The sequence below is a fragment of the Falco biarmicus genome, chromosome 14 (assembly GCF_023638135.1).
Source record: "Falco biarmicus isolate bFalBia1 chromosome 14, bFalBia1.pri, whole genome shotgun sequence".
NCBI lineage: Eukaryota > Metazoa > Chordata > Aves > Falconiformes > Falconidae > Falco > Falco biarmicus.
The window spans coordinates 9,854,021-9,998,199 of record NC_079301.1 but is presented as its reverse complement, the minus strand read 5'-3'; the positions used below and the strand labels follow the sequence as shown (position 1 = coordinate 9,998,199).

The 144,179-nt window shown below is 42.0% G+C and overlaps 1 protein-coding gene across 13 annotated transcripts; it reads right to left on the bottom strand.

Annotated features, from left to right (window-relative positions):
- Window positions 1-25,823: 25,823 nt before the first annotated feature.
- Window positions 25,824-110,420, bottom strand: KLHL13 (kelch like family member 13). Of its 13 annotated transcripts, none has more exons than XM_056359709.1 (10): window positions 110,307-110,392; window positions 100,017-100,081; window positions 91,394-91,452; window positions 82,218-82,289; window positions 46,984-47,125; window positions 45,322-45,454; window positions 44,862-45,058; window positions 37,080-37,875; window positions 29,411-29,524; window positions 25,824-27,383 (listed from the first exon to the last, which is right to left on the bottom strand). In XM_056359709.1, the coding sequence occupies exons 3-10, from the start codon at window positions 91,411-91,413 to the stop codon at window positions 26,896-26,898; spliced, it is 1,962 nt and encodes a 653-aa protein (XP_056215684.1). In that variant the 5' UTR covers window positions 91,414-91,452; window positions 100,017-100,081; window positions 110,307-110,392; the 3' UTR covers window positions 25,824-26,895. The 13 variants fall into 13 exon arrangements, with proteins under 13 accessions (XP_056215684.1, XP_056215680.1, XP_056215681.1 ...); XM_056359705.1 differs by having other exon boundaries at window positions 99,994-100,081; window positions 110,307-110,381; XM_056359706.1 differs by lacking the exon at window positions 91,394-91,452 and having other exon boundaries at window positions 110,307-110,420.
- Between the last annotated feature and the right edge of the window lie 33,759 nt (window positions 110,421-144,179).

Here is a 144,179-nt window from a genome sequence, read left to right as displayed (position 1 = left end):
CGAGTTATTTTGGAAATCTCCAAACTGCTCAGTTGTTCCCAGGACCGAAGCCAGGGAAAGATATGTCACTTTGCCTGCTAATAAGTCCCCAGTCACTATTTCTTAATGCCTTTGGAGCTGATTCATGAGGATCAGCAGGGGAAGGGCACTTAGGCTGGGACTGTGCCTTTTGCATCTCCCTGACAAGTGACCAGGCTCAGCCCAGAATTTCCCTAACGTTAAAGTGAGTGTATGCAGAAAACCTGCATTCTGAGAAATACTTCATATGCATACAGGTTAGACCAATTTCAGTTACATGCTTTCACACTATTTATCCTCCCGCAGATTCCCAGGCTCATGCAGGACATACTGCAGGGCTGGGTCACAATCCACACATTTAGAAAGAGCTGTATTCGTAAACCGTAAGGTCAGACCTGCAACCTCCAGGACTGCTTCCTAAAGTAACAAATCCTTAGCAGCAACATGCAAAGCTAAGGAATGAGTAGCATCTTGCCACACATTTCAGCAAGGGCTGAGAACAGCTGGTCTGGCTCAAAAAAGATGCAGAAGTACTCAAAGCCCTGGCTGTGCTTTAGCTGCAGCGCTTCCCCCGGCCACAGGCTCCTGCATCGTTGCTTTTTGCAACCAAGTCCTACCCCCTTGCAGGCCTCCAGTGCTTTGCACAGCAGGCTGGAGGGGTGGGAAACCAGCCCCCAAAAACCAGTACTGGCAAGCAAAGAGAGTATCATGTAGAAGGGAATAGGGGAAAGGCTGCAGGGGTACAGGCAGCATTCACTCAGAAGCAATTTTGGAAACATCCCACAGAACAGATAAATGCCATGGAAGAATATTTTCTTTTAACAGCCCCTTCATTTCTCTTTTATTGCATGTGAAGTATGCAATAAAAGGAAAAACATTTGAAGCCATAAACAGCCACAAAGGAACAGCCTGGCATCTCCTGAAATACTGTGCAGGGCTGGATCCATGCAATTTCAGGAGAGAGCAGGGTGTTGGTACAAAGGAATAATATCAATGAGCCCATGCTGGGGGGGAACCTCATCCTCCCCCAAGATGTCCACCAGAATGAAAAACCCAAGCTGTCTCCTCATCATCACTTGTTGTGCTCCAGCACACTTGCCTGCAGGCTTAACGCTCATCACTGGGCACCACGATGCTACCTGGGGAAGTGGCGCTGGTGGGTAGATGTGGGGGTGCCGGCAGCGGGCCAGCCCTGCAGCAGCACCACATGTTGCAGGTCCCAGAGGTGTGCCAAGAAAAGATGGTCAAGGACAAGGTGTGTGCCACCACGCCACAGCATAAGGAATCAAAACAGCAGAATTCCACCTCCAGGAAGAGTAATAATGCAATATCAGAGCATCCCTAAGTGAACTGCACCTCACTAGCAAAATTTTGGCCCTATATCTGACAATACCAAGAAGAAACGTTTGAGATTTTTTTAGAAACTAAGGTGGCACCAAAAACCTGCACTGTGCGGGATGCTACAGAGCCCACCTGGGGGGTTAGGATACCTGCTCCAAGCAGTACCTGGAGCAGAGCTGCAGGATGGGAGCATGCTGCACTGCAGACACCGCAGAACACCACCACTAGGGCTCACTGGGGACAGAAATTTCCCAAACCAAACGGTTTCAGATGAGGCTTTCAGTTTCAGGAGTCCATGCTGAGCTCCCTAGCTACTTGCAAGAACCTCATTTACAGGAAAGACATGATAAGCAATTTCTCTGGGTATACATGTGGGACAGCGCTGCGTGTAAGGCATACCTGTTCTCTGTAGCTCAAGCAGACACATCTTCTGGAAAGATCATACTCACTGCAGAGCTGTAAAAGGCTTTTGATTTAGGGAAATGAAAGCCTGGCTCAGCTGTGCTAATGAGCAGTTATTACCTGAAGATGCTGGCATCAAAGGAGAGAGATCCTGGAGCAGCGTGAGAACACAAAGGGGTGTCAGGGAGAAGCACAACTGCCTCCCCTTCTGAAGGAGGGTGCTCTCACCCGAAGGCTGCCACAGTATATCCTGAAAAGCAGGTAAAATCAGAGAAGTTACCAGAGAAGGTAATGAGAAAGTGGCTGAGCTGGAGATGGAGCAGCTACAGCTCAGCACTTCCAGTTCCCTGGCTCAGCCCTGCCTCCAGCTCGGAAGATGCTCACCGGCTGCAGGACGGGGGGTAGCTGGCTTGGTGGCACGCAAGGATTTGATCGGGGTGGCCCTGGTGCTGTGAAGTTTGAACTCCCTCCTTAGCTAGTAGTCTGTGTAGGCTCTCGCTGCCACATTTTCCCCTTCCAGCAGCTCTTTCACCAACAGGTAATTTATCTGTTACCCAAAACTCCTTCTCCCTCCTACCCTTTAAGCCAGGGGCTGGGGAAATCACAAGCAAAACCGACCTGCCACAAGCTAAGATGGAGCTGAGATACCTGGTGAGAGGCAGAGGCGTTGTGCCAGGCGCTCAAGCAGAGCAGGCAGGGAAGGGAAGGGAGGAGCGGGAGAGCCCTGCCTGGGGGGCACGGAGGCAGCGGGAACAGTGGGAGAGCCCGGAGTGGGCTGAAGAGATGGACACCTACCCCAGGGATGGCCGTGGAGAGGGCAGGCAACTCACTGGGGCTTTCTGGGAGAGCCCACGCACCCGGCTTATTCAGTCCTACTGATTTTTGCTGCTAAAAGAGCTTCATAAATCCAAGACGGGAGCAAACATAATTAGCAAGCAAATTACACATCACAACATGATGAAGACTGAATAGGGGAGAGGTAACTCATTGAGATCTCACTCTGCAAATAAGTCTCCTGTTGGAGCAGGCTACATAAACAATTTCTCAGAAACTTATTACATCTGCATGAGTCAGAATTGGCTTGGAAGCAGGAAAAAAAGGTAAAAGTTCACTGAATCCTAATTGGCAACAAACATTTGATCAGCCTCAGAACTAGTATCATAACTACAGTAATATAAACGACGCTGGCTTTCCTATAAAGTATGTAACGAGATATTAAATAACTTCTACTGCTGTTTTTAATTTAGCTGGATGCTGTAAAATGATGCCAAAGTAAGGAAAAAAAAACCACAACCAAAAACCAAAACAACCCAGAAGACCAGTTTCCAGCAGTGTCAGTAACCAAGGACATGAAAGAGTTTAATAATTATACTTAGTCCAGACATACATTATGCTGTTAGTTGTCCAACCAGCAACACCTAATTGAACTAAAATTATTCGTTCTGCATACCTAATTAGAAGGCACAATCTCAAGGCTGTGATATAATCAGTCACTCAACGTCAGGCTTTCATATGAGACACAGCGGATGACAGCCACTTGTGCACGGCACGGAGGAAATGCCAGCGCTAGAATTGCAGCTTTCGTTTCCAGCAGACACTACTGTTTATGATAACCTTGATCTTTTTGCCATGAATTTACAGATCCCACTACTGTGCACAGACATCACACACGAGATCTATCAGAAAACATTACCCAGTATAGCTCTTGGCAACACCAACTCTGCTATGTCGACCAGCCAAAACAGGGCTCTAAACCAGAACAATTTGGATCATATGTTTGGCTAATTATGCACAAGAAGATGATGTAAACAACCTCCATTAAGATTATTATGCATGAGTTCATGTTTTTGCACAATTCACAAATTACCTATAACCGGTCTTTTCAGACAAATAGTGCTGGAACAATAAAGCTGACATTTTGTGCCGAAGACTATGACTTCATTGTGGTTTTCAGATAAATTACCCTTAGATTCATGGTCTTATTAACCCATGACCCTGAAAAATGTCTGATGAAACTTGTTTGTCATCCTACTCTGGTCGCTGAAAACAGTCATTTTCTTGATCCAGATGAGTCAGTGTGGAAACGACATGGCTCTGAACTGAATCCCTAACAAGGTGGTCTGAACAAAAATCCAGCCTCAACTGTTTACAGGCATGGATGTCCCTGTTTTGCCTAGGAGAAAACCTGTCTCAGGAGGATGAGCATGTGGGATATCTTTCCTTTACCGATTAAAAATGAATCATACACAAAACGGGAACGTTAAAAATGACAAGACTTCTAGAATGCATTTGCTCAGCAGTATCCTCGATCCCCTCAAGCTCATGATGCTCCTGCAGAGCAATGCATGGAGAGTCTGCAGGGCCAGGATGGACACACAGGGCTCCTCTGCAAGCAGCATCTCCATACCCTGGACAAACACAGTGCCAAAGGCACAAAGCTGTGGCCTGGCCCTGGGGCTTAGATCACAATAAGCATGTTGCTTTGTGATACCATTCCCTTTTTAAACTGTTCAATCCCCAGCGTTTCTGGCTTCACTCCTAACCATATGCTTGTTTGGGGTTTTCTGTTGAAAAAAGGAAGCGACTGCACTCAATTTCTCAGTACCTTTGGGGTTTTTTAACAGTGCATAATCAGATCAGGGCAGACCCGTGATTTTTCAAATTAACCGTATTATTATTTTGATACTATTTTCTTCTGGATTTTTAGGTAACAGGAAAGCATTTCTAACTCCATGTTACTCTGCAAATTGCTTTACTTTGTACCTGCTAAGCACTGGCCCACTGTTCGACACTAGAAAGAATAAATCTGATATTAAGAGATTGCCTGTTTTTCTACAGTATCTCCTGCAGAGCTAGAAGAAGTGCCTCCCTGGGATGAGAGCAGCACAGGCTAAGTATGTAGTTTCAGCCAGCACCACAGACATCTTTGTTGGAGGAGAGCATCAGTCAGCTGGCTTCTTCCATTGACTGGGCTCGTACACATGCAGAAAGCCTTGACTAACATGTTAGATGTGTAAACCCCTAAATGACCTTCGTGTGTCTCTTCAAAATAGTTTTGAAGGACTGCCAGGTTCACCAGCCTTGCATCATTTCCAAAATGGTATTCAGAGCCTTTGCTTAAATTGGTAGTGGAGTAAGAGCACCTTGTTCCAGCTGCTCTCTTCACATCTAAATGGCTTTAAAAAGATAATTTGAGGATTTCTGCAGAAATCTCACCCATCTTCCAAAAGTGGCCATCAAGAGGGACACAGCTGCTGTAGTACTGAGTGCCCAGTGGACTAGAGGGTAGAGCAAAAGTCCAGATGGACCCAACAAAACCTTGGTGTTAACCCAAAACTAACCCACACCTCCACGAGCTGCTGCTACCATCGAGTCAGAACAAGCGTGTGTTTTCCTGCGAATGTGTTCAGGCATTTGACTTTCAAATCCAGCTTGCTCAGGGGATCCTGCTCTATGTAAAACTGCACCTAGACCCTGAACATAATGTTTGCTAGTGGCATCCGTGTTCTCCTTGACTATGACATTCATAGCCTTTAACTACAGGTATTTTAGAATTATATTAATGTCTCCTATATTATGTAAGGCAGATTAGAGTTCTGTTCCATTTAATCTTGCTCATCCATCATTTATTTAACTTTGCACATTGTCATTCAAAGCAAGTGTTTTAAAATCAAGGTTCCATTAAACCTATTCAATTATCTGTTGTTCTGGGTAACTGTTATCACCAGGTGCAATAGCTTTTAATAAGTGAAACAGAACACTATGAAAATAAAAATACTATTGTTAACCTTGGAGCATCCCCAGGCCCTCGTTTTAAAGCAGCTCAGGCGTTAATCCTACAACTTATAAATAAATGATTATTTAAAAAAAGACTAGGAAAAGTTGTAGAAACAGACAACTAAGCAATGTCTTCCATCATTGATTTTGCTTTTTTAAGCAGGTAGGTCTTTTTTCCATGCAGCACACAGAATGGCTTTGATGTTTTATGTAATGCTGTCGCTCACTGAAAGGTAACTTGGAGTTCAGCATGAAATGCAGACTGCACGGAGGGTCTAACCTCACAGCCCCTGCACTTCTATTTATGAAATACTTTGTATTTAAGAGTATTAATACTGCTTGAAAACTATGTTCAGAAGACACACAATTGTGGTGACTCAGACTTAATCACTTTGTAATTAGATGTGGGTTTAGTAACTTCAAAGTAAGGGGAAATATTGGTCTATTTCCGTACTATTCTTACTCTACGTCGTGCTTGTAAAAACTTCAAAGTGATTAAAAAAACAGTCTGATTTCATACATAATTAGTTATGGAACTGATACTTCCAAACAGAAGCCTAAGACAATAGCAACCCACTTTCTAGCATTTGGCAAGGAACAAAACAAGGCAGAGAGAACAGCAGGAATTAACTGATGGCGTAAATCGCCCCCCTGCTTTCCAGAGGGGGAAAGCTTGGGATCAGGCAAACCATGTGGGCTGCACATCTTTAGACTTCTCGTTTGTGCCAGGAAGTTAGCAAGGAGCTCTTGTGGACTGAAACATATGAAATGGTCAGAGGTAGGTGGCTAGATCCAGAAACATGTTTGAAACGTGGACGTGCAGGAAAGTAACACACTTCGAGGGAAGATGCTCTCAGCTCAACTCTCCAGAGGCCAAGGGTACCTGGTACAGCATCACACAAAACAGCTAATAACGTGGAAAAATTGCAAGACTGCCTTGTGAAATTTCAGGATGCTTACAGTCATTAATTTTGTCCCTGCAGATGCATTAACCCAGACTTCCTTGTTACCCTCTTTTTCCCTAACACTGTCCAATACCACATCACCCAAGTAGCCCAAACTGCTCTTCCATGGACAGCAGTGCTTGCCATCATCTCAGCAGTTCTCTGGTGCAAGAACCAATGCAAACTGCTATTAAGGTATATTTTTTTCTGTTGTTCTGCATCGTAGTGCAGAGAACCAAAAAATGCTTTTGAAAAGATGTAAATATAAGATTAGATGAATTACTGGCAATATGAACAAGAAACGTATGCAGGTATTGACTAACCTTATTGCTCAAAGTAATTATTGAAGGCTACAGTGAGGAAACTGCAGTCTCCCAGATACCTTCAATCATATCTCATTTGGCCTACAGCCAGATCAGCCTGCAAGAATCTTTTGAGTCATACAATCTTATAAAAAACAATTTTGTTTCATGATGATGATGAATCTGTTCTCTGACCTACCTCATTATTTGCTTGCTTTGAGAAGACCCAGATCAGACAGCTTCAGATTTATCCATACATTTTCAGCATTTTGTTAATCATTTTATTGCTTTATCAACATTCCCATATTGGACAATTACCTCTGTCTGAAGAACACTTGCCAATTGTCAATACTTGGGAGGCCGGGCATTGCGATACATCTAATTAGGGGAACAGCACTTCTGCTGTTCTATCAGAATGTAATAATCAGCTGTAAGACAGCAGGAAAAAAACAAGTGGAAAACAGAATGAAACGCCTTGTGTTCTCACCCCTGGGAAATCATGCCAGACCAATAGCACATCATTCCTTGTTGGAGCAGGGAAACACACTTGTCCTCACCTACCCAGCATGCGGCAGTCAGTGAAATGTCCCTGCACAAGTTACTGCTCAGAGGTGGAGCGGCTGAGGATTAACAACAGGAACCAGCTCCGTGGGGATCACTAGCAGGCTGTGCTGAAACGAGACTTCTCAGAGCAAGGACATTATCAGTGATGACAATCCTGTTCATGGTGGCCATTAAGGACCCTGGTCCACGAAGCAGCTGGGATGGTCAAGGAACATGGCAGGCTCCCGCTGAAGGCAATAGCTGTCTTACAGAGGAAGGCATAATACCAAATTATGTAAAACTGCAAAGTACTACTTGTTTTAAAACCTTGAAATGCTCAGCCTGAGAGTCAGAGAGCAGGTGGTGGTATCAGAAGGACTAACACAGCTGAAGAGCAAGAGTGCATCGCACAGAGACACGGCTCGCCACTGCTCTGCACCGGGCTCTAGTCGCTGCCCCAGCGCCCTGGGAAGGGAAGCACTAAGAAACGTGTTTCATCTCCTGAAGAATCAAGATTTGAAAAAAAAAAAAATAAATAAAAAGTGTAATCAATGGTGCAATTTGCTTCTAATTCAGAAACTTTTGAGGTCTCCTGCTGTGAAATAGTTTATAATGAAGCAATTTCTCCCACCATGCTGAAGAGGACAGACGTATGAGCCAGGAACAAATCGAAAGCCACTCCACCAGAATTATCCCTCTTGAAGAGCCATCAGTATTGCTGCTGAAGTGCCTTCAGTGCATGTGACTTAGCATTTATTACCCATGTTGATGCTGAGCTAAGGAGCCCTGCACAGGTCGGTGCAACGCCGGCTCATCTCTGCTGCCCGTGCCGAGCCTGGGGGCCCAGGTGGCATCTGAGCTCCTCTGTGCAAGCAGATGTGCAGGACATGGAGTACGAGATGCTCCCATTTGCCTCCCAGAAAAACTTCACATCTAAATAATCAAGCACTAAAGGAAAAAAGGGGGTTTGGAACACCAGCTGCTGAAGCCCATGTCTGCAAGGCCTCTGCCCCACAGGGAGCACCAGCAAAGGCTCAGCTGGTGCAAAGGGCTTAGTCCGCATGGGGTGACAGCAATTCCTGCACCAAGCCGGGAGGCCTTGCAGTGACCTGCCTCTGGTCACCAAACACCAAGCCAGGATTCCCTCGGCTCAGCAGGGACCACTGGAGCACGGGGGTGAGCAGGAGCAGTGGCACAGCCAGCTGCCAGGACAGGCACGCAGGGACGGGGCTGCCAGCCCTGCCCAGTGCTGGCAAGGATCAGCCGGGGCAGCTTCTGGACCACAGCATCGTGACGAGGCAAGCTGAGCACTCACCCTAATGAGCTACCAATTACATGAACAAACCGCATTAATTTTAATACTCTCCCATTTGTGCCAGAGCCATTATGCTTTCGCACTCCGTTTACCTTACGGTGTCCACTGAGACTAACAGCAGCTTATTCCTAAAGCAGTAGCATCTCCATACCCCCATGAGCTGGAGGACCAAAGCTCAGGCAGGAGCTTGCTGAGACCCAGACGCAACACAGGGGATGCACGAGAGGGTGGACAGGCACCCTGCTCACTGCCACCGCCGGATTTCCCCAGGGCAGGAGCAGTGTTTGGCAGACGGGAGGCAATATTTTTGCATCCAAAACCATCCCAATGCCTTCGTAACTGGAGGGTGGCTGATGGACCTGAGCAGGATCCCCAGTGGCAGCACGCTGGGCTGGGCAGAGCCAGCCCTGGGCCCCTCCATGCAGGGCCACCCAGCCCTTGTGGAAGCACACGTCTGGTAGAGAAGGTCTGCTCATCAGAAACTGGGGGTTTCACGAGGGAAAAAAACCAAAACACCACCACCACCACCCACCCCCCGAAAAAAACCCCACAAAAAACCCACCCAAAATACCCCACCCAGGTGTCATTTTTTACTCTTTCCCATTGAATTTTTCAACTGAAAGTACCACAATTTTCGAAGAAGGCTAAAAAGAAAAAAAAAAAGCATAGTACATAAACAGAAATTAATAGAAATACATCCACAGAGTTTAAGCATAAAAAAGATTTTATAAATATCTATGGAAAAATTACTGCTATTTCGGATCAGCTGTGGAGTCAGCAGTGAGCAACGGATTCGGATTTTGTTGAGCATCCACTCCTCTAGAAATGCTTCCCAGGATAGAAAGCAAAGCTCCCAGACTTCTGAGCACATTCAATTTGTTAATTTTGCCCGTGGAAATCTACCCACTAAACCGATCTCTTCTTCTTTCAGACAGAGCAGTCCCAAGAAAAAACAACAGCACTGCAGACACTTCAGAAAAGTGTCAGAAAATAAAAAGAAAACAAAAAATAATTAAAAATAAAGTTAGCAGGTCTTTAATACTACATGCTAAATATAGCAGCTAAATATAGCATCATTAGACCAGTATTTTAGTCTTCAGCAAGCTTGTTTCAACAATTTGTTTTCTATTTAGCATCCACCTGAAATTACTCGGTATCTTGATTTTTTGAAACAAAAACAAATAGTGAATTTTTATCTGTTTGAAGAAGCCTAAATCATGGTGGGCTGAATGCAGAAAAGGAGAGTGATACCAGAGAATGATGTAAAACCTAATTAAAGATCTTTGGCTGCCTCAGAATTCAAAACCAATTAAAAACCTCTTTTTGCCTAGAAAAGCCCCAGAAGAAATTCCTAAATCTTAATTTGCTTCTGTCCTTATCTCCATTGTGACAGGTCTCTGAAGCCTCTTCTGCCAAGCCAGGACTACAAAAGAGAAGCGAGCAGCGGCACGGAGGGTCTGCCTCCCGCTCCCCGGGCAGAGCTGGCTGGACCATGATCTTTAATTATGGAGCACGATCGGATGCTCTATCCGAGAAAGGGCTTCTAAAACTCTATTTAAAATTTGATACGCGAGCCTCAGTACCTTGCTGCTAGAGTACAGCTCTCAGGAAGGATGGAGGATGATGCTCAGCCCCAGACACACCTTGAACCCACCTACTCCTGCCAGCAGCTCCAGCTGCTCCCAGATCAAGCTTCAGAGGGTCTCGATGGCCTGAGACCTCTGATCCACGTGCTACATGCTCGGGAGGCCAGCTGCTGGGCTGGGGGGGCACGCAGCGGGCAGGTCGTGTCTCCCCAGTGGTAGAACGGGGAGCAGAGCTGAGCCCACCGGTTACCTCTGGGCTCTGCAGCTGCCGTGGCTGTGAATCTCAAACCCCAGGTCGTAATGAGACTGTCATACACAACAAAAAGTGGTATTAAAGGAAATTAATAAATGTCAAAATCTGTGTAAAAAACCCTATAGTTCTCATTACTCGCATGCAGCATGACACCCCCAGAATTCTAATTTCCAATTTCATCTTTGGCTGACCACAGATAGGAATTCATTCAAATAGCAAGGAAGGAATTAAGCATTAATTTAACAAAAAGGAAAGGCTACTGAAGGATTAGATTAGATTCTTAAATTAAATATAAACCTGTAAAAAGGCTTTCTTAGTGCTCCCAGCCTGTCTGCCTGGTAATTCTCTGCAGTAATAAAACAAAATGGTATCAAGTCTCTGGCAAAGTGCTGAAGCACTACCCCGAAGCAGCAGGACCGAAGTGTGCTGATCTTTATAATGACTTTTTGGTGTTTTTTGTAGTGTTTTTTTTTTTTTATTTTATTTTCTCCTGCACATCTTCCCCTTTTTCTGAATGCTCCCTTACTCCTGTTACTGCTCTCCTTTTTCCTTCACCTCTCCTTCATGTCTCCTTTAGACCTCTAACACGCTCTGTATTTTCCTTCCCACCAAGCCAGCCTCTGTGTTCCCTGCCTCCGCTGAGCCCCACGGCCAGCTCTCCCCACTGCAGGCAGCTGGTGACCCTGCTCACACCGTCCCTCTCACAAGCTCTTGTCTTCTCAGCTGGAGCAGGGGAATACACATTTTCCTAGCAAAACCCTACGAGATGACGGATGACTGACCACTACACTTTTCCCCCTGGAGATCCCACAGGCGATGCTTGAGCTGGCAGCTTGCTGGATTTTCTTGTTTTAGTGTATACCCATGAGTTTCCCAAAGAGCAGCTTGGGCAGTGCAGGTCCTTCCATCATTTTTCCTGCTCAAGCCCCAGGCTCCATCCAAGTCACCAGCTGCAGGGAAGCAGCCTGAGCCTGTTCTGACACAGGGAAGCACCGTAGCGCTGGTATTTACCAGCAATTAACATAGAGCAAACTTTCACCTTGAGAAAATACTGACATTGTTTAAAACTTGTGCTCCGGGTGACTTTGCTCCATTTGCCTGTGCAGACCAGGACGGCAGCCGTGATGGCTGCTGTGAGCATGGCACCCAGCGGGGCTCCGCTTTCTTCTCACTCCAGCCCCAGGGCTCTTGTTCCCCACAGGCAGGGCTGTGCACTCTCCCCTCCACCCTTCAGGTCTGCAGCTCCTAAAATTACTTATGCGTTTGGTCACGCAGCTCAAAACCCTCAAAAAAAGCTGCTTTCTCCCGCTGGAAATGCCCGCGTTTGCTCAAGTACCTTCCCCTCATCCTGGTTTTGCAGCATGGGAAGGGGCTGTCGGGGACTGCCTTGCCAGTGCCCACCAAAGCAATGCCTGCACGGCCTCAGCACAGGGTGGTGACCCCCAGATTCCCTGCAAGCTGCTGCTCAAAGGAGGGAGGATGGCAGGAGGGGGCGGCAGCTGTAGCACAGGGGGACACAGGGGAACACGAGCACCAGGGCCCAGAGATCCCAGCCCTGTAACCCATCTTGAGCAGCTAAAAATCTCTGCAAAGAACCAGATAGCAACCTGGGCTCTTCCCCTACACACAAGGAAGAGGGTTTTCTCCTCCTGCAGAGGTCCACAGCCCCTGCCATTGTCAGGAACACGCACATGGGGCTCACCATGCGTGGGACCTCGGTGCACGTGTGAGCTCAGCATGGCACGGAGACACAGCACGCCAGCGGGTGCGGGCTGGGGCCCCTCCACATAGAGCCCGTGCAGCTGCAGAAATTTGCTGGGCAGGTGCTGCTGTCTCAGGTCCCAGTCACTGAGCCAGAGGCAGTGACGTGTTGGCCATCAGCAACTGTTTTGCTCACACATAGGTGTCATGCACAGAGATGAGCGATGAAAGCTGGAAAACCTACCTGCCCTGGGAACCAGCTTTAATTGCAGCATCTTCGCCCCAGGACGTGGGCCTTGGAGGGCAAAGCTTCTCCTCCTTGGAGATCAGCTGTGGCCCTGAGCTCTCACCCTCCGGCATGCTGGGCAATGTGCTCCAGGGCTCCGGTGGTCCTTTTGCATCAGGTGGGCGCACTTGTCATCATTTCACATTTGCAAGCAGCCCTCAAGGATCATTTCTACAAACAAGGGCGATGAGTCATCTGATCAGTTTTGCTTACCATGTCGGTGAGCTTTGCTGCTGCACTCCTTCCGTTTAGAAGCCAGCTTTAATTTGGGGAAAGCAGCTTTAATCCTGCTGGAGGAGAAAAGCTATCAGGAGTTCATTTAGTGCAGTTCGGCGGGAGCGCTGCATGTCAGTTCTCACGCCATCAGATGCTTAGTAAAAGGCAACTTCAATTGGGAATTAACCCATTTTGCAGTTACTGCTAAACCTCTGGGTTTAATTATTTTAGAGAAAGTATTTTAATCCCTATTCCTGGTCTTTCCCAGGCTGAGAGATCTCGCAGCCTCAAACCAGGTTCCTTTCTACTATGGCAACTTAAGGACCTTCTCAAAGGTACATGGGATCCAGAGCTCAAGGGACCCTAGACCATGACACGCACCCAGGCATCCCAAGATCATCACCCTCAAGGGCTCTTCTACACATAGAAATAGGCTCTTCTTTTCCCACCCACCCTTCTCTCCATTGGTACAGCTAAACTTTATTTTCCTTCATACCAAGCCATTATTCCAGAACAACAAGCTGCCCTGAGAGAAGCATGGAGAGGAACTGTCTAGAGGCTTGTGTATTGTAAGGTCACAGCAGGCTTTCCCTGACGTAAGTCACTAATAGCATGGCTAGACACAGTAAATGACATAAAAGTCTAGAGTGGACAATTAAATATAATTTCAAAGTGATACTTATCCTACTTGGAAAAAGCATTGGATTTACAATGTCTAATCCTTTGCAAAATGTCTGTATATTAAACAGCAATATTTAATGCGACCACATATCCTCTTGGTGATCTCATTAGTCTATCCCCTTGCTAAAAATACTCTTGGTTTGTCTCTGGGAATACAGTAATTCTCATTAGCAAATCATGGTTAGTCTTATCTAATACAACAGCACAGACTAATATACATGGAAAATACATCAAAGAAGCTAAACGATGGCTCGACGTCTTTAAGGGGTAAAAATAGTCAAAGCAATCAGTTATTTTCTTGTGAGAATATAGCAGAAAAAACCCCTCCCAACCACTACATGCAAAAGCTTGCAATAATCTTGTGCATTTATCAATTAGACCATACACCTCACCGTGCCCAGACCATGCATATACCCACAGCTACACCCTTTCATTCCCTTTATGGCACCTCTTGGAGGTCCTTGATACAAGCCATGCCAACCCGGCAGGGCTGTGTGCCAGCTGGAAACACCACCTCACTGAAGCGCTCTACATCTATGCCAGGCTCATTTTGGTTTCTCATGTCGCAGCTTTCCAACATCTCTTCATCACAGGAACTTGGCCCCCTGTAATTTTACAGGCAGTTCCTTGCTGAATTTCTCCAAATGGGGTGTTGCTTTCATGTCAGCCCTGCAGAAGTACTCCAGCCTGCAGGATGCAGCCCCAGCCCTGTGTTGTCCTTTCACACAAAGGCCAAATTTGCCAAAAAAAAAAATAATATTAAAAATTTAAAAAAAAAAATTTTGTTTTACAGAAGTGTTAAAGCAAGCAACTGGGAATTCTTAAAGAGTATTCAAAGTGCCTCCCATGGATGTGCTGATCGTGGGACTGCTTTGGCCAGTTTGGGCTCAGCCACTGCCCAAGTCAGGATCTTCTCCCTCCCTGCTCCTCAAGGTCAGTTCCCTCATTTACCAGCAATTAGGCTGTTCATTTAGAGGACTTGCAGGCAAGAGAAAGCATCTGGTTAGCTTATGAAACAGCATCAGGAAGACAAACGCACAACCACACCCACACGTTTATTTTTATTGTCATAACAAAGATCACCCATCAGGGAGGAAAGGCAATGACACTTTATGAAATACAGGACAACTCTTTGGAGGTAAAAAAAAAAAAAAATATGTAAAAATAAATCCCCAAAACCATGATGTATAGATTTTGCCTGGCAGTAGGACCCTCTTGGGATCTGGTTAGCCAGCAAATACCACTTTGTATGCAAGAACTCGTTTGCCTTCTCTGTTTCATTTAGCTTCTATATTGAGAAAATGAAGTGACCAAAGTAATTCTCATATTCTCCAGAAAGCATCCAATTTGGAGATCACCCACACAAATAGCACGGCTGAGCGAGGAGCCGCCAGCAACAAGAGGCAGCCCGAAACTGCTGGGCAGGTGAGTGCTGGCTCCTGCCCCTCTCACGGATGGAAACAGAGGCTGCCAGGCAGGAGGCTGAGCACGCCTGCAGGAGAGACGCTCCCTGCCTGGAGGAAAGCTGTGCCCCAGGAGGGTGTTGAAGCTCTCAGGTACCCGGCAGCCTTGCAAAAAGGCACGCACAAGGTCTGGATGCTTCCCTGGCCTCCGCCACCCTTAGGCAGCAAAACCCTAAGGACCTATCAAACAGGCTGAAGGGTAAACAGTATTTTAAAAATCACTGCAGCTTTCATCAAACTTTCATTTTACCAGTAATGTTATCATTTTGTTTTGGTAAAAAAAGCTCCCTCGCTGCTTGGTGACAGGCACGAACAGAACTCACCCCACCCTGTGCCTGTAGCAATGCCGGGAATACACTCCAGATTTTCTTCCTGAGCCTAAAATTACTTGCAACAGCTTTTCATCAAGACATGTAAATCTGATCTGTGACTGAAACACCAACAGCTCAGCTTGTTCCACATTCACTGGAGCTGGAAGGAAACTGGACCTTAAATGACATCGCATCTTTTTCAACTGAGGGAAACCAGTTCCCCTGTTACATCCTTCTTGTTTTTCACTTTATTCAGCAGCAAACACGCAAGAACTGGTGATGGCTATCCTAAGAAGCCACTAGAAAGTTACTTTTAATTGGTAACCAAAGTTATTTTTACTAAGTAAAGCTTTCTTGTGTGCCTACAGAACATATTTTCTCTCATGTTGTCCGCATTCATACTCCCAGAGTCGTCCCACTAAGCAAAACTAGTAAATGAAGCACAAAAGTATCAGGCAATTTGCAAGATCTGAGTAGGACAAACGCTGCTGGCAAAATCGCTGCTGGGGCTATACAGTTTTGAAGAACAAGTTGTCACCAAACTACTGCACTGCTTCTCAGCGTCTTCACGATGGAAAGCAAAGGTGGGAGCCTGTTGGGAGGGGGTAAAGCACTTCCTACAGGCAAGGAGGGGAAGAGAAGGGCTGAAACCGCCATGTATTTGCCACTGGAGTGCACATTTTTGCAACCAAATGTTGATGGATAAACCATTACCTATGACGGAACAAGAACTAAAAATGGAAGAAAGAATATTTAGCTATTGTTCAGGCACTCAAATTTTTTATTCAGCCATTCAAGGTGGTTTGATTTTTTTTTGCCTTTTTTTATGAAATAATTCATCCCACTCCACCTTGACAGCTTGTTTACAATATATCTCTAGCCACAGACAGCTGACAGATGTGATGTGATGCTAGCAAGACGAAACAGCCTAAATACAGAGCAGACAGCACAGCAGAAGACAGCAACGGAACTGCAAGCTACTTCACAGGCTTTGACGTACCTACCATTCCTGAAGCTTTCATCTGACAGTAGCGATGGGCACCAACCCCTGCAATTCCAGGCAAGGGAAGGTTCCAAAACCGACTACATTTAGGAGCTGCCCCTGTTTCTGTTGAACAATACAGGAAAAAGTAGGTGGCTTTCAGTGGCTCAACTTCCAGACAGGAACATTTTCAGCCCAGTTCCACTATTGTTAGCAGAGTTACTACAATAATTATTGCAGTTCAGCTCGTGCACTGGTGACCTTCTCCTTGATGCCACCTCTGCAGCACTATGGTAACGTCAGCGCACGTGGCAGGTACTGCAGAGTGCCACCCTGATCTGCAGGAGCAGAGGTGCCTGTGAGGAAACGCTCTCCTCCAATATTCAGAGCAGTCAGACACAAAGTCATCCATGTATTTTCCAAGCAAAGGAGTAGGGACCAGGAGGAAGAGGAAAAAAGAAATTGCCAAGTGAGTATCTCTAATATTAGTAAATTCCGATACCTGGGGTTCTCCCTTGCCAGGGGTCCTGACATTGTATACTTTGCCTTCTGGATAAAAAACCAAACAAACAAACAAAAAAAACCCCTACAAAAACCAGTCAACAAGTAACACATTCAGATAAAAAGCCACTTTGCCGGTTTTTGACTGGGCCCTTACATATTATTACTGTCCAGTTCTGAAGGGCACACGAGGGTACCCGATATTCATACCTCAGCGTAACGCATCTGAGAACGTGCTGTCCAGGATCCACAGACAGTGAGGTCACATGCCTGGTCAGAGCGCTTTACTTACTAGTCTGAGTACTGTTACTGAAGGCTGTCAGATCACATGGATAAAGTCCACAGTTAGCAAGTAGACACCAACAACGAAGCACGGGGCGTACCACCTCCTGCAAGAGCAGCACGGGTAGGTTCAGGGGCTGACGGTTCACATCACACAGCAGCGATGCGCAGCACTTGGCAGAGGCATTAACCAAAAAGGACAAGCATCTCTTGGCTCAGAATACAGCTGGCTGAGATGCCACCGCACTTTTTGAGCGGTTACCCATCTGGAAGATGGGGAAGTCCCCTCACCCTGCCTGCGGCCGTGGGATACCCAGCCAGGCTGCAGCCACCTCCCACACTTGAGCAGGGATGGTTCAGAGCCAGGAAGGGGCAGCCTGGTACCACGTTGAGACATTTAATCCATACCACACCAGACTTTTAATCACTCCTGCAATGAGCCCAATTGCTTGCAGCAATTCAACAGCTGTTTTCATAAAACCACCCATGCTTCCTCATGAGGTTCTCCTATGCCTTCCGTGTGTGGTCAATACAGTCACTTGACAGCATAGTCTTTGCTGTTGACATCAAAAAGGTCTGAACCTGACCCACCATGTACCTTCAGGCAGGTCAAAAGATGTTAGAGCTTTAGAGAAAAAAAAAAAAAATAGTATCAATAAACAGAAAGAGAAAACAAGTACTTCAAACCTTACATGATAACCAGCATCAAAAGTACGTCATGAATTATTTGCTCCCATTTCACTCATAAGGGAAGACAGACTTCCCAGGTGGCTTTGAAAACAGGAAAAAGAAAGGTCTTCCTTTTGCAAACAGGAGAATTAGGAAAATAAAGAGGTATTGCACCTTCCTACCAAGACCCAGTCCCTGAACGCAGCTCGTGAACAGCCAGGGCCAAGGGTGCCCCTCCAAGACTCTGGCCCTGCCCTCCCCAGGTCTCCATGCGGAACCTGCTTGCGGGGCTCGGACAAACAGCAGTGCCAGTCGCTGTGAAGCTGAAGAGCCACACGGCTGGGAGGTCACATACTGCCGCAAGCTCGTGATGCTCCCGCTTCCAGGGCACTGGTTTTGCCCACTGGTTGCAACATTCAGGGCTTCTTCCAGCAGGTCCCTCCCTCCACTCCCCGTGAACGCTGTGCCAGTAAGATTTAGTAACACAGAGGTTTCCCTTGGCTGTTAGCTTTCATATTTGCATCTTACATGTTGAGCATTCCTCTGCTTAATTCTAACCCATTCCCAATGGCCTAGTAGTAAGACGAACACAGTTTAATGACTTGATACCACAAACTCAGCTCCGTGTGGGGCACAGGGAGGAGGAGAAGGCTCAGACTATTTCTGTATTCTGTAATTCAGATTCTGTAAAAAGAAAGTCCTGTAATTTTTAATTTGTTGCCAATTGATAGGCTGATTTTATACTGCTCAAAATAGTAACTGCTATTTCCCTTCAGCCAGTGGACTGTTAAGCTGGAATTTGTCCCAGCGACCATATGGCACGTCATCTCTATCAAGTTATCTAAATTCCAGAAAGTCCACGTTTATAAGTGTATAAATATGGAAGAGGAAAATGAAATGCAATTCTTTAAGTGCATTTTTGGAGTAACCCTAAACTGCAAGATACAGCTGCTTATTGAATGGCGTGGTTTCTCCTGCCACATGGTGTTAACGGAAGAAGAAATTCATCCTAATTTGGAATAGACAGTAACAATGAGGAATGACATGGAGAACATAAAACATCTTAAAACTCTCGGACCTGATGCCTGGCTTAATGAAAATGTATGTTTACAAATAGGATGGGTTTTCTTTGAGGAGGAAGTCGGGAGACAGCAATCAGGGCTGCAGCTTTTATCTCATCAGCATCCCTAAGTACAAGATGCACTTGGTGATGCGAGGTCTCAGCCACATTCCTGACTACTTAGCCTCTGTGTGCCCCAACATGTCTGGAATCAGACACACAAAACGTGTGAGAAATACTTCAAGCAGAAAATGGAGGGGGAACAACCCTGACCCTCTTCAAAAATCAGTGGCTGCTGAGTATTAAATCCGAGTGATCCCATCAAGACACCCTCTTAGAGTGGCCACTACACACAAGGGCTGCAGCTCAGGCTCGCCCTGCGCTTTGGAGAGCCCAGATCCACATTCCTCCCACGAACACCCAAGGATAACCAAAATACCCTGCTTCCACGCAGTGGGATGAAGTTGTTTTCAGGGCTCCGCTGCCTGCACAAGCCACGCTGTGAGCCTTCCTGGCCCCTGCTCAGACAGGCACCAACACCAGCCCCCCGGCACGCACAGCCCCTCACTGCCCCCGCAGCCCCCCGGTGCCACCGGCTGTCCCCAGGCTGGTGGCACAGGCACGGCACCTCAGCCTTGGCATAGACAAGCGTGCGTTGTTATTCCACAGCACGGGACAAAAGTCACAGCTCGGGGAATAACGCAGAGATTTTTGATTTTTTCTTTTCCCAGCACTGTGTCACTGCAGGCCAAATGGAAACCTCCTGGGTTATTAAACAAGATAAATTTGACAGGATCATAAATCATAAAATTGTCCCAAATTGCAGAGCTGCTGACAGCATACGCTATAATCCAGTTGGCATCTGACGCTTCCCTTTTCCTCGTTTCTTCTTGCCACAGGAAGAAACATTCCCTCCTTCAAACTCTGCAGCGAAAAGCAGCAGCAGCAATTCCAAAAAACCTCAACGATTAAAACAAAGCCTCACATTTCATGTTTGCTGCATTCAACTAAATGCAACAGAGCTGTAACAGCTAGATACAGAAACTGGCTTTAAAAAAAAACAATTAACACACCCACACCCCAAGCATATCCTCTAATATTCTCTATAATTTTAAAACATTATTCAGAATCGACTAAAGAAAAAGTGACTCAAGGGAACCAGGGCATCGTTCGTGTGATTACAGCAGAAAAGTGAGGCGTTTGTCATATATGAGCACTTAAGACATCCCATACATAGACACAGCCAAATGTTAATAGTTAATTGGATATCAACGGGCACAACCTGTCTCTGTTTTGGGGACAGACTCAGCAATTCACTTAATTGTTTTTCTTTACAGCAACAATCCTGTCATTGCCAATACCCTGAACTCCCAACAAAACATGCCTAAAGTACAGCAGCTTTCCTCCCCTTTCTAGAAACATGGACATTGATTTTTTTTTTTTTTCTTTAACTGCAATTAAGAAGCTGCTTTGATTTTCCATCCAAGTCCAGTTCTCCTGTCGCTGGTGCAGGTTCTTCAGTTACACAGGGCTGTTCCTCTGAAGCGGGGAGCACATGCACTCTCTGGGCAGACAGGGAGCCTTGCAAGCAGAGGCTGAGTAAATCTCACCAGCCAGTGCTCTACCCATCCATTAGCAAGGAATACACTTGCTATTCTATATATCTATAAATCTATACAATCTATAAAAATCTAAAAATTATTTTAAAAAAAAATATAAAAATACCTACACAGGCATTATTTGCAAAAACATATCTGAAAGGGTAAAATATTCAAAACTAAACAAGCACACGCCCAAATAATTTGCATTTAAATGTCTGATCCAGGGCACGCTTGTTCCCCAAAGTAAGTTTTTTTTTTCCCCCCAGCAGTATTTACGCAAAGGGATGAGCCCTCTTTACCGTACGTAACGCAGCACAGGAGCCTGCACCCATTACCAGGCGTTCTGTGACTCTGTAATGATATTTATTGACAGCTGTTAAAGGTTTGGGTAAGACTATGGAAAGACACACTGGCAGGCACTGCGTAAGAAACATGGGGAGGGGACTCAGGTGATCAGTGGTGTGTTTATTTCAGTGCATAAAACATGCAAGGAAAATTATTTCCACAAAGAAACCAAGCAATTTTTTTACAGTGATGTTGAACAACGGAGGTAAAGGCAAAGTTGTTAATTCAACAGAGGCCAAGTACTTTGGAACAATTCTGGATGAGGAACGCACATTAAAATGGACCCGCTTAGATATTTTTTCCTTCATTAACTGATACTGTTCCATGAGTCAATGTTTAAAACCTGAAGTGTTCCTACAGTTCTTTTTTTCCCCACACTGTTGTGCAGACAGATGAGAGTCAACAAGCTTGCTCTCTGCTGAGACCTGGAAAACATGCCCAGCCCCTGACCCTCCCTCCTGCAATTTCCGTACAGGCACAGAAGGAAGGAGGGGCAGAATCCAAGGAAGAAGCGCTGCACACCCGAGAGTCACTGTGCTTACCCGCTTCGAGAGGGCTCAGCACCTCTGGGGCACAGCCCTCCTTGAAAAGTAGACCAGGAGATTCTGGTGGTCCGTAGATGCCAGGGTAACTAAAATTTTAGGTCAGCCTTAGAGATTTGCTTCCATACACAGATCTCAGCTGGGTTTGGAAACACCGTGCGGGGCGGATGGGTGATTAGGTGTCAAGAGCACGGTCCTCATTCCACAGCTCCACAGGATCTTTAGCATGCCAGAACCATAATGTACTTTAGATGTAAAAAAAAACCCAAACACCTCAAAGCTCAGATTTATTTTGGAACTCAGTCAACAGGCAGCATGGAAGACAGCAGGGGTGCTTTTATGCTTGCCCAGAGAAAACAAGACACCAGTCAGGGCAGAATGCTGTGGTCTAAGGCAAAACACAGCAGCAGGCCAGCCCAGAGTGCAAGCAGGTAGGAACGACTGAGCTCTGGTTCACCTAAGCCAACCATACATTATTAAAAAAAAAAAAAAAAAAAAAAAAAAAAAAAAAAAAAGCTGTGGGAGCTCAACGTCCAAAGGAGCCTCTGAACCATGCCAACAAACCCTTAAAAAATGCTTTCCTGCTTAGAATTGTAATTTTATTCCTCAAGTTTAATTGCTTTATGTATGTTTCCAATACCAAACACATTTTCGTCTAAGATGTTTTCACATTGCAAACTGAATTCTTCTAAATGCTTAGGAAACAGAGCCCTGGACAGAAAACATTTTAATGAATACATGGATAGCCTGACAGCACGTAGCTCAAAAGAACCAACGGAACCTTTCACTCCCACTACAGATTCAGGGAAGCATTCCTCATTTCATGAATAACAAGTGAGAAACCCAAACAGCAGCAGCAAACACTCCCAAGGATGAGGGGGAAAAAAAACAGCATTCAAGAGCCAAAATAATACACGGAGGAGGAGACAATCCCCATTCCAAATCATCCCTTCTGGAATGTCAACCATGCATGGCTCCTGCTGTAGCACCGCTCCCAGATTACTGGGCTGCATTTTCTACAAATCACCTAGTCATTAAATAATTCTGGAGGATTCCCGCGCATCACTGATGCTGGAATCCCTGAAAAAACTAGACACATCTTACTGAGTAGCATACATTGTGGAACAAATCCCATCTAGGGGATCAGCAGGTCCAACAGAGCCGGCCATCAAAAGATAAAGCCTATGGACTGAAAAAAGAAGTTCACTTAATGATGTGTAAAAGACTGGCAACAGAAACATGGGAAGTAGTGTCAAGTCAGTCAAGTCACCCTAGTTCCCTACCTTGTTCTCAACACCGCAATCACCTTTTCACAGCTGAATGGGTCCTGCAACACCCACGGGACCAAAAAATTTATCATTAAGCAAAGCACACATAACTTGGCATTTTAAGACTTTTTTTTTTTCCTGACCACATCTGTACACAAAGAACTATCATCTCCAGTTTAACTAAAATACGAAAGAGAAAAAATAGCTTGTAAGCTACGTATGTTGTGCAAGTAAAGAACACTTCCACAGAGCATGGAAAGCATGAAGTGCTACATAAAAGAGCTTGACTCACCCTCCAGATCTCTGGGTAACCTATACGCACAACCTAAAACACCATGTAAGGTGCAAGCCAGGAGGAAATGGGACACGCGTTACTCCAACACACAGGCACCGCTTACTAGGTTAAAACTGCTTATCTATTTCCAGGTATGCACAAGCTGAATGATGATTACATTTATCAAAAGCAGGTTACATACCAGCAGCGGGCTATTTTCTCCCTTGACATGAGGAGCATGCCACTAGGAAAGCTTCAGCTTTATCGATTCCAATTAGGAACAGAGGAAGTGACAAAGACGTCAGCTACAAAAGGGAAGAATTAAAAAACTAGCAACCAGCAGTGTCAGACACCAACACAAAGATGACGTAATTACCAGCTGGAGGATAAATTAAGAAGGAACAATTCTAGTAGGTAGAATGACATTTGCAAAAAAAAATTAAAAAATATCCTTTGATCTTTCCAGATCAGATAATCCCCAAATCTTCAGCTACAAACTTCTCCAGACATTTGTACTGCACTCACTGCTGTGGCATCAAATTATTTTTTGATGTCCAACCAGTCAGCAGATTAAGACTGTAAGCTTTTGGGGAGAAATTTATTTATCTGTATGCAAACTGCCCTAAGCCAAGATTTCCATTATTCCACTAAAGAATCAGACTATTGGTTTGAGCTTGACTGTTACTAAAAAGCTACTCCTTGAAGAAACAGAATGGGCAGTTTGAAAAGAGCGCTGAGGTATGAGAAAACAACTCTTTTTTTTTTTTTTGTCCTGGGAATAGGTTAAGACTCACAGTGATTCTTCAGCACACGGCAACTCTAGAGCCACAGGTCAGGCCACCAGCTGCCTTCTGCTGCTGTTCCAGTTCTCACCCCTTCATGCCAACTCCATTATCCGAAGAACACAAAGACTGCAAATGCCCCAAGGTAGGTTGGATTCTACCATGAACTACCTTCCCTGGGCCAGACTCTTACACTTTATACAACTTTCTAGGGGAAGGGGAACCACGGAAAGCCGGGCATTTGCAGATCACCGGCTCATCGATGTGAACAGGGCAAAAAACTTCAAATAACCTGAGTTTTCCCAGGTTTTCTTCCCCATCATACTTGTCCTATTTCAAAACACAGCACAAGGGAAGTGTCATCCCAAATGTCTCATCTTTCAGTTTCTCTGTAGGGATATCAGCCGGGCCTTGTGATGAGTTAAATACAGAAGTGAGCATTTTTGACATTTGTTGCTAATTGGGCACCAAAAAAAAGCAACGTCCAAATGAATTCTGAGACTGGAGCGTGGGTCTGCGGTCACTGGGAGAGGGCAGGCAGCTCCAGCAGCAATCCCAGCTAGCACACTAATGTAGTCTTATTTGCTCTCATGACAAATATAGACTAATTGCTTTTTATCCAGGTGCTTTTCTCATTTAGCTACCATAACTGCAAAATGAAAGAATTCAAGATGTATGAAAAAACCAGGGCTGCTTATCATCAGGACAGATCATAAAGGCAGCCCACTGAAAACAGGGATTGAATATCTGCTGTATCTACACGTACACCTACAGTGGTGGATTCAGAGATGGAAAGAGTTTCTTATGCTATGGTTAAGAAAGATGTAATAAGCATCAAGTCATTTTACACTGCATTAACAGAAGAATTTTGCAGGTTTTGGCAAATCCTTGAGGTTTGCTTTTCAATCCTGGTAAGCAGGTGTTAACTAATGTCATTATGAACACCTTAATCTGGAGAGAGATAGAAGAAAAAAAAACCTCAAAGATTAATTTGATTGATGCACTACATTTAATCCACTATGCTGTGTCCAACACTGATAACAAAATTACGTTCAAAAATAATTCTTCCATTTCAAGTACAATAGATAATGATACACTAAAAAAAAAAAATAAAAATCTCTCTACATCGTGGCCATATACCAGCTCCTGGGCTACTCTCAAGGCCCGTCAGACACGGAACTTTGACATCTTGACTTCCAACCATCTCATAATGGTTAGAACCCACCCTAAGCTTCTTCTGAATTGAGAATATCAGCAGGATACCTGCTTTTAAACAGGGTGCCTCCTCAACTCCAGCACACAAACAGCAGGATATATTTACATTATCCAAAAGGTGTTACAACTACTTCAACTACTTTTCCGTTTAATTAATAAATATGGATTTCAAGGGACTTAAATTTAAGCAGGCTCTAAAATCTGGTCTCTGAGCTGGAAAAAAAAAATATTAGTAGCATGTGACGCTTAAATGACTGGCACATACTTTAACGACAGAGCAACCTTTTCCTATGTGGTGCTTTGCACAGCATTAGAAGAGTATTCTTAAGGTGATGAGTCAGTTCATCTTCACTGGCTACTTTCCAAGAGTATCCACTGGTGCCACTATTCCACCTATAACAACCTTGCACAGCTACATGGAATTCAGGTATTTTTTTAAAGAGGAAGAATTGCTTTTGGTTTTAACCAAAACAGTTATGTAGCCTAAAGCTTACACATACATCTTGGTAGTGATCATTACTAGTAAATGCAATAAATTACCAGTATATGCAATAAATTACTAGTAAACTGCATAAAGAATAAATATCAGTACTTCCAAAAGTGACACCATAGTAATGTGCTGCTTGATGCATCAATCAGGGACAAAATACAAACAGCACACTCCCAGCAAAAGTCTGTTCGGCTTTACATGGTTATTGCTAACAGGTAGCGCAACCAAATAAGCTAACTGGTTTAAAGACTTCCCCAGACAATGCCCCTCTGACTGTGTTCATTAGCAAAACCACTGGTAACATGCGACGGGAAGTTCAGAACAAGCACGATGGTATTAGACTCCTACAAGCACTCGGAGCTGCAATGTGCCAGCAGCGCACTGTATTTTGGAGCAGATAAAGATTTCTGTAAATTTGCACGGCTGCACACATAAGCAGTAGTTCTCCAAGAAAAAAATTAAGACAGTTGGTTCTTTTATCAGTCCTTAACAATAAAATGAACACATCAGGCCAAAATAGTTTCTTAAAAGTAGGTCAAAATACCCATTCATGATCATTCTGCATTGGTTTCCTAGCAAGTTAATCTACCCACACAGATATACATAATGTGTATCCTGGAGACAGTGAGGAAGAAAACCAAATACATTAATGAGGTAGCTTAGACTGAATAACTGCAGTTAAAAGTTTTATTGAACAAAAGAAGGTAAAATGTGGTAGTCCAAGTTCACTGAGCAAAAGCAGCTCTCTCGCTGAAGCTGCACTTTGTGCTAAATAACCTTATTAACTGAGACTATACAGAGGACACATTATGCAAGTTATCTCAACAGCAAAGGAGAAAAGGTAGATTAAATTTGTTTCGATGGAATGACTTGGTCAAATTCAGTGGCTTAAGTTAATGTTTCTAGCCCTTCTCTACCTATATTCAGTACAGGCATACAAGAGAATATACAACTGCACTGAATTCCCGTTTGTTAATAGTGTGTGCTCCCATGCAAGTGGAAGCCAATTCCTCAAAAAAACCAAATTAAAAAACCCAAACATTTTAAATCTTTTGTTTGAAGCATCACTCAACCGACTCAGGAAAAACACTCGATAACATGTTATAAAAAAACTCCCGGCCTCTACAAGGTCCGCTTCCTGTATAGTGTTAATTTTTTAAAATTTTATTTCTCCCCTCTGCCTAAGAAACTTCATATGCTCTGAAAGCACCCACAAAATCAGGTGGGTAAACAGATATGTCAAAAATACTCTGTGAAAAGAGGGAGGTAGCTCAGGCCCCTTGGCAACCTTCTGACATAGTTCACATTGATGTGGTCTACCTCCCCTTGTTATCTGCAGTCAAAAATGAAAGGAAAAAGGATTTCAACTACGAAATTTAGTGAAAGAACATGTTCAATACAAAGTCTTCAAATCTGACTCATTTGGCTTCCAAATGTAACCTATAAGATACCTCACACCCAATACACAACATTAATAACGTACCTAGTTCATACATTTTATAGACAATATCTTCTCATTTGTTAAACATTTGGCTCGGGTGAGTACATCTTTTTTTGTTAACCACTTGACAAACATTCTAGGCCAAACAAACAGCACAAATAATGTCAAAGTCTTTTTTTTTTTCCCCCAGTAACTGTATGAAATGCTGTAGGCTAAGCCTAACAGAAACTATTGAAGAAAAATAATAGACTCCATGATGCAGTGCAAAGGTGTTACTACAACATCATAAGTCAAGGGATGTTTTTTAAGGTGCTGAAAGAGGAGATTCTCTAGACGGTGACCCTGTATTGTCCTCCGGTGGGAAAACAGTAAGAGTGCAGGCTCGAATGCCGCCAAGTGATTCTGGAAGGTCAAATACTTTATGCCACTCATCTTTTTCTGGATCATATTTCTGAACTATTTCCACCATACACCGATTATTCCAAGAATATCCTCCAACAACATAGATTTTATTTTCAAAGACAGCAACCCCAACATCACTTTGCCCACGTAACATGGCAGCAATTGGAGTCCACTGGTCTAGAGTTGGTGAGTAATATTCACAGCTTAGAACATCATCGTAATCACTTGTTCCTCTGAAGTGATTTCCACCAATAACATATAGCTTGTCTCCTACAGTACACATGCAATGCAGACCTCTGACTGTCGTCATTGGAGCTTTCTGAGTCCATTTGTCTGTGTCAGGGTCAAAACACATAAGTTCCTTTTGGAAAGTATCATGGGTAATTCCCCCTAAAGAAATAAAACAGATATTAGAGTAGCGTTCACCCTAATAAGCACTCAATAGCAAAAAATACATTAAAGTGAATTAATTACATCCTCCTTAAAACTTCTGCACTTCAGCTTAGATTACTACCACGTATGTACTCCATTTCAAATGATATTTTTAACGTACCTTGTTCCTCTAAATCCAAATATGAAAAGAAGCCATGGCTCATACAGTACTTACCAAAGATGACACTGGCAGAATAAAAGAACAAAAAAACCTGTTACCTACGCTTCATTTCAGCAAAATTATTTCTTTGCTTACATTTGGTTCGGTTTGATAGTTTTGTTTCTCACCACGAAGAAAACCAAAATCCTTTCAAGTTTTGATACTATGCTGTTGTGTTTCAAGTGGTCCTATCACTTAGCAGATTTTTCTTCAGAAAACTCAACTTGAGCTAAAGAGAGAACACAGCTTTCAAATATTCTTCTGTTAATAAATACCTATGGTTCTCTCTGTATTTACCTTCCCCATGGCTCCTTGCAAAAGCAGTTAAGAGAGGCTTCAGGGGAAATCACAGGGCTACTTCCCATCAGGAGGTGAAATAGTCCCACATTTCCGCAAGGTCACCAGGCAAGGTCAGAAAGCAGTCACGCCAGTTTCAGACACCATAGGCTTATTAGCTATGGTTTAAGACCATAACACAGCCATATTTGAGGTGCTAAAAATTATGCAGAGAACACACTGCTACTGAACAACCTCCTGCAGGGCTAAGCGTTCAACACTGAATTACCACGCTTGGATTATTAGCAGACAGAGATGGCGTGGTGTCTATAGGAGTGATGCAAGAAAGTGCCCAGTTCTTCAGCTAGACAGTAAAAATTAAATACAGAAAAAACACCCAAACACAGGGGGACTGTCCAGCCCTGATACTTAATGTCAGCCGTAGTAGGGTGGCAGTGCTTGGAAGCCTGTCAGAGAGAAAAGGTTTTAGTGACAAAAGGAACTAATCTTCACATTTTCAACCACAAAAGTGTCTGGACATGGGGATATCATCTGAGAGGACAGGAGGTAAAGAAAAATTGCTGGGAAATACAGAGCATCTACATGAAAAAAATACAGCAGGGAGCATAAGTACGTGCTGCCTGCAGTATAACAAGCAAAATGGGCAAAAAAGTACAAATAGCAGCACAATGATTAGAAGCTAGCTTAATGGACTTGCTCATAGATGAGTAAGAAGCTGTACCTTATGGCATTCTGGTAAATTTTAAAACAAACCCCTCCTAGCCTACTGGCACAAGGGCCCCTGATTCAAAACACCTGCTCCAGTGCATCTCCCCACCAGGTCTTTACAGCTATGCAACCTCACCCCACCTCTCACCCTGAATTTCAGCTCAGTTCTTAAAGAGCATCCCTTAAAATTGCAGTAGGAGAACATACACAGAGGTCTGTGATCTCTGTGGAGATCACCGACAGATTGAATCTTCTTTAAAAACTGACCGGATACCAGATCTGCAGAAAACCTACCGCCCCCAGTTTGGAAAAAAATGGAATGAAACTATAACCTTGACACCATGGGACTGAGCATATTATAAATGAAACATCAGTGAAAGTACAGACATCATTCATATATAGTGATTAACATCAAAACTTATCCTTTTCCATCAGCTCAATGAAGGCTGATGCTCTTTAAAGTACTAAAATTTCTAATGCTTTCCAAAATGTATCAAAAAGGATGTGTTTAATGTTTATTGCTATATAAAGGTATGTATGTAGTGCTGCCATAGAAAAATGTATTCTGACAAAGTGAATAACTCCTTTGGAATTCAAAGTTGTCATTTACTGTGTAAATGCATAATATTATCTAAAATAATCTTCTCAGACTCTGCAATATATACCCTATTTGATTGGCTTCAAATGAAATTGCATCACTGCTTATACCGTGGCAAACCTACTGCAACTAGAAACTGATTTTTATTGTTTCCCGCTGAAACAGGAAAAGTTAGGTAGGTAATTGTTCCACAGAGATGATATGATCATAGGAGTTGTTTACCTGAAATATACATTAATCCCCCATACACGGTTCCAGCATGACCATAGTGGGGTTCGTTCATTTTCGCGACATAGCTCCATTCATTCATTCTGGGATTGTAACATTCCACAGTAGCTGTTTAAAACAAATGAGAACATAAAAATGTTGAAGCTAGCATGGCAGTTTGGTTTTGAGTGCAGTCCTAGTGGCAGTAATATATTCATAAACAGAGCAAGTATCAATGAAAAACATTGTTCGACTGAGAAAGTGTCAAGGGAATTATTGAGCATTATGTCCACAGACAATACAGAAAAACCTCAAGCTTTGTCCCGGAGGAACAAAACGGAAGAAAAAAACCATCTTGCATTCTTGTCTCCCACTTGTCTCATCCCCATTCCTGCTTGACACAACCTGCCCCAACTCACAAACCCTGCCAGAGGTACAAGCTGTGGGACATCAGAGAAAATGGCAACAAAGCTGGGTGAATTCAGCTTTTCTGCCCTTTCCTCTCGTACAACTCCCTCCATTGTCTGCTGTAGAGAGAGGGGGAATAAACTTCAAATTATCTCAAAGAGGATCTACACATCTGGCAACCAGAAAAGACCCAACTCTTCAGCAATGTCCCATCCATGCAGAAAATCAGGCTGGATCTTCTTCTTGATATTTCACATTGAAATGGTCCTATGCCCTCAAAATGGAGCAGCAACTGTTGACTAATTTTCTATTGTCTTGCAATGTGTTATTAAGCAACTGCACAGCATATACAAGTCACCAATTCAAACAGTTTACAAAAGCCAAGCTTTAAAAAATTCAAGGTGAAACACCACTGAACCTTGGATAGAGAGCAACAGTGCTTGTGTCAATACACAGATCCATTTGTGCAGTTTTTGTGCACTGGAATGTTAAAATGATCAAAGGATTTATCAAATTGGAAATTGTAGAGGCTAGTAGTAAGTTAAAAAGAAACCCCGAGACCAGGTGTCCTTGCAGAAAGCATTTCTGAGGACTCCTCTCTTCAAAGCATGATGGAAGAGATGAGGGGTTGCAGGAAAAGGGCTATTCAAAAAGCACACAGAGTAGAAACAGAAAACAGATTTAATAATGGCCCTGAGCAAGCTTGATCAGTACAACATGACCAAGGGGCTAGAGATCGTGAAAAATCCTGTAGAGTGACCTTACGATGCCCAAAGCAGTTAATAATTGTGTTAAAGACAAATTAAAGCTCATCTTAAATACTTAAAATTAAGAATCAGACTCTTATGCTTGTTATACAATGCTTGATCTCTGAAGAGAGATGTTTACAAACTGTGTGTACAAAATTGAATCTGTCTCTCAAAGTGGCCTTTTACTTGCTCTAGAACAAGCTTTTTATTCAATCAAGGGTAGAAAATCTGAGTCAGCTCTATGGAATCTGTGATGGTGACTTACAGTCCAGGATTACATATCAAATAAAAGAGACAAAAATACTTAGAAGCTGAGAAACTTGCCATTTTAAAGGCAGAAACTACTTAGTATAAGCCTCCAGCATTCACAGTACTGGCCAGGCCAGTAAAGTATACCAATCAGTAACACTCAAAACAGTGACTGTCGGGTACCTCACCCTAACTCCAAATCTGTCTTTTAAAAATATCCTTTGGAACATTTTGGAAGAGTAAGGTATATCTATGGTGTCAGACTACCACAAAAAGAATCCCCTAGTCACAGAAAAATTTAGCGAAGACCACATTACAGCGACCTTCTGAATTATCTTTCAGCTGCTGTAAAATGCACAGCCTCCTGACAGTTGCAAAAGAGGACGATATTTTCTAATTCCATGCAATTAGTATCTGAAGTAAACACACTCAAAAGATTCCAGTTCCAGGAGTACTGTTTGACAACCAGTTCAGCAGCATCCAAGATTAAAAATTAGGAAAAAAAACCCCAAACCCCAAACTATATCGCTCATAAGAATTGCTAAATTGTTATAGCACCCTGGATTTTCTTCAGCTTTTACCCAACCAGGAGCTGAAATTTAAACTTAAGAAATACAGAAAAGTGTTGGTCTAGAACATTATGTTCATGATATAAGGCAAAACACACTAAATTCCTGTTTCAAAAGACATTATATTCGTTTATTCACAGGTATGAAATGACTAATTTCATATTCTTGAAACGGTTTAAAAATAGTAATGAAAGCCTGAAATGCTTCTGGTTTTGTAAAAGTGCCTTGCATATGGACTCCCAGTTATGCCAGCCATCTCAGGGCTTTATAAGATGGACAGAAAATAAAAAATCTGATGCAAAGTAACTGAAGTCAAGTGTGTCTTAAAAACTCCTGTTGACATGCCACATTTGTGATTTAAACCTGCTCAATACGGGCAAGCTCCCAAGTTCACTCTAGGAGATCAGTCCTTCACTGAAGACTTCTCCTACGGTCCAACCTTGTTACTTCATTTCCTACCTCGGCCATTTGAAAGGAGCCCCGAGCCACCTTTCACATTACACACATGTACAGGTAGAAAAAAGTCTGCATAAGAAAAGGTATGAAAAGGCATTCAAGCATACATCTGCAATAGCAATTTTTAAAGTCAGGCTTGAGTTCCTTTAATAAAGTAAAAGACTCTTTAAAAAATGTTGGTGTTTTTCCTGTTTGATATCCTGCAACCTTTGTACATCCATGAAGGACTTACATACCATAAAGGCAGTGAAAGCTGGAGACAGCCTCTTCCCCACATAAAGGTACAGGCACAAAGAATTCATTCCAGAAGTTACACCTATAACTAAATCTGCATCATGTTTCTATGCATTGCCATGTTGACACCACATGCAGCATCTGCCCAATCCCCAAATAAATCCACGCTCTTTTTTGTATAAAATTTATTCTTTCATTTCAATATTCTTTTCTAAAAAAGAAAGCTCCTTCCTACTCTGATCTATTTAGCAATCAGAACAAAGATGCGCAGAAATTTCAAGAACAGGGAAAAAACAAATTTGACATGCAAGTAATTATAGCTGTCCCAGTTCTACCCTGACAGCAGACCCTTCTGACCTGCTGTTCACTGCTATGCTGCAACGAAATCATCATTCTACTTGCTTTCACAAAAACAAAGGCATCCTCCTTCCCACGGTGCTTCCAATCCATGCTGAGGTGAGGATCTTACCTTACCAGTACACTGTGAGGACAGGAAGAGCTGAGTGTGTGCAAAGCAATCACAAAGCCAGCAGCGAACACATTAACATGACATTCAATGCTGGACAACTGTTTATCTCGCTCAGCAGTTCAGATTGCATTTAAGAGAGAAATCCTTGCCAAAAAATCAATTTAGCAAGAGAAGATAAAACATGCAGAAACTGGTATACATTGCCGCCATCACTATCATCGCATTGTAAAGACATTAGTTATCTGAGAAAACATGGAGTCTAAGATCACTTTCTGATGTGGCTTCAAAATTCTCTCAAACATTACCAGTACAGCTAAATACCACCTGACAGTATTTCAGACAAACCATCTCAACTCAAATCTCAAATCTCCTGTGCTCTGAAACAAAGCTAATCACTTCCCAGATGAAAAAAATCCTACTGTTCTGTTTGGTTGTTCACACATAGCTGTCTCTCCATTGCCTTGCAAGGTCATTCCATTTCTCTTTTTTAACAAGGTCTCCCTCTGTGCTGAAGGAAAAAAAATATTCAAAATTCCAGCTATTAAAGGTGCCCATCAATTTAAGAGAGGAGTCAGGATGTTCTAGATATCATCTGCAGACAGAGCACAGTTCACAAACACTCAAAAGAACTGCTACTTCACTGAACCTAAGCATATATCCTATATAATATAGCATGAGACTGATGGATTCATTCTCCAACAGCATGAATGACTCAAATCAGGCTTTATTTATGTCTAACTGTGGAGCTTCTGACCCGTTCATTACCATAATCCAGGGAAGACAGGCCTCGTTTTAATAGAATTAAGCAATCTCAAAACGACACGGAGCTTTGGCAGTCCCAGGGGACGATCAGCCTGCACTCATTTTATAGTGCCATCTGTGATGCTATTTGAGGAGTATACAGATATTTAGCACTTCTCTGTCAGTAGCTTCTAATGTGTCTTGAGGTTTATTACAGCAGCACTTAGCAAGTGTGTGTGACGTCCCAAAACCCAGGATCTTCATTTTGTAATATTATGTCTATAATACAGCTTGCTTCTGTGGAACTCAAAGCTGACTTGGTTAAATTACGCAGTCCTGAGTAATTCTGTCCCTAGGACAGCAAAGAGCCACTCCAAAATAATCTCCTATGCAAGAGGTCCTCCAGTTCACACTTTGGTTCGATGTTCACAGTACTACACAGACAGCAAGCAGCCCAACTGGGTAATGATGCATATTCTTTTCCTTAACCAACAATATTTAAAATATATATATTATATAAACTCACAAAAGAAGTTTTTTACATAAACAAGAGGTTGTTTGAAATGAGGTTTAAGCATCATAGAAGGCACTGGGAAAATAAATGCCTTCCCACTTGCTGGGCAGGGGCTCTGAAGAACACGTAACTGTCCTGGCCCTGGACTACAAGGCATCTCTTTCTGTCTTTATTGCAGCATGATGATGGTGTCAATGAATCTGTGGTTGAGTCACAACCCAACATCCCTCAAAGTGCTTAGGAAAAGCTCATATACAAAAACGTCAAACTGCACTCAAGCCATCAGCAGCAGAGCCTGAAGTATCTGCAAGGTACCTAACTGCACAAGCTTTCAAATACTTTCAAATGCACAGCTTCTACCATTAGCAAAAGCACCACAACTGAAGTCTTTCAAAAAGAGCTACAAAAATCGACTTGTCTGAGAAAACAGTATCCAGTGCCCTGCACAACAGCACAGCTGGAAATTGCCAGTGAGCTCCGCTCCATGAGTATCTGAGAGCCACACCTGGTTGTCCCTTTGTCTCCTCTTCCAAAAAGCCTCACCTTTTGCACACCTGCCTTCTCCAGGCTGGTCTCCTCCTCACGCCAGAATGCTGTTCTCCCTGCCTACTGGGAACACTGTGGCAGGTGCCTGCCTTGACAGTGAAGAAGAGCCAACCACAGTTACTTACAATACTTTTGGGAGTGGTGCATGCTTCTGCACAGCCCTCCATCGTCATGGGGTAGAAAAATCTGAATTATAATCTCATCATTCAGACTGTTTCAAAGACATTTACCACATTGACGCATGTACCATATATATATGCAAATTCACCCATCCTTAGCAACGAACTAAACTTTTCTCAGCAGCAGGCACTGTTAAAACAGCAGCTATTTGTTACTGCTAAGCCACGTACTACTGAGGTAGAGCATGGTATTCACAAAGTTCTCAGAAGATTAAAAATTTGAAAACTGTTTTGGTAAGGCTTGATAGAAAGTCTCAAAAAATATGATTTTTATTCCACTGACTGTCAGAGGAGAAAAAAACCCCAACCAAACAAAAAATAAAGAAATTCATTTTACTAACTTTAATCCTTTGGCCCTTTTCCATAAGAGCTGATCTTCCGGAAAGCTGAACGCAGGTTTTGGGAATTCTTCCTTTCTAACAACAGACTGAAATTAGTTTGAACCCAAGGGCAACTTCTTTAATACCTGTCCAACACATATTTGACCTTCTCTTCTACGAAAAGCTTGAGAGTTTTTCTCATCTGAAGAGAATGGGAAGTTTAAGGTGGATTTCATCTCTCGGCTGTCAAGGTTTATGAAAGAAACATGAAAATGGAAAGTGACTTGCCTCACAATTAACAAGAAAAGAAACTGAAGCCCCAAATCAAAGCACTGGACAGCTACAATATTTGGTATTTATAGAGTGCTCTCCCCACAGAACGAGCCAATGACAATTTTCAGGTCTGTGCGGAAATTGCTGCAGCATTTTAATGATATCTTCACAGAAGAATTTTAGACAGGTGATAAGATTCTGTATTTTAATTAAAGCTGCAGAAGAGCTGAGGTCAGCAGAACGATACTGCTTGATCTAATTTGAGAAAAACACTCTGCTTACAGCCTGCTCTACAGACAGGTGGCACTGGCTTAGGGACAGTTATTTCATATTTATTTTGTTAGACTTGCAACTTTTTCACTGATATTCTTATAACCCTACTCTGTTTAGGTGGTACAATACACAAGGACAGCAATCTGATTATCTGCTATTAATTCATACCATTAAAAAATAGCTCAATGAGAAAGTCAGGTTTTCTGATAGGCTAAAGAGCAATAAATATTAGTTTGTACATTTGGTATTTTACAGGGTATTAAGCTTGGTTTAGAATGTATTTTCAGGTAGGCGAAATGACTTTAAAATAACTCAGAAAACCTTGGGATCTGCATCAGAAAATGGCTGTCTAGGGAAAACAAGTTATTGCAAAACAGTTTCCCAAATTTTTTGGAAAGAGAAGGCATTTTTAAATGTCTTTTTTCACCAAACATTAGAATGTATTTTAAACTTCTATCAAACCCAGCCCAGTCGTGTGTAGTGGAAATAACGTACTATATGCTTCCTAGGAAAGTGTGAAATATAATCATGAAACAAACTACATGTGAATGACTGAGATGCATTGATTAAATAAGGTTACAGATGCCACAGCGTACGTCAAGGTTTGCATTGTTTCAATTAAACACGTTTCTCAGCACTTAAAGACATTTGTGCATTTCTAAAAAGCAAAACCTTAGCAGCAAGAGATACTGCCACAAAAACTTACAGGACACTGTTAAGTATTGGGCTGAAAGCAAACAAAATTATGTAATGTTACACCTGGTTTAGATGTAATACTATGCTAAAATGCCAAGCATAATCACTGTAACATTTCGATTTTAAATCGAGTGTACACTCTCTGACCTGACTGCAAATGCTAGCCACTATGGCTTTGGAAAATGCAGTGCATTAATATGGACTTCTGTTAAATTAAAAGTTACATGTATTTATTCTTTTTTTCCAACCATCTTATTTCCCTGAAATTGATATTTTTTTAGGGGGTTGGGGGTTTTTTGGTCAAGCAAAATGAATCATCATTTATAAAGGGGAGAAAAAAAAGGAGACAGCAGGACAGAGTCATTCATATAAATAAGTTAACTACATAGTCACAAGACCACAAGCAAAATATAACGTTTTTAGTAATTAAAACATCCAGACTGTCAGGAGATCTGAATCTCACTGATCTGTGAGTGAAATAGATCACTCAGTCATTAGCCCACTAAGAAAAAAAAAAAAAACCAAACGAAAAACCCCACCAAACAAACAAAAAAAATTCTAGCATTTCAAAATTACTATTCCAGAAAATTTGCATCTTTTACAACGGTGAGTTTCAGTTAGACAGTCGTGTATCCCTTAAGAGTGAAAAGAGCTGGTTTGGTTGCTCAGCTTCAGTAATGATATTTTATATATACATAGAGAGAGCTGTGTTTATATGCATATACACACTTATATAAGTAGACACACACAGATTTAAAGGTGAAATCATTTGGTATTATGCATCAATACACTAGATACACGTATTTGGAAATTTTTTTGTGGAAGCCCTTCTAAAAGCAACTCCTAACAGTATCCAGACAAATTTCTCTAGGCGTTTACAATATTTCCAGAATGAAGCTGCACGCCCACAACTTCAGCTCGATTCTTCTCCACCCGTTCACAGGGCAGCACGGTATTTCAAGGCCTAAAAAGCAAGGCAAGAAGCTATGCTGCAGGAGAAGCACTCACCTAGCTCACCCGCTGCATTTCGACCACCGACTGCATACAAATGTCCTTTGAGGGCACTTAGGTGGAAGAAGGTGCGCTTCTCATTTAAAGATGCAACTTGCATCCACTTGTTGTAGCGAGGATCAAACCTAAAGACCGTGTCAACCGCCGTCTTTCCTTTCGTGTCGTAATTGCTCTGGCCCCCGACTACATACAGAAAGTTCCCGATGACGGCGATGCCATGCTGGTACCTTGGTGCATCCATGGGAGCCAAGGATTTCCATTCGTGGGCCTTCTCGTCGTACATCCGTAACTCCTTGCTGACAACCAGCTGCTGCCTCAGCACTCCCCCCAACGTCACCAAGTGAGTGCTGTCCGACCGAATGGCAGTTCTCTCCGACTGCATCACTGGCTGCATGTACGGCATCATTTGGTAATTGCTGGCTTCCAAAAGCAAGTTTACGCAGGTATTGTCCGTTCTCATGAAGTCCACTGTTTGAACGTAATTAATAAGATCCTGGGGTGTCATCAGTGGAAACCTGATGTTCTTCATCAGCTTTGCAGCATACTCCATCCGAGGCTCCTCATACCGCAGCCAGCGACAAGCCGCCTTGAAAAGTTCAAGTTCAGTGCAGTGCTTAAGGCTATTACTTGAAAGCACAAAGGCAAGACGTTCAAAGGGGAGTTTCACAAATTCACCAGTACTTAATAATGCAGGGAAGTTCTTCAGGATGAAATTATTAACATATTTATCCACTTCCGTGAGATTGTATGTGTTGGCAATTCGCCCAACCTCAACACAGTTTTCCAACGAAACCTATTAAGGAAACAGAAAGAGGAATCAAAACACTGTCTTAATTTGGTATCTAAATGATAATGTAGAATTTAATGAATACTATAGACTCAGCAATATTTCATCCTTTTGCAGTGCTCAAGGTGATTTACACATGAGCAAATAAATGTTTGACGTGATGTATATATTCATGACTGCAAGGGGAGACCCAATGTATTCCTTATTTTGAAGAAAGAAATGAGACAAGTAACAAGCAGATGGCATATATTAATTATGTCAGATACATTATACAATGATGATACACAGCAATTATACAGCAATTCATCTTTGAAAAGCTCTGCAAACATCTTTGTAAGGAAGACGTGGAAAATACAGTTAAGAGAGAGGTGATCAGCCCAAGGTGACAGAGAACAACCCAGAAACAAGTCTCACCATTAGACATTCTCTAACACCGTTAAAAACATATTGTAATAATGCAGCCAAAGAGAATGGCACGGCTACCTCTCCAACGCTGCGTATCTCAGACAATTTATTTAGTGTTCAATCCCATGAATGCATGCCATAGAAATGAACAAAATTGGATCTTTAGTAAATCAAGGTGGTGCTCTTGCAGAACATGCACAAAATTAAATACACTTCAAAAAAAGAATGTAGTGGGTTTATATAAATATATATATACACACATACACTTTGTGAATCTCATTATATTTATAATGCCAAAAGAATTTAAGATTCCAAATCTCATGGGTATTTTAAGAAAGATTACAAAGATTGAGGACTACAACCTAACTGCAGCCTAAGAATTCAAAAACCTTCAAATGACCTTCTGGTCATGACAGAGATTACAAGCTTTTAATACCGTATAACTCAATCTGATCACTGCCCTTTAATACTAGACAATTCAAAAGTTTAATGAGTATGGGAATAGGAGACATTTTTAATTCACTAGAACTGATCTAACTTGCCCTAGAGTTAAGATCTGCAGTCATTCCAAGTCTTCATTCACACACCCTCAAATGCCTTCATATGGGCAAAGGTTCCGAATCTATTTCTCCATCTCCAGGAACACTAATCCTGTAATCAGATCCTATCTATAAGGAATGCCTGGCACACTCTCAGGAGTTCTATTATAAAAATATCCACACAATATACACATGGAAATTATGTTTGTATTACAAGACAGTCCACATTGCTTATATCAAAATATAATCACATCAGCTAGCAGTGACCTATAAAACATGCTCTGATGATGTTAAGAAACATCTTTTTTCTTCTTTAGACCGTTTTTGAGAATCAGCATCAAAATAATTTCGATAAATTTCCTTCTAGGATTTTTATTTTGCAGAAATTAATTGCATAATGGAAGTAACAGCATACCTTAAATTAAGTAAATTAAATAAAACATTCTGACTTGTAAAATTTCTTTCAAGTTGTATAATAAAAATAAAGCCATGGAAAAAAACCACTCTAATAAACAGCTGACTTGCAGTATAACACAAATCTTAATTCTTGCTCTACAGTCATTGTATTTAAAAATTACTTTGGAATACATTTACTGGCATCAAACTGCAGAGATGCGGAACTTTCTCCACATCAAGGTAAGCAGACGGAAAGATACTGAATACAAAGAAGGCATGCTTGAAGTAAAAGATCAAAGCAAAAAAGGTACAGATCATGTATAGCTGGTACATGGTGTTCAGGTTGCAATGAAGTATTTAGACCTACTGCAGAATACATGCCAGTTATCAAGTGCCCACCACACACGCATCTAGCTGATGTATTACCAGAATCACGTTACACTGTCAATCTATGCAGTTGAATGCATTCTTGGAACGCTTACATTTGAGAAATTTATAGACACATCACACACTGTTCATGACTGATGAACCAGACACTGGCAGTTTTCAGTCACCCCCTAATTCTCAGAAAATTTACCTTATACTGCCTTAATTAATCCACTCGGATTGTACTGCACTCGGGGTTGGCTGGTTGCTGGGTTTTTTCATGCTACGATTGCAAGTACTCCCCAATATGCTTATGAAATTGTGCACTTTGGCTCACTAAAAAAAATTCCACTCACTTCAAATCAGGGTACCATATCAAACATTTCCTTAAAGTTTACTTTCCTTGGCAAAAGTACTATTACCTGTTGTACTCTGCGCTAAAGATAACAATCAATGTATGAGGCTAAATTTCTTTGCAAAGATTTCAGTCATAAAAATATGTACTCTAGAGATTCTTAAGTCCTGAGCCAAAAAGCAACCCTTCAGAATGAAGTGATAGTTACTCCTACTGAAATATTCAAAATTGGGTAGCATTGAAGTACAATAACTCTATTTAAACACTTAAATACGTAAGTTACTCAACTGATTTCCAAAAAAACCAGCTAGTTTGACTTATGCTATGGTACTTATGAGAGGCTCAGAAATGGTTTTCAATGGAAGTCAACCAGGAGCTCGTCAACAAACAGAAGGAACTGCTACTTCTGGAAATCCCACTGAAGTGAACAGAAGGAATGGATATATGAAACAAAAATGTAAGACTGGCCGTACAGTGAATCCAGTAACTAGTAAAGATACTCACACAGAAAGAGCTAGAAAGAGCTAAAAGCTGTAATGGGTCAAAGAGCTAAGCAACTTCTTACAAAGTCAGGAATTCTAAATAAACCCCATTTTACCTGGGCTTTGACTATTGAGCAGAGCTGCTTATTCACACTATTTATTGTAATTGCTCATTACAAAGCAGAAGTAAAAGTTCCAGAAAATACTAAAAAGCTTTTCAAAAAAAGGGCAAATCAAGCACAGCCTGAAAAACCAAACGCAAAAACCAAAGCACTTTCTTGAGAAAGCAGCTGACAATTCTTTGAAACTTTGAAGCAATCTCTTCCCAAGTTCTGGTAAAAACTTAACTGACTATAAAGTAATATAAAACTGGACACAAAGCAAAATGACTGCAAGTGTGAGAACCCTGGAGAACAACTCGGGAGAAATAACATGCACAGAAAAATCAGGTCCTCAAGCCCAGTACCACAAAACATTTAGGCGTCTGACCTTCTTTTGTTTCAATGAGTGTTAGACATTGAAGCACTTAACATGGTGTTTCAAAGGGTCTGAGTTTAAAAGAGCTTGCATTAAATCCTCAGTTTTTCTGTGGGCTCCCGTATACAGAAGTCTAGAAATAGCAGCACGGAAATTTGACCAGCTCAGAAAACAGAATCAATCGTACACCCACATTAGAACAGGTGAGATTCTGGGGGCTGGCAGAGCTGGCCCCGGCTTTAGATCCCACGCTCCCGCAGAACTGACACCATCTTGCTCCATCCCCAGTTAACCAAGTTCTTGTGACAAGACAGGACCTTCCAAATATTGAGACCTTAACATCTGACAACTTGGTAGTTGTTACAAAAGTGTAAAGCACTGTATTATAGAAGGAATACAATTTTCTTAAGCAGCTATATGACAGGTACAGCCAAGACGTTAGTTTTCAGTGTTTTGGAATGCTGTCTTTAATGACACTATAACATCCCCTTCCCCATTACCCTGTGATTTTCCCCCGAGTGCTGTCATTTACTTGACTAGGTTTCCCACCCTTCTCCATTTTGTACACTGCTGATACTTTTGCAAAAACATTATTGTGCGTTCTCTAGCACTCGCTACTTGAAAACATTGCCACGGCATTTTTATTCATTTTAATTACATTATGGCTCATTTAGATGTGAACCTGGGAGTAGTCCTAGTCTATTGTATAGCTATAAATATTTAAAAGTAAGACTGAAAACATCTTACATTCCAGTATTTGCAGGGAATCTGGCTGTAGAGCAAACGTTATGAGAGCAATGGGCTATTTGACAGGAGTAAATACAGAACAAATAGAACGCTTAGAAGTCAGCTCCAACATATAACCATTCTATGAAGGTCTCACTTTTTTTCCAGAAATTAAGCTGTTTCCTTAAACTTACGCTTTCCTTTGTAAGTATTTCCAATATCCTCTTATGAAGTAACACAGTTGCATTATGCTTTACATAAACTGACTTCTATAATCTCTTTAATAATGGACTCCCTAGACAATTCAAATACAATTAAGTATTTGACTGGGAATGGTTACATCAGCTCTCAGATGCTGCTCTCAGCTAATTTCAGTAGAAATAAGCACAAGACTTCCTCAGAAAATTCATTTAAATTACAGAAATGCTCCTTCAAAAATGGAGCAAAGCTAGTATAATGGGGAATAATCTTTGTAAAACTAAGACACGGTAATTAAAAAAGCAAAAAAACCCCATTCGCTCACCACCTCTGGTACTTGTTCCAACAAATTCAAGTCAGTTCAAAGTAAGTGCACTCAAAAGTTCATTCATATTTATACAAGGATGCTGAGAACGTAACTAGACTGACAGCACAAACTTAGTTTTGTACTTCCTCTACAGTTATATGATGATCATCTAAGGGGACAACATCATCGGTATGAATGAAGTATTTCAGAGAAGAAATTCAATTAAAAAAATGAATGAAGTCTTCTGGATTCTTTCAAAATGTAGTATCAAACAAGACATTTCTCACTTGAATAAAAACAATGACTGAGTCACTGTAAGTGAAGGAATCTTCAGAAAACAAGCACTTTAAACAATGAAAAAAATTCTTTGAAATAACAAGATTTAAGATGAAAGAAGCTCTTTCCCCAAGAAAGAAAAATAAACAAGCAGCTGCCCTGCCCTGCCCTACCCAGAAAGGGAAAAGGGCAAGAGAGCATCCCTGGGGCTCACCACCCATCAAAGGGAGGCCACTCCATACCCCTGATTCAAAAGAACACTGAGACCTTTTTCCAAGTTGGCATTTATAGCAACGTCAACCCCGGAGAGAGGCAGACTGCATCGTTTTGGAAGGTAAAAAAAAAAAACACCACCACCAACCCTGAGCAACATAAAACAGGCAGTGTGGGATTTAATGTTTCATTTAATCTTAATACTCTTATCACAACATTCTCAGAGAACTGGTCAATTATATGCCAAAATTGAAAGCAAAACAGTAGCGTTATAGAGCTTCTAACACTTTGCTTATGAAACAGATTGCTGTTATTAGCAGCTTGGAGTCCTCTTGCTTACATAAATCCCAGTTCCCGTCTTCATTTGTGAGGTCACATCTCTGAGCTCGTACTATGAGGAGCAATAGGAATTCCTGCTTCTTTACTTCTCATTACAGACTATCAAAAAGCCAAATCCCAAATAATATTATAATTCATGTAAAACACATCAATTTCCTTGTTACAGGTAAAGTAAGATTTCTAGTCAAGTATATAAGCAATTAACATCAGAAAACCGCCACGCAACATCAGAAATAATGCCCAAGTATCTCTCTAGGCAGAACTGCTTTGATAGGACAGCTCATAACAGCACTCATTCTGCCACCCCACCAAGCACGTGCTCCTTATTGCTGGCGGGACAAAGAGTTATATAAATACAAGACAAGGCAAGGACTAGGGAAAGTATGGAAGCATCATATACTGGCATTGCTTATACACTGTGTTTAAGTTAGATAACTGCACCCATATTCTGAGATTGCACTGTTTTTACTATAGAAATAACTATGAAACAAAATGTTTGCAGTAAGTTAACAGTAAAATGAGTGCAGTCATGCAGTGTGACGCTGAAACCTCTGATACCTAAGATTTAAGAAGGAAAGGATGTTCAACAAATAAAACCTCTGAATAATAACCCAAGCTGACTGAACGTGTAGCCAAGCTATCCTTAATAAACAAGATCAAACAGAGGAATATAAATTCAATGCTTTTAACGAGAGGTTGGAGCCAGAAGAAGTGTTTTCATGTCACATCTCACATTAGTTTTCCCACCCAGGAAAAGCCTTACACAAGAAGCCAGTTACCACTTCACAAGCTGAATCTGTAACAGCTCTCTTGTTTTTGCAAAAAAACAGAAATGTGTTTTTAATACAGAGAAAACTGCAAAACTATTTGACATTCAACTGGAAGGGAGCATGGCATTCTCCAAAGCACAGCCTCAAAACAAAACCGGATACCAAGTCTGAAAAACAGAAGGGAAAGAAAGGAGGAGCAAAAAAGGTTGTTATCAAAGCAGACCCCCTGCCAAGAGCGGGTTCAAGATGTGAGAATTTAATCTCTATAATAAATAAAAATCAGCAGGGCAACTCTAAACCATAAATAGACTGTACTACGTTGGAACTACAGTGTACTGCTTTGCAGGGCAAACTTTTTATTTGTTCCAATTACACAAAAGCAACCATGCTACATAAGTATTCCTCTCTTGACCAACCACTACTGGTAGGAGAGGCTGTCCCCTCCTTACAAAAGCACTTATTTTTGAGATTGTGAAAAAATGTTTCCCAGTAGGCATTCAAAGCTATTTTTAGTTCTAGCAAAATATGGCAATCGACACAAAATCCTTGTAGCTCTTCTCTCACATAACCAACATTTCTCTAACGTCCCTTTTAGTAATCCTTTTAGAGGATACCTTATTCTAAAGGACTGTGACCAAGTTCACTGGTTTACAAAGAGGATGTAATGGTCTCTGTGACAATCACTACAATTGTGGGCTTCATTCCTCTAAACAAAAAGTTTTCGAGAAAGTGTATTAACAGACAGCAACAGCAGCTTGCTCTTTATTATTTGTTTTCAGTTTAACTCGCCAAGTAGCTTTCTTATGGAAAGATACAGAGTGCGAGGGCATGAACTAAAAAAATCCAGTAATGAATGTGGGAACTATGATTATCATTGCTGCTATCATCACTGCAATACACTTAGGAATTAGAAGAATTTTAACATGGTATAACATTTATATCAAACTCACACTGTACATAATAGGGAAAAAAAGATTTTCAAGATAACTACAAAGCAAACTTTTTCTCTGTGAATCCAAATTATGAATAATGGCAAGTTTTAGACTTAACGTTGACTATTACATAGTCATTGTTGTTATAAAAGGAAAAACAACACACAGAAGCCTTAATCGTTGTAAGCATGAAACAAGTCGTAAGTCTTACCCCAGAGATAAGAAACACTTTACAGAAATCCAAAACAGGTAAAATCTGCAAAAAACTGGCAGCTTCCAGAGTGTCCTGAAGGTTGTCCATGTTAAGGGAAAGTTTCGCAGTATAAATGAAATCAATGATCTTCTTTAGGCCTATTTTGTTCACACCATGAAGCTTAATGCACATTAAATCCTGTTCCTTCATTCCTCCTGAAAGAGACAGGTAGGTAAGTTTGTATGATCATTTTGATTGGGTTGAAATAATTTCATAAACTTATATAAAATTAAAATAGAGCTTTAAAATTTAACTTGAAAAAACAGATGCAAAAGCAGAGAGAGCACAACAACACGGAGTTGTTTGTAGTCCTGGGCCGATTCAAACTGTGAATCAAGTGTTTTACTGGACATGTGTCTGAGTGACCAAACTATGACAATTTGGAGATAGCAGTATGCATGACTAACAGAAACACCACCTGTGAACATGGCCTTGAAGTAATCACTTGCAGAAGCCATCATCGCTCTGTGCACAGGAAACACTTCGTCACCATCTCCTGGAACAAGCGTCACATCACAAAGCAAACCTTCCACTCGCAGCTGGTCAAAACCCTGCAAGAAAAAAGCACAATGCGAAGCATCCATTTGATTTTGGAATAGGAAATTATTTCTTTTCCCTTATTTACATAAGTATTTACTTTCATGTACATATGTACTGTAGTTCCAAAAAGTCACTAAGAAATAATTTGTCATCTTACAACCATTATCTCTAGCATATTCAATGACAATTATCCATTGAAAAACAAGCAGCATAATTATTACTTTCCAGTAATGGCTTAAGAACTCGAAGTACAGTGGGCCTTAGAAAGTAGCTTTCTTCCACTAATGAAGTTATTTTAAGGAAGGAGTTTGTTTTGTAAGCTTGAGCTCCAGCAAATGCTTCAGGTAGGTCAGACTGGTAACTTTTTTGGACCTACCCTTTTCAGACAAATGTAGATTCTAGATATAATTCTGTTCCACACCAGTTTAAGTGCTAAGAAGCTGCAAAATACTGCAGCCTGAAAGGAAAGCTGTCACCTGGTTCACAATTATCAAATTTATTACCGAAGTTTACACAGCAAGAACTCCAAAATAAGCTAACATTCTATATCTGACCTTCTCTGACTTACTTACAATGGCTAACTGTAACAAAAAAGTCATCCACAACAGCATCCTAGAGAAAGATTTTCCTCTAAACATATGCCCAGCTGAGGATACTGGAGGATGGGTGAAATACTCACCTCCTTCATGCACTGCGGAACAGAAGCTCAAATATAAACCAATTCCCTTCAACCAGGCATGTCTGATGTTTTTCTAATACTAACAGGGATGTAAATATTGTCTTTATACATTTAACACTTACAGAAATCTTGGCATCAGCCCGCATGGTTTAAAACTTAAGGTACCTTAAAAGCAAGGCTGTATTTTTAAAACTGCAAATGTAAGTAGAAATGAACATTCAAATTTGTTGCACAGAAAAGAACAGAGTGCAAATGAAAAAAATGAGTATGAGCTCTAATAAATCAGAAGCCAAACACAGGATTATATAAAACTAATGTATTTCAACGATCCAAACAACTTATCTGTAGTTCATACAAATAAGGCTTTACAACCTACCAGTTCTCCATTCTACCAAATTTTCAATCTACCAAACCTGGCAGGGCTTTGCCATCTTAGGGCACTGAAGAAGGAACATGAAGCTCTCCTCATCACATCCCTAAGGCAGCTTTCACGCAGGCACGGGTACAAGTGTTCGCCTAACATAATTACATGATTATATTCAAGTGCACTTCTTTTATACAGCTGTCACTTCACAGTTTAAATGATACTACCTTTTAGAAATTGAGAGTGGACAAGAATACAACCCAAGGAAAAGGCCAGAGGTTTTTTTCCAAGTTGTTGCTAAAAGTTGAACTGTTAACTGGCAGAAAAAGTTAGAAGCCATGCATGCTTGTGGGCATTGTCAGCACAGCACACTAACGTGCATTTTTTGAGGCTTTTTAGGAATTACTAGCTTGATAAGGTCTGTTGAGCAGAGGCATTATTTAGAGCAGCCAGAATTCTCAATACAGATCAATGACGACACAAGAATATTTAGTTACCTGTAATACCACAGAACTGTGAGTATTGCTGGTGAAAAATCTTGTGGTCCCTGTCTTCGAAGACTGTAGATGGGCAGAGACGCCCATATCGCTGCTACCAAGAGACACTTTCATATGAGGATCCTCCTCCTCCACCAGAGATCTAAGAAGATTAGAACAAAGAAACCTTAAGACCAAACTAATTTTCATTCAGTGCTCTTGTGTACTAAAACCAGTCTCCTGGGATGAAATGTAACAGCATAGAGGCTACAGGTTAAAAATCAGCAGCTGACAGAATCAGTCCTTAGTCATCCCCTTCAGCTAATCTAAAGAAAACAAAGCATTAACAGTCTCTAAAATAGCGTAACTTCAAAAACTTCATTTTCAGCAAATATTTTTTTTTCCTTCCACCCCTAGCTCCCCGATTAAGACACTGTGCTTCCAGTATCATAGGATACTTGCGGGAGTTTCATCCAGTTTTCAAAATCAAGTATCTTACCAGATTGCCACGGAAAGCTAAAAGACTGAAACTCTTCAGTGTAATATTAAAATTCAGTAATCTCATTCTTACGGCTTGCATTATCTTGGCTCAAGTATGAATATAATAGAAAATATACATAATGGAGAGTCAAGCTGTAACTTCAAGCTACCTTTAGAAACACACAACTAGAAGGACACGATACCCAATATTTTGCTATTGCAGGTGACCAATTAATAATTGTAATTTAATATTTGGTAGTATGAAGTCAATACTTATGGTTTTGATTCCAAGCAATTAGTGTCCAAATCTAGATAGGAAGAGCTAATTTCAGGTAGAACTGTTAAAGAATTACTGCATTATTATTAGCTTTCCATTTTAATCCTGAAATGTAAATTAAGTTTACATAAAAAGATATGCATATGAGATTCTAACTACCCTAACCTGTAATTAATACAAAATGTAAATAAATTTCATCTCCAGAAATATTAACAATAACTAGTTCCTGTAATTTCTGTGCTCTAATGTACTACCTATTAGCATGCATAGGGGTATAATGCATATATACACAATATTAATTAGCAAACAAGCTGTTAACCCTCAGATGAAGGCATCTTCATTATTAATAAAGAATCCATGTTTGAAACAAGATTCATAGCAGTTTGACATAATTGCTGCAAATCTCAGACACAAGAAGTTTTCCAAATTTTAAATGTGCAGTTTAAAACATTGGCCTCCAAGCCAGTTTCAGAAATTACTTTAAATAAGTGACAACAATGTGCTTAAATTCCTCCCCCTCCCCTCCAATTTTAATTGCAATCACTATGCATAAACAAATTGGGAATCTGCAGATGAAAAATATATTTTTTCCCCCAAAAAAAGTTTTGTTCATTTTTAAAAACTAATTTACCACCACCTTCTTTGGGTACATGGACTATGTAGAACAGTTTCTGAAACTCACGTGTTACCCTGATAGTGCCGATATGCCTTGTTCAAACCCATGAGTACATAAGGTCAGCTACAAAAACATATTCAAAACAAATTCACCATTCAACAGCGTACATGGGTTTGAAACAGTGAGGTTTTATGCACACAGACATGATGACAGATTGTAGGAACAAGGGTACATCAAAATAGCTTTGACTTCTAACGCAGCAACCCAATACTCAAGACATTTGAAAGAATTAATAAATGTGGATGTACTGCAGCATGCAAGAATTGTGTCATTTTTGAAACAATTATCTCTATTTTATAGAGCAAATCCGGAGTGCAATTTAAATAAAGTTTGACAGGGTATACCTTCAAAAAGTGCTCTCCAAAACTTATCTTTGGCATTCAACAACTGCATATAACGATGTAAGACAGCAGCAAAGCAGCTGCTAGCTCATGACCCAAAATTATGTTGTTCACTTTGTTCTAGGGTGTTCTGGGTTTGTTTTCATTTTGTGCACACATGCGCACACGTGTGGGTTTTTGTTTGTTGGTTTAGTTTTAATACAATCATATCAAGGGAAAAGGCTAGCATAATTTCAAAAGACACTCAGCCTCTAAATTTGTACATGTCTTTCTAAGAAGAAATATAAAATAATGTGGGGAGACTTGCAAGCGTGGGTGGGAAAGAACCACAGAGACAACTAGCATAAATCTGACTATTTGCTCTTGAAAGATCTTACTGAAATGTCAGATCAGATAGCCATTATATGAAGGGGTTTAAAATACTTTTCCTAAACTCGGAGGAAAACAGAAGATGTTCGCATCAGTCAAAACCCTTAGGAAAAGAAACGTACAAGTAAACCAGCCTTCTTGGTTGTTTGGAGTGGGCTATTTACCATGTTTGCCACCTACAAGATGCTACTTTGTTTCTTAACAGCCAGCATAATTCATAAGTTTTACAAATGAAGGCAAAGACCTTGACCACGATTCATTTGTTCCAAGAATGGCAGTGATAACAGAAGCGTTTTTCTGAACGGGACGTTACATACACCTTCCCAAGCTTTGTCCAAAGAGGTCCTCTCCAGCACGAGGCGCCTTGTTCTAATTACACAGCCAACAGAGAGGATATGATGTATTTCAAAATAATTTGCAATACTTAAAAGTAGGCATTAGACATGCCAAGTGTGGCTATAAACAGTTACTTGCCCTGCCTGATTTTCAATACATAATGGGGAGTCGTCCAATACCTGTATCACACATACAAGCTCAGCCGCTCACAACCTGACACTCTTCTGCAGAAGATTTTCACTCTCTTGCAAATTTGCTGTTATATATGTACAGAAACTTGCATATGCAAATTAGACATTAAAAATTGCAACCTTACATATTATAAAAATACACCAGAATATAAATGCTACAGTTCTAGTCTCAAACCTTAACGTGGCAGCATATGACTCTATGAGAATACATGTATTTAAAGATAAGAAGATTATGTTATTCCTGTTCTGGGTTTTGCTTTATATCTAAACAACGATTAAAAAAAAAGGTTTTGTTTTGGTTTTTTTTGTTTGGGTTCCTTTTGTTTGTTTGGCAGGTTTTTGGTTTTTTGTGGGGGTACATTTTCTTGTTTCGGTTTAACTTTCTTTTTCACTACACCACCTTTTTTACCTGCAGCTTCACAGTTTCGGAAGGCCAAGCACCCTCTCCCATTATGCAGAAAGTGACCTTCAGGAGCTGGTTTTGGCAGAAGTTACAATGACAGTCAGCATTAAGACTGGGCAACAGCACACTGATCCCCCGAATCCCAGTCTTGTGACATTCATCGAGAAGGAAAGAGCACTCCCGGAGAGACCAGAAATTATGAATTTGGCATTGGCTTTGTACCAGTTTCAGGATTTATCTTCGCACAACAAGAGAAACCTGACTTTGTAAGACAATGCGAAAACGCAAGAGCTCTTATGGGTTGCACTGATACCAACGGACAAAGAACCAGCAAAACCCAAGCACTGTATCATATACAATGAGAGTAATTAAAAAGTACTCTGCAAAGAAATTTTAAACTAATCAGTTTAAGTAACTTAAATATAGTTCTATTTAAACTTCTGTTTGGAGATCTGTAAAGCGAATATTCAGAAATAACTCTGCCATTCACAGCCAGAACAGACGGGTAACACGCTTTGTATCCAACCAAATTCCCAACAAAAACATAGTAAGTACATCTGTCTTGTTTGGACACTTACCAAAAGCATTATTTACATTCATTAACATAGGTCTGCTAAGCACTATAATTAGGTAATAATGAATGTAAACATATTGATATTTTTTTACTGTATTGTAAATACAGCATACCACAATTAAACACACTACCAAAGAAGAAAGCTATTTCATTTTCTAATTAATTTCATTGTTCTGATCATAGAAATCACTAAGCAAGAAGTGCAGCAGCAGCATTTTTAACCAGGGTTAAAAGAAGTTGGAGGAGACTGCTAAAACTACAATAACATGTAGCGATGATAATTCACAAGTTGCTTTAGATGTGGGTGCTGACACCGCTTTCAACGTATACACCTGGACTGGAGGGGGTTGAGCATTACAGTGTCAGGAGCAACGGAACGTCAGAGTGTAGCATGAAATGAGTATTAACACCACAACAGCAAGGCGGAGGAGCTGCTGGACTCTCAACCTCTGGGAAGCAGCGACTCGCCGTTCAGGGGACAGAGGTTAATTAGTTGCTATCACAGAATAAGCTGTCAGTCAGAATCTTCCTCCCAACCTTATGTTGATTCTTTCATGCACAGCACAGGTTTTTTCCTAGCTACTGGAACCAAATGTGCTTCTCGCATTACTCCGAGTTAAACCTCCAAGTACTTCCAAGTGTTAATTCAGTAGCGATGAAATACGGAGTATGCATTATATAGATATTACTTATATATCCATTTTCTGCATTCCTGTCAGTGCTGAAGGAAGATAGCTTTGCTTTTTACAGAGATGTTAAGTTTTCTGTCTTTAGGTGACTGCCCACTAGAACCATTTTCTCTCTGGAGATATTTTTAATCTTGTTCATCTACTAAAAGGTACCTGAACACACTCTTTGACAATCTATGCAATTAGCAGTTACTTTAGAACTAGAAAGAAGACTCTAAGCCAAATGTTGAGCTATGACAAAAAATATGACAATAGTTCCAGAGTCCTGCCAAGCTAATGTGAAGCTACACTGACTTTCTGGGGTTTGAATGTTCTGAGGCTTTTTTGTTTGGGTGGGTTTTTTTTTTTCCATCGCACAGGCAGAGGAAAACCATAGCTATGCACCACCCCAGCAGAGGAAACAGAGTTCGAATTGGAATGGTTCAGTAACATTATTTAATATTTAATTAACTGGAAAGATACAAGTTCAACAGATTTTAAATATTATCAGGTATATAATTCCCTAAATCTTGTTGCAAAGCAGGACAAAATATGGTGGGATAACAAGAGCAGCTGACTTCTGTTAATGAAAAGAAGGTTGGAAATCATCTCAATGGATCTTCATGAGTTTCTAGGTTTAATTGCTGGCCCCTGCACACAGAGAAATGGCACAACTGGGGATCTAGACTGACACAAACATTAAGGAGCTTAGTATTCCAGGAGAACACTAAATAAGCAATTTGAAAACACACAGAGTGATCAAAGTATTTACAAGACTTCTGTCCGTTAGTGCTCCCAATTCTGTATGCAATCTCTATAGATTACTTACAGGGAATTATGGAAACCGTGAACCGACTTTAAAGGAGAAACTGAAATACGGATATAGGGGAAGAGCCACTAACTCTGTGACCAGGACAGGACACAAGACCCTGTAAGCCTGAACCAGAACCTGAAATTTACTCAATCCTTAGCTGAAGGCTTGCTGGCAAACATAGCTGCCCACATCTCTAGCATAATTGCTATTTGTACCTTCCTTCAAAATAGGCTTTACAAGTACTGGAACTTTCCAGCACATACTGACAAATACTTTTTAAGTGGCTGGAGTTACAACAGGACTCAGAGAGGCAAACTGCTTCCCAAAGCACTTAGCAAATACTAACCTGTTAAAACAGTTCGGAGGCACCCAGGTGACCCGTGATAAGCAGGGGTCTGTGGAAACTGTGACAAGTTTTACTCTCAGCTAGAATATTCAAATTATGGAGTTGCCATTTTGTATAGAGCTCAGTGGCATGAATGAAATATAACAATACGCTGTTACTGTGTTTTCTTCAGAAGTAGCTGAACTCAGTCTGGTGCAACAGAAACACAGCAACTACACGCGTTATTGGGGATTTGTTCATTTACATCAGTAAACCATTGATCTGTTTGTCAGAGCATAGTGCAGAGTCTTTGGAAACAAAGTAAGGAGATCAGCCTACAGCTACAGATATTTTAGAGTGCATGTTCTCCGATTTATTTAAAACCCACAGTCTTTACATAACTCAGTTTAAGCTTGCCAAAGCCATGTTGGCCAGATAGTGAATTCTTAATTTGGTGAAGCTCAATAGCTTGTTTTTGAAAGGATTATAACCTTATTTTCTCTGTCAAATTACTGTTCAATGAACCATGACTGCAAGTGTTCTGGTCACTGGTAAATGGCATCTTCAGCAATCACTCCTGGCATGTGCCAGTACTCTGGTATTTATCAGCAGACAAAGAACCAGGTTTCAATTTCATACAAAGATATTCTTATTACAAGACAAGTCTTTGCTATTTTATGATCTATCAAAATAATCTGGTATATTACAGGGCTATCCCTATACATCCAGCTATGCATGTGATTTGCTAATGAACCTATTAATGAAAAGGCCACTGAAATACAATGAAAAACTTTCATTTGCTATTAGATAGAGTAATTCTTTACTTTGTATGCATAATCTGCCAAATAGTATTTTAGTATGCTTAGTCTGCCAAAAAATAATTTAAGTATTGACTGCCTTACTGTCTTCCCATTATGAACAGATGTTCCAGCTTCGTGAGTAATGAATTTAGGAATTCCCCAACAAATTACATGGCCACCTAGAAGCTCAATAAGCATAACTGATATGGCAGCATTGTATAAAAGAAAATCTCATAATGCTTCTATTAAGAAATTCAAATATTAATATAATTTAGATTAAAAAATTACACAATCATGGTATTTCATATTTCTTCCATTCTTTATCTTCCACCCACGCAATTTCAGGAAATCCTTTATTCTGGCAAAGAAGTTACTTTTACACTTGTCTTCCCCTAAAATAACATCTCATCTTTTTATTACCATTTTTTAACAGGAGTTTCTAACTTCATTCCTCTGTAGTATATATTAGTAGCCCAATAAAACTAGATAGTTTTATAATTTTTAATGGTTCCTTATTATAATAATACAGCAAAAGTTTCTATAGAAAATGCAATTTTACATTTTAAAATAGATACGTGACTCCAGCTAGAACACAAAAGACAAAATATTTTTGTTCCAACAGGTTGACAGAGCAAGTTAACTCCCCCCTTAACCAACATGTTCAGCAAACTTCAGTTCTGGCTTTGGCAGCACACAGGTACTGACACAGGCTGCTGTTACAGATCTCAAAGCAGGATGAATGCAACAGCAGCCCTGGGAAGGCAGGACCTAAATCGCTTTGTGTGTATGTCTTTGTGATGCAAAGCATCAGCAGCAGCAACCATGCCTTTTTTTCCTTTCTTGTTCTAACCACTAGTCCCATGCTATCAGCTTCAGATCTCACCGTTTTTACAGAACAATTTAAAGGCTGCATTTCTAAAAATGAACTAGCTGCCGATAACATAACTATAAACACTTTGCATTTATCAGGTTACTGCATTTCTTCAAAACACCATTTTAATACTGTTCACTTGAAAGGGGCCACCACAAGTTTGCAAACCTTTACCCCAAGTGAATTAACATTGCATTTTAACTACGGTGGGTGTGATTTTCAAAAGTAGCTACAGCAGCTACTGCAGAACACTGCTCACCTGGGGCAATGCTCTGATCTTCATATTTTAATATCTCACTTTTTATACCTGACCTTGTTTATAGATTAAGGACAGCAGTAACAGCAGAATATTTACACATTTGTTTAGTAACTTGATACCGAGCTCTTCTGTATCTCCACTCCAGGAGAAAGGCATTCCCATATCCATTTTCCACCTGTCCTCTAAGGGCGTTCTGTGAAAACCAGGCTCTATACAGCAGAGCAAATCAGTGTGAAGTGGCATATTACTTCCACAAGTCTCTGGCCAAGGACAGCAGGAGAGGAGGATATAGGCCTTCCAAACCCCCCAAATCAGCAGGGAACATCAAAGATTGTTTCTGGACACGTGCTGATGGGCAGCAAGCAGAGGCAGGTATTTTGCCAACTTTAAATGCTGTGTGGACACAGCGACAGCATGAGATGCTCACTGCAATGATCAGCTTAACAAGGTGTCTAAAGGGGAAATCAAGGGGAAATCAAGTTCCGAAGCTGTATAGCCCTGAGCAGCTCTGCAGGCACAACCACCAAAAGTAGTAAAGCCACAAGAGAAACAACATATACAAACCGACCTGATGGACAGGGACACCGAACCTTGTTCGGCCAGAGCTAGGTTGTAACTAAGCTACTTAAGCTACTCTAGAAGCAAAGTTCTGGAGACTAGTGTGTAAGTGTCAAGCCTTTGACTGTACCTAAAAAAAAAAAAAAAGTCTCTTTGAACTTCAACACAATCCCCATCTTGACAAAAAGGTTCTGCCAAGCAGAATGTCAGCAGAAATGATGACAGCTACTAGAAACACTCGGATGATTGAAGACACGACCACTGTTCCAAGCGCCAATGGATCCAGGTGGAAAGGAGAACACCACAGAAATTAGGATATTCCCACCATCACTTGAACCTTTTTATTTCACTTCCCAGTAAGGCCACACCATGACCAAAGCCAGTACAAAATTAGATCCCACAAAGCCATCACAAGCAGACCGAGCATCAGCAACCATTTCAGGATGATTTCCTAAGGATACACACACAGAAAATACTCTCCTCAAAATTCCTTCTTAAACAACTAAACTATCAGAGGTCTCAAGCTGTTTGTGGCATAATTACAGCCTGCTGGTTAATTCAAATTTGTTTTCCACAGAAACAAAGCAGTATTTGGCTCAGTCGCTGCTATATAGCTTTTGTTCCTAACAGTATTTAGTCTCTCTGGGAGCCTTAGTGTCACATCCACATTTATCTATTTGACAAAGGGTTTACATTCATTGAGCCATTTGTAGCTTAAATTTGCAGACTCAGATTGTTTAATGATGTTAAATTAGAAACTGTTCTCTAATGACTTTTTGCCAAAGTCAGTGTTAGTCTATTGATTCCGACTATTAAAAACAGAAAAAGCAAAGCAAATACACACGCTTTGTAGCTTTTCTACAGAATTAGAACTACTTTATTTCCTTGAAGTCCAAAAGGGTAAAATGCAAGTCACTCAGGGGTTTCACAGCTTAGGTTGGACTGACACTGCACATCCTACTCCCTGCCCTTCCTATTTGGTCTTAAGTGTTCAAAAGTCAAGTCACAATTTAGCTAGGCAGCTGAATACTTCCTATGCATTATGAAATACTTAAAACACTTTGCATGCATTAGCGGATTACAGCTCTACCTGATGTGTCTTTAAAGTTAGTTTCCATACACTTACCAACTGTTAAATGTGCAGAATGATTCCTTAGATGAAAACATCTATGTGTCTAAGGTGGCACCTGCACATTCAAGATTTGGTCATAGGACACATGCCACTGTACTCCTTTAACAGATTTAGGTACAACTCCTTTCCAGAGTATTGGCTTTTTTCTTCCCCCTCTATATACTGCACAGAATAATTCCGATAGCTTAAAAGCCAGCAAACAAGCAAACAGGATTCTGACATTAGATTTTGGTAATTAACCCCTGCTCTTTCTGCTGCCTAGGTCTGCTCGACTGTTCTTCTTGCTTTGTCACTTCTCACAGTTGCTTTGGCATTCCTTTATTACAATCTCCTGGGGAAAATGTAGGGGGACATTAATTACTTTCAATTGTAAAATATTTTTTCCCTATATGACAGTTTAAATCTAAGCATGCCAGATAACAGGTGTGGGTGACCTGTTCATCCCATAAAAAAAATATTTTTGCAACTTTGATACTGCAACAATCTCAGTCACTGCTCGACAAAATATTAAAGCAATAATATAGGTGTGCACTTCCACTTTAGTGTTATAGCTATGCTTGATTACACTACAATTCCCACTATAACCATTTAGAACAAGTGACTTAGTATTTTGAAAACCCAATATTCACCAAGCACTTTATGAAAATCTGTAGGTATCTCCATCCAAACGTCACCAAAAAACACTGCAAAACACTAGAAATCCCACTGAGTAGAGACTGGGCAACAAGATTTTTCCACAGTAACAAGGAAATTATGGCAAAGATGACAAACCGGCAGAACTGACACTCTGGCAGAACAGGCTGAGTAACATAATCAAGACAATTCAATAAAGATTCTTCAGCATGTCACAACATGTCAATATTGCAGCATCATGCTACATAAGGAGGAGAAGGTAATTATGGGGACCTGTAAGCCACAGCATCACCTGTAAAGGTCTGCCCAGAAAAACCATGAGCACTGGGAAACTTCAAGACAACCAGGTTTGGTTTTTTTCTGTTGTTTTTGCCAGTTTATTACTGCAATGAAATTTCACATTTCAAGAACTTAGAATAATCTATCAAAATACTTATTTAAAAAGCAAAATTAAGATCTACAGGCACTGTAGATAACTCTATGTACCAAACTGCTGGGATAAAAAGCAATCTTCTATTCATAAGCCATAAACCCCTTCTATTCCACACCCACCCAATTAATCTGTTTGCATGCATTGCCAGATTAGTTTAAGAAAAATATATATTTGGGATGACCTGCACACTTTCAACATGTTGAAATGTGAAATATCTAGGAGGTAATCGCTTAACATGGAAACGTTGCCAAAGGCAGGCGAGCATTCCAGTGTGAATACCATGTAGTCTGTTAATGCTCAAGAGCCCAAAAGTGTTTATTTACTAAAAATGACCAATGAAGACAGAAACACATAGGGCGGTCTCACAAAAGAAAACTAATACAGATAGTCAGATGAATTATGCATAAACACCTTTTCCCATTTAAGTATATAAGATTGTATAGCATAAATTCAAAGAGCTCATTGTAGAGCAAATCGGAGATTTGAAAGAAGACACAAAAGCATTAACCTATATAAGCAGCTAAAACTAATGCCGATTACTCCAGAGTATTAAGAATTTATTCTGCTTTTCTGCACACTAACTGATTTCCATTACTGCAAAGCATTTCCTATCGGACAAATTTCATAACCACATGACTCAGGATAGATATGCTGCATTGCAAATCCTTTGATAGCAATAGATTTGGAATGTCACGTTTGTTTATTTCTCTTAACATTAGTCCATTATTTATGAAAACACATGTGAAGGATAATTTCCATTTAAAATATCAACACACCATTCCACGTAAAAGGATAGAAGGCAGTAAGTTTACAACCAAATTATTCTGCATTAATATTTTTTTTTAATTTTTCTGATTTTTAAACATGGCATGTTTAAACATATAAATACTTAACTGAATATTTAACTTTTCAGAAAATATAGATAGGCTTATTATATAAGCATTTTATATATTTATAGGCTATATATATAAGAATAGCATTTCTGAAAATAGTTTATTTGCATTACTGGATTCTTTGTAGATGTCCATCATAGTACTTCAATCTCCAGAGTTTCCACAAACATTTCCATTCGTGTTAATGGAAGATGTGCACAACTTTGAAAAACAATATAAATGGCATTGCTAGTGCGAATAAGAAAGAATTCTCTTCTTCGTTCTTAACGTATGAGATGATGTAACCCGTAAATAATAATCGGGATGCATATTCCTTTATACCTCAAAGCTGAGGTGTAAAATTCTGAACCATTCCTCACCCTCTCTGAAGTAGTGCTTCTATTCTTAACCTCTGCTTATGTCAGTCACTGGGGTTGGGGTGGGGTGGGATTTTTGTTTGTTTTTAACAGGGCTGTTAATACACAGCTATGATGCCAAGGAATACCACTTCTCCAACTCCATATTATTCACTCAGTCATTTCCTCTAATTCACTTGCTGAAAGTGCTCACCTGCCCACATAATACGTTACGTCACCTAGGTCTGTCCCGACATAGTCAACACAACCACAAATATAAACATGATTTCACTAGCGGTGCATAAACTTGCTGTAACAGCTTTCACAGTTAATTTGACAAAAGGAATCTATATTCCAAACCCCAACACATCGTCATGAAAGAAAATGTAAAGCAGCTTGACAAAGGCACGTGCATGCACACGTATCTTGCACATTCCCAACTCATGCAGTAAGCCAGGCTGCATTACACCTACATATATTGGTCACACGCCAGTGCTCCGATTCTAATACTACCTAATTTTCCCTATGCAATGTCACCGGATCTCTCCACCAACCTGGAGGAAAGCTCAAGCTACTCTGGACCAGTTCCACCAGAAGCCAGGGGATATCTGCATTTCCCTTCAGAGGAACCCTTCACCCTGTGTATAACACGAAGCGTTACTTCTTGCAGTCAGAATATTCTGAAAATATCCCTAATAAATAACTGGTGGTAAACAAAACCACCAGCCAAGAGGCAGCATCTCACTGCTGCTCCTTCCCATTGCCAGGAAAGCACTACCAAAGCCAGCAAAACCAGCAGACTTCCCAGTAAACAGAACCCTGTCCTTGCCTACCAAGTCATCAGCTCAACTTCAGCAGGTCCTTTATTTCATGTACTACCCAGTCACAAGTTTCCCGCAGCAGAGAACTCTCTGGGACAAGCTCTCTGTACTCATTCCCCACCTCAGGAGCTACCACAAACTTTTCCAGCAGAGACTGCAGCTAAACCGCCCCAGCTGCACGGCTCGCAGGGCAGTTACCCGTTTTACAGCGGCACTTTGTACGCCGATCCTGGCTTCATCCAAACCAAACATGCTCATGACCACCAGTCCTGGCATTGCGATGCAGGGAAACAAAGGCAGAATTCAGGTATCGGGTACACAGACCAAATAAAACACTAATAAAATCTGCCTCCTGACCATCAGTTTAATCTCTAGGCAAGTTACTTCTAAGTCATAAGCAGGATGAAGCTTTTAACGTTAAGGTCAACTTTAGTAGAAAAACCTGAAAATTTGGAATTTCATTTTAAGTACAAAAAACCCCACACCATTAAGAGCTCCCTACTTCACATTCCAAATTATGCTACAAACCTATAAGATTAAGATCTCAAGTATTAAAAGGATTAAAAGCTTAATTATACCTTTGTATACTCCAGATGCAAAATACCAAGTACAAAAGTGTTCGTCTGTGAATTCAAGAGTTTTATGGTCATTTATTTTACATCAGTACATGTTCCATCTCACATGCCACTTATTCCTGAATCTTTTACTCAAAACAAACCTTTCGCCAGTGTGCAGAGTAATACTTAAGACAGAAAACTTACACGTATCAACATGAAAAATATCGGATCACATAAAACAGAAGCAAATTTACTGTAATCTCTGCAATGAAGATAATTCATTCCACCACCTATTTTACTGTTCAACCTAAATTACAAGGGGGTTTTTTATCAGTTGATATATACTGCCTAATCAAATAGGTGCCATTTCATAATATTTCTCATTCTTTATAAAGTACACGAATAATTGCAACATTAGATTTAAGAGTCCTGCTAATGTCAGGACTGTGTGCCAGTGAAGAAATGTCTCTATGAGCAGTGGGATACATTGACTCATTATAAAAAGGTGATTAAGGCTGCTGATCACATATTTCTCATGCTCCAAATAAGCTCGGCATCATATAGTTAAGCATGATCACTAAACCTGTTCACATACTTTCAACACACACTGAGATAATCAGCTACATGATCCCCATCATAAAAGCCAGAGCATACAGAGAGCTAGATTAGCAATTTAAAGGTGACACACAAAAGAAGTGCTCGGTTCCAGCAGCAGATAGATCAAACCAGGCTATTTCTGATCTTTCTTGCATTTAATAAGTACTAGAGTTTAAAAAGAAAAGCACAGCATACAACACTAAAGACACTATTCCTCTGAAATAGGTTCAAAAACCTCACAATTCTTATCATGACACTTCCTTTGTATTAGTTGTACTTTTTTAAAAACTCAGAGTAAGTGGCAATTTATTGGAAGCAGTTTATCTTCTGGTAGCCTTAAGCATATTTGATGCATCTAGTGAGTGAAAATGCTGAAGCACTTCCATGAAAATTAATCTTAAATTGGAGCGTGCACAGCATAGGTTCTATACAGCCAGGTTAGCTCCTTAAACCCCAGCCTTCTTCTTAAACAAAGAACACTAGTGACCACACATACGACGTTGTATTGTCTCAGCTCCACTGTTTAGCAATGCAATCCTCAGCAACAACTATAAAAAGACGACATTTAGAGGACCTGTAAATACCTATTTCTTACAGCATGTCCCTACAGTAGCTGAAGCAAAAGACTATCTGTAAGACAACAATACAAGCGTAAAAAGCACTAATATTGAAGGTATTTGGCTGGAATGCTATTGGAAAGGAATAGTATTTATAGTAATTTCCAGATAGGCAAGTCATCTATACTGCTACTTGTGCATTTTAAAGCAACTGTTCCTCATTTTGAAAAAGCTGCTTCTTTAAATAAAGGCAGAAGCAATTCAGTACCCTACGCTTAGTTTAATTTCTCTGAAGGAAAAAAGCCACCTGTATATGCTAACAGAGAACTCAGAGCAACAAAAGGTGAACAAAAGCTCCATCAAGATTTGGCAAGACAAAGGCATATTGTTTCCATGTGTATTAAAATACTGTTTCATGTGAAGCTACTTTACATGGACAAAGTGCGTAACTACATAAGTACTCAGATATGAATGATTTCTATTTGTTTTAAGCTTTTACTGTAACTTTGTAAAAAGACATTCAATCTGTATTCAGGCTAAGACTTTCAAGAATAAAACAAGACCAAATCAGGATGATTTCTTTTATATGAGAACTTACATGAACAAAAAGTGCAGTACAATACAGCAGGTGATTTCATGTTTAATTTCAAAGTGTAATAGTCAGGAGGACAAATTGTTAGCATATACACTACAAAGGAAAGCCTGCCTCAAAGCTTAACTTGTCAATTCAAGATCAGCTCTACAAATTAACAGCAACATGAACTTTTTAAATGAGCACATAAGATATTATTATGAATACGGCTTAATCTGCACAGTTTCTCTACGTTTCAACAAAGAGGGAAAGACTCAACACAACATCCATCATGAAACATCCAGGATAAAATCTGGGGGGGGGTCTACATAGAAAACAAGGTAAAATTCTGAGTGCCAATGTCATTCAATATATAACAGGGTATTTTGCCACAGGGTAGTCTCACGAAAGCAATCCCACCTTATTATCCTCATTTCTCTCACTTACATGTATGCTGGAGAAAGTGGCGATGACCTGGATGTTTTAAGCACAGGAACTGGGAATTTCCAGATAGCAGGAGAGCTCGTTTTCCATTTCAATGGCATGTTGTCACCACGGTACTACAATAACAGTAAACAGCGTTTCCATAACAGACTACCAACTAGGACTTCCATTCCACACACTACTGACACAGCAGTGGCTGCTGCTAAGAACAAGGAAATGATTCTGCCAATGCCCTTAAACCGATGCTTCCAATCTGTAAAACAGGGCTGCAAGGCATCTCCTTTTAAATCCTGCTGTCCCCTAAAGCAATATGATGATTCTATCCTTCTAACTCAACAATAGTGCCACCTCGTTAGGGAAGCGCTGACTGCAGTATATGTTTAAAAAAAAAAAAAAAGAAAGACTGCACTGTGCACACCAGCACAATGCAGCTTTATTTAATAAAAGCAGCTAATTTTTAAAGAACTGTTCCTGATGCTATTGTTCTACCTTAACAGGGACACTGCAGCACTGTACTATAGTCTCTTCCTATTATAACCTCATTTCTGACCAATTGAAGCAGAAAAAAAAAAATGGGTTTCATATGAAAATGAAACAACATACCTACTCAGAATACACTTGTCATCCTCTGAACATTCTTCTTTTGAGCTGCAACAATACAAATGGGATATAAATCTCAGCATAGCCTTAGGCCACGGCTAATAGAGATCAGTGACTAAATTCAGCAGCCTGTTTTCCTCCTGTGCAAGCTCTGACCAAACAATACAAGAATGCCATTATGGAAAAAGCCCATTGCAAAAATCACAGTCCTTCTAATCCATAGCTAGGAAGACAAAATAAAACACAAATCGCTGCAGGTTTCTGCATGCTCTTCTACTAGCTTCTGGTTCAGGATGCTCTCATTTTCCTATTCTCATTTCCAAGGAGGATGAGCAAAATCTCATGCATTTTGCAACATGCTATGGGAACGCAAATATCACTCTGTCTTCTGCAGTAGAGAAGCAGAGAGTAGCACGCTGTTAATAGCAGTCTTTGTAGGGAGGCTATCAAGAATCTAATTCTCAACGCCCCCCCCAGCAGCTCACAAATTGCCTGAAGTACTGACGAAGCAGATGGTCACGCAGGTGTCCATCAGGGACCACTCTGCAACTCTGTGCTCTGCTTGGTGACCTCCTGGGGCTGACAACAGTGGGGAGCATAGAAGGCAACCTATTAAAAAGGGAACAGAGAATTTAATAGCATATCGTGCATAAGCAGAGCACGTTTCTAGGGAATAGAAGGTAGACCTTCAACTATACTGACTCCCTTACAGGGGAAAAAAAAATATAAAATTACTTCTAATGTATTGCCACAGCAGACCAAATCAACACAAAGATGTGTAATCTACATATTTCAGAATAGTCTTTGTACAGAACGACAATTTTTCTGTTCATCAGGACAGCTTAATCCTATAAAAAAAAAGCCAACACCCTGTCACACTACTCAGCAACAAAGAACAGAACCAGGAGCAGGATTCCTGTAAATTTATACACTTTAGTAACATTTAATAACACCGATAGGTTTTCCATAATAGTGAAACATACACTGTTCAGTTTATTTTTGAGATGAAATCACTAGGGAATAATTTCTGCTTCTGGTCATTATTATTGAAAATGTTTGCCCAAAATAGTTTTGGGCATTTGAAGCTGTTACCATAACCACAGGCAAGGAACTAAAATAACCCAGGACGATCAGAGGTGAGGACTAATTCAAATGTCACCTATCTGACAAACAATTGAGGCGCTCTCTCCCATTTCTTTGAAGTTCTAAATTACACATGAGCAGAGCAGCATTAACACAGGCAACAAATTTCACAGAAATTGCTACCCGATTGCTGAACAGACATTTGCTGTGTAAGACAACAGTGTTTATACGTTATAAATATTAAGAAACACTAGCCCTGCAGAGAGCAAGTATGCAGTTTTAACATAAAGAAGTCTTACTTTTAGGAAAAGAATTCATGCATTTACACGCCAACAGCCATGCTCGCCTGCTCACACTGTAAATACCGCGTACAGTCTCACACACACACATAACCTCAGACTACTAGATCATGCCTTCTCCGCACTGAAGGCCTAAAAGTTGAGAGATGTTAGATAGCAGCTATTATAACCACAAAGAAAAACAGCACAATTTTGGATTCATAACACTCAATTTTGCTTTTGCATTTGTCAACCTGCAGAAACTGTCTCAAAATACAATAAGCAAACACTGTTACTCCCTTCCTCATCCCAAGTGCACAGCCAGTGCAACCAACTGGTAACTCATTTTAAATGTGTATCTCTGCTCTGCCAGCCCCAAGGAGCTGATTACACTTTTTTTTTTTTATTAACAGTAGCATTACTAATACAAAAGAATGAGGCTAAGGACAATCAATGGGCCACTTTTTCAGAAGTAACTCTTGAAATACCCTTTTGACCAGTAAAAGAAAAGCCAGCTCCAGCCACACAGTCATTGCCAAGCACTGACTGGTGTTTTAAGTCAAGTCAATCACACCCAGAAACTGGAGTTGCTTCTCACTTCTGACCCCAACAACATCACTCACCATACAAAGCAACATTAGTTCTCAAACATTCATTCTCCTTTAGGTGCTTCTGTTCCCATTTATTTTTCCATTTAATTTACAAGTAACCTAATTAAAAACTTCACAGAAGAAACTGTAACTAAATATTTTTTAAAGTATATGAACCCCAAGCACTGCCCAACTTCACCTCCTCCTAATGTCCAGCACACGCTGCTTGATCAAACACCCAATGTACAAAATGGGGAATTGAATAATTAGTGCCAGGTACTCTAAAAGTAGGCAAATGCTTTTCATTTGCAAAAGGAAAACCACGTGAGAAATGAATCGCCTATCTGCACATGAGAAAAAAATAAATCAAATACTGTTTTCTTCCTGACAGTCAGTTGTGTCTTCCCAGAGAAAATACTACCCAAATGTATTCTATGCTTTACATAAACTATTCCTAAGACAACAGAAAAGTCACAGTATGTTATTCTGCTATTTTAATTAAGATGCCACAATAATAGTTTAGTTACACATTTAAAAATATGGGGGAAATAACCTGACCTCCTGGAGTGTATTGTACCCACTGAATATACATTTTCTGTTCTCGGAATACATCGCTTTGCCATTCAACCCCAAATTAACTCGTTTGGAGGGACAAAAGCAGCATTACAGCTCTGTGCAGAAACCTACTTGCCGAGAAAACAGTTATTGCTAGGACAAGTGTTAGGAAAACACACCAAACTGGAGCTTTGCTTTTCAGTTTAAAACCCTTAAATGCTGAAGTCCCACAATAACAATAGACATTAAACAGCTTCTTGGGACCATTTAAGGTCTTGCTTTCTGGTTTTTTTTCTCACAAGCAAGTTCATGTTCAAGATTAAAAGGATCTAGCACTTAGGACTTGCTTAAAGTTACATTCTACTTACTATCAGTCTCCTACATATCTTCTATTCTATACACAGAAGATGAGAAAGAAGTCGTCCTTTGTTTTTAAAGTAATCATTTCCACGCCAGTATTTCCAAAGCTGCACTGAGCACGTGGACAGTAAGGTAACTGACACAGTAACAAGCACTTCTGCAGAAAACTCCTCCAGAAAGTAACTGAACAGGTGGCATAAGAAGAAAAAAGAGACAATAAAAAGACCAAAGGCAAGATCCCACATTGCCGTTTTACAGACGTGAGCTGTTAGCATGGCCAACGGCTGACTGAGGCTGTACAGCAGTGCAGATCTGATCCCAGAAGAGGAGGTACATTGAGTGCATAACCGAGCAAGGCATTTCTTACTCCTCTTCCTCCATCCCTCACACCAAACCCTGCTTCGCTACAGGCCAACACGCAGGATTCGGCCCCAGGCGAGAGGAGCAGGCACGCAGCACCATACTGCACAAGCACATGAACAAATAACACACAGGACCTCCCCTTCAAGTGTGCTGATCACTGCCATCTTTTCTTCTGCCAGCCCTCCCTAATCTTCCGTGTAGGAATGCAGATAAAACCACTTCCCTTGCGACTGTCTTAATTTTTCTTGTGATACCCTCTTCCCTCCTTTGTGCAACTTCAACGCTAAGCTGCTACCACATTGTTTCGTACATACCAACTGTCAAGATATATGCCTTTGCTGCCTTTCACCTGGTATATATAAAATATATGCCATTATAAAATACAAGCTCGTCTGTTACAACCCAGTATGCTTCCACGTCTGGCACATGTGTACTTCCAACAAAACTTTTAAGCCATCTTTGCATGCCCCGTAAGACTTCCCTTCATCGTTGTTCAAAGAAAAAGTCACAAGCAGGGAGATATATCACAGCCCAGTGACAATGTCAAACTGTACTAGTCTACAAATATTTATTCTCAGCCTTGGAATGCCACATTATTTTTTTCTGTAGGAAAACTAAGCAGAGTAAAAGTTCAGTTCTAGACATGCCGCTGGATTTTTTATCAGTTTACACTCAATCTGTGCAACTTCTTTTTTCTGTCCTTACACTGTAAAAAACAAAGCTGAAAAATATTTGCTCAGCCAAGTGATTTGCTGTGGCTGTTCCACTCCAACAAGCTGCTTACCTCTCTCCTTTCATTCTACTAAGTACCAGAGGAACTGAGAGCACTAGGTGGGAACAGGGTTAAGCCATATGGAAACTTCCTCAAGCCTTGCAAACCCCTTCCAGCATGACCTGAAAAGTCTTCTGCACTTCCAAAGCCCCAGGCTTCTTTAAGCTTTACAGAAAAAAAAAACATTCAGTTACAGTGACAGCATGATTTACATCTCCCATTTTCATCTAGAAACGTAGACAACAGAAAGGCCTACATATTTGTGTTGCAAATTTTATATTTTATAACATTAGACTATTTCCTGCTGATAGTGTTCATATACGAAAAGATGCCACATTCAACACCACAGAAAAACATGTAACAATGGTGGTGGTAAGACTAGTAAACATCTTCAGACTTTTGAGATTCTTTTCCCCCCAACACCTGTGTTCTAAAAATTCATTGATACAAAGCCATGTTTCCATGTTTAAATGGATATATACTGTACTTCTGTAATAGCTGTTTTGTGATATCAGCACTAGCAAAACTCACTCCAAATTGAAGGCAGAAACTCAGTTTCGCATTGGAAGGAAACGTTCAGATCTTTCGTGTTATCTTACAACTACCGACCTGCTGAGCTGATGCACACCGCCACTGAAGACCATTTTGACACAAAGAAAATAAAAAAGAACGCCCCAAATCCCATAAAATAGTCACAAAGCCATGGAGCTCAAAAGCAATTATCATTTCGACATCAAATAATTTCAGAATTTTAAATAAGGCTGTAAAGGCAGAAGTCTAGAAACTGAGTAGGGCAAATAAGGATGTGTAACATTTCTCTTCAGGATCCCTAAAAAAAATTCAGTGGGATAGTTTAGTTTGCTTCCCCTTATTCAGCTCTTTCCCTTTCACATGGATGCTTCTCATGCCTCTACCTTTGGCTTTTCAATCTATTAAACTGCATATGTTCCGATTACTGGAAGAGAATTAAAAGATGGTGTTGACAGTACTGCCCTACATATGAGTCTGGTACCACAATTTGACTATATATCGTGAAAATATTCATATCAAAATTCATATGAAGGGAAAGCAAATATCTTCCTGAAGAGGAAAGCAATGGAAACTAGTGCAGTTATGTTTGCAGTTCCTTCACAGCAACACTGTAACATTCCCCAGATATTGAAGTATAGAAAAAAAATGGCAATATGCACCTGACAGTATTTTTATTGAAACTACAACTTTTCTAGAATCCTCAAAGATCCATCTTACAAAGAAACACCTTTCATTCACATTTTTTTTAATTAAGTTAAGAAATAAGCTTTAAAATAACTGAAGACAGTTCCAAAAATTACACATGTACTTTGACATACTATCTGCTGTGTTGTTTCAAATATTTTTTTATTTCTTTTATAACCGGGGGGGGGGAAGGGGAAGCCCTCAGACAGTAGCTATGCTTTGGGAAACAATTGCACTGTAGACATTAAGATGCACGCTGCTTCATAAATGGAACAGAGATGCTCACAAAATAGTTACTATTAAATATATTTAACTCTTAAATTGGGCTGACCGCTCAAGGAATAATCATAAATTGTAAAGCATAAAGAAGTGAGATAAATTAGGTTTGTAGCCATCCCCTCCTGCTGTCAAAATGCTGTAAGCAACACAGGTTACTGTCTTTATAGCAATGTGTTTGTCCATTTCTAAAACGGGGAAATATTTAAAGATGGGGGGATTATTATTTTGTATTTTTTTTTAGGTTAAGCAGACGGCATATACCACACGTTTAACAAAAAGTACTGCAGTTTGCCATCCACCCACTCAGCATTTTTTCCTGTGTGAGAAAATTGCTGCAGCAACATTTTAGGATGCGTCATTTCAGTAAACATTATTTTTATACAAAAATATACATATGCACACTATATATATGTATGTCTTCATCTATATACACACAAACTATATATATATGTACTATATATACACATTTTTATATATGTATGACCAATACATATTGCCCTATATCTGACACAGCCACTTCCCCTTCCCTCCCAGACGCTCAGTTCGGAAACATTTGAGTTCTCACATGATTCTGAGACTACCCAAATTTATGTTCTTCAAAAAACCAAAGAGGCAGCAGCTGGCTGACTGAGAAGTAATTGTGTTGAGTAATGAGTTTCTCTATTTCATACATTCTTCCAAACCCCACAACCCTGGTCCTTGCAAGTATCATTCATTAGCAAGAAAAATATCTTGATGGTCCAAGCATGAAATTTCCAAAATTATTCAGCAACAGCAAACAGTTAAAAACTCACACCATTTTCCATCAGATCACAATCAGATATTTTAAAAACTCTTTTAAAAACACAACTTAAGTCTTCAGTCAGCTTCCCAGAAACTCACAGGAAAAGGGGACACACACACCAAATCTAATCCTTGTAGTAAATGCACTTTTAGTATTTAGAAGGGTTAATTTATTACAATAATAAATTCAGTTTCAGATACATTTTGTAATTACACAGTCTCATAAATCTCTCAAATCTATTCCTAAGTGTGTGGGTTTGGCCATGGAAGTATTTTTTTATTTGATGCCACTTATGGATGCTCTGCATTTTCTTCTGTTTATTCCTGAAGAGGGCTTTGCTTTAAAATTGAGGTAAGATTCCTACCAAGAAATGAATTCCAAGAGTCAAGATGCACTGTTAACTTAATGACAAGCTACAGGTTACAGTATGCAAAAAAAAAATATTCAGCTTTGTTTAGGCAAACTACTCATACACAGAAAGCATTAGGTAAAATAAGGTCTTAAAACATTTATTAGGAGGTAAAACCAAAGTGACTTAATGAAGGTTTCCAGCTTCTGATCTAAGCCTGTGTACTCTGCTGACAACATACCACTCAGAAGAAATGTTTCTGAATTAACACCAACTTATTCAGAGAACTGTGCTCATCTTTCCCAGGTGATTATATTTATTAAATCACTACAGAAATCTGAATGCACAGTCACAGCAGCCAGATTGACCCTGCTGAAAATAACCGTCTGAAGCAACAGTTATTTTTATTAGGTCAAACTGTGAACTACAAAGAATTTCTTTCTGGACAACTTCTCTACAGCTGTTATGGTCTGTTGGCTGCACAATTTATTTTAGTGAAGTATGCCTAAATACATTTACACATCTGACTCATATGATGCAAATATATTAAACAATTTAGTAATTGAAGGGAGGTTAGGATTGAGCACCAGCCACCAACAACTTCAGTATTTCCTGCACCACAGACAGCAAACTGCAGATTGTGTAAAGTCACGTGTTGATTAAAGCTTTTTGAAAATATCCTTAAAGTAAAAGTTTGTAGGCTGCTTCTTTCATTCTTCCATTATTTATATGCAATCTGTTAGTGATTTTGCATTCCCTAAACCTCACTGTCTTTATCCACTGAAGTGAGTTTTTGTGGTCCTGCACAACTAGGCAAAGCAGTCCCCACAGAAGGGCAGGCCTGGGGAAGCAAGCGTGAAGCACATGGATCACCACTTACTGTTTTGTCTCTAAAGATAAACTTTCTCTGAGCACAGGAATTCCGATGGATCTGATCTGCTAACCCACAAAGTTTCCAGTGGGGGCAGTCCGACATCTTTAGCTGAAGGTCAGAATCCCTCGGGGAAGAAGGAGATTAAAAAGGTTTCTAAAAAGATGCTGATTGCTTCACAACCAGGTTCTCAGAAATTGTGGCGTGCAACCGGGGAGCTGAGAAACAGCAGGAATGAGTCTTCTGGAAAACGACAAAGCTGCTGTACCATGCTGCCCACGGCCACTGCACTGCTGCTGGCTGGATCCCTTTGAGGGGTCACAAAAAAAGCGACACTTCATAGAGTCAATCAATTAGCCATCAGCTAGTCCTAAGCACACAGATACAATTTTTTTTTATGGAATAGCAACTTGCAGTTAAAGTTCAGCTTGCCTTCACACATAATGGTATGTGAAAGGCTTACATACCAACAAGTTCCGTTTACAATTTATCACTAACATTAGTATTTCCCCCATTCAGCATGAAAATAGGTACAGTTGCTCTACACTAGAAAAAGTTTCAAGTCTGCAGATCATTCCAACTAAATGTTATGAGAACAGGTGGAATTCGTACTGAAGCTGGAACAGCTTTACGAGTCATGTGGGACAAAGGGTGTCTTGTACTAATCCCCCAGACTTTAATTTTTTTTTTGTTTTGTTTTTTTTGGCCTGTAAGCCAAAGGTAACCAGGAATCAGCTCCTCCCACTTGACAAAGGTAGGTGTAGTCCAAAGACTCCTTCCAAAAGACAATGTGGGGGACCTCCCTGGTTTGTTTGCTCAGGATCCTCCCTCCCTCAGCAAATTAAGCCAGTGATAACCTCCACGCTACTTGTTCCCAAAAGGAAAGCAAAATCAAGTAACTGGGTCTCTCATTTTGATGCTCTTCCATTCCCAACAGCAGCAGTGAAAATTGACAAAAAATATACACTTTTCACAGGTTCTTGCACTTGGGAGGAGGCCAGGAGCAAAGACACTGAAGATGTGTGTTTGCATCTCAAGAAGATTTACACCTCAATGGTATCTCTAACCATCCTTGCAATCTTAAGTGCATGGAGCAGCTTTAATTGCAAGATTTCTGCAGAGTTCAATACTACCTCTTCAGAAGGTATCTAGTCATCTTCTACCATAAAAAGGTTTTCTGTAAATTCCCCCTGTTGAGCTTTGTTACACAAAGGACCCAAAAGGCACAGCCTTTAACATTCAGCTGAATGGGGTGTAGGGAGGGTGTAAAAATCAGTATGTTCACGTGACAGACTTAGCACAATCTTAGTGGTTATTAACATTTACAAAAAATACATGACTTTCAAAATTTATACCTTGCTTACATTTTGATTTTTCTAGAAGATAAAAAATTATCGCAGAAATGACACTTCATCTTATACAGTTCCATTTCTCTGAAATACACCATTATACTCTACTTCTAATTCAGCAAATGTCAAAATTCCTGTGTAATAATGAAATTATAGAAAGAAAATTACAAAGTGCTTTCTTCTTTAGCATCTATGTGAATATAACTTTAGAGAAAACTGTACATTTCCTAGGCAAAGTTTCAAAAGATGCAAGTTATTTTATTCAAGTTTGTTATGGTGGGCAAACTATGAACTCATTTCCAAAAGCAGATTTGAAATGACAGTTTTAACTTACTTAGTAGACAGGAACAAGTTTGCAGGTACAACATCCCTAATTAGTGACAACACAACCACCCAGATAATTTAGGGTCAAATCAGGACATACTGCTTGGCATAAAATAATTGTACGTAGCGAGAAAAGACTAAGCGAGCTGATTTTAGAAAGGCCCACAGAAGAATGGTAATCTTATTTGAATTTTTAAAAACTATGAAATATTTAAATCAAATAGTTTAGTCTCCTGAATACAAACCTTTATTTATATAAAACTTCTGACTCCTAATGAAAACTGAAGTTCAATGTTTTCAGAAACGTTCATGTAGCAGCTTCTACAGGTCCCACCGCTGAGCCATTCTACCAGCACTACCACACACCCATGGCAGTTTTTGAGATCTTTATAGTGTTGTAGATGTGACCACACCACCTCATCCTAGCAAAGTGCCCTTCAGAAACACAGAGCTGGGGAGGGGGAATAAATAAATTTTTAAAAATCAGTGGAAGACTGCACCAGAGGTGGTCGAAGGGTCAGCCCGGGTGACAGCTACCAACAGCTGAGCCGCACCACTTCCCCACCACCCACCCTCAAGCCAGCAAAAAAAATGTGTCTCAGTTCTGCAAACACCACTAGACTTGTATGCAAAACAGTCACATCACTCATCTGTGCTGCTCCAGTGAATCACAGCTGGCTCAGGAAAGGCCACATTACAGAAAAAAAAAGATCAATAGATGAGCATGGTATAGAGGTCCTTGGGATGAAATGGCATTGCACAGCTGTGACGTGTCAAAAGACTGCACGAAAGTCAGCTAAAATAAGAAATATTTTTATTTTAGAGCCTTCTACAGTCATCTACTTTTCTGCACTTGAAAAATCTTTCCGATTCATACATACACAACACCAAACAACTGTGATAACTTTGAATTGGGACAAGCCTTTCTCTGGAACAGTTCAAAACAAGGCAGTGGTAGTTCAGGTGTTTGCCTGCCAGAGGGAGCTGAAGGAAAGAAAAAAAAAAAATCCCATGTATCCCATTATTTCCAAAGTTTTGGTTTTGTCCCACACCAATCAATTTAACTATTCAAACCAAAAAAGTTTTAATGCAAAATCAACATTTAATGCATGGCAACACTGCACAGAGACTAAGTTTCCAGTTTGCCAGAATGAAATACATATGATGTTGAAAACAAATTCTCATTTAAATGCTTATTGGTCTTTTTTTGCATACCCTTTCCACTTACTACTTAAAACACTTAACATGGGTACACCTATGAATCTGCACGTGTTTATAGAGTTGCTACAGCATAAAACTACAACTTGTTAAGTTACTATATCAATAATTTATTCTTGCATAGCACCAGCTAACCTGAAGAGCTTAACACAGACAGAAGTAAGTCTCATTTTGCAAACTGGTAAAGCAAATTATCTAAACAATGTGTTCATGGAAAACCAGGATTCTGTAGAACAGTTCAGGAAAAAATTCCACTGCACACATGATAGAAGACCCTTTCTTTCCATCCTGCACTTCAGTTAACTACTTTCAAATCCAAAAACCAGATCTAAAAGCCAGCATGAATCCCATCAGATTTTTCACATTTTGAAAAAGAGCAGAGTGAGTACATCTTTGAATAGCTCCCTTAATATTTAAAGGCTAAACTGTTCCAACTTTCCTTTGATCAAAATTTCACCGCAGCTTTCAAATAAGCTTAGTAGAATCCCGTGTATTACTTCCAATCAAAACACTTTTAGGAAAATCAGTTATGCCACCTTCTGGTATTCATAAGAACTGCTCTACAAGACAAAGACTAATTTTCATAAATACCCATTTTAAATGGAAAAAACCCAGCACAAACAGAAAACTCAATTCATGCAGAAGACTGATGCAAAATACGACTGTCTTAAGTGTCAGTTGATTTGTGCAACATCCCTAGCTTGGACTAGCTTGTGCCCAGCCGTACAAGTTCCTAAGCCTGTAGTACCTGCTGGCAAACACAGCATCATTCCCTCAAGTTACCTGGTTTGCGACGGGAGCTGTTCTGCACTTTGCCCCATCTCACCAGCTATAGCAAAGGAACTGGAAAAAGCAGAGTGTGAAAAGGATGAGCAAGCCTGTGAAATGGCTTCTGTAAGAGGAACAACTTGTAGATTGGACTTAACAGCACAGAAGGCAGACGGACAACAAGGAATACATTAGGAGTGCACAGCGTCACAAAAAGAATGGTAAAGGTATACAGGGAGTCATTACTCATCAGCTCGCCGACACAATAAAAAGAAAGCTTCAAATGAAACTAGCAGATATCTGGAGAAAAAAAATATAAGAAACTTCTTCACGTAACGTGCTTCAGCTATCACTATCAGCTTTCCAGTTACCATTTCTCCTTACAACACAGATTCACAGAAGTAACTGTGAAAAGTAATTAAAAAAAAATAAATGGTTTGTACTGAAAGGCACAGCAGGTGACCCAAAGCAGAGTCACATACAAAGCCAGTAACCAAATTTCTCCAGCTTTACCTCCCACTTCCAAAGTGTCATTAACACTGTCCCAGGACAGTGTTATACAAGTGTATATAAGAACTATAAACACCCTTCTTTCTGTATCATACCTGGATCTATGCAATATAATCTGTACTGCTAAGCACACAAGGAAAGAAGAATTTAAGATGTAACTTCATTTCAGTAATTTTAACATTTCCAACCCAAGCCTTCAATATAACACCATTTCAAGATGTCAAATTTCCACCGACAGTTTCCCAAGCAGGAAAAGGAAGAAAGGTGGCATAGAATTAGGTATAAAATAACATTAATCAATTATGTGGATAAATGACTCCAAGTGCGTCAACTCTGATGCTCCACTGTTCCTCACATGACAAACCTTAACAATTCTCCAACTTTAGACAATCTTTGACCCACAAATTAGAATTTCTGGCTATAATTTTCCACTAACCTTGGACTACTAAAGTTTAATTACATGAATTTAAAATGTGATTAGGAAGTTTGGTGTAGGTATCACAGAAACCCACGACCATGCTCAGGTACTTACGTACAAGTAGCAGAACCAACATAAGACACAGCTGAAATACAAGGACATCTATAAGCATCCCCACTTACTTATCACACCTTCCCACAAGCCTTTGCATATTCTTTCAGCTATATACATATTCAGCTCTTTGCAGTATGTGTCCCATTTTATAATCATTTTCTGGATTCTAAACAAAGCAAAACTTATGCGTTAAGCAAAGATTTGCTCTAACGTGTTCTTACAATTAATGCTTTTACTCATTCTTAAGTTCAGCAGTTTGGTTTCTGGAAATGCTGTAATTATCATTTTGCCCACACCAGGCAGAATGATGATATGCAGAAAGGTATACACATACCACGAGAAGTACAAAACATTATTTTCATCACAAACACCACCACAAGTCATGCTGTAACACCACTTTATTTGCCTGAAAGATTTTCCAACAACCTCAAAAGTCACCAATAACACCAAAGTTGCACAGTAATATTTGAGAAGAATCACGATAGTAACTCAGACCAGGCATAATGAGACTGTGGCCACCTGAACAAAGTCTTGCTGCGTATTGCACAAAGTGTTGCCTGGAAAATGCAATGCTACAATCCCACATAATGAAGTGTTAAAATAATCAAATTAAAAAATAAAGTCAAGCACTGCTGTCAGTCATGCCTGGACTGCTCCTGTCTACCCATGTGTTTACAGTCATTTAACTGCCACCGAAGAAATGCTTTGCTAAACTGCAAACATCTAGTCACTCATTTGGAACAGCAATTCTAAATTTCAAACCTTAAACTGAAATCATTTCTGGTGTCTAGCAAGTCAAAGGTAATCTCAGATGAACTCAATACTTTCATGATACTACGACCCTTGAGAGCTGAAGATTTTACAGCCTTCAAATAGCATATAATGGAAATATGAAAAAGCGGCAAGATTAAATCTGGGGGCACCTGGGAAATCTCTAATGAGCCAGCCATACACTACTCCAAATCCAAAAAGCACAGGGTACAGCAGTCAGACAGATTAGGAAGCGACGAAGGCAGGGCAATATGCCAGGTATTTATTCAATAGGGTCAGCACGGAACTTGAAGCAAAACGCAGTTGGTAGCTCAAGATAAGATGAACGTTTGCCACAAGAGTCTCTGTAAACACTGAAATAAAAACTTTCCAGTGAATAATAAACCTATGCAGAAACCAACAGTTACAGTAACTATTAGACCACAGGAGTTTTACATAAACACTGCTACAGAAGAGTGTTCTTTCTTTAGTACTTCTCATCAGGTTTCTGCAAACTTCTGTTCTGGCTCACATCCTGAATCAAGCAACAACACGCACAAACATACCTTTTTCTTTGGTTCTTTCACTTAAGTGGAAACATAAGCAAAATAGGAACATCTTGCTGTGCAAAAAGCAGCTGCTGGGGAATTTTTTTTTTTGTTGTTGTTGTTATATGACAAAATTGTGCTGGTTCCTGAAATGTGCTTTCAGGGATTTTGAGGGAGAACAATGGCAATACTCAATTTAAACACACAATCCTGATTTATTAAAAAGAAAAGACCTCTTTGAAGACTACCAGGGTTGTTAAATAATTACATTCAATAAACAGTTAAGAAGTTGTCCAGGATTCTCAGCCCTCACATCAAACACCTCAGTGCAGAGTAACTAAATCTAGCATTTTCAGATAAGGAGACTATTTACGATTACCTTTTATCAACACTCTAGAAGAATGCACAAGGCGCAGCGTGACTAAATTTTTACCTCATTGCTGTAATCCAATGAAAGCATACAGAATCTAAAGGGCAAAAGTAAAACTAAGTAAAATTATTGAGCCTTAGCTTTCCATTGTTGCATGCACATAATAAATTCTTTTTAATAGCAAATTCCAGTAATGTGATTCAGTTCATTTACCCCCCTTCTCTCTCCCTTTGCTCCCAAGTTCTGCATTGTAAATGGTTTTCTAACCCAGCACGATAACTGTCCAGAGAACAAGGCCATTCTGTTCTTAAACAACACTCCTCATTACTCCTAAACCACGCATAGCAGAGAGATGGCTAGTCTAAATTCAGATCGAGCCAGCATGCATCACATAATTACTGCTCATCAGCTGACGTCTTTGTCACACCCCACGAAACAGAAAAGGATTTCCGGCTGACAATGACAGACCAGTGATGTCCTGGCAAAGCCCCAAGCAAAGCCCCAGACAGACTCCTATGTATTTAACTATATGGGCCCAGCTCTAATTATCCAGAAACAGAACTGAACAGTCACATTGGTGCTCTAATTACTCGGGAGACAGAACAAGAGAGGAGAAAAGCGCACTGTGGGAGAAAAGAGGAACCCAGACAACAGCCAAAGATGCTGCTCTAGCCAGGAGAGAACAGCTTTACAAAGACTGCAAACTCCTCTGCTTCAGTTCTCATGTTCTGCTGCACTCCCACATTGCTCTGACTCACTCAGGTCACATCGACCCACATTTAAGCAACTGCGAAAACAGATTTGAGATCCTTGTCCAGCTGGGGTACTGAGGAACTTGCTGACTTGTTGATACATGACCTCTGTGCTCCTTAGGACAACAGAAGCACATTGACAGCATCTGAAGATTTAACACATTCACTTCAAATTATATTTCATTCCAGGTCCTTGGCTGATAGTCCTCCACCTACCTGGCTGTCAGCTTTGACTCAACTAGCCTTTAAGAGGTGAGCTGGAGCAGAAGAATGAAACCAGAAGTCTGGAATTTGGAACAGGGCAGTTGCATGCTGAAAATGTTTGGAATCCAACACGATGGAGCTGGATGTGATAACATAGCTTGGGAAGATGGAAGGAGATTAACAAAACGCTCAGGTTTCAGAAATGTCTTAGGAAGGTCAGGCATAAATATATGCACAACGTTGTAACAAGGCAGAGTAGTGGTAATAGTTGTAGATAAGGATTTTCCGTGATGGAAATACTTGTACATTTTAACAGTGCACTATTATCTTCAGTTGTTAAATTTACTGTTACCTGCAGGAATCATACCAATATCTGGATCTCAAATTTCAGTGTCCATCTGTTTATGGGATTGGTAGTCACCAGGCTGTAGAAGAACACGCTGTCTGAAAAAACAAATTGTTTTCCTCAGCAGCCTTCACTGGTCCTGCAGAATACTTATGATACCTCTGAAGACCATGTCAAAACTTAATAGTTGCTTCAAATGTCACTGTGCAGGGCAGGACACTAATGCAAATATAACCTAACACTTCTCATTTTCACAAGTTATCCTTAACAACATTAGCTAGCTTGAAGAGCAGCTCATTTAAAATGAAAAAAAAAAAACAAACAACAAAACAAAACAAAACACCAGTTTCAGATGCAAATCCTACAGATCTCCCCATACGGTGAACACCCAAGCAAGACTGGGTATCCTGTTTTTCCAGCATAGTTTCCACCACTGTGCAATTATTTTTTAAGATATGCCTCATTTTACATCCACATGAACTAAAACCTGAATCACAGACATCCCAGCTGTCCAAAGACAATGGAATCGTCAGAAACGTATTATCGTGCTGCACACATGAACATATACATGCAGAACACCTCGAACACCTCTAGCATTAAAAAAATGGAATATACAAGTGGGGTTTGTTGGGTTTTTTTGACTGGTTGGGGTTTATAATGCAAGTTTTTCTGCGGTTCAGGTGTGAGGGTTGTTTTCCCTTCAAGTAAGGCACAAATATACACATCCTTCAGTTAGTTACTCTGGGGTGGGGTGCTGTTTGGTCATTTGTTTTTACATGTAGGAAGTACCAAACTATTTAGCACCCACAAAGAAATGTCTACTTCTCTTTTCAAAATTAGGTGCCTTCTTGTCAGCAGAATGACACAAAAACTGATCAGATGCAACCACAGAGAAGTTTTTTCTTCCCCCTCCCTTTATTAATGAAGAATAATTTAATTCTTCCATATTTGACTATATGGGAGGACACCGATTATAGCAGAATGTTAGCACCGAAAGTATTTTCTGGGACTAAGTAAATTAAAGATAGCATTGTTGCTTTAAAAGATGACAACTTTTATTTCTGAAGTTGTTTAGATGATCAACTGCTGGCTAAGGCAGATTAAACAGCATATTAAAATGATTCAATTTTGCAACAACAGGAGTTATTTTAGTTTTTGAATGTTTTGTGCATTATCAATTTAAGAACTGTGCCAGTCTGGACCGAGAACTAATAGACCCAATTTAAATATAGGGTCGCAATGGATAAATTATGTGCAGAAAAATCACATAACCTCTCTAAGGGATAATGCTATACACGCTATTTGAGAAGATTATTTTAGTTTTAGGACTCTAAAGCACCTTACCATAAGCATAAAGTGGCTTTAACTTGACACATTAAATAAACACCAAACTGAGCAGGGAAACAATTAATTATAACACTACACCCACCACTCGCCATCAAGAAAACCGTTCCAACCAATGCATATCCACCCAAGTGACAGAAGACAGGTATGGATTTGAAAGGGCAAGTGACAATCAGCATGAGATTACATTACACTGCTAACAACACGTCACCAGTTGGAGAACTTTCCAGACTTGGAACTTCTCGGCAAACACCGCTTACCCAGTCATGAACACAGTACAAACCAGCCAGATTTTCCAAGCAGCTCGCCTACTCTGCAAGCCTTCCTTTCCCATTAAAAGCAGTAGGCTCACTTTCTTCATGTGTAATACAAAGCGTTCTAGATCCACACCTATTTGCTTCCCACATCAAGATCAAGTTGCAAACATTTCACGTGTCAAAGGCACCAGTTTTCAAATCATATACTAAAATTGTATTTGGGCAGATGTTAAGATCCAGAAACCACGTACAGAGGGAGTTTAACTGCAGTTAACCCACAAATGTACCTGAACCAAAACCAAAAACCAGCTTTTAAATATACGAGAATGTTTCTACGTTGAACCACCTATCCTTTCTTCATGGAAAAAAAAATAATTAACAGTACACCCAATGCTACCTTTCCAATATATGCAAAACTGCATATAAATTTCTAGTCACACAAGAGCAACTTCTGTTTCATCAAATATTCCATCACAAAGAACACATTACTCTTCCCTAGTCAATCTTGAAAAAAATTAGAGATTTTATTTAAATGCAAGTCAACACTAAAGCTGTGAGGTTTTACTTTATTATTCTTTAAATCATGTTGGTTAAAAAAAATAAAAAAGTAATTTGGAAAGCTAAAAGCATTTATTGGAGGAAACACTTTTTACTGAAGAGATTATTCCTTCCACTGATGTTATGAAAACATTTCCTCCTAAACAAGCACAAACACTGTCATACACACCATACTGAGACCAGATGTGACCAATACAAGTACTCAAGAAATAAGAAACTTGTCATCTCCTCAAAAAAAAGAAAAATCCACTAGATTTTTTCCAGTTCTTTCTTTTCTAACTTTAACTCTTACATGAATGTATTCACAAGGCTTCATATGAAAATGCCACCATTCAAATCTCAAATGAAAACATACTTATAAAATATAAATAAAAAAGTGCACTTGCCTAAGAACAACAGACAAATTCATAAACCTAATGAGAAGAAGAGAAAATGCTTGTAATGTCACTGGTATAGACGGAGAGAGGCATGTCTGCTAAATAAAATCAAGTACAACAGAGTAACTAGAGGGAAATAGGATGGAGTAAAGAGGTACTCTGGGATTACTAGAGACTGGAAGTTGAAGATAAAGAGAACACATCATAACTCTGCTTTAAGGAAAGCTTTTACAATTTTTTTTTCTTCAAGTTTCATCAAGCATCATTCATTAAACAGCTGTTTTTCATGCTAAGCAGAAATGTGACTGACCAACACTGCTAAATGGCCATATGCATTCCTATGTATACTGAGTGCCAGCAGTATATAAGAATCACTCATACACAAGAGTAAAAAGTGAAACAGACTGGATATGCTTAAGTCACCATAAATGCACCCAGCAGAAAACGGGCACTTGTGTGCCTGTTTTGGAAAAAAAAAAAAAAAAAAAAAAAAAAAAGAAGCAGAAAATCTGTAACTTCTAATCCAAGATCAAACGTACAGTGAAAAATTGCCTCAGAAGCAGAAAGCAGCACGCTGCTCAGTTTGATCATCCTACAAGAATGATTTAACTGCTGCCAACATAACTTCAACTGTTGTCATACTCATACAAACATTCAGATTTCTTCAGTCTAAACTTGCTAAAAAAAACAAGGTTGCTAAATGTCAATACAACCTTTGGAACAGAAATAATTGAGCATTTATGCTTCAGAAGAATGCTTAAAACAGTTGTTTAAATATATTAATCTAGTTAAATGAAAGGTTTAAATGATTAAATGCCATTAACAATCAATCAACATGAAGAATGTATAAGTCTTAAATGGCATTAATAGAAAATTGCTAGTCATGAATGATGCCATTTGATGCAGTAATATTTTCAACCACCTACAAAGGAAAACAAATTGAAACACTCGTATTCATGCTGCTATGTTTCATACAGCGGTATAGAAAAGTACCCTGTCAGTTCCTCAGAAACAAAAAACATCAAATCAAAACTAACATTCTTGGCATGATGAAGCTCCTATACAAAGGAGTGCCAGAAACTTTTGTGCCAGCAGCTACTTCATTATAAACTTAAGACATCTAATCTTATGTTTTCTTTTCCATTTAAGCATGACATTCTTATTCAACTACAAAAAATGTGAAAACTAATCAAGATATAGCATGCACCTCAAAGATTTTCTACAGAAAGATACTACACTACAAAAATACTATTTTTTTCTTGTTTCTTTGAAAGAATGAAACCAGTCATTCCAACATAAATTAATCAGATGAACCAAACCACCATTGCAGGCGTACAAAGTACAGCACAAGATAATATAAACAATTTTATAGCTTTCAGGTTGACTTAATAAAGGAACTATTATGTTTTAAGTAAGAACTTTATTTCAAGAAAGGAAGACACTGAAATAAGGTTGCTGGAATTTCTTCCAGGATAAGGTTATCATCTCAACTCTTGCTTTAAATCATAAAGCACAAAAAGATTAAATAGCAGGTAAAGTGTAACCAAGACAGACAGAATCGCTGATTTCAATATATTGTAAGACAGAAATTCATTTCCAGTCATATGAGGAATGTTTTCAGCATACGCTGAAAGACTGGATAGCAACTGTTATTGCCTCCTTGTACTAAAATTGGCCTTTGGATACCTAAAAGCAGATGCAATGGCAACTGGATCAACTAAATCAAAAAAATCCACAGAAATCTTGAACTGTTAAGACTAAGGCTGGGGGGCAGGGGGAAGTGAAGGTGGAGGTCCTCTTGCTTTGAAAATCACGTAGTCCATCTCTGAGGAACAAATTAGCTTACAAATCACTAACCACATCCTTTCATTTCTTAAGTCACTTGTTAATTAGCTCTTCCAGAATTCCTCAGTTTTCCAGATGGGGAAGGAAAAAAAAAAAAAAAGAAAAACAAAAACCACACACACGACCTTCCAGGCTGTCATTCTGAAGAAAACTCATGTCTCTGCAGGAATTCAGACACTTCCAACATACCTGTCATGAAGCACTGCTGACACCTCCCCTCTGAGCACAGAATGATCCATGCCTCCCAGGTTAGTAACTCCCCTGTTGACCAAAGGAGATAAAATGTAATATGTAATTTTAGATGAGACCAGACACACTGAAGAGTGTTTAACATGGCAGAACAAATGAAGCTGCAGCAAGTGACACCTGAAGACCTGTGGAGTCCATCTTTTGGTTTTGGTAACAAGTCTTGTTTGAAGAAAAAACTAAATCACAGAGAGCCACAAAGGAGATGGGACATTCTAAAATTTATTCAGGCATAACAGTATCTGTGTGCTATCCATCTCTGTACTACCTTTTGAGATTTTTACAGAAATATGTCCAGACTATCAACAGCAGGAGAAAAAAAAAAAAAAAAAATCAAGAATAAACCCCATCAACTGAAAAGTCTGAAGTTAAAAAAGGACACAGGCAAAAAAAAACCAACAAACAAACCACAACATAGATCTTGAGTTGGAAAGGACCCATAAGGGTCATCATGTCCAACTCCCTGCTCCTTGCAGGGCTATAATACTAAACCAAACATCAGCACACTCCCTGCCATCCTCAAGCTTTAGGTGCTTTGAGCTACAGCTACCAGTGTGTACAGCTATGGGGCCAGGGCTTGCAGTTTGTACTGGGATGGGGCCCAGTCTGTACTGGGAAGAGGCCAGGAGATCCAGTTTGTACTGGCACATGGCTAAACAACCCAGTTTGTATGCAGACAATATTAAAAATGCCCATCTCTATGAAAAGCCTTTATCACAATCTTCCACAAAGCTAGTGCACACGCACTCTTCTCTGCATGAATTCACTCCCTACTGCTCAGCTGCGTTGCCTGTATTTCTGCGACTACCTTGACTACCATAATCTTCAATGAGTCATCTTCTGGCCCACAAAGGCAGGATCTAATCTAGGATGATAATTTCTAATTAATTTGTTGTATTGGGTTTGCATGGCAAGGTTTTGGTAGCAGAGGGGCTACAGAGGCAGTTTCTGTGAGAAGGAAATAAAATCACAGTGCTCTATTTCAATGCAAGGACCAACTTTGCTGTTCCTCAACTGCTGAAAGTCTGAATAGGAAAGGTAGCAGATTTGGGCCTAACTTGAAGCACAAACAGTAAATGAAGTAAGAAAATTCCTTTGTTCTCTTATTTACTCATCTCTGTTCAGCTTATAGAAGAAAAGGTTCAGAAGGATCTAATCACAATTTTCCAATACCTAAAATGCCATTGTAGAGAAGATAAGAGGGACTCCCTTCACAAGGACGCACTTATATTTTTCCTTTTTTCTTCATTAAAGGTATTTCTTAAGAAGGTGCTAAGAACTGAATTGCTTCCCAATTAAAATCACCCTTAAGTCACTTCTGTCACCACAAAGCATTCCAGACAATGAAAAATTCTGTATAAAAAAACCACCACCGAACTTTCCTAGTCATTCTCTTTGCCAACAAAGCATTAAGAATGAAAATGAAATTCTCAAGTTGAACTAAGTCTTCAGACATTTTAATATTATAAAGCCTTGGGTGAACATGACAATATTTACATCAAAACAATCTTTTCATTTCTTCTTTTCTACCCACATACTACTTCGAGTCTTTGGACAGTTCTACATTTATACTTTTCATCTTGCCTGCAGTACTTACATCATTAAGGATGGGGAATTCTGCCTGACTGGCAACTCATTTGCCAGGGGGCAGTAAAGAAATTGCAGGATCATTTCCCTTGGCAAAAGAGTGAAGACATAGGAAACATGAAGGTGCTGTTCCTCTAAATGGACTTACAATTTCAGACCAGCAAAAGCCTTTAACAAATGCAGCTGCATTGATAAATGACATTTATCAATATATGTCATCTATTAGGATAAACTGGGAAAAAGCCACACTTCACAGGCATATGCTGCCTGTATAAAGAGTTACCGTCGAATACACTTTTTTGAAAGGTATTTCTACAACATCCTCAAGATGCAACCTTTTCTCCCTTGTTATCTACTCAGGTAAAATCTACCTTTCACAAAATTAAATTTTTCTGGTTTCAAACAAGCTCCACATTTCTTAAACCCTTGAAACTTCTGAAATGTCTTCCTACATTGTCCCTTCAGCCACATTAATTTACCACAGTGCATCCATCCAATAGTCCTGCTTCCCTTCACATAAAGCATAAAAAGCTGTTTTCTAATGCCCTTCAGGGCTCAGCTTTGCCGTATTTGCAACATTTGTTCCCCGTAATTAGATCAACCTTTGGCAAACTGTCCAACAAGCACCTCTGTTTACTTTCATGTGACCCCTTACACAAAGGAGCCTTAAAACACGAGCAGTGAGGATTTCTCCTTCAAAACCACCACCAAGTCAGCAACGACACATGGCACTTGACAGCCAGAGTGCTGATACACCATAACTATTACTTCTTAGTAACTCTGATTTTCCGTAGATTCTCATCTGCACCTTCTCCTTCATTCTGCACTCCAAGTTACAAGCACTTTGGATGAAAGACATTTAGTTTTACCTTTGTATACCAGCACTGCTTGTCAGGTGAGTATTCACACAACATTACTGAAGAAGAGTTTCTGCAAACTAGATATTGAGCTGTACTTTTCACTTACACAAAAAAAATTAAGTAAAAGTATACCATCTTCAAATTCAAAAGAATGAAAGATATATATTTATCAGTCAGTTGTGCATGTGGATAAAGTAAAAAAAAAAAACTGCTGCATAATGAAGTTCATAAATTCCTTGAATTTTTGTTTTTATTTATAATTATAACACAAGACTGCCTCCAGTAAAATAGACTATCACTGAGCCTTTGCAGCAAGAACCAGGAGTTCAAGGCTGACACAGCACAGGTAAGCATTACAAGTGCAAGTAAGCAATTGGTAAGGTAACACTTTGCCTCTTGCAAACCCAGTACAAAAAGTTGATTACCTCTGATCAAAACGAAACACGGTAACAGCTGCAAGCCAATTGCCAAGCACTCTGCTAGCACAGTAACAGCAGAGACTCAGCCCTTTCCACCAGCAGCTATTCTGATCCAGCTGCAAACACCCAGATGCTGCTTAGAAACAATCATTAAAGAGGGCATCAGATCAACATTTAAAAAAGATATTCCCCATGGACTTTTCAATTTAATTGAAAAGACTACAAGAGTGTTCCTTACTACATTTTTTTTAAAAAAAAAAGTAATACTGTTTTCAAAGATATTCAGTTTTGGCTTCTTGAAGCAAAAGCAAGAGATCATCACTAAAAACAAAAGTTACATGAAACTGTCCAAAGCCTAAAATTTAAGGAAGCTTTGTTACTCAAAAAGACAACCCACTTCATATTGCACACAGGAGTTCATTAAAATTCAGCAGGAGGCACATGCTGGATCAGTTCACACTTCCTGAAATGCCATTTACAAGCAGTGCAATTTCAGGTAAGCTGCATACACCAAAAAGGAAGTGAGACTGTTTAACAGAACAGGATCCACTACACTGAACTCCATAATACAAAACCATATTTAAAATCAGTGCAAGTAATTCTTGTTCTATGTAAACCATTCTACTATAAAACTAGCCTGTACAGCAGACAGAGCACGATTAAGTCAATGTAAACACCCGGCTTGTGAAAAATACACTCTAACACACAGGATGCAAGCCGGCAATGGAAACTTTACCAATGTGCACAGCGTAAAGCTCCGCAAGATCTACTGCCTTACCCTGATCATCCTAAAACATGTCACAAAACAGTCCAGAAAGATGCCTGCACCAAATCAGAATACAGTTTCACTGCATAGCTACAGCAATCTTTTATAAAACATACAGACAGCAAAATTTAAATAAACACAGGGCAAGAAAAACCTTCACACAGCCTTAATGCAATCAAACCTATAATCTCAAAACCATTCAGCAATTTCAACCTCTGCACAACATCTGCAGGAACACAATCTTGCTACTGTGCTCCCATGCTAAAACAGGATTATTTCATTGCCTAAGTACCAGCATCTGTGCCCTAACAGATCATGGCTCTGAAGTCAATCTATGTTTTGGCAGTTAAGAGCTTCCTAACCTGGACTTTAAGAGCGACAAATCAGACAATAACAGAGTCATTGTTAAATTCCAAAGCAAACACAGAATAGCATTTTATATAAAATTTATGTAACTAAAGTTTAAAAGCAGACCTCTCTGCTAATATACTCATTAAGCGACATGTAGGACAATACGCAGCTGGAGCACACGCTTTTACTGAAACTCTAATGCACTAGTTTGAGTCTGCCACGAGTCAAAGATCCCTCCTCTCTTTGTAGATTATTTCTAAAGTTCGTCTGTTTCAAACGAGCTTCTTTCCACACCAATGACCTTGAAGACGACACTGCCTTGTGTCTAAACTAACACAGCAGCCTGCCTGCTACAGCTTTGCAGCCAACAGCCTCTGCAAGAGCGGAGACGAACAGCTCTTGCCCACCAGTACTTCACCATCCAGTAGACCCCCCAGACACATCCCTCCAGGCTGTAGTGGAAGGGACACCTCTTGCCACATCAACCATTTCAGGCAGTATTTCTGGCGCTGGATATCAAACTGTGAAGAATCAGGCTGGTGAGTCCCATGCACCTGACATGCATTACAGGTGGCAGTAGGGTTCTCCCTTGCCCCCCTCCCTTTCCATTCTTCAAATGTCCTTATTTTACTGCCAGCAAAGGTAGCTTTTACCTGAGGATTTCCAAGGACAAAAAAACTACCTTGTTACACAGCATCACACCTTTCCCACAAACAGGGCAAGGACCTGAAAACTCACCCATTTCCACAAGCAGCAGCATGTGACACTAGGTCAGAGTACAGTGCAAGGACAGTCCCAACCCCCTGCACTGAGAGTAAAGTAGCAGAACGCAAAATTTTTACAATGCTGAGGTGTGTGTACCAAAACATTGTTTTAAATGAAATATTATTTTAAATACAAGCCCACTCATCAACTGGTTCATGCTTGGATTTGCACAATGAACCAAATGCAAACTCTCACAGATTTATGGCAAGATGAATAAAAATATTACGAAGCTTATTAATTGACCCAAAAATATCTAAGCAGTTTGATGTAGACATGTTCTTAAAATGTTTGAGTCCTCACAGATTTACCTTCAGTGTAATGTAAAGGACTTGCATTTCACCTGCATCTTCCATCGCTCATAAAGCCTTTCACCTACAGCTACAACTTCAGCATAGTTCATTGATCACCACCTATACTTAATAAATGCACACTGCTGAATCCACTGACAAGTTTGATTAGATAAGCATGGCACGTAAAAAAAAACACACAGAAGCAATCCCACAAATAGAAGTAAAAGAAAAACCTGTATTGTCTCCAAGTAGACAACAGGACTCATGACATTTGGATCCCACTTTCTCCTCACTAGCAGTGAAAAAAATCCTGGTAAAAAAACCACCTGCTGACTGCCAGTTACTCTAAGAGCATAAAGCTTTACGTGGTTACTAAGATCAGAGAAGGCCAATGGAACATATTAGTCCATTCACGAGGAAACCAAATAGCTTAGACACATCATGTCCCTTCCGTGTCCAACTTGTCACATACACCCCTAATCTACTTTACTGAGGGCACAGCTCAAGTACCTTTTACTATTGTACAAATTAGACTCACTCAGACATGGGCAGATGTCAAGTACAAGAAGGCACCCTCGTTCAGCCTGTCAGGAAAAAAAGAATCAGCATAGGGAATGGGTGCCTATCTCCGTTTTGGCTGAAGTACTTTATTTCTACAATTTTAAGTTAAATATTATCCAGTATACTTAGGAATTAATGTTGTTGAAGTTTATGAATGTAGGAGTCAATGCTACTACATGAAAAAGCTTTTATTACACATTCTTAATAGCAAAGACACTTTTTTATGTAATGGACTAAGTTGCAGTCCATATTTCAAGTCCTTTAAACTTGCTGCTTGAGCATTCAAAAGGCAAAACATTTTTCCACTTTTAACCAGAAATAATGCATGTTCTAACTGCACAGTAACAACCACGATAAAAACAGCAGTAACAGGTAAATAGCAATTTCCATTATACAACCCACAAACTTTATATGACCACATAAATACCACTCTACAGAAAGTAGTATTACAGCGCAGAGATAAGCCAAGTTTATGATCATGTAGAACTGGGAAAAGAAACCCGTTCCTGCGCCTCCAACCTGCAACAAGGACTGACTCTATTCAATTCACAAGCTATCCCACTGTATCTCACCCGTATCTACCCTTTCAATAACCCCCTAAGAACTAAAGGAACTAGCCAGATAGATACTACCTGTTATTGCAGCTACTAACGCTGACAGAGAGGAGTCTTAACGCAGGCAAATCCAGAAACACTGCTCACAGTGGGTGTCACTGGCTATAAGCCTTATCCACTCTCTTAAGTATCAGAGCACAACCTGACCCAGCCATATGCTCGAGACCATGAAAAGCTGTCTGCAACGCAACTAAAAGGTCCTTAACAGCAACCATCTGTACGAATTAAATGCTAGCCCCACAAAATAACTGTTGTCTATTTTTCACAGAGCCTTTTCTGAAAATTACTACGCTAAAAATAGTCAACATCTGTAAATACACTCAAAGAAAAACATATGTATTATCAGTAACTCTGGCATCACTATGGAAATATTTTAAGCTATGTAGACTGATACTCAGAACATTTATATCTAAACTGTATCTCTTGTAAAAAAAAATATCGCTCTAGTTCCAATTGTATTAAGCTGTTAACGACGAAGATATCTTATTAGTGAAAATAATGAAGTTATTATTCAACTGCAATTTTTTCCAAGTTCTGTAGCGATACCCAGCTGGCAAGTAAATAAAACTGCACTTTTCTAAAACACTGTACCTGTCTAAAACACAAACTTATGCAATCATGTAGATTAGATGGCCACACAACTACTACTTCCCTCATTCACCCTTATACCTTCTAGAAAGCTACAGCAAGAGTTTAAAGAACATTTTCTTTTTTAAAGGATGAATATTTTTGGTTATGAAAAAGCTCATTTGTCCTAAGCAAGCAGCCTAGAAAGCTGAAGCAAAAGAATCTGAACCAAACCAAGTCTATAGTCATACCCCCTCACTTCATTCCTAACAGCAGGAATCTCTGTTGTTGAGTTTGGAGAATTTAAACAGGGACACTTTTAAGCACAGTGCCATCCATGAATGAAGCAGCCCAAGTAGGAGACCCCTGAGCAACTCCTACCTGACTACCTGGGTCAGAGGTGGGACTGCCAAGAGATGATGGTCTCGGGGGCAGGCTGGAACAGCTCAAGGAGCTGCAAAAAGCAGCTCTGCCCACAAGATCTAATCTAGGGACTCTGCCTGAGCCCTGACAAGAATCTGAAAACAAGAACAACGTGTGCCATGACCAGTAAATCAAATAATCCACTACTATGGTTATTCATAAAAGGTACCACAGAATATAATCTTATTATTAAAAACATTCATTATTATTCTTAAGAGTTATTAAAGAATGTTCCATATTATCACTGCTACTCAGCCAACTGTAGCAAAATCTCCATGGACTCTGGCCACAAGAGTGTGATCTCAAGGTCAAAGAGTACATCAAATTAACACTATCTCCTGGGTAAGTCAGCTGGATCAGCACAAGGATTTCCCCTGCTGCTTCATAAAGAATCCACCACCCTGCCAGGACGCTGTTATAAAGAAATTCTCCTGGAGCCCTCCTGAACTGAGAGCCAAAGCCTGGAAGAAGTCAAGGGAAAAAGGTGACTACATGACAGTATTAGCTTGAAGAGGATTTTCTCTTGACTGAAAGCAAGACAGACTACCAGACACTATTTGCAGATACCAAACCTCACTCTAGAATGAGGAAATTAATGCTTAAGCATTAATGACAATTTTTTAAGTAGTTACACTAAACTACAAATCACGAAATCATATCTATGAAAGTATGCAAAGGGCTCCAGGAAAAGGAAAGCCTAAGAAACATTAAAAAAACCTTTTCCTTAGATCTAGGTAACAAAAAAGGCAAATCCCATGTAAGAAACCAAATTGGTTCCTAACTAGGAGTTAAAAACAAAAAAAATTTCATTATATAGCATAAATACTATAAATGCAAAAGAATTTAGAAATTGAGGTGCCTGAGGTAACAGCAGTTCTCCTCTCTTGAGCCCTTCAGTGCCAAGAAAAGCACTGAAGTTGTCCACAAAGGTACCATTCTCCCAGATAATTATCATTAGAACAAAGCAGTAGCTCCAGAGTATCAAAGCTTATGGTTTAAAAGGCGGCACTCAAGACCACATTACTCATATTATATTTAAAACAAACAAAAAAACTAAGCACAAAGACTATAATGGAAAATCCTATAATTACTGGAATTTTGGCCAAAAAAAAAAAAGGAAACATTGGGACTAACTGCAGGAAAGGAAAGAGCTGGCCAATGCATCTATACCACTAGAAACATAGCATATTTATGGAGTCCATCTGACAAGCAGGACATTTCATCACCTAATTGTAACCATTTAAAAAGTGGCCTTGTTTCCACAAAAGTAAATCCTTTAAATACTTATTTAGGTATAGTTATATTATGTCACAGAAGTTCATTCTTTCCTGTAATATTTTGGAAGCGCAGTTTAACTGCATGATCCCAGAACACTGTTGTGTTCCAGTAGATGGGAAGTGAAAACTTTCAGGAAAGCTTCTATTGACTGCTACTACTCCTATTTTCTTTATGGCAAATATATCAGACTTCCAATCAAAATCAGACAAGGACAATAAAGCATTCATAACCTGTCACAGAATAGGTAGCACCTGTAAGCTTGACAGAAGAGCTTAAGTACCAAGTTAACCCTACTGAGGTTAACCCATTTACCCAAAGTCATTGGGTTTTACCGATGCCTAGCACACATGCTGCAGCCAACAGTAAAAGCCTTCGGTAGACTGATCAGTATAAAGAAGTTAGGCATCATGGTTAATCATTTATGAAACCATACATATTCTATTGCTTTTTCCAGTTCTACTTCAACTATCAGCTTTGTCTGTGGTTTCCATGAAGGGCTCTATATCCACAGCTTTCCAGAACCAAATGAAGCTGTCAGGCAAATGGCACAGCTATTCTAAATTAGTGGGAACAAAAACATAAATTAATTCCCACATTAGCATTTTGGGCTTTGCAGAAAACACACATCGGTTACTCACAAAGTGTCTCTCCACATCATCTCTGATAAGCGGAAATATCTCCTCTGTTCTTCATGCACCTGTAGTCAAACAGAAAAGAATTGAAGCAGAGTCACAGGCAGACATCCCAAAATAGCATCTGCTTCTCAGATCTCACAGATTTTCACAAAACCAACCAAGACTCATTCTAAACATTCACACACAATATGACTTTTCCCCCATTTCACTGACTTTTTCGCGTAAAATCACAGAGATAAAGGAGCACAAAAGGAAGAAAACTGCTTCTTGTTTGCACGTATTACACTGCTCTGTGCTGTGGAAACAAGGATGAATTATGAAAACTAATCAAGTGAACAGAGAGAGCACATGCCCTAGATTTTTCAAATAATCTCTTGGTTTAACCCAGTTGTTCCTGAGCCTGCCTATCCCGTGAACAATTTACTGAAATGGAAGCTGTGACTCATTAAAGCCACCTTTTATTTTAAGAGGGAGAAAAACAGTTCAAATTATTTATGTGCAAGACGTAATCACATTAATTTGTACAGAAGAGGCCAAAATTTTAAGGAGTTCCATGTTTAAGATCTAATATAATTGATAAATATTCCGTGTTCAATTTTTTTTTTTTTTTTGTCTCAAGAATATCTTACAGCCATTAACTGAAATGAGAGACTACAGACTACTCAAATTTGTGAACTCGTACTTCCACTTGAAGGGACAGTGGAAAAGGTGTAATGTTTCAATTTGCTGACATCATTTAGCAGCAAGCATTACAGAAATAAACTATGCAACACTCCTGAAAAAATACCACACTTCTGACTTTTGGTCTTTTGTATATTTTCCATTGATAAACCTAAGTGAATGATAAAAAGGTAGTAGCTGTATGAATTAGATATTTCTTTACTATTTACTATTAACTCACAGCCCAAAGGAGCAATTCCTACCCCTTAATTAATACTTTCAACATGCACAAGTAAAACAGTATTTTTAGATATGGTCACGAAACATTAAATATATGTAACAGATTTGAAATAACAGGTCTGTTTATACAAAAGAAAAAACAAACTTCTGCAAATCATCCTCTCCCCTCCAATTCCTCTCTATCATTACACATAAAATTCTGACTTCAGAGTAGCTCACAAGCAATGGTAACTTAGGAGCCTCTCTAAAATTTTACTTTGGTAAAGCAGATTTAGACATTTAGGGGAAAGAAACAGTAGACAATATTTGTAAACATGAATTATAAATTTAGTCTGTGCTTTGCAGTACTTTAAACATGCCATAACAGAGGCGGCATCAAACAGAATTGCTTAACAGCACCTAACTTGCCCACTCCCTTGCACTGACGCTAAAGCAGCAGGTAGAATAAGATGGTTCTTAACTCCTGGCGTTGCTGCTTCTTAGGACATCCCCTTGTTCCAAATAAACTTCAAAACTTTCCTCTATTAAGTAAGTCTGATGAATAAATAGAACATGTTTTATCTATCCTCTATCATAGAACTAACACGTTCAAAGAGTACCATGTACTTCTGAACCACTCTCCTACCATCATACTCAGAAATAAGTTATTTGCAAAGTTCTACATGATACACAGTGTGGTTAATGTAATTAGGATGGACACTGTAGTCTCACTCCTTTTACCATCCTGTGGGCACTGCACAGGCTTCTCTGATGAGGCAAATACACTACACAACAGCAGGAAGGGATCAAAAGACAGTTGCCCCTCAACTTCACAGAACTCTAAGGCTGGGATTAAATTAATTCTAAGAAATAGATGAAGCTGGCCTCCTCTTGAGCAAGCATATACTACAGATGAGTTTGTGTATATAGTTAAGCATCTTCGCATACACCTGCTCGGTGAGGTCAAAACCATGTTCCTTTGATGTGGTCTTTAACAGGATTGCTTATCTGTACAGATCAACTATACTGCTCACTCCAGCTTGCTTAAAGATCAGGAAGAAAAGCTGGCCTTTCGATTATTAAACTATAAATAAAAGGGGGGGGGGGGGGGAGATAATCCTTCCACTTTACATTAATTTCCCTAAACAGGTCACTCCAAGTCAACTTAGCTGCAAGTTTTTTAAAGTTTTTCAAGAAATAAGGGTTAGCAGCACACAATAAATTTGTGCTGTGCCCAACAAAACCAGACCTGAACTCCTGAAAACATCACTTTCACCTTCCTGCAGAGACTGTTTAACACATTAAACTGGCAAACGTATTTACACACAGTCAGTACTACTTCTAATAACTTCACCCCTGTTGCCTAGTTTCCAGTACAAAGCTATTAGATTGACTTCAAAAATTAAATCCCTTCTATCTGTATATTTCCTGCTCTCACCTGAAGGTATCTCTGGGATGAGGTTTTAGCAGAACAGCTTGTTTTCTGCTCACATTACTCTGCTTGTGAAAGAAAGCTGAGCCAATTATACTACAAGGTGAAAGCTGAATTTTATTTTATTTTTTTAAAGTTAGGGGCTTTTTTTAAAACCACTGCTGACAGGACAAAAACTACCTCTGCAGCCACGTGGGGCTGACTTGCAGTAGAAAATGAGAAATGTTTTTTTTTCCCCCTGTACACAGGAGGAAACTAAAGATTATAAAAATAAATAGTGCAGGCAAGCTGATGCACACAAGTTCTACAACTGTCAACTGATGGATTTTCTTCCAATAAAGCACAAAATTCATCAAGTGCATGAGGAACATACACCAAGTCTCACTACCACAGAAATTCAGATAGTTCAAATTCCACGTTAAAAATAAAATTTTTCACAGTCAGAAAAGTTTTAGCTAACCTTCAACTTCAACAACAGCACCGCTATCAACTTTTCCATCCTCACCATTGATTCTACATGCCCAACGCACAAATATGAGAAATTCACACCTCTGCTTACAATTTTACAGCTACTCACTGTGTCCACAGAACGGACAAATCTGATCACCAGCACTAACTTGCCTCCCTGGGCCAGGAGCTGGGGGCTAAATTTCTCACTGCTGTGCAAGTTCCTCAGGTCCCTTTGGTTTGTGGTGTATGCTCGTGTTGCTGCTGTTATATTTTGTCATCATTCTTTCCGATATACAAAAGCAAGTACATATATTTATGAATAATGATTCATTTCCTATATAACAGATTATATTTGTTTTAATGACCCTCAGCATGAATTTGGGAAGACAGAATAAAAGAGGTGTGGTCAAGACCCATGTATAAATTGACTAGCATTTCTCAGAGAAGTTACACTACTTCTAATTCCAATTCCATAAAGTCAATAAAAACACTACCTGTGTTGGTCATATGCCAGTGCACACAACACACATAGCAGACACCCTGTGAAACTACTTTATGCCTATATTTCATCTGCTATCAGAATGCTCTATATGTTTCAGAGCTGATAGACAATGCACACGGTTTATGTAGGTTACTCGTATCAGTTACAGTCAGCTCTTCAAAAACAACAGAAAATTAGTGACACGTGTCAAGAGCGTACAATGAAGTGTGTGGGGCAATCTAGGAAGCCATTAAATGAACAAACCCATGCATCCTCAGGGGTAAACAAAAGAGCGCACAGTGAACATGAAGAATATGCTCAGCAGGTCAGAGGACAGACCTCAGCAAACACGTCATTTCCACAGAAGGGAAGCTGTTTTCAAAAAGATGCTCAGAAGTCACAAAGCCAGAAGATGCTGTGATTTAGCCTGACCTACAACATGAACGCAGTCCTTTCTCTAGCACATGAAAACTAACAGTAGCCAATGAAAATTAAAACCATAAAACAGAACTGCTGGAAAACAGACTGTTGACTAGATCTACAGGGAGCACGACACTAAATTCTAGCCTGAGAACATTAACGAAGGACACAGTTCCACATTACGCTTAGTTGGACCTAACTACCACTTGCTTACTTTCTGCTGAACCTAACAAACCAACCAGCTGCAGAATTCAAGAGAAAACAGCCGGCAGCACCCAGCACAGCTAACACACTGCCTCCCATCAGCCCAGCAAGGTGTTTCCACTCACCTGGTAGCACCCACACATCCCCGGCACCCAATGACCAACTGTGCAAAAAGCAGAAGACAGCACTGGCACCTTCAGCAGCAGCCGACTAAATCTGACACCAAACTGTACTCTTGAAAGAGCTGCTTTAATCTCTAAATAAAAGTAAAAATAAGAAAAATCTCTCCATAAATACAGAGAATTATATGCCTAAAACAGCATTTTTATCTTAAAAGCAGGATAGCCTGACGTATGAAATTTTCATCGTGAACTTTGTACGTGTTTCTGGACATGAGCACAGCCTCCCAGCTTTTATAACAGGCATCAGAGTTGAATTACCCAAGAGCAGCACTAACATATATCAAATATCACCCAATAATCAATAATTAACAAGCAGAATCATTACTATTTTCCACCTATAAACTAGAAGTATGCAAGTACTTAAACATTTTCAATAAAAATCAAGTCCACACACAAAAGAACCCCCTTACCTTAAGACTACAGAAGATGCAACTGAAGGTACCAGTTCGCTTCAGTTAACCAAGGTACTGCATTTTGAAAAACTCAGTGTCGTAAAGGAAGCCAACTATCTGTTGAAATACAACTCCAGGTAGCAGAACAGATCTTATCCTAACAGAAGTTTAATAATTGTGTTAAGCGAAGGCGTTTTACCCACCGAAAGCAATGCAACCATGCTTGTTAACTGCAATTACATAATGCCCTTTGTTAATGTGCTTTAAAAATATGTTCAATGAAAATTCTATTCAACCTATTTTAGGAACACAAACCAAGCTTCAATATGTTCACACAAGCTTAGAAGTCTTCAGTAATATTTTATGTACAACAAACAAGCTTCTCGGTATCGTATTCCACTCATATAGCAAGAAAAAACAGTTCTCCGAAGATCGAACCATTAATACGCTGCCTACAAAGCACACCCAAGTAAAACACCTGCAGTTTTAAATGACACCACAGGCAGCAGGGAAATGCCATATTGGATGCCCCTATATTATGATCTCAAAACAAGGAGCTTCAGCAATTACAGCATAGCTTAATCCAACCCCAGAGAATGAATGGACGTTTTTCCCATTAGGTTGAGCCCTAACAAGACCAGCTCTACACAAAATGATCCCAGCCTGGGAACAAAGGGGCACAGGAGGAGGCTGCGGATGACACACCACAGTGGCAGCGAGTTTTAAGGTACCAGCACAGGGAGGAAACCAGGAGGCAGCAGGGACCAGTGTCCAAAAACACAGGAAAGCACATGTGAGACAAACCAGCTCCTTGCCAGAGCCATGCAGACCTGACAGGTTAGTAACTCTCCTGGGTTCACACTGGCTTTGTTGCTTGGACAGCAGCACTGCTCTGTCTCACCTGCCCTTGGCTCAGACACCTGCACCACCTCTTCACCCACAGCTGCAGCTCCAAGCATCACTCAGAGCTATGCACAGCACCCACAGGGTCTGGCAGTAGCAGCTGCCTAAAATGCTGATGCCCCGCTGATGCTATCCCTACACCCAGTCCTGAGCAGGTCCCTACCGATGACGATGCCCATACTCGTTTGTCTGTGTCCAGACCATAAAGCAAGCATTTTCCACGCCACTCCTCTATTAAAAGCAATGTGGTCTTCTGCCTCCATGGTTAGGATGGGAGGAAGGCTTTTAATAGTTATCTCTCAAAAGCCCTGAATGTACAGAGTTAAGACCCTTCCATTTGTAAGGAGCTCCATTCTGGGGAGTGTATGCCACAGATTTAGAGGCATCAACTAAATGCTGCTCTGGAAGGGTTAATGAAAAGGCCAGTTCACACCAGACTGAAAATGAGTGATAACAACAGGAGGTGAAATCCTGTGAAGCTTCCTAATTTTAATGTATGCTCCAGTAGACTGAAATCTTCCCGTCTTCAGAAGTGACTTTTGATAGCCAGCATATATTACCTGCCCCAAAAAAAGCAAAAAAGCTCAGATCATTAAAGTCCACTTTCCCAACTTCTGCTGTAAAAACTTCTGCTACACCTCTCCTGTATCACACACCAGAGTATCAGAGACACCTACTTCACTGAGAAATTCAATCCATGTTATTTCCTTAAGCTACCATTCAAGTAGCCATGTGACAAGCCACCTTGGAATCACTTTGCACTAAACTCTGAGCCTTCCCACCTGCTGTTACTTTTGTCAGCCATGTCCTTCACCCACAGGCTTCATCTAAACCACATCCTTTGAAAAAAAAAAAAATATATATACATATGCAAATAAAGTCCTGGGAAAAATGCTTCTGCATCAAGTTAGTCAGCATGATTTCAAACACCAATCACCATCAGCAAGCTTACTAATTTAGGAGTGCTGTTAACAGGTGAAGGCGGAAACTAAGGGAACACCAGGCTGTAGATCCACTTAAAAGCATTAGTTTTCTTTTGTTTTTTTAACAGCTATTTCAAGCATACCTTAAAAAAAGACACAATCACTGAAGTGGTAATTCAGGAAACACTAGGTCAATAAGGCTATCCAGAGCACAACATAGCACACACAACTCACTGGCTTATCATAAGCCAAACAACATGAGTTGAATAAGATGCACTTCACATGTTAGTAATTTAGCTTATTACTTAGTATCAGGAGGACATGTTCTAACACTAGAGGATTGATAACCAAGGTGAGATTTAGATTTCTAATGCCACTTGTCCTAGAAATGGACATTAAAAACCTCCCAAACACGAGAACTTAAGCACCAGTACAACAGTACAACTCATTTGGCTCCCAATAGCCACCTCAAAAAAAGAGCCGGAAGAGAAACCGCAGAATTTTTAGGTAATTGATTGGCCGGGAACAAAAAACCCAAGATCATTCTAGATGTCCTAACTTGTACCAAGAATCACTTCCTCCTTAAAATTCCTCTTAACTACACTGTACATGTGCGATTACACTCTGACATTACATACATTTGTTCTCAACTCCACAAGAAATCACAAGGTTTTGTCACAGCAAACAGCTGAACAAAGCTTCCTGCCTTACCTTTCAAACAGTGAAGCTTGCTAAATAGGACAGTTGAAAATGAATGTTTTACTTCTGAGCAGCACAGCTTAAATTGTTAGCTCAGTCTATCCATGATCAGAAAAAGTAAACTGAAGCTTTAGCTGCATTATCATAAGATTTCAAAGCTACTTAATAATCTACAAATACATACATTTATCTTTTCCAGCTAAGCTGAACAAACTTCTCAAAAAGCTGAAAGCAGTCTTAACAGTATCTCCTTGTTAAACCATTTTGTACAAAGAACTAAACAGCTTCCTCTGTCTTTATCAATTGTTCTAATAAATGACCTAAGGCTACGTAATTTGATCCACAACAATTTAACAATTACAGTATTTTCATCAAAAGAGAGTTCTGAGGTTTTCAAGATTCTAACAGTGCCTAACATTTCAAGTATATCAATGAGCTTTTGAAAGTCCTGGGTAAAACACTGCTCCCACAGAATTAAACATGACATGATCAGGGAGTTCTACAAAAGAAAACGAATTTTTTTTTTTTTTTTTTTCATTTGAACACTTGCATGTTAAGCATTTAAACTGCTGTGAGGAGTTTAGATACAAGAGTTTCCAAGAGCTGTTCATTTCCCATTGACTATATCCAAATCATCATCTCCAACAATACACAAGCCTTCTAATTTCTGTCCCAGTAAAGGCTGACAAATAGCATCAACAGCAGCTGCTGAAAATTTACACTTTACAAGCATGCTACTCACCCACACAGTCTCTCTTTAAGTTATCTATTTTGTACTGGGAAAATTCATCAGAATAATTTTCAATGCATCAATTTAAGGATGCCTACAACACCACCTGGAAAAAACTATATGAATAATACAGAGCATGTACATACCTAAATATTTATTTAGGTATGCAAACTAGAACATTTCAGGCTACCAACAACACAAAAGTATCTGAATATTTTGATTGACACTCAAGGATATCTGTAAAGGTGCCTGCCTCCTTGGATGCATGAACCACTTAACCAACATCTATTAAACAGTAAGTTTAATATAAGGAAATCACCACACGGAAGTCAGATATGAAAGGTCAGACCAAAGACCCGTTTAGCCAAGCTACCTGTCTAACAGCAGTTGATTGAGGAGCAGTGACAACAGCTTCCCTCAGCCACATTTTTAGGGCCTTCCTCCCACAAACTGCATCCAGAATGCCATCTTCACCACTCCACAACTCACTTTTTTCTTCCACTAATTTGTCTAATCACATTTCAAACTAATTTGCATTCAAGATATCCCATGACAATGGAGTCTCGATATAATTATACACTAGATAACAACGGAGTCTCACAATATAATTACACATTACAGGAAAGCATCCTTCAGCTACCACCTCAATTTCATAACGCACCACCCATAATAGCCTTCCCACCTCCAGTGTCATACTGGTTGCAGAGACTTCCCCGGTATTGTTTCCCAAAGAGTGCTCCCCTACTGAGCCACCCCTCTGACTTACTGTACTGCCTTTTTACTGCATGAAAAGCTGGGAGCACATCCACATTGAACTACACAATGTGTTGCCTAGTTAATGTTAATTGAACAGGAACAGTTTCACTGGGGTTTAGCCATTTAAAAAAAATAAATAATGATTCCCATACACAAAGCATCTCAACTTTCTTACTGTTCATGGCAGGATCCCAGGGCTATGTTTCGCCATTCCCAAGTAGTCCAGGTTAATTTTGACATCTAGAACAAGGTTCAGGAAAAGAAAAAAAAATTGTCACATACGTCTGCACACTATTATTCACTGTAGATGTTATTTTAAAGAACTGCAGGGTATAGCATCTCCAACAGAGTTAACTATTGGCTTCTGCAGCTCTTTGAGCTCTGTCTCCACTGTGAGTGGAAAATTGGATAGCCCCACTTCTTGCCTGGAGGGAAAGTTCACATAACTCACAACAAATATGTGGCATCTTGCTCTTTTCCATGTATACAGAGTATTTCATACACAATTCTGGAAGGCTACAGCTTCAAATAAAAATCAATTCTAACAACAGCGCAGAAGAAAAAAAAGTTTGAGCTAATTTTTGCTTTTAAGCTAGTCAGACAGTCTCTATGTGTATCTCCAAAGCAGACCCTGCATTTTATGTAAATCACTAAGCACACACAAGTCACAGGAGGTATAGAAGTCCTAACAGAAGTAATACCCTGCATCATGATATTAAGCCAAGCATGCTTTTCATAAATTCACCCCACAGTTGCTACCACAGCAGGAAGCTATCTGGCTGGGCTTGCAAAAAGAACACCAGTCACAATGGAGTTGAAATAGCACAAAGTTACAGTGAAAGGTTTCACCGCCATTTGGAAGTCATCTTACCGGCCAGAACGAACAACTGGAGAGCAGGATTTGGGAGAAGACACTGCTTTTGTTTCCTAATGCTGAAAAGATAGCATGTCCATGGAAAAAAGCAGCCAGTTACCCCAAAAGGCAAAGAGCAATTAGCAGTATTGTAATTTGCAATGGCAGTCCTTTTTTTATTCATTCTAATGTAAAGCAAAGCGAGGAAACGCTGGTAAACGTGCTGCCAGCTTTCACTTCCTCTGCATTTCCCCTCAGAAAAGAAAAAAACTGAAACATTACACTTGGCAACTCGTATTCTCACACTCAGTTAACACCAGTGAGGGTCAATTCTATAATTCAACAAATTAATAATAATTTTTCTATTACAAGCCCTTGCCAACCTGAAGCTATTCATCCAGTTAAAACAATAAAACAATACTAACAACAAAAATCACATAGGAAACTGACAAGAAGCACTACAGGACATTCAATCTTCTTAACCAAAAGAAAGGAGTTACCTGAAGAGAACAGAACCTATTGTATCTTATTCCATGAAGCTTTATTCCTTTTGATATTCCTCCTTGAAACGTGTCAAATTATTTTGCTTTTTACACACGCCCATCTATGCATGGCAGCCATCAGAAAGACCCGTGTTCCACAATTAAAATATTAACATGTCAGGAATGGCACACACAATCCACCAGGAACCCTCTTACACAGGTCGTTTCAGTGAAGAAAGCCAGAAAGACAAGAAGTTAGAAAACAGTTTCTGGTGGCAAGAAGCCCTCTGAAACCAGGAGGAAGATCCAGGCTTCCCACCATCCCCTAGCAGAGCATTTTGCATGACCTGCGTCTCTGCAAAGCCGTGTCAGGCTACGCCAGCGACACACACAAGCGTTACAGTGGAGGGCCTTATGAAAGGCTCTCAGTGATGAAAATCTCGAACAATGCCAGACTTGTTAGACACATCTGGGATGGCACTGAAACAATAAAGTCAATACAAAGATAGCGGTTTTTCCTCCAACTCACTCATTTTTTCCTCCTCCCATTTCTTTTTCCACCATTATTTATTCTTGATTCCATGTTCAGGACTATAAAGTGTTGCCATGCAACCTCTCCTCTTGCACATTCGCATTTTCCGGCCCACCCCCCCCTCCTACCATTGATTTTATTCATGAATAAACAATCTGAACTAGTAATGGGAGCTGGTTACAACCATGTGACTTTTCCATACACACATGGGGAAGACAGGACACTGCTGCACATCAACCCCACACCTCATCCCACAGCACCTGCCAGCCTGGCGGCACCATCAGCAGAGCGCTAGCACTACTGCCCTCCCCTGCATCCCCATCAGCAATGCTTAAATTGAACCACTTCTTCTTTCACTCCACACCAGCAGATCAATACAGCCTAACCAGAAAACACACTCGCTGCCTGTGAGGACGATGAACTGGGATTCTCTTACTTCACCTGCAATCACAGGGTTATCTGCAGGGGAGAAGCCACATTTCTACCTCTTGAGCAGCCTTTTAGCTTGCGAACCTCTGCCCTGGGTTTGGATCTCCTCCTCTCAATACAGCTGTGCCACAGGAGAGCTCAGCACCCTCAGCTGCTTGTCCCTGCTCTCTGCCAGAAGGCTACCAGCTGAGCTGCTTTAAGTATTTTTTAACCTGTTTACTCAGGATCAACCAATACAAAGCGTGATTATTTAGGCCGTTTAAACTACTCCAGCTTATTTTGGTTGGCATTCTGCAGAAGAGCTCACATAATTGTCTAAGCTGCCAGAAGGAAGGTTTACAGCCCCCCTACTGAAATATTTTCTCCTTCTACAAGCCGGGAATGATGGCCAACAGCAAAACCACACAAGAAACCCCTGCCAGAGTCCCAAAAGAAACTAGGCCTGTTGGCACATTTGTCATGACTCAAGGAATGAATTTTAAGAGGAGGGCAATTCTTGCTTACATTTGCTCAGCCCTTTCTAGGGAAGTAATTTCACCTAGCTCTTAGAAAAGACGTAACTTAGAACTCCACAAGCCAGGACAGCCACATGAGCACCTATGGTCACACTGCATGCAAGCCTCTGCCCTTGAAAGAAGGCAAAAGATGCTGGTAAAAATCCATTAAGTTGCCTTAAGGCTACAAGTTTTGAAAGAGAAAAATGCTACCACCACAGGCTAAAGTTAGACTACATGCTTACTAAGATGTTGCCAACAATGTTAACTATTTTTTATTCTGTTGTAGCCACCCCACCCACCACCAAACACAAACCCCAGCAAAATAACAAGTAGAAGACTACAGTAGCATAAGATTTGGGAACAGAAACTGCCTTCTTATTCTGCACATGTGAAGCACTATCACACCAAGGTCTTGGTCCATCACTATGGCTCTCAAATGCCATCAGGTATACAGATCAGCAAGAGCATTAAGAAAAAAACCTGAAATTAAGGAATTGTGGTAAGAAAACAAAACCCCAGGGTATCCATCTTCTTGCTAAAAGGAGACGCTAGGGGAGTTGTACCATGATCCATTTAGAGCATCACAGCAAACTCCTCCACATATCCAACTTTACATTAAGGTAAGCTCCTAAACAATTCCTGAAAAAATTAGCCTACTTGCAAAGATACAGCCCAGGCTCTCTCATAGCTAACGATACCACCATCGCTAAGATAACTGGTGGAGTTATCGTCCACCAACTCCAAGATAGCTGATAATATAATCACCTCATTACTACTCTCCTTCAAATAACAAAACTCCCTACTTGGACATTAAGGACAAAATTTTCAGACTCAGAGAAAACATGGTACCAAGTCTCACCAAGATTATGAAACTCCTGACACTAGCCCTTCTGCCATTAAAGATACCAGTATTTTATAACACCCAAGTCAAATGAAGAACAGAGACTGTGAATGCTTATGCATTTACCGTTACTCTTCCGTGACAAATGTGAGCAGCCACAAAAGACTGGTCTGATTTGCATAGCCATTGGGGAAGCAATGTAAGGCAACTTAAGCAATCTAGTAAATTCAGATTCAATATTGCTGAATTATCTAGATTTACAATTTGATTCTTTTGTAGCTCACTTGTTTCATTCATAATTTCCAGTTTGACTGTGTAAGCTTGCAAGGTCTCTAGTTTATATATCTCATAGGGCGTATACCCTGAAGGAAATACTTTAATTCCACTGTATAAAAACAAGCTTAGAACAGCAAACACAAGAGCCCAGCTTAGATTTCTAGATATACCATCACTGATAAGTTACAAATTCAATATTAAACAGAACTGGTTACATTCTGTCCCCGTTAAAAGCTTCCAACATAAACAGGCAATAAAATATAGTTGTTAATAAGTGACAGCAATACAACCACATGTATTTTGTAACTTCTAGCTGCTACTACTTAAAAAGTTCCTCACTAGCAGTGAGCAGAAAGATGATCAGGGAGAGGAGGCTGGCGGGCGGGGGCGGGGGCGTGTGTGTAAACTATTAATACAAGCCTTCTACAACTCTGGCACCGTGGTGGGTAACCAGCTTCTAAAAAAAAAAAAAAATACATGTACAGAATACATGCCAACGTCTGTAGGATTCTAGTGCCACTCACAGCTTTCTTTAAATAACGGATGTGCTACTCACTTCCTCTGTTCTATTCAAAATCCGTGGGCAGCCATAACCTTGCCCAGAACCATGCCTGTTGCATAACAGCGAAGCCAAAAGTTGACAAGGCAGAAGGGCAAACCATTTCTCCCTCTCTGCTTCCTTCAAGAGCCACATAACATCTGTGAGCAGGATGCAGGCCAGTGTTTTGATTCCTCCAGAGCTCAGGAAAAAAAGCCTTTCCTCTACCTCACTGTAGTGCAGAACTGATGCTTTCATGTAAAGATTTTACGGAAAGCATGAAATGATGTGGATCATTCAGCTCCTACACAGGCAGAAAGCTAGCTGGAGAACAGCAGTCCCAGGAACATCTCTTTAAAGGCATCTGGAAACATGACTAGTTTCAAGTGGGAGCACTGTCCCCATCCTGCTGTGTTCAATGTGATGCTCCATCCCCAGCATTTGCTGGGAACAGCAGTCTTGCTTTCCCTCCACTCACCTCCAGCCACGTCACTCCTGTTTCTACCTGTGAGAGCAACAGTAAGGTGTAGCCACAGGGTGAGTTAGCGAACTGATAAAAACATTACTGAGTGGGTTAGTTTCCCATGAGATAAGCAGCATGAAAGGAATCACCCTGCAATCACATAAGCATTACCTCTGCCAAGGGAGCTGCAGCGGGGATTGGGGCACAAGGTAGGACCACCCGAGACGTATCAGATGAGGTACCTGCAGCACCAAACTGCCTCCAAAGCTTCTAGCATCAGGTTTTGCTCTCCAAGTGTGAATCTTCTGCTTAATTTTCAATCCGTAACAGGTTTATGAAGGAGTTTAAAATTTAAAAGAAATGTTTCGTATTTATTTCTTACAGGATTATTTAAATAAGTAGAAAACATACTACATCAATGTGTAACAGCTTCAACTTTAGAGAGCTGGGTTTTGTGCCAGTACAATAAAAATCTGCTGGATATTTCAGATCACCATCTTAACATACTGCTGGATATTCCACATTAGCATTATCAGATAAGGTCAGTTACTCAAAAGAATCAAAGTTCCCACGATGCTAAATGGAATGCACGTGGAACACATTCAACTTGATATAAGAACAGACCACTCGCATGGAGATCATAAAAAACAATCAAAAGGAACTGGGTTTAAATTTACACGTTTATCCTTGCTTTCTTCAACATACAGGATTCTAATATTTAATCATTATTATACACCTCAAGAATTCAGCTTTATTTTATTCACAACATGGAACTTCACCTTCCTCCTAAAGTTTGCGCTTGACCAGATGGAGGTATAATCAAGCTTATTTACAATGTATCACTGTCTTCATTTGCCCTGGTCTGCAATTTCTGAACGCTAGACTGATAAAATTGTCCCTCTATTTATTTTTCTCATAAAGAATAAAAGAACAAAGTTCTTCCCTCACTTCCTTACAAAGATGGAAATTTGCATTCATAATGGGACTAACGTATTGACATACTGAGTACTACAATATCTGTTAAAACATTTACTTTTAAGTCCTCAGAGCTAGCACAGGCAGTCAAATCATCCCATCCCTGGTTGGAACCATGAGACCTGTGCAATACATTCCCACATGCTTTGTGCTGGCTGTTTTTCTTCTGCCAAGGTGGAACAGCTTAGACAGGACCTCTGTCCTAAAGCAGCTTATACCTCCCACCTTCAGGCAAATAAAGCGACTTCCGAGAGACAGGACAAACAAGTACATATGCCAGTACGCTGCGGGAGCCAAAGGAAAGTGTCCGACAATGTGGGTAAAGTCCTGCTGCTTTGACTACTGACAACCAGTTCTGCTTCTGGTCCCATCCACACCTGCACGAAAAGACACCAGCAGTTTGGCCCTGTCAATAGCCTTCCACGTGCATCACCATCTGGGCACCCCTCCGGAGCAGGGTCCTGTGGAAAGGAACAGCAGGACACATAACCTGACCGTTCAAGTGGGCACAGGGCACCTGCCAGGATTAATGCTCTTTAACATGGCAACGGAAAAGGTTTTAAGTTTCCCTCAAAATTTAAGCAACTACAAGTCAAGGCAAAAGCTCTGAGAACTTCTTTGAAAGCAAAATTTCTGTTCCCAACCTATTTTCATTTCTGCTTTCACCTGTACATAAGTCTTCTCATATTTAAAATATTTCATATTAGAGAAACCAAGCAGAATAGCTTTAAAAAAAAGAACATGTTGGCATTGCCAAACAAATCTCACATTTCACAACCATAGAACACACCACCAAGCAGCTGCATCAATCACAAAGAAGTTAAAACAAAAGCCCCAAGAAATCATATGACCAGTGTCGTTCGTATTGACAACAAAGCACTTTTTCCACATAAGGAAAGAAAATTACATACTGCCCACAGCAAGTTCAAAGCAAAAACATTGACAACGCAAGTCAGAAGCTGGTGCATTCTTCAAAAATTTAACATACCTGATTCACGTAAAAATGTCTTCTCAAAATACATATTGGAAGACATCAAATTCATTATAGGACATTGAACATGGGAAATCTTTTGAATTTTCTTACTGTTAGTCTTCTCAAACATACAAGCCAATTAAAGGAGTCAGACTTAAAATTTTGTCCCAGCCTGCAAGCTCCTCTTGGGTTCAAACAGATCATATCCTAATCCAAAAGATACCTTCAAGAAATCCACTTCTGAAACTCTCCTGTCACCAATACCAAGTCACACATTGCAATTCAATGCACTTGGAGCTTAGTTCCCTTGTCAGATCCTTCTGACACGGGACAGAGGCTATCCACACTATACAGCATAGGTGCGCTTTCACCTGAAACACTTACCACTGTGTAAAACCCTTAGAGACAAAGTTTTATGAAAATAATTCAGATGAAACCAGCAAATTTATCAATTACCCTGCATGCCCACTGAAAGCATGCCTTTTCTTCCAGAGACCACTGACATTGCTTAACTACTTCCTAGTTTTTCAAAGACACTTGGCTTAGGGACAGCAAATGAACTAAGAAAAGTTTCCTCCACGCTAGAGTTTTTAATTTATCCATAAAGCTCTAATCTCCCAATTTTAGGAAGCTTGTTGCATCACAAATAGTTAAAAAGAAAACCATAAAAATGTTTCCATTCAGTATTCTGACAATGCAATACAGCTGTGAGAATTAAAAAAAGCTGAAAGTAGAGAACCTTGAAAAGAAAGCAGAACATCTGTTGCCCCATCTATTTAAGCTTTTACCTCCCACTCACGCTGACACCATATACACTATGCCAGATCTGTGATAAAGGCATCTGTCCCTGTGAACCTAGCCCTAGGCCATCAAAGTCAACTCTCATAAGCTATTGAGAGTCATTAGAAAAGTTTTGTACTACTGATATAGTGAAACAGCCAAACACCAAATAAACTCTCTGAGGCTGCTAGCTCTTAAAACAAATGCTTCATGACTGTTCAATTTTTGCATAGTGCAGTGTCTCAGACAGTTTTGCCAGCACAGATATATCAACTAAAAGAATAAAGTAAAAAAGCCATGTACTAAACATCACTGCTACTTCAGCAACGTAACAACCATGAAAAAGCAGAGCATTTTTGATAGCTTTGCTTGTGGTATTTGTGGAGATGATATAGTACTGCTAGCAGAAACACTCGCAGCAGAATACACTGCAAATTCATTTGGAGTCTCTACCAACATGTTTCTTTGTAGTGTGGACTAATTGCCCCTTTCTAACAGCTGGACCATACTAAGAACATACAGCCCTTGAAGTAACATCACTGAAACTTTTAAATCAAACAGCAAAGGTTATGCTTTTAGAACCAGACATCCTGGGCTTGATCACCACTGTCAATGAAACGCATACAAGTATAATATGATACTGAGGTACACTCAACATGAGACAGTTTATTGATTCCCCCACCCACCCACCACCCAGAAACTCCCAACACTTCCGTCAGCCTGTTGCAAAACGACAGAAACAAACCAACATGCTTAAGGTTACTAGAATTCAGAGGAAAAAGCAAGGCTTTACTTTGCATGCTCAACCCCACTGTGCTTCTCGCCAGTTCATGTGCCAGCAGCACAAGAGCCCTTTCTGCAGCAGCTACATTTCACTTCCCCTCTGAGCCCCCTTATAGCCTCATAAAGGATTCACCATCCATCTCACACACACTGCCTCTGTAGCGCTATCAGCTGAACATGCTCCCTTTCTCTGTCTCACCCCACTCAGCCCTGCTTTGAGCAAGCCAAATCCTCACAAGCTGTTTGAGATGATCCCAGCGCTCATCATCTCCCCACAGACACGCTCTGCTACCATTTGTGGGACCGCGCTGCAAACTAGATCAGGCAGTCTGTGCATGACCCTTTTTTTCTGGCTGGGTAAGTTTGCTGTTCTGCTTCATGCCTGGCACCACCAGAAGTTGTGCCAGTGACACCACAAATCGCCAAGTCCCCAAGCCACTATTATTGCTACGGTTTATGTACAGTTGAACTATAGCCTCAGCTAACTTTCAGTTTAGTAAATCTTTTACAGAAGAGCAGAAGAAACTCTTTAAAATAATAATAAAAAGCTGGCTGGGGTGAAGTCGCTTTAATTCATTTTTGACACCTGGTGTCAACCCAAGGCTCACGAGAAACAGTCTTGCTTCTTTGAAGCAGAACAGCATGCTAATTTGTGCTGGCAGCTCACTACAATTTTTTGAACTTCAGAAGTGAAGGAAAAATGTTTAGAAGCACAATTTTGATAATCACAGAATCAAAGAGATCACAAGAAGTGCATTCAGGATAGTATTTAATCCCAGTTACTACCCAAACTTCTTTTACTATCAACACTCTGCAGTGTATGCTAGTATTAAACAGGATTGAAGAACAGGCTTTACCATGAAATCAGAGAAGTGGGGAGAGTGCCCTGAAGGTTATTCATTAGCATTATCTCTATGTGTAGCTCACTGGGGAAAGAATAAGGAAGAGTCCTCTGTGGCATTCTATTCAAATGCATGAGCCATATTTAAACGGGGAAGGGAGATATTTCTGATGCAGACTTCACAGCAGGTCCATGACAGCATCAGTTTCACTAACACTCTGAAGATCTAGGCTAAAGAGGCCTTTGCCATACAGAACTGAGATGTGCACCTTGCATCTCCTGAACTATACGAAGACCTGAGCCAAAACTCCAAGGGCTCTCAAGTTAGCATCATGTTTTTCATAGCAAGGCAAAAAGTCCTGAACAGTACCTAGTAAAAACAGAGCATGGCCTAAATTTTATGTGAGAAGAAACCGATAAGTTAATTAAAACCTACAGTTGCATCCCCATTTCTAAGGGCCGCATCTCAGAAGTAATCCCCCAACCTCCTTCCTGCACCCAGACCTCAACCAGCCTATTTAAAGGCCGGGGAACAATAAACACTGATGAGCAGAAAGGGTCGGGGGAAGGAAGAAGACCATTACACTGACTGCGGAACGACTCCTGGGCAAGGAGAGTTGAAGACACTTTTTCGGAGGAGCAGAAAGCACAGCAGCCCACTCCCCAAGCCAGCTGGGACCCCCAGCCCGGCCAGTTCCCCTCGTTCCCCGCCGCCTCCTGCCAGGACCCCCGCCCGCCGCGACCCCTGCGCCTGCCCCCGCTAACCCCCGTCCCCCAGCCGCCTACACCCCGCGGGGCACGGCACAGCCCGCTGCCCCCTGCACACCCCTTCTCTCCCCTCGCACGGTGCTCCCGGCTGCAGCGAGGGCAGCCCCTCTTTTTCCCCCCCTCACAAGCCGGGTCTCCCCCCGCTGCAACACGCTGTCCGCCCCCCCCACCCCGTGCAAGCAGGGCACCCCGAGGCCCCCCCCGCTGCGAACAGCAGCGCTCCCTCCTCCCCGCCCTCAGGTCAGCTCCCCCGGCAGAGGGGAGCCCCTTCCCTGCCGCCCGGCCCCGCGCCGCTCTCACAGGGCGGCCCCGCTCCCCGCCCGCCGGCCCGCGACCCCCGGCCGCACAGGCCCCGCAGGACACTGGGGGCCCCCGGCCCCACCGGAACCCCGAGCGGGGCAGAACCGGTGAGCGTTCCCGCGCACCCTTCTCACCTGCGGGCCGCGGCTGCCCGCCCGGCGCCGGCCGCGGGCCCCGCTCCGGAGCGTTCCCAAAGTCCCGAGCGCGGCCCCGCTCCCCGCGCCCGCCCGCCCGCCCGCCGCCGCCTGGCCCCGCCTCCGCCTGGCCCCGCCTCCCGGTACCGCACGTCACCGCCCGCGCCAACATGGCGGGCGCCGGGCCTGTGCGCATGCGCCTAGGGGGCAGGGGACCAAGGCGAGGCGGGGGGGCTGGCGAGGGGGCGTGCCTGGGGGCGGGGCGTGGTAGGGGCGGGGCTATGTAAAAGGGGCGTGGTATGTGCCCGCGGGCCGGGGAGGGGCAGGAGGGAGGAAAGGGGGGATGGATGGATGGATGGATGGATGGATGGATGGATGGATGGATGGATGGATGGATGGATGGATGGATGGATGGATGGATGGATGGATGGACGGATGGATGGACGGATGGACGGACGGACGGATGGATAGATGGACGGATGGATAGATGGACGGATGGATGGATGGGTGGATGGATGGATGGGTGGATGGATGGATGGATGGATGGAGGAAGGGAGGGAGGGAGGGATGGGTGGGTAGGTGGGTGGGTGGGAGGGAGGGATGGATAGATGGAAGGAAGGAGGTAGGGAGGGATGGATGGGGTGATTCAGGGGGCAGGCTGCAGTGCACAGGGGCAGGAGCACTGCCTGTGGGGGCTGTCCCCAGGAGCACGGTGCATCAAGAAGAGCTGCTGGAAGAGCAGGGAGGACAGCAAGAGGCAGCAACAGCCCTTGGTGACTTAGCGAATGCAAGTGATAGATGTACAAAAACATCTCCTTGTGTTCTCCAGGGGATTAATTTGGGACCAGCGTTATTACCAAGTGAAAGGCCAGCCCCAAGTTGCTTTTCTGACCAAAGCTCAGAATTGCTTCACCTGCTCCTGTAACACTGCAGGATGGTAACCCCAAGGTTTCTTCACAGTCCTGTCCTCTCTTTCATGTGGCTGAAGCTTCGATTTGGGAACTGTTTTTCTTCTGCCATTCTGCCTGTATTGTTTCCTGTAAACACACCTTTAATTACTGAACCTCCAACATTCAACAAATTTTTGCCTGTAGGTAATCTTAGGGCAAATAACGCCTTAGTTAAGACCAGTCAGCCCTGATGAAGTTATAGGAATTTCAGCAATGCAATTCAGGGCAGAACTGGATGCAAAACTAATTATGAAGCCATAGGTAGCCTTCCAGCCAAGACTGCAATAAACTCCTCGTAGCAGCTCTGTAACTTCAGCTTGGTAAACGTCCTTGGCTTGAAAGATGCCAGCTTTAGCCCTAAAGGAAAGGTTAAACAACCTCTGAGATCATACCACACCATTTGAGAGTTGCCTATCTCCAGCACTGCTTGCTTTTAAAGCCGTCTTATCTGGAAATTTTTGAAATTGGCTTATCAAAGCCAGCATATCATCTATCTCAGAGTGAAAGAGATTCTGGTTATGTAACTCTCTAACAGATTTTGCTATGGGCAGTTTCAGGTTCACTTCTGTTCTCTTCACATCTTTAACACCAACGGAAGCAAATTCAAGCACAGAGAACCAATCGTCGCTAGACTCAAGCTGTTAAGAAATTCAGTATCTCATCTGTAGAAGAAAGCATTTTGTGTGTATACTTTTCCTACTTCTGTCCTTGAAAATGGCCTCGTGCATGAGCCAGCGCCAATCTCAACTTATCTTTACAAAACTTTGGGAGGAACGCATCTCCACTGAGAAGAGACACGGACATAGCGACACGCTGGTTATTTCACAAATGTTCCCAGAGTAACTCCAGTCTTGGAATGTGCTCGCTCACAGTGTTTTACAAAAGGCAGGTTGTTACAGTGAGCTCTTCACCTTTATACTTACTTCTTTCCATTAGAAAGTGAAATTTGCCATTAAAAAAGACCGTAGCTATAAAACACGGGTCCCTCCAGATACAATGCTCTTGCAGCTCTTTTTATTCCCAAGGCAAGGTAACGTCTACAATGCACATTTAACATGGGCTCTTGTCCAGGTTTCAAACCCACACTTCTAACCACAGAGAAACTTTCTGATCATTTTTGCTTACTTACATAGCAGAAGGTGGGATTTTTACAGCCCATGTTCCATCTCACTTCACAATTGAATATACCCATATTTTTTGCTAATGACTTGACAAATGAATCTAACAGTGCTCCGGTGTTCTTCTAAATGTTCCACCTTGAAAACCAGGCAAGTTTTCCCAGGCTTTACTTGGGATCTCTCAGCACCAAAACCCACAGATGTGCCTCTGGAAGCCCCTAGATGACAGCCCAGCTGCACAGGCGAAGGTCTGGAAAGCCCTGTTCAGCAGACCTAGGCTCTGTCACTAAGGATTTCATATGGAAAATCTGTGTACTAGCGTCGCTCAAATGTTATATTGCCATTAACAAAATTGTTCCAAGCATACTTTTCTATGAAGCTTTGATGTCTCTGTTATCTATTTATCTGCAAGAAATCCACCTTAAATTTGCTGTAGTCCCTCTGTCAGGCATCTCAGAGTATAAACACAACACAAGAAAAATATACAAAATTACTAATATAAAGCAATCTACAAGGCAAGTTTGTATACATAACTTTCACACAAGACTGTAATCACAAACATTTCCTATTAAAGTCTACTTCCAGCATAGTACCTTTCAAAACATCATTCTAAGTATTTATGTCACACATCTGACATTTGATAACTATAATGAACACAATTTGCCGAGGCAATATATGTTTCCAGCATCTAACAGCAGTATAAAGAATGAATAAAATTACCAGTTCAGACAGACCATGTTTATATTCACCCCGCAATCATTTTGCATTGATATTACAGATTACAGTGAGAGAACAATATCCATTCAGCAACAGTATTTCCTGTTCAGAAATTTTACAACTTGATTTTATCTAAAAAGAAAATATAACGCATACCCAGCCCCACCTGAGCTCAAAACAATTCACTCTGAACATTTGTCATAAATTATAACAGAATCTATTAGGAAGCCAAATGCAGAACTTGGAACTAAGGAACTAAGAGGAACCAAGCTCTATTAAGCTTCAATTGCTTGTGACGGGGTAGATTCACTATTTGCAGTTCTGCAGATAGTCACTGGTGAACTTAATTTGAGCGTGTGAGGAGCTGCAGGGGGAGTACACATACATGTGTATTTAAGGCAGCGTTTCTCCAGCTGTTTTGGCTAGCATCGCCTGCCAAAGCGAACTGCACCATCCACGACCCCTTCTCCAAGTGCGATGCTGTAGAGTAAAATGCATCTACTTCCAGCTCTTGAAGCGAGCTTGTCCATTGCACAAGCACTTTTTATTTCCTTGCACCTTTTGCATTTTGCTGTTCAGAAAAGTTGCTTTCAGTATTTACGCTTTTTCTATACTGAAAACGTTCTGTGTTAGATAGATCTGCATATTCATGCCACGATAACAGCCTCACAGAATTAAAATAATTCTAAAATGACATGCGAGGTGCATATCTGTCAGGCAGTAAACACTGAAAATATTTTCTGATAAAAATAATTAATTTTAAGAATATTTAAAGCCCTCAACTTTCCCCGTCACCCCCAGTGACAGACAGCTTGATTCCAGCCATACACACTCATTTCCAAAGTTCACTGACTACTCTTGTCCCCACTAATGCGTAACAAATCCTACAGAGCTGGGTTTTCCAAGTCAGTTTTATTAACCTGGACTAAAAAGTAACATCTTGTAGTTATTTTTTAGTAACTAAAGCTGTCTGGAGCAGCTCCATCAGTATTACTCCAACCTCCAAGAGGGAGATAGGGATTTGAGCAGCAATAAATCATGTTTGCTGAGGCTGGTGAAGCCTTATAAAAAAATCTTTCCAGAGCAGAGCGTACCTACATCCTATTTGTGCTGTTTTCCCATGGTGTGAATTGGAAATTTCCCCAAGGAGGTTACCAAATTCAAAATCCTCAGTGGGAGGCTCACTGTCCCAGCAGTGCTCTACCACGCTGCCCTACTCCACCTCCACTTCCAGCAGCTCCCAGGAAGCACCAGCCACTTTCCAGGAACACCAGAAAGGAAGGAAAGCCTCTCCCATTTCCCAGGAAGGGGGGATGTTCAGACCGATGGCATTTGTCTTCCCAAGTTAACTGTTAATGCATGATGGAGCCCTGCTCTCCTGGGGATGGCTGAACTCCCGCCTGCCCATGGGAAGCGGTGAATGAATCCCTTGTTCTGCTTTGCTTGCCTGCGCAGCTTTTGCTTTACCTATTAAACTGCCTTTACCTCAGCCCCTGAGTTTTCTCACTTTTACTCTTCTGATTCACACCCCCATTCCCCCGGGGAGGGGGAGCAAGCGAGCGGCTGCATGGGGTTTAGTTGCACGCCGGGGTTAAAACACAACAGCACAGGGGAAGTTTCTGGCATCTTCTCACAGAAGCCACCCCTGTAGCCCCCCGCCCTGCTACCAAAACCTTGCCATGCAAACCCACCAAAGCTTGGAAGAGAAAATAACTGCCTGGTATGTGCTGGCACACATTAGCATTTTAGATTACAGTTGTAATACAGATAGACCCTGCGTGTGCAAGCCTTGATTTTCAGCCTTTTTTCACCATCCATAGTCATTCCCACAAACACAAAAAGGAGTGTAAAAAACTAACCTAAAACCTAATTTTTGCTGATACCACTTTTAATGTCTCATCTCTCTTTGCCCTGTTAATGTCTGGTCTCTCTATGCCCTCCATACAGTTTCCCACTGTGGAAATGATGGTTACTGGGGACAGCAGAGCAAACCGGCTGTTTGGACAGCCTGCCCTTCTCTACCAGGCAAAACCGCAGCAGAACAAGGAAGAAATCAGCATAAACATCATTGCTATTCTCAAAGAAACATTTCCAATGTAAATGGAGCATGTCACCAGAGAGACACAGTCAAAATACTAAAATGTGTAGGAAGGGGGAATTACTTTGGCCACTGAGCATTAAAATTCATCATGTGTAGGGAAAAAAAGACAGTAAACATTCAGGGTACGATTGATCCAAACCTTAAGAGTTCAGGAAGATAAATGAAATGTGAAAGGAGTGGAAGGAAAGATGGGGAAATCAGAGAAGAGTACTGCAAGGAGTACAGTCCATAACTAACATTCAGGCAGAAAGGAAGCCATCCCAGTGCAAGAGGAGGGTTAAGCGCCTCAGGAATTTGGAGTGGTTGCAAAATTTAACATAGCAACTACAAAGACAGTATCTGACCTAAATATGCCACTTACATCCTTACATTGTCTTGTGCTACAATAACCTCTATAGCTTGATAACATGAAGGCCTAAAAAAAAAAGTAACACTGACATTTTAATCCTATTTTTTTAAACTCATATGTGGTAAGACTGCTGTTTGAGTTATTCTTTTTAAACAAAATAGCAGTAGATCTTTCCTGCTGTATCATGCCAGCTCTGTATAAACAGGTGAAGTGGGGATCAGACCGTCCATCACTCCCTTTCAGCATCAGAGGTCCATTGCCCAGGGTACAAGTTATCATGATGGCCACACAAAATATTTTACCCACTTTGTCTTGCAAATTCTTGTATGATTGCAACATTTACATTTGTAACAAGGACTTCCTCATCTTCGGTTGAATAAATTGTTTTGGAAGCCTTCCTTGGGAACATAAGCAAGGACAAGTAACAAGCCTTTACCAACTGCAGTCTGCCAGTCTCAGCATCGAGTCTTCCCTTACCTCAGATGATTTCATTCAAAGAAAATAAATAGCAGTGGAACTTGCAATTTTCTCCAAAGTCATTTTGGAGTTTATCATGTTTTTCCTCCAGCTAATCTCAGTGAAGCAGAATTTTAGATTTGGAGGAATAGCTATTTTTAAAATTGAGTCCTTTATGTTATAACATATTACAATTTAAAAATCACTGGTTTTTACTGGCCAGCGAGTGGTTTTCCTTAGCTGCGGTAAAGAACTATCTGGGGAGCAGGAGAAGGCTGCAGGTTGTGCCCAAGAACTCAGTGCAGGACTCTGTCAAGACATTTCCTTGGAAATCCAGGCGCTCTTCCACAGCAGCCTTCATTTGTAAGTCCTACAGGAATTTTTTTGTAAAGTCTTCCCTTGCTTGCTCTCTTTGAGATACATATTCCTAAAGAGGGTTGGGGCAACCTAATATTTTAGTGGTACTATTACTCTGGATTGCTCTTTTTCTTAATTTCTTACACACGTTTTGAGACAGTCCAGGAAGAGTGGGAATCCGACATTTGAGTCATAGATTTTCAGAAAGTTCTAAGTCCCAGTTATCTGGGGTTTTGTAAGCCAGTTTTGTATCTTCACTGTCTCGTTTCCAAGGTTTGGGGTTTGATCTAGCTTTTACTATCTCAAGGAAAAAAATAGCCAGATGTAATCCCTTTTTTGCTGTCAGGCAATAAGTGAAGTAGTGCAAGTAAGGAAATGCTTCCAACAAATGTCAGAGGAGAAACACAAAATACAATACTCAGCTTGAACTCTACACATTTCCAAAATGTGCTACAAAAGGGCTTTTAATATCATTCCCATCAATCTCTCTTTTATTTTTAAATGTCTGTACAGCTAGAATGTCCCAACATTGAGCTTTGATGTGCCAGCATGGGAATGCTTTATGATTCATGAAATAATTACGTTCTCATTTACCATATACAAGTTTCAACAGCCAGCAGAAATGCTGGGTTAATCAATGTCTTCTGCAAGTCCTCACTGTTCTTCTAGTTTGGGCAATTAACTGCAGCACTTTTTGCACAGGATTACTAGTCACCACAGATAACTACTTTCCCCTCTGTAGACTGTATATTCTCCAGGCTAAACAATCTATCATTGCATGCTTATATGCTTTTGTTCCCTGCTGGCAAATGGTACTGACTTCTCCCATATGACCACAGGTCAGCTTTAAGAATATGACAGGAATTTAAAATAATAATAATAATAAAATCGCAAACTTCAGTAAAATCACCTTGCTTTTGACTCCTAAAACTGGTGATACAGGTCTTTCTTATCACAAAGAGGAAACAGGGAGCTCAACACTTATCTTGCCAGGAATGTGGCAGGATAAAGAAGATCACTTTCATCTTCCTTCCCGTTCCCACAGGTGGGGATGGACAAGGAACAAATGCCAGTGGAGGAAACTGCTCCAGCCAACAAAGTTCAGCCAGGATGCAGGAAAAGTGGCCTGTGCCAGATGGAGGGTTTATGTATGTAATTCCCCCTGGAGCAATAGGGAGAGCAGTGCCTTTTGATGAGGCAATAGAGCAGTGCACTACAGCACTGCACTGCTTTTTTGCTCAAGGTACATGGCACACTCCATAAGCTAGCTTGGTACCTGGGAATTTCTTTCCACATAGAAGAAAGCAATGCACCTTTGTTTCCTTACAATTAACATTAAGGTTAGAAAGTTTGGAACTCTAACAACGCCTGCATGTCGTAATAAATCATCCTTTATCACTACCATATCAAAGAAAAATATGGATCTCTGTCATATTATTTTCACTATAATGAGAAAAGTATTAAAAGCCAGATTTTCTTGCTTTTTGCAAACACTCATGCTGATCTTTGGAGCACTGCTCATGTGAAAGTTGTAAAATCTGACAGAATTTGGTTATGACACAACCTAACTATGTCCTGGCAGAAGAACTACCTCTTACCTGCCCTGGCATCACAGAAGTGGTGCAAGCAGCTGCATACTCTTGTTCTGCAGAATGTAAGCTGCTAAGTGGGCTTTCTGCAGTGATCGATAGTTCCTATATCCAAGCAATCTGTCTTTAAGTTCACTCCCAATTAAAGATCACAATGAATGTAAAATAAATTATTGTTTGCTGTCAGGAAATACATTAACAAAACTGTCTCCAAGCAAGAACAGCTCAATGGTTCCAAGAGCAGCAAATTTAGTTAATGTCAGTGATGTGGAAGTACTCCATGCATCAACTGAGCTCACCCAGTAGTAAAGCATCTCAGTACTCTATGAGCTACCCCTAAACCTGGTCAGGGGGACAACACAGGACTATGCAGCTGACATTTCCAAAAGCAACACTTCAAAAAGAAGTTTCAAGTTGCCACAGGATAAAATGTAGTGCCTCATCACGATGGTCCCCGAGAGCAAGGAGGCACATGTCAAACTCATGTGCTCTCCTGCCCTGAGGCAGATTTGGGTACATCTACTGAGGCTAAACAGCACTGCGGGAGCAGCAGTGAAGGGTTTATTTGCTATGTTATTTCTTCAGAGATAAACAAATTTTCATGAAATATGCTTGTACCACTGAGATACTGCAGTGTGCACAGTATCTGCAGAATCTAATGAAAGCAGCTACCTCATTACAGGGTATTTTACTGCAGAAGTTGTGTGGGTATAAATCCTCAGTTTTGAGTTGTGACTGCACTAAAAGCCCATGCCTTTATCTTTCTGTCCAGAACAAGGATATTGACTGTGGAGGGAAAACAAAGAAGCCCTTCAGTCCAATACTTTAGCAACAGGGGAACGTTTCAGCTACTCGCATACTGATTTGGTAAGATCAAGATCTGTGAGACCAGAGAGGGCAGAGGTGAATTTTAGAGACCCCCACTGAGCCTGCGTAAATGGCAAAAGGAAGGTGAAATTCACAAACAAAAATACAACACAACACATCAAAAGAAACAACCTAAGCTCCTTGCAAGGTTCACAGCCTAGTTCCTGAAGAGACTGATTGCTGCGCGAGGTCTGCCCGGGGATATCTGTTCTGACCACAGAGATTTACCCTTTTCACAAGCTTTCTAACATGGGCTTCATTTAAGGAGGTGCATTTGGCTGTAAACAACAGCAATCGGGCCACAGGATCATCGTTTCACTAGTTCTAGTCGATCTCCCAGACAGTGTATTGCCATGTAGAGGCTGCATGAGCAAAAGCTCCTGTGTATATGAGCTCTGTGTCTGCTATGGGTCACCCTGAATTTTGTGTATGAGAAAGAGGGGGCACAGGAAAGAAGGCCACTGCTGACGGAAATCTTGATCACCACCGGCCCTCATCGCTGTGCCCAGAACCTGTAAAACCCTGCTTGTTTTGTTGCCAGGGGTGGGGTAAGATATTATTTTAATTTTAAAATTTGATTCTCTGTGTTTTGGCCAAAGTTCTCAGCAGCGTGCAATCCTCCCTTCAATGAGACATAATGAATTAGCATAAAGTGTGGGTTGTAAATTACAGGTCATCAGTATTGGCAGGGAAATTATAGGTGCTCGACAGCATGATAAATACTGGAGGTGAACCCGGCCAATTGCTTTCGAAACTCCTTATTTACTGCTGGTCCCAGCTGCAGGGTTCTGATGGCTCTAAACATCACTTTTGAATAACAGGACAGGGATCACATAGAATGCCTGTCCATAGGGTATAGAGGCAAACCCAGACACAATCCAGTGAAATGCAGTATCAAAAGTAATACAAATATATAGGGTGTCTGTATCAGTGAAGCTGCACTTCATTTGGTTCAATGCATCATTGAAAATAATTTCCATTAAACTCTACAGCAAGCATTTTCAAAATATCCTTGAAAGGCTCCTGGAAATAGCTGCGAGTGCCTGATGAGCGAGCGCAGCTAGTGCTCCTCTTTGTGCCATTAAAACCAGAGGCGCAGAAGCAAGCCCTGATTGTCTTTTCTCCAGTGTTTTGTTGTCTGGGCTCTGTGACAGTATTTTTTATGTGATGATTGGAGCCTCCACAGCTGGGAATTCAGGGGGCTTTACAAGGCAGAGATTGCATTTTCCTTCAGATACCTTGGATATCTGCTCTATAGCAATCCCTTCAGTGCCAGGGAGGGATCCTTAGGGATGTTCTAATCCAGGTGTTCAGGCAAAGAGGGAAAAAGAAAACTGGTTCTGCATTTCCCTTCAGGAGCAGAGGTTGCAACATGCACAGTCCACAGGCTGTGCCTTGCAGGCAGCCCTGTCTATTCAGTGCTTAAGGATGCAGCTAATAGTTCTTTGCCATCTCACAGACAAGCAGAATCCTTGATGTCACGGGTGCCTTCCCGAGGACGCTGACCACCACATCATGCTGGGGTGTATGGTATCACATCCATTTAACACTAAACCTCTGCCTCTCCTCCCTGCCTTGGCACACTTGCCGCTATCCAGCAGAGGGGCTCTTGTTCCTTTCCACCCGCACACCCCGGGCATGCCAATGGCAATCGATTTTCCTTGCATGGGCAGATGTGCACTCAGTGGAGAATCAGCCACCACTGTGCGTGGTTTCCATCCTGCTGGGCTGCTTCATAGCCACACTGGGCCATGCAGGGCTGCCTGAAAATATCGGTGACTTTATTCCTTTTCTTATTCAGGGAGGAATTTAGACCATCTTTGTTTAATGTTTTAAATATACACTTTAAATTTTTTATATCCAACTCCATTTCCTGGCCAGCCCTTGTGTACCGGTGGTGTGATGTGCCTCCTTTGTGACTCCTCCTGGAAGAGAATCAGTTTATTAAAAAATGAAATGAGGATTCTCATTAAATGAGAAAAATCATGTCCATTCTCAGACCTGCTCTGTCTCAAGGCATCATAGCTGAGCTGCTTAACCCTCTTTTCAGTCTCCTTGCATGAACCCTTTGTATGCAAGACCCCAGAGGCAGCTTCCAAAGTCCCTGAGCTTTTCAGGAGAAAAAAATAAAAATTGAGGTACTTGCACTGATTATACTTTTTTTTCATCAACAGATTTGGCATTAAAAATACACATTTCTGACAGCAGAAACTTTCATTGGTCCCACCAAATTATTGCCAAGGAAGCCTTTAAAAAGAGATTACTGCTCCTGCCTCACTGCATCCTTCCTGCTTGCCCATGGTGCTGCTGATGCTCAGAAATGCAGCAGGTATCCTGGATGCTGCCTGCATTTTATTGTGCAGCTCCTGAGGGGTGGTGAGGAATCACAGTTTAATACAGTGCATCCGAATTGTAACTGAATTGCAGCCTGCAGCTAAGTGGAAAGACATTAAAATCCAATGTCAGTGTTTCACTGTGTATTTGATGTTCCACCATACCTCTGAAATAATTGATCATGTCTCTCTATATATATTGTCTCATTTTTCACCCACGGCTCTGCAAGCCCCTGCAAACAGCCTAGTACAATTTCCCAGGCAGGTCACAGAGATGTGGACAAGTCCCAGTGACACCTGCTCAAACCACTGCCTGATGCTGGCAGTGCTGGACCACACGATTTTTCTGTGTAAACTCTATTTTAATGAGGAATGCTGTAAGAACAAGGTTTTACAGATAAACCCTGAGTATAAAGAGAGATCGTGACAATGTACCCTGAATCTAAAAGAAAGTCATCTCTCTAAGGAGGTTGTCTAAATGAACATCGACCTCTAGGCGGGAGGTTGTGTGCACTTCAGCTCACTGCTTTTGTTTCAGAAGTGAAGGGCCAAAAAAGCGCATTTTTCTTTTCTAGCTAAAGAAGTCTAAGAAATCACCTCTATCCCATTACTTCCCAGCTAAAAGCCTTCAGTGGTGTGGAGTCTCCGCTTAGCCAAAGCAGGACAGAAATCAGCATCACTCCAGGAGAAGAGATCTGGCCAGCAACACAGGACATGTGTAATCAGTCCCACTGCGAATTGTTGGCAGAAAAGCTTTTCCAAGGAGCCGCAGCCCTCCACTCCCTTCTCAGCACTGTAGATGGGAGGCAGCCTCCGGGCTGGCACCTCCAAGTAGCTGGGGAGCATGGACCACAGCCAGACACATATCCACCCTGCTGCTGCGAAAGTTCCTGCAGAAACCAACCAAAAAAAAAAATATTATATATGCTAAAAAGCATAATAAATAAACAGCATAGACCACTTAAAAAAATATATGAGTCACTGTGCACTTCGTAGCTCCCCAAATCAGTTCTTCTTTGAATATGATCCAGTGGCAGCTGCAAATTTATTTGATTTGAATGTATGTCGGCCCACTTAATTCATCCTGCCTGGGTTTTGCAGCGTGACTCCATCCTGGTGCTGCAAAATACAAAGTAGGTGTCAGAAACAAAAAGGTATTAGATACATCCACCCTTGCGCCTGGGCTTTTTGGGCACGCAGCACCCCAGAGATAAGAGCAGCCAGGATGCCTGGTTCCTGGAGCATTCCTGACAGCTTGCTGATGCCTGAGAGGCACGGGCAGTGGTGATCGTGGTGGTCAGTGGAGGCTTTGGCCCCTACAGAGGCCAAAAGACCCTACAGGTTAATATAACTTCCTTTGGCTACAGCAACTGCATTCACTGTACCTCTTTCCCAGGCATGATTTAGTTTTCACCGTGGGTGCTATTGTTCCCAGTTGCTCTATGTGTAACATGAACGTAGAAAATATGCAGAGGAGGGTTGTAAACATTGCTGTTTTAGCTGGGACTCAACAAAAGAATGAGAAAAACCATAATCAGGAACACCGAGCAGCTATAAATGAATAGACACACCCTTGCAAGAGTGGAGATCCAATAAATATTTGAATATACTGACCTCTGAAATCAAAATGCTAAAAATAGTCTCTACCTTTTGTGTTTCAAAAGGAGAGTATCCTGTTGCCAGTAGAGATTTCTATAGTATTGGAGAGAGCAGGTTAACATCACGCTTCCCTTGTCCCACTTCCATCCTCAAACCACCATAGCTCCAGGAGTGCCACTGCTAAGCATTTTCTAGCCATTTCTCTGTTTCCCCTGTTTTTTTGCAGGGGGGTTCTTGTTTTAAAGAAAGTCATAACAATATAAGAAGCAACTTTACATTAAAGAGCAAAACTTCCTTAGTATGTCTCACTGCATCGTTGGAAAAGGAACCGTTTTCCCAGCTCACCTTCAGGTACCCTATCCAACAACCTTCACAAAGGTATTTTGTAATTCATTTTGTATATTTTACATGTAACATTTAACATATATGGGAGAGATGAACAAACAAGGATCCACACACAAATTCCTTGAAATTTCTGTGATGTAGAATATAAACGTGATTTGTGTAAAAGGAAAAAATATTAATCCTAAGATATGAAAGGCCACCAAGCAGCCCTGCACCACAGCAGTGTCAGCTGGCTCATGGCTGGCTCTGCTCCTTGAGGTGGTTAGGGGGGATTTATACCTTTCTGTCACTTCCAGCCAGTGGCACTGGGGTAGAAATCGCTCACCCTCCTGGGGCAGCAGTTGGAAGCTGGCCTGAGCTTGCTCCACCACCTCTCAGGTGCTGTGAGCAGCAGTGGCAGGAGAAGGCTCAGACATAGTCCTGGCTCACTCCAGCATGGACTCCAGCAACAGAGCATCTCCAAGATCAGGGTGGGAACACCGTGAAGGGAAGTCCCAGCTCCTCCCTGGAAGCCCTGAGATAAAACAGGCAGAATTTTACAAAACTTTAATAAACAGTAAAGCAGTGTTTAATTGCAGCAATTAATATTGAATGTAACAAATGCACAAAGCAAAAATGCAAAGGCAGCACTAACTGTAGGGCAAACTGGGGCATTTGTGTTAATCATCCTGAAGGGCTCCCAGTACCTGCCCTGTTCAATCGGAGCAGAGGATAAGTGACAACCCAGGCTCCCCCTACCCCCAGGAGCCATTTCAGACCTTGGGGGACTCCAGAAGACTGGGCTCTGCTGTCCTGGGGACACACGCTAGTGTCCTGCACATTGCCTTTGGCCCTTGTGAGCATTTGCAAGCCACAGGGATAGCAGCTAACACTCAAATTCAGCCAAGAAAAGCATCCCCACAGGAAAGGCGTTACTACCTGCACTTGCGTGCTGGAGAACCGCAGAAAGGTGCTCACTGCAATAGTGTATGTTACTGGAAAAGTCATAAAGTAAGAAATTAAAAGAGTCTGGGTATCATGACAGAGGAGAAAACATGACCGGCTGGGGAAAGGAAATATCTAGGAAAAGATACACAGAATGCTGCTGATAGAGGACAACTGCTGTCCTGTGACAGCTTCTGGAGGGTCTATAACCAAAAGCACTGAAGGTCAGAAAAGAAGTGTTGAAGTGCCAGGCAAGGAAATATGCAGAGACCAAGTGCAGGTTGAATATGTGCACACAGAGGTGATGCCCAGCGAAGCTCAGACGCCTGCCTCTACCAGTGAACTCCTTCAAAAGGAGATGTGAATCTGAGATGATCATGTGAGATGATTTCCACTGAGATCTGGATACCTGCCACTGCTGGCTGATCTTTGAGAAACTTTACAGATTATGCTGAGACCTCTACCAGGCATCATTCTTGCTGCTGTTACTTCTGTAGTAGCCTTGACATGTAAAAGGACGCTCAGAAATTACTTCTGCAAAAGATTTTGACTTTCAGTGCCACAGCTTCAGCTTCTGGGGAAATGCTCTCAAACAGGAATTCCTTGCATTGTTTTGAAGAAAATGGAGGAAAAGTGCATAGGCCAACAAACAGGATGGACGGGGCCAACAGAAGCAGGGAGAAGGCTATATGGAGGTAAATGCAGGCAGAAATATGGGTTCAGTGTGTCAGCCTTGACTTTCTACTCTGAAATAGGTCTTGGCCCCACTGAAACATGCTGCCGCTACCTCTGTCCCACTCATCTCAGGCATGGTTATGCCAATGGCCATGAGCGTTAACATGCTCCCTCACTGCAGCCATTCAGCAGCACTAAGCTGCATCCATTTTTTGCATTAATTTGAAGTGCTTTGTCTGACTCTCATGTCCTCACAGCTCTCTCTTCAAAGCATTTGCACCACTTCAAGGAGGATGGGGCATCACTGGGGCTGGGCTCTGCCTGCTTTGGGCATCTGCCTGGGGCTCACGGGAACCACAGGGAAGAGTGATCCCTTTTCACCCACCCATCAGCCTTGGTCTGAGATTCATTTGAATGCACATGTACCATCACAGAATGTAATTGCGTTTACAAGCATGAATGAATCTCATCAGTTTTGCTTATTATTTCAAGGGGGAGGGTTGCTTGCTTAATGCTCCGTAGTTAATGTCTCTGCTGTAGAAGAGACAAAGCTATTGCTCTGTTCTCAGTCACAGCTATTTATATCTTGTAATAACACTCCTCAGGATACAAGGAAAGGTATGAAACCAATAGTGTAAAATTAGGACAAAGGCACAACCTCCAGGGCTTTTCTGCTAAAAACCTCTCTCTAACATTACCACCTTGCTTTTGTTTTCTCTGCTGGATTGCTCCCCTGCAGTCTCTCAGGTAGACGTTCTTTAATTCTGCTTATTTAAGTGTAATTCAAAGCAAAAGGAGTCCGTGTCTTTGGGGAGATCAGTCCCACATTCAGCACTAGACATGCTGACACCTCCGAGAGGCCAGTGACAAAAAAATCTTTTAAGACCCTCTAAATGCTGAGGAAATCAGAGGTAGCTATTGCCAGCACTGGTCAGATAACACCCCAGCTCTGCCTTTGGTTGCGGTTCTTGCTGTGTGCAGCGGATCAGGGCTGGATGTGTCCAAGCCTCCTGGTCAGTGTGAAGCCACTTGCTGGGGAGAGATTGCCAAGGAAGCAAAGGGAAAAAAGACCCGCAGAAATCCAGCCACATCTGAGCCACTTGGCAGGTACTTATTGTGCCTTCTTAAATGCTTCCTCTAACTTTAAAATCACAGCTTGTCTTTTAGGAGTTTGTTTGAGATGCTGCTTTGCTGCCCCTGAGATGTTTTTCCCTTAACAATTCCCTAAGGAGAAACTGCCTGACAAAAATAAGTACTTAGTAATTCTTCAGAAATCAGATGTGGATGCTATTGCCTTAAATCTCCACTGCCAAAATACATATATTTGTAGCATATATACCGTTCCTTGTGGCAACTTGTACTCAGATGATTTTCTAGTTGTTTCCCCTGCTATTAAGCCTGTCTCCTGAAGTTTCACAAACATCAGAGGTTCTACTCCTTCAAAAAAACTTCTGTGCTTAAAAGTGACTCACGTAGCCAGATGTGCCACAGTGTTACATGCATTCAGCGCTATTTTTATGCCTCTCTGTTTTGTTCAATGATTAAAGGTTTTATTACGTAGCCCAGCACTTTGAAATGGAAGTTCAGCACCGCAGTTCAGTGCTCCATCCCACATTAATCTCTCCCTGATTGCAGGGAGATGCTGCCCTAAACACTCTGGGCAGATGGGGCCATGCTTTGAGCGCATCCACAGCGACGCCTTCTCTGGGTTTTGTTTTGAGAGGTGTCTCCTCTGGATAGGGATGAGCTGTCTGGGGTGTCCTTCCAGGTCTCCTTGGGCCTGATGGAAGCCAGTTCAGGCAAGGAGAGCTATGGGGATGTTCCCAGCCTGCCCTTGCTTCTTGCCTGCCTGCCAGCTGTGGCCCCAGCATCATTCACTGGCCAAACAACTCTGCAGCTGCTGGCGGGAAAGTGAACCTCAACTCGTTCCCTTACTCCTTTTCCTACAATTTTTTTCTTTCAGAACATATGCAGATTGAGATTGTACACGGTTTCCAAAAGCTTTCAATTACCTGGCAAGGTCATCAGAAAAATGCCAATAGAAAAACCCCACCTACTGTGTAAAGTTTGTAGAAAAACACATTAAAAAAAAAAGAAAACAAAACAAAAACTGTCAGTATTTCAAACCCTAATGCTTGTGATCAAGAAGGAAGGAGCAGAGCTGTGCCTGTGTTTGTCTCTGTGCATTGCCTCGTGTCCACAAGGATCATGCCTGGGGCTGTCCTGCTGCTCCTGAACCCACCTGCACCTACATGGTTTCTTCCATCGGCTCAGAGCTGCTGCCTCAGCACCCGGCTGCGGGAGGGGGGAGCACTGGATCTAGATAAAGAATACACCTTGTTCAACAAACACTTGACTAGAAATGCAGACAGCATAATCATACCCATCTGCTTCAGAAAAGGCTTCTGAGGAGTTAAGCTACACCCTTGCTACGTCATCTATCCAATTATAATTTGGCTACCTCCCCCTGGGAATTAGCATAGAAGCTAATCACTATGTAAACTGCAGAACGTGTGGGAAATTGTCTTTTATCAGCACCAGTGTCACCCTGGGAACGGCAGGGTTCAGGCACCAGTATGCTAGGTCCTCCCTGCAGCAATGCCACCAGCTGCTCTTGGCTGCTGAGTGTTTTGAGGCTTGGGGAAAGGAGCTTGGCCCAGGATTTTTCCTGCCCCAAGCCCCGTGGGGTGGACACCACAGATCCCTGATATGGCTGTGGTCTAAGGCACGGTCTGCTCCTCACTAGGGGTGGGAAAAAAAGGTGTAAGGGCTAGTGGTGGTGCCCAAGAGCTTCTCTGGAGCCTTGCAGCCAGTGGCACCAGGATGTACATGAAGGCCAAACTGGGAGGAAGGCTCCAGCTCCCAGGGCTGACCCACTCCTGGCACAAACTGACTCCCCCCGCAAAGGGCAGGTTAATTCACCCTGAGCATCACCGGAGCATCTGTACTCCCCACAGCGAGGGCTAGAGCAAGCTGTTGCTCTATAGGTAAGGATGAGTCACTTCCCTCCAGAGCAGCGGCTCCCAAACTACCAGCAGGCAGGATTTTTTTTTTTTTTTTTTTGCAACAATGCTAATTTTTTTGCTTGATCTTAAAGGGTGCACTCAAGAGAGCACAAAACAAATCTACGTACATGTGGGAAGATGGTGAAACTTTGCTCTGAGCAAGCTCTGGGAAGACACTGCGTCTGCGCATTGCCAGCAGGACTCAGGTCAGGATTTTCTAGCTAACTAACTACTAACCAGTGTTTTCCACTGGAATACTCTAGTGCTGAAGTACTTCTTTCCCACCGAGAAATTAAATAATTCATTTTGAGCCAGCTCTTTGAGGTCTCTCGCCTGCCATTCTGCAGTACCAAATCAAAACCTTTTTCATCCTCTCTCCAGCTGAGCCACCATCGTGTCAAGAGAAGGGTGGTCCTAACCCCAGCCAGGGGCTGTCTCCCAGGCAGAAGGTGCAAGCAGGAGGCCCTGAACTTCTTCTCCACGAGCGTAAGCAGGTATGCAACACACTGAGAAAACACCCAGACATATGTGTGGAGCAAGGATATACTTTCAGAGTGGCCGATGGCTGAGGGGGTGCCTGCCATCCTGGGAGAGGCTGAGAGTTGAGTCCTTACCTGATGCTTCCCTGGGCATGGTGGCAGGGCAGGCAGCCCCAGCGCGGTGCTGAAATGTTTTGGCATTTCCCAATTTACTCTTTTTTTTTTTTTTCTTTAATTTCCCATTTAACAAAGGCATGATACGTGCACAGTGATCTGATCCGGGCCACAATAATATGTCAAGCTGCTGGCTTCTCCCCAGGCCTCTCCCCATCACTGCTGACCTTTGCAGAACAAAAAGCTGCCTGAGCATCGTGTTCTGAGACAGCTATCGGCTCACACGAGGCTGCTCAGGCTAAAGGTACAAACTGGGGCTTGAGGTTTGCCGATGGACCGTGCAGCCCAGAGTACAGCAGCAGCGGGGACAGACTGCTGTCAGCTCTCCAGGACATTTAGAAGAACATGTGGAAGATGGTATATTTATATGCTGTTACGTTACAGAAACTCTGTGGGTCATGTTCCTTGATTTCTGAAGTCACTCTGCAGAGTCGCCTTTGTCTTTACAGCCAGGTATAATTTGTGGTTTCTTATTGCTAGTGTTGGCCTACAGTAAATAAACGGCAAAAGTCACATTAGCATTTTCCCACAATAGTCTCCTTGCAAGCCAGGGCTGTGGTGTTATCTGCATCGGAGCAGCGAGTCCCTGAGCCAGAGCCCTGATGTTCCCTTTGATTAGGACCATGGTGCTGTAACAGGAGTGCCTGCAGCTGGCACAGCGCAGCGTGGCACTTCTGCACCGGAGAGCCCTGCGGTGGGCATCCAGGCACGACTCGGTCCCACAGCGCTTCACATGAGGAAGCTCAAAGCAAATATTGCCAGTTTCACATTCCTGACCGGTTTTGTGTCAGTGTACATCAGCATAAGAAATGGGATGAGTCCTCAGGCTGAAGCAATATGATTATTCTTTAGATCTAATGAACCATAATAGGTAGAAATAGAGGAATACATTCTGGGCTGAGGAGCAAATCAAATGCGAGTGGGATGACACTGGTGTCTAAACTCCGATATGCTGAGGGCCAAATGCATCCAACAAGAGTACGAACATTGTGATTCCTAACAAGTTGCTCTTCCCAGCACCCACCTGACTTAAACGTGTCAAAACACAGACTGAGCCATGCTTTCTGCTGCATCCCTGAGACCACAGCTCTGCAACAGTCACCCCCTGTGAAAGTCCTTACTTTACTATGCAAAGGTGAACAAGTCATTTCTGCATGTGAGTGTGCCCAGTTCAGTGTGCTGTGCAGGGGTTTTGCATGGGCTTTAAGCCTCGCTGATCTTGTTTTATTCCGTCCTTGACTAATGGGAAATAATTTGAGCATTGGTGTTAGCTCCAGGCTCAGCAGAACTACCGCCACAGACAGCGCTGGATCTGGCCCGGCCCTCATTAGCAGGAATAAGGACAGACGGTCACAGTTGCCATCAGAAGTCCCTGCCTGGCCCTGCTGCTGCACCGCAAAGGATTCCATCCTGTATAAATAATAAATGCAATAAGCCAGGCTTGATTTCTCCCCATGAAGACTAGACAAAGCTCTCTTCAGAACAAATGAAATCTGCTTGCTCTCTTTTGGTGATGAACTTGAGGTTGACGAAAGTGAACTATTTATAGCACTAGCTAGAGGCACAAGTGAACGGTTGGCAAAGCACTGAGCGCGATCCCCTGCCCTGCCAGCACATCCAGCCAGGACCTGCACTGCCCAGGCACGAAGGGTGCCACAAACCTCCATGCTGTTACATAGCCGTGCTCAGCCTTGGCCCTTTCCACTCAAAAGTATGCTCTGCACTGCCTGTTTCACAAAGAGAAGCTCCTTCCACCTCAGACCTGCCTTGGGTCTTGCTTTGCCAGTGCCAGGGATTAACATCACTGTGTTTAGCACTGGGGTGCTGGCATGTGAGCCCTATAGCTTTGCCCCTGGAGAAACACTGCTTTTCTGCCTTGGAACAGCTCAATGAAAAAAGACCCTGGTGCAGCTTGTCTATGCTGTGAAGTAGCACATCTCAGGCATCACCATGCACTAGAGAAGGATGAGGAATCATCGCCTTTGGTTCAGGGTCATCCTCAGTAGCACGAGCTGGAAATTGGTTTCTGCTGCACACAGTGCACCGTGCATGGTGACGGGTGGGATGCTGGTACCAGAGCTCTGCAGAAGCAACTTTTGCTTCCTCCAAGTGCTCTGAGGGCTGCTGACGATTTCAGCTTTATTTATTGTTGTGTCCTTTACTGTGGTCATTTGTCTTGTTCTTTAAAGGCTACGGTCTGACATTTGGTCTTTGCTGGATTTCACATTGCTTGTGAGTGTAAAGGTTCTGTCTGCTTAAATAAAGTTTTATCCGAGATGCTATTTACAAGTTTCTCTTCCTTCCTCACCAAAATGTCAATATTTGCTTTTACTGCAAGCTGGCAGGGTACCTCCTGCTTATTGCTGAATAGCACTGCGAGTAGCATGTGCTCAGCTGCCAGCCAGTGTTTCTGAGGGTCCAGCAGAAGCCTTCCAAGGCCTGGTGCCCTGGGGACCTGCCCGCCCTGCACATCCAGCTGTGGCTCCTCCAGGAAGGGTCTGGCTCCTTTATTTCAAAGTTCATACTAGTAGTTACTCATTGGGCTTTTTTATACACGGGTATTATCTCTTGAAGTGTTTTCTTCTGTTCCTTGACATATTTCTTTGTGCTGCATGCACAGAGTTTGCCTGCTTGGGGACGTATACTGGGTCCCAGAAAGGGCAAGTCTTTCCTTATGGGCTTGGTAGAATTAGCTGCTCATTTTTCTGTTGTAAAAACAAAAGAAGGGTTAAAATCTGCAAGACAGGGCGATGCTGTCTTGTGTTTCCAAACACCTTGTGGCACAGCCTGCACTGAAGGAGCAGGAGGTGTTAGCCCCCATGGCCAGAGGAAGTAGTGAGGGTGAAGCAGGGTGCCTGCCTGCAGCAGCTGCCAAATCCAGGCCAGCATGGGCAGAGATGTGTGCCTGCCAAATGACGCTGATATCAAATGATTACCAGAATAAGTAATAAAATCTTTTTTTTTTTTGCTAGAAGTTTAATTGCTAGAGGTTTAATTTTAAGACAATTGAAACAAAGGAGTTCTTAATGGTTAATTCAAGTGATAAGTAATTCTGTATATCATGCTAAGCACTTCATTGAGTATCAGTAAATCCTTTGTCCAAAAGAGTAACTTCAGAAGGAAGCACCCCCACAGAGAGATGAGCTGGCTGGGAGTTCATCACGAGGAATGAGCTCAGCAAAAACTAGGGGAAAGATAATTCCATAAGGGGTAGCTCATGACCACGACCCATTGACCACTGACTCAAGAAATCCCCCAGACCCAAAAAGAAGTTAAGACTGAGCATGTGAACTAATTAAAATGAGAAGAGGAAGAATTATTTGGCAAATAGGAAACTGAATACTAAGAAATGAAGGAATTAGGTAACTTGTAACCAGTGAAGGCTGATGTCTTCGTAAGCTAAACTGTATAAATAGTGTAAAGTTTTGACAGTCGCAGAGCTAGGCGTTTGTGGTGACCACCTAGCTCTCTGCTTTGTGCAAACTAGAATAAAGGAGTAGAAATACCTCGCAGTGAACTGGCACTGTGCACCAAGTAACGAGCCCACCTACGGGACAAAAGCACAGTTGGAGCATCGGTCCATGAGCTTCCATCCATCCCACTTATGCTGCAAGGTTTAAATCTAAAGGTAGTGATGGCTGTGCCACCTGAGAAACAACAGGAAAACAATGTTTTACAGAGAAACATTTGAAGAGATAGATACAAAATATAATGAATGTGATTTTCCATGACACAGGTTATCTGGTCTCTTTGCGCACACCAGCCTCAATTACAACAATGTACATAGGTCCTTCAGTTACAGGGAATTGCCTTGAAGTTGCAGGAGTTAATCCATTTACGTGACTCTGTCCTGATGTAGGACACCAGACGGATGCTGGACATCAGTGCTAAGGCCTTCTCTCACATATCCTGTGCTGAGGGCAGACAGTGGATTTACCACTGACAGTCACCTGCAAGCATACCACAGATATGCATCCGTTAAGAGCTGCAACATTATTGGGGAGATCTAGAGACTGGGATGGCTGCAAGAGTGTTTGCCAGGATTTTAACTATGCATTTGCAGTATTTTCCTGACATTAATAACAGCAGTTGATAAAAATGTGACTATGAACATTCAGGCATCAGAAAGACCTCACAGCGTTCCCGTGGTGTAGCCCTTAGCCCTGGCAATCCTTGCAGGATTTACTGCACTGCAGCAGTGCCCATTCTCCCGATGCCAGCATCACCCTGCGAGCACTGTGCCAGGGAGCAGCAGCCCTCCACGGGTTTGCAAACTGCTTTCCAAATCAGGTCTTCAGACAAAAAACTCCAGCAGCCTGTATGCTAAATGCTTGGGGGCCTGAAGCTGCTTTGGCTCTAGAGGCAGAGTGACTCTGCAGGGGATCTGGCAGCAGATATCCCCCCTGCCTGCAGTGTGACTCTTGCATTCATGCATACACAGTCCCCCGCAGCGGTGCCATCTGCACGTGGGAGTGCCATGGCACTGTGGAATCACCCAAACCCAGGTGGCAGAAGGGGGAGAGGAGCCTAAGGATGCCACCCTCAGCATGGCACCCAGTGCCAGACCCCCTCTTGCCCCTGCTTCCCAATGCCTGCCCCAGTGCCAGGGAAGGGGGAGCTCCATTTCCACCGCATTTCTTCCCCCACGGCAATATGTTTTTCCAAGTCATTATGGCAGAAGCAGTGGTGCTTTTCGGTTGTACCAGAATTACCTTTCACTCCTGCCCGAGGAAGAGCATAGCAAAATGTTGTTTGCTCTAAGACATGTGAAGGAAGATAAGCACCAAGCAGCAACCTGAGCAACAGAGCAAGCTCCTTCCCAACAGACACTGGCCTGCGCCGAGACCCGTGCTTTGTGCAATGAATCCGTGTCCTTCCCAGAGATCTTACAAAACAAGATTCCCTTAATTCCATGGTATTCAGGATACAGAGCTATACTCATAGGAGTTAATCTATTTAAATTACCCTGTGATATATACTCAGGAAAACAGAGGTACACCCATAAGAGCTAATCCATTTAAAATTGATTTTGCCTTCCAGCCTTTCTGAAATATCCATGCAGAAGAGTCTGCGAGCCTCCTGCATTTCTCAGCAAAGAGAGCAGCCAAGTCAATCTGTGCATGGGGCAGACCTCAGCTTGCTTTACTGCAGACACGCTGCAACCAGTATTTCAACTGGTACACAATAACCAAACTGCTGGAAATGAGCTGAGAAAAGCCACCAGGGTCTTGTCGCTTGCAGAGAGGGTCAAAATAACCCGAGACCTGCTGCAAGGAGGAGCAAGTGGAAAGGTCCAAGGGACTCAGCATGCTCAAGCTCAGCCTTTATGTGGAAGAGAAATAGCTCCGAGTTAGTTTGCTTTACCATCCCCGGGAGGGAGGCATAATCCATTTTTCCTTAAGGATGGCTTTAGCTGTTGGATAGCAGTGCTGGGATGTGCTTGCTTTCCCCTCAGAGTATCGAGCCCACGCTGTCCCGGGGGAACCAGTGGTCCCAAAGCCTCCAGTGGGGTTTGAAACCAGGGCTCTGCGGCACAGCCAGGCTGAGGGGGGCCCAGCCGGGCTCGATGAGGATGAGCGCTGGTGTGGGGGCTTCGTGCTGCGGCCCCCTGCCCAGGTGCTGGGGCATCGCTGTGCCCAGGGCCAGGGCTGTGCCCTCGGCGGGGCACCTCGCTGGGGGCTGCCTCTGCACCCCGCCGCAGCCCACCGCAGCCCGCACCTTGGGTGCAGCGCGCTGCTTTGAAGCAAAAGCAAGCGGACTGCAGCCAGGCAAACCACTTCTCCCCGATTTTTACACCTGTAGCCGTGACCCTCCGCTTTCTTCGCTACAACCCGGTTAATTTCTTGCCCCCCCGATATGCCCTTGCTCTGGGGGATCCCCCGCAGACCGCTGCGCATCCCGACGGGCTGGGGATGCAGCCCCCGGGCCGCCCGGTGCCGGGAGCCCGGGTGGCGACCGGCAGCGCACGGCGGGGGCCCCAGCGCCACCGTCTGGGGACGCGCCCGGGGCCGCCCGGCCTCCCGCCGCCCCACCGCCGGGGGTCTGCGCTCCGCTCCCCGGCGCCCCTCCCCGGGGCCTCCGGGCGGTTGGCCGGGGTGGCACACGGCTGGCGGCTGCGGCGAGCTGCGGAGGGGGGCCGGGGCCGGCGCCCAGCCCGCTCCTCCGTCCTGCGGAAAACGGCCGGGATTGCGGCCGGCTTGCTCAGGAGCTGTGCCCGCTGCAGCCCCTCGCCCGGCCCTGTGCCCACCGTCATTTCAGCACATCGTGCATCTAACGATGGCCGTGCTGCCCCCGGGATGCTGCTGCCAGGTCAGGCTGGCCACTGGCCATCGCTCTTGGCGGTTGTTTCCACTGCTGATGCTGTCGGGCAGAGCAGCAGCCTGCCCTGACGTGCGCCCCAGCCCCACCAGCACACCGTCAACCACTAGGTAGCACTTCATATGAGATGTCTTTACTGACTGCTATGCAGCCCTGCATGGGCAGCAAAATACTGTAGGCACAGGTTATGTTCTTTCTATGGAGTGAGTCTGTGCCCACAAACAAGCGCAAAGTTGATTTTCCAGCATGCCTTCTGCCCCAGGATCTGCACCAGCAGTACAGGACTTTGCCTTGCGCCCTGGTTTCCCAGTCTGGCTAAGCAGGGCTCCGTGAGAGTGGGATGCAGGCACTTTTCCAGGAAAGGGCATTGCAAGCAGCTTGGCGTAAGCTGCTCCGGCACAGCTCCGAGTAGCCCTGCGATACACATCCAGGCTCTGCACTGCAGGTTGCAGCGCTGGAGCTACTACACACAGGCAGGGACTGTAAGGTTGAGCTGACTCTCCCGCATCATCTGCTCATCCTGCTCCCCACAGCGGGGGCATTGAGCCTCTGTGCTGCCTTTTCAGCCGTGGAAAGGAGAGCCGAAAGGAGAGCCAGTTGCACTATGCTGCTGTGATACCTCAGGAACGCCCAAGAGAAGCAGTATCTACAACCACTACACACCTGCAATCATCCCCCGTATCCCAGCACCTTTGCCCATACTGCCTGCCTGGGGACCTGCTGACTCTGGTCCCTACTCCTCTCACTCTTTGCTGGGACCAGCCCTTGCTCAGACCCCTCCAGCCTTGGTCCCTCACTGACCCCTTCTCCCACATCTTCTGGCCCAAGACTAAGACCCCCACCCCACTCTGCCAGGAGATCACTAATGCTCAGCATTGGATTTTTTTCCTGCAGCACTTTCATCTGCATCCCTGAGTTCTGCTCTGTCCTCAGGGACACCCTAGATGCCAGCAGTGCCGGTGCCAGCCGCTGCCAGGGCCAGGGGCTCTGCATGCAGTGGTCCTTTGCTCTCACTGCCGAAAACGCAGCAAGCGCAAAGCACACAGGGGCCAGCAGGGATTTAGATCATGCCAAATAGTTGCCATTTATTTGTTACAAAGCAGATGTTCAAAAAAGGTGTGTTTGCAAAGACTCTTAAGTCTCCTGTTCTTGTAGGTAAAGAATCAATTTTTTAAAGGCTTTTTCCAAAAAGAACTGTAATTTTATTTGGCTTGATCTCTTTTAACATAAAATGGGGTTTTGTTTCTTTGTTTCCTGATCAGCTCCAGCCCAAGGAAATCACATCCAGGAGGAAGGATGCTGCTGCAAAGGAAACCTTGAAGGAGAAGCAAGACATTCCGTAGCACACCTCTCCAAATGCTGCTCATACCAATGGATATTCTGAGAACAAATTACCATATAACTTTAGTAACATGCCACGGATGTGAGTACTTTATATCTGCTTATAAAAGACTCCTCTTGTTATTTATTGTCCCTTTCAGGATGAGCTGAGGAAGGAAATGGGAAATTGTACTCTCTGGCATGTCACGAAGGTGGCTGAGATGTTGAGGAGGAAATGAACCAGAGGCCAGCAGAGAACAGCACCTTCCAGCCGAACCCCGCAGGGTGGGTTTGGCCTGTGTGAGGAGCGAGGCAGCTGTGGAAAGACTCAGCATTCCTCAGATGAAAGTTTAAAACCAAATCAGTGCAGCAGGGAGCATTTCTTCTGCTTCCTTTCATAACGACAAACTCCTGCTAAGCCACAAGCTCAGACAGAGGATCCTACTGTGGAGCTGGAGATGGTGACAGGCTCCCAGTTGCCTCACACTGATGGTGGCAAATGCTCCATGTTGTCCCCAAAAGCCAGCAGTGATGTGTCCCTCACTTCTCCAGTGAAAGCCACTGCTGTCCTGCACTCTGGGATGCTCAGAAAGGAGGGCCAAGCAAGCTGCCTTCCTGCTGGAGTGGGCAATTCCCTCCCCTGCTAAATAGGGGAGCAGACATAAGTAACCCTCTTGTTCTTCCCAGGGTTGGCTGGAGCACAAGTCTGGAGGAGGTTTTTCGTTAGCTTCCACTCCCAGCTGCTTCCCTCCCACTGCCAGCACAGCCAGAGCTGGCACGATGGGGAAAGCTGGCCTTTAACACCCCACTGCGACCTCCAAACACCTACCTGAGAACGCGCCTTGCCTCTGGGCTGGCTCTGTGCAGAGGACATAGCGTCCAGTCACAGCCAGATATTTATGTGGGATTTCTTTCCCCATAACCAATGAACGTTTGCTGGAACTCTGACCCAGCGACGCATTATAACCATTAGCAGGGCAGTGATTGCTATGGGTGCGTAGAGCTCCTAAATCGCAGCAAGAAATAGGTGATGGCGCAGCTTCAGTGCCTTTGCTGCGAGCAATAGCAATGCCAGTCCCACCAAATCAAGCACCACAGGATGTCTGGGATGAACACACCACACCCACACAGGGTCCAGGCAATCTCTCCAGGGTGAACCCCCAGCTCCAAGCCACCAGGGCCCAGGGCCATAGCAGGAGCTGCTTCCTTTCGGCAGAAAGCAGAATCTAAAGTAAGTTACATCTTCTTCACTGTTTCTTGGCTCCAGACTCTAAAAGTTCAAACTGGTTTTGTTTTTCCTGGTGTTAGTCATGCACACAGATTGGGAGCCTAACCTGTAATTCTGGCTTTGCTGCTGCTATAAAACATTCACACTGTGCTTTTCTAAACCAAGAGCAGAAATCTTTAATTTAATTCCACTAGAGGAGTTTTATCTAGGACTATGACATTTCAATTACTTAGTAATGCATATTTAACATTTAGCTGTACACATCCAAAATTAAACCAAGAGAAGGAAAAATGTTGTATATAAGCAACTACAAGGATTTTATTTAAAGCCAGTGAAAGCTGTAAATTTAGAACAAAGATCTAAACAAAGACTCTGCGGTAACCCCTTTTTGCCTGTTAGGCTGTATGATTTACGAAGCTCTGTTCCAAATGAAATGCTTGAGATTTCCATTTCTCCCTAGTTTTGAATTTTGGGCTGATGAGGGACAGAAAAGTCTCAAATATTGAAAATTTCCTCAAGATGGGAAAAACATTTCTGCGGGACACTGGTTCTAGTCTGGAGCATGCAGATGTTCCTCATCCCCAGGGATTCAGCGCGGCCATACAGGAAACCACTTGGGTTTGTTCCCATCCCTGCTGAGGGCCAGGTGTGCTGGTTTTCAGCCTAGCAGTCCATAAAATAATGGGATAAACAATGTGCTGGTAGTTTTGCCTCTCACACAAAGAACATAGGCTCATTGTTGCCTGCTTTGGCTGGATATCCCTGTATCTACAGGTCCCCTCCTGGTCTTCAGTGGGGCCAGCAGTTCCCTAGGGCAGGGTGCTTCTCCTCCCGTGCTAGTGCGGATGCTGGTCCAGCGAGGTTGCTCATCTAGAGCTTGGCATTGCCATGCTGCAGTTTGTGAAGTGCTTGATGTCTTGGCTTTCCTGAATAACTGTGTCATTAAGAAATATCTTCAATTTTATATTCTTTAACATTGCTGCTCTCTGAATCGCCATAGATGGTTGTTTATTGCCCACTGCCAGAGAGGTTTTTGCTCCTCTATAAAGTAAGCACAATAAATCAGGCTCTTTTTAGCACAGCCTCAAGAATTCCCAGAGCAGTTTCAGCTCCCCCAGACCCACAGCATGACTCACAGTTGCAAACAGACAACCAGAGCTCCCCAGTAAACCCCTGCTTCTACACTGAAGTTATTGCTGGATACGGTTTGTTTTCATGTCGTGGTCAGCACTGGGGATCTCTAGCCTCTGGCTTAGCCCCTCCGAGCAGGGTGTCGCAGGGGACACAGGGGGGCTGACATGGGGCCCCGGAGAGCCCACGGAGTGGGTGCCAGGTGGGATGGAGCAGTGGGTGAGCAGGGGAGAGCTGGTGAACAGCAAAGGGGTAAAGGAAGAAATCCTGCCAGGCTGCAGGGATTTGGAAGCAGCTCTGCGGAGGCAGCTGTTCACGGGGGAGAGGAGCTTCCTGGCTTGGGCTTGCGCATGCACACTGGCCCAGCACGTGCAGGACACAGCTGGGTTTCTGCACTTCCTAAATATTTCTGGGATTATTAATATTACTTTGTTTAATTACTGCAGGGAATTAAGGGAGGCGAGAATGAAAATGCAGGTGTCAGCAAAGGAGCTGCTTTGTTTTTTCTCACCCAAAGCACAGCAGGGAACCGGAGCTGCTGGATAAGCCACAACAATATCAAGATTAGAGTCTCGGGGCTGCTTTTACAAATGACTATTGATGTCTCTATTAGCTTCCACAGCAGATATCAACACCTGTAGAAGGAAAGAGATTTACCCCCACTAATAATACTTTCTCTGCTAGTGATGGAGACCAAGCCAAACGCTGTTAGCTTTGTCTAGGAATGAAACATCCAGGACACATAGTGCCCTTTTAAAGCTCAGGTGTGAAGGTTGTGCTAAACTCCCCACCAGTGAGATAGGCAGGCTGCTTCCCTGGCTGCCAGAACATAGAATGGCGTTAGTGTGGTCCCCAGCAGTCTTTAGAGGAAGAGTAAATACTGAATTTCATAAATACAATAACACGTAATAACATGATAATCATTTCCTTAATGCTTGTGCTATTAATAGTAGATATTGACCCAAATGTGGGAATAGCCTTATCCAGTGTTCTATCATCTAACATTAATCCTTATCAGCTTTGTGGTTGTGTACAGGGATCTCCCTCGGGAACGTTTCCTGTACACTATTAAACAAACAAATTGCTTCTGCTGGCTATAATTAAAGACATATATTTGGTAGCAAAGGGGCACAAATGGAAGTGTACGTCAGGAAATTGCTGCACCCTGTGTTACCCTTCAAATAGAGCACAATGGCAGAATAAGGCACACTCCCTGCTGGCAAGGAAAAAGCAGAAAAGAAAATAAGGCTAAACGCAGATGGCTGCACTGCAGTCTCTAGGGTGCTCTGGAGTTACCACAGCAGATACTTTGCTGATCTGGGGGGGCTCCAGCTCGTTTGACCCCAGCACCTCTGCTTCCCACTGCTGTTACCGCAGCTTTTACTGCCACCCTGCATCGACACCTCTCCGTCACCACCTGGTTTTCTCTGCCTGTCTCTGCCCTCTGCCAGCATCACTTCTTGCGCCAAAGAGGACAGCTCATCTCCAGGAAGAGGGCAGGTGATTCAATGAGTGTTAGGGGTTTTTTTGTCAATTCTTTCCATAAAAGCTCAGAAGGCCCATTTCAGACTGCTCTCCCACATCTGGCCAGCCAGGTTCATGAATATTCACCACGTGGTGTTTCTGGGCACTGGGAAGAGCAGCAACGGACTGTTTAATTTCCTTTGGGATACAGAGTCCATCAGGAGAAAAAGCAGCAGAAGAAGGTAAAGTTACGAGCAAATAGTAATTATCATCAAAAGCACAGATATAAACTGGGGTTAAGCTGATACTAAGGTTGAGGCAGAAACCATGAAAGCAGGAGAAACCAAAGCCGGGGCTGCCATAGCAACCCCGCCTCAGGCCAGGCGGTTGGGCATGACAGCATTTCCCTGGGACCTCCCAGTAAAGGCCGACGTTTGATTGGCATTTTAGGGACAGGTAACGGAGCTGATGAAGAAAGCGGCTGGTGCATTTGTTCAAGAGGATGCAAGCTTTGAGGGAAGAACTGGAAACCCAGTCCTGGAAGGTGCTAATACACACCCCAATAAATCTGGGCTCACAAGTGAGGTCACACATGAAGTCCTGAGCCCACAGCCCCAGCAAGCCATGGGACCACTAGAAGCTGGTCAGGATAGCAAGAGTTTCCGTAGTGAAACTTGGAATACTGAAATCCCAGCTGCAAGCCCTAAACCAGAGCCAGCTCCAGCACAGGTCCTGCCCCCAGAGCTACTAACTTCCAGCTCCCACTCTGCCCAGTAGATACCTCTCTGCAAAAAAACAGCTTTATTTTTCTCCGAGTAAAATTCTTTGCAGTCATTCTTCTCTAGATGTGGCTGAGTCCTGCTTGCAATTGTTCTGTAAAGGAATGGAGTCTAAACCAAAGACTGATAGCTGATAAAATCTCAGTTAAAAACAATTTGACTTGCTTGTTGTAGCCCAAGAGAGTCTGGGTTCTCCCTGAGCCACATCCGAGGGGCAGCATCCTGGCAAGCAGCTATGGGTTATTAATCACAGGTGTGATAACCAGAAGCCAGAGAAGTTTTCTCGGTACTGAATGGCTTTGTGTTAATGGCATGTATAGAATTATAACTTCTAGACACCATGGTACTTTGTGGTGGTATTCTATCTTTAGAACTCTAGCTGATTTTTGTGAGCATTTTTAGAATGCAGCTATTTTGGTGTGAATTTGGGTCCAATAGAAAATGCATGCAATGTAATTCCTTCACTGTAATGTCAGTGTCTTTTCTACTTTCCTTTCAAATATAAGTGTTCTGTAGAACCACGTTAGCAAAAGCTATGTATTTCTTTCTCATACAACACTTAGATTAATTTTGGAGGTTTTTTAATCTTTGCAAGTAGCAAATTACCTTTTCAAACCTGACAAAATTCACTTCAAAGCAAGCTGCTCACAATTCTTCCTTACAAGAACAAATACAAAACCAGCAACTTAGTGCGCATTGCTTTGATCATGACTTTTGGTGAGCTGCACTGAAGAACAAAAGTAGATCTCCAGAGGAAAGCATAACGCATAGCTCCGCTACACAGTGATACACCAACTCTGATTCATAAACTAGCAGCACGCTTTTAGGCATTTAGAGATGGAGCATAGAGAAAACAAAAATGTAACAGTCGTATATGAAAGCATATGCATCCACTGAGCATCTTCAGACAAAAATAAAACATGGAAATCTGGAGAACAGAGCATTTGCGTTGGCAAATGCTGCCACACAACTCATCTGCACATGGAGAAACTGTCAGCATGCCAGGAAGAATGATTAAAGAGTATGTCTATGTAATTAAATTGGTTTATTTGTGAGAGCAGCTGATGTAGTGCAAGTCAGAGCAGCAGGAAAAATCTTTGAATACAAATCCATGCGCAGTCCGAGTTTTGGGAGGGCGCCTTCGAGAGGCAGGCGGGACTTTCTCAGCTGTTTCTTACTGCATTCAGCAGGCACAGTCTGCACCTCACCTTCGATTTAGCAGCTGCACTCCATCCTGTTTCATACTTTGGGTAGCTCCCCATAAAGATAACAAGGCTATTTCACTTCCAACAAACCAGTTTGATGCTCCAGTTCTGGAAGAAGGGAAAAACCCCAGACATTGCCAGTTTTGCTCAGCCCATCCTGGTTCCTCCTTGCGAGGGACCAGCCATCGCTCCTCAGCTCCAGGCAGGGTTTCCTGTGCCTGTGGGATGGAGGCAGGGATGGAGGCAGGGTCCAGTCTGGCCTCAGCCTGTGCTGGGAGCAAAAGGACCAATCTCCCAGTGGACATTAACTCCTCTCCCTCCCACCTCTTCAGCCACAGGAAGGAGCCTTCATGCTGCATTTTCCCAGGGTGGGACTGGCCTTTGCAGAGAAAAATCCAGCCAACAATTTCAGCTACCCAGTCCATTCAGGGAAAATATTTCCCACATCTGCATTTCACAGCTATGTGGGATTTCTTTCCTGCAGCGTGCCTGGTGCTGAGCACTTCCCATGCTCCAGGAAAGGAAAGACACATGTTACAGCACCGCGTGCTCTCCGCCAGCCTCATAACCTGCCGGAATACAAACCTGTTTCATTGGCGCTGGTGTATACAGCCCAGGCACAGGTCTTGCAGTGTGACTTCATGATCAGCAGCTGGTGAACACCAAGTCTCAGTTGCCATACCTGCCACACGCAGTAGCAGCCACAGCCAGCGCTGCTGTGTCTCTCTCCCCTGCCACACCTTCTTCAGAAAACATTTTGCTGGGTGTATTTTTGACAGTGTGTTTGCAGTGATCTGGTTTGGTATTTATGGGGCTTTTGTCGCTGCCCTTACCTGAATACCCAGGGAGGGCTGTGTGGGAGCCTTCAGCTGGGTAAGAAGCATTTCCCAGCACAGGTCTTCCACTCCTCTGTGCCTGGAGGCAGGTGTTGAACCACGTTCCACCAGTCATTCCTGTGTTTGCATTTTTCAGCACGTTTCTTCACCCCCTTGCAGGATGAGTTGAGCTCCCCCATAGTGTTTGGCTGCAAGCTTACAGGGATTCTCACTCCCTCCTCCAGTTTCCCCTGGATCCTCTCATTGCTGATACTTCCCTGAAGCTGCTTGCCCCTCCTCATCCTCTTGAGACCCTCCTGGTGCTCCTGCACCGTTTTGGGTGGTGGCAATTTCTGGTGGCTCTGTAACAGCCTGTGGCAATGGGATGTATCAGCGTGCTGGGATAACAGCAGGGAGCAGTGTTATCTGCTGGGCCTCTACCTGGGACCGAAGCAAGGGAGAAAGCAAGGGAAAGCAAAAGGAGACTTAAGTGGTGGAAATCCAGGACAAAATACACAAGCATCTCTGAACATAAGCTCTGTCTGACTGCCTGAGCTGTGTACAAGCAGCGGTCGGGTTCAATGGTCATAGCTGGATCACAGCTCCTCATGGTCTGCTCAGCCTTTGCTGCATCCTGCATCATGCTGCCTTCCTCCCTGGCATGCGTTCCTGGCATGTCAGCTACAACAGCATGCTGTGCATGTGTGTCTGCGTACCTACACACGTGTATGTTTGTGTGTGCCCCTATGCATGTGCAGGCACACACAGGTCCAGGATGCTACTTGCTGCAGCAGAAGCCACAGGAAACGTCTAAGGACACGGCCAGGGTGTTGTACGCTGCCCAGTGCACAGTTAAAACTTTATCTTATGTGACCACCATTTGCACAAAGCTGCCTGTGCAAGACAGTTATGACCCCACCAAACCTCCCAGCAACGTCTCTCCAGTACAGCACAGGGGCCCGGGTGCCACCATGTGATGGCTGCGGTGGCGTGTGCCGGGGAACCTGCCCAAGTGGCAGTGGTGAGTCAGCAATGGTTTGCATCACTGGGAAGGAGCAGTTTTTGCAAAGAGAACCAGAAATCATTATTTACATCAATGGGCTGTCAGACGAGTTGGCAAATACAGATGCTTCTGTGTGGTGCTCAAGGTATGCAGCTTTTCCTGTTTTCCTGCCCCTCTTAGACCGGCATGGGCTTGGTGCTCAGGACTTTAAATTGGAGGGAATCGCCCTCTTATATCAGATCATCGATGCCATTCCCAAGCCACATCACAGCTCCACGTAGTTGTCACCTCTGGTCATCTTTGTCTCTCCTACTCTCACCAAATTCTGTATCCCAGGGGGCAAGGTCACACAGATAAGCATCTCCAAGCCCTGGGATGCAATGCAGGAGACTTCAGTGCGATTCGTGGTTCAGCCACACATTTTGGGCTTGGCTTTGATCCTCCTCTCCTCATGGGAGACCTGGGACCAGCAGTCCTTCCAGCGCATCTATCCTTTGCCTCTCCCTGCCCCAGAGGGCAAACACAGATCACCCACTGGCTATGCTGCAGGAGGGAACCAGCTCAAAGTTCTC

Bases quoted from the DNA above. Each gene is read 5' to 3' on its own strand.
- KLHL13 (XM_056359705.1), bottom strand. From the start codon at position 100,023: ATGAACAGTAAGAAAGTTGAGATGCTTTGT. The intron at 37,876-44,861 runs GTAAGACTTACG...TTTCCTTAATAG, and splicing joins AAGTGTTTCTTATCTCTGGG to GTTTCGTTGGAAAACTGTGT. The intron at 29,525-37,079 runs GTGAGTGCTTCT...TGTTTTAAACAG, and splicing joins AAATGCAGCGGGTGAGCTAG to CTACTGTGGAATGTTACAAT.